Raw genomic sequence first — 144,179 nt, 5'->3', positions numbered from 1 at the left:
AGTTACACATGCTTTCTGATCTCAGTATTTACCATAATAAATCTGCTCATATAATTGAGGCATACCATCCTCAAAAACCTTTTTGTAAACAGGATTGGACCCAGTTAGAAAAAAATGAACGTACTTGTTTAGGAAGATTGCTTTGCAGAACAGACAGAGGTGCTGCACAATGATTCCTATGGAATCATTATTAATTGGTACCCTAAGGGGATGTTTAGCTTGAATTGCACCTCTCAGTCTGCGTGCCATGGCCACACTATGTTCAGATGATCTGAACAAAACGGTCAGATGGTAGAAATGATAAGAAGTATGGCAAAAGTTCCTATTATCTGGAACCGTGGTGGTATAGTGGCACCTCAACCTCAAATGATATGACCTGCTCTAGAAGCTTAACATAAGGATTTGTGGAAACTATTAGATGTTCTTAATAAGATCAAAATTTGGGAAAGAATAAAAAAGCATCTAGAAGGACACTCTACAAACTTGTTTTTGGATGTGGCAAAATTAAAAGAACAAATATTTAAAGCATCCCAGGCACACCTGACCTTAATGCCAGGAACTGGAGTGCTTAAAGGAGCTGCAGACAAATTAGCAGCTAGTAACCCATTAGAATGGATAAAAACACTTGGAAGCTCTGTATTTCAATGATGATTGTGCTTTTAATCTATGTTGTTTGTCTTTGTATAGTGTGCAGATGCGGATCCTGACTCCTGTGAGAAGTAGCTTACTGTGACAAAGCTGCCTTTGCTTTTATCTCTTTGCAAATCAAAGAAGGGAGACATGTTGGGAACAGGCCCCCCCAAAATCTGGCCATAAACTGTCCCCAAAACTGGCCATAAACAAAATCTCTGCAGCACTGTAACATGTTCATAATGGCCCTTAACACCCAAGCTGGAAGGTTGTGGGTTTATTGGAATGAGGGCAAGGAACACCTGGCCCGCCCAGGATGGAAAACCACTTAAAGGCATTCTTAAGCCACAAACAATAGCATGAGCAATCTGTGCCTTAGGGACATGCTCCTGCTGCAGTTAACTAGCACAACCTATTCCTTTAATCCAGCCCATCCCTTCGTTTCCCATAAGGGATACTTTTAGTTAATTTAACATCTATAGAAACAATGCTAATGACTGGTTTGCTGTTAATAAATACGTGGGTAAATCTCTGTTCGGGGGCTCTCAGCTCTGAAGGCTGTGAGACCCCTGATTTCCCACTCCACACCTCTATATTTCTGTGTGTGTGTCTTTAATTCCTCTAGTGCCACTGGGTTAGGGTCTCCCCGACTGAGCTGGTCTTGGCAAGAAAGAATGAGTAAGACCTATTATTTGCTAGCACAACAGGGTGACTATAGTAAAAAATAATTTAATTATACATTTTAAAATAACTAGAAGAGTATAATTGGATTTTTTGTAACATAAAGGATAAATGCTTTATCCTTTAGCAAAGATGGATACTCCATTCTGATGTGATTATTACGCATTGCATGCTTTATCAAAATATCTCATGTAACCCATAAGTATATATATCCACTATGTATGCACAAAAATTAATATTAAACTTGTCCAGGTGACTTTGGGAATTCCCATCCCATTCTCACCACTGCAAAGCCTTTAGGCAATAGGAAAATCCTCTAAATCAAAACAGTATTAAACCATATTCAGATAAGCCATTTTCTTTGAGTTGGACTTAAGAGTTTGAGACTGCCTCATGGGAAGCATCTCAGAGGATGAGATAATGGAGAAAGACTGGTGTAGTAGTTAAGGCCATAGGGTTTTGAGCTGAACACACTTCAGTCACATTCTGGCCATGCCCCTAACTTGCTGTGTGACCCATGACATATTACTGAGGATACAGCCTCTATGTCCTTATCTATAAAATCAAAATACTAAAACCTACATCATAGAGATACTTGAGGATTAAAAGGGTTACTGTGCAAACTTGCTCTTAACACAGTCTATACAATTTAATAAGCATTCGACAAATGATATCATCATTACATACAAGGATACCTCAAGACTTAGAGAGGAAGCTGAGCTTGTAACTAAAGCTGAAGAAGACCAGTGCACAAAATGGACCACCTCGGGGTCATCAATTGTAATGGTTGTCATGTTGTGGCCTTTTGAAACTGTAGTTTTGAAAATGAAACTACATACAATGAAGGGAGAAATTTTCTTTCTTGTTTTTTTTTTTTTTTTTTTTTTTTTGGAGATGGAGTCTTGCTCTGTTGCCCAGGCTGGAGTGTAGTGGCATGATCTCAGCTCACTGCAAACTCTGCCTCCCAGGTTCAAGCAATTCTCGTGCCTCAGCCTCCTGAGTAGCTGGGATTTCAGGTATATGCCACCATGCCTGGCTAATTTTTATATTTTTAGTAGAGACAGGGTTTCACCAGGTTGGCCAGGCTGGTCTCAAACTCCTGACCCCAAGTGATCCACCCACCTCGGCCTTCCAAAGTGCTGGGATTACAGGCATGAGCCACTGTGCCTGGCCATGAAGGGAGAAATTTTTTACACAAGTTAGTCAATCTTAGGGGCATCTTCTCTAGAGCTTTAAGATCTTTACTACTTATTCAAACTTCTTATAGGACCTAGAGATGCCTCCCTAGGGTTTGAGAGTACCAAAATTAATGAAGACCTACAGTTAAATCTCAAAACACCTAGGGGCTATCACAGATGGAGAAATCAGAGAAAAGCTTTCAGATTCTATTTCCACAGCCTTCTCAACTAAAATCAACTCATCAAAGACTTAAGAGTACGGACAACAAAGAGATGAATTAGTCTCTGTCTATGAATACCACTTAGAAAACAACTGGAAAGATTACCCAGGTTTAACTCTAAACGGCATCTGCTTTAGTTACCAGTTTTGTTAATGAGCTCCATACTAAACTCAGAGAGTTTACTCATACTAATTAACATCGTATTAATTATATGCTCCTCTCCACCTGTCCTAATTCAAGTTATACCTATTTGTGGACCTAGAAGATAAGAGTAAAGCAGAGGGCTGATCTGCTTTTTACACAATTTCCCTTTGTCTCTTTGAATTTCATGCTTTCATACATCATCTGTGAAGGAAGCCAAGAGAGAATGAAATTCCACTTAAGTAACTGGCCAAAGGTACCACTGCCAAAATGCCCCTCTCTTTAAGATCCATGTTTTAGCACAAACCCAAAAGATGTACAGGCATCTAAATAATCTGAAAAATGCAAACTCATGGATCTCCAACTGAAACAACTCATGGGGAATCACCCCAAGGCCTTGAAGTCACCTCGACATCCCTACGATCGTGAGTAGTCTGGAGCACCCGTAATTATCTCAAGGTCCAAAAAGAAAAACGTCAGCATCCCAGTGACTCCCCTTTGAGGAATCTGCTCTTGTGCACCCCGTGATACCCTTGAACACACAGGGAGAAATAATAATCCCAGTCAGTGAGCACCCTATGACCTTTCTAATAGATACTAGAACCACCTACTCTACCCTTAACCCTCACAATTCCTTACCATAATGCCTCAGTAGTGGGGGTGGATGATTTGCCTCTTTCTAAGCCCCTTTTGGTGTCTCTTGGACTCCATCATGCCCAACACAGCTTTTTGTTAAATTTCACAATCCCTGTTAATCTATTAGCAGGGATTTACTTTCTATTTGGAATGTTAATATTTTTGTTTATCCGACGTACTAATTCCTGAAGTCCTGGAACTCCTTCCCCTGGCCTTTATCCTCCAACAGCTCTGATAGATCACCCGTTTCCTTGCTCCCCGCATAATTCCCCAAGCCCTTGGCATCCCTCACTCAGAACATGCTCACTCACATCCATCAGTTTCTTTGGCTACAGGATCAACAGACATATTGGGGAAGTAGGGCCCTTAAAAGTAGAAATAGACTCCACCATTCCCCCTCCATGGATTATCCCAGTTTCCTTCAAAATCTGAAGCAAGTGAAGGTCTCAGATCTGTTTATTATTCAAGGATTCCTTGACAAAAGGTTCCGCATCCCTATTTGCAGTTCCTGTAACGCCTTTGTTTTCCATGTACAACACCTAAGATTAGACACTGCTATAAGAAAATGAAATGGCTGAGTGTAGTGTGATGAGTCACCCACCAGATTACTTAAGGATCTATGTCTGCTGCCTGAACCCTGAAAGCTAGGCAGTGAGTCAATGGCCCACCCAAGGAGCAGGTATCCCTGAGAACCGAAACATCCCAGAGTATATCTGAGAGCATACCAAGGAAAACAGTCCCATTGCGCACACACAGTAGGAAAAGAGCCAGAAAATTAGCCTAAAAGCAGCTTAGAGGCCGGGCGCGGTGGCTCATGCCTGTAATCCCAGCACTTTGGGAGGCCAAGGCGGGCGGATCACGAGGTCAGGAGATCCAGACCATCCTGGCTAATATGGTGAAACCCTGTCTCTACTAAAAATACAAGAAATTAGCTGGGCGAGGTGGCGGGCGCCTGTAGTCCCAGCTACTCGGGAGGCTGAGGCAGGAGAATGGCGTGAACCTGGGAGGCGGAGCTTGCAGTGAGCCGAGATCGGGCCACTGTACTCCAGCCTGGGCGACAGAGCAAGGAGACTCCGTCTCCCAAAAAAAAAAAAAAAAAGCAGCTTAGAAAGGTGGCTATAGTCAATAATACTTATACATTAAATAAATGTATAAATACATATAAATAAATTTAAAATAACTAAGAGCATAACTGGATTGTTTATAACACAAAGAATAAATGCTTGAGGGGATGAATACCTCATTTTCCATGATGTGTTTATTATGTATTACATGCCAATATCAAAACATCTCATATACCCCATACACCTACTATGAGGTATATGAGTAGGTATATATCTACTACGCACCCACGAAAATTAATACAAAATTATTTTAAAGTTGGCCAGGCATGGTGGCTCACGCCTGTAGTCCCAGCGCTTTGGGAGGCCGAGGCGGGTCGATCACAAGGTCAGGAGATCGAGACCATACTGGCTAACACGGTGAAACCCCGTCTCTACTAAAAATACAAAAAAAATTAGCCAGGTGTGGTGGCAGGCGCCTGTAATCCCAGCTACTGGGGAGGCTGAGGCAGGAGAATGGCATGAACCTGGGAGGCGGAGCTTGCAGTGAGCCGAGATAGTGCCACCGTACTCCAGCCTGGGCTACAGAGCGAGACTCCGTCTCAAAAAAATAAAATTATTTTAAAGTAAAAATAAATAGATGATAAATGAAAAGCAGACAGGTGGCAGAGCAGACCTCCATGTTGTCCTGCTGCCTGCTGCTGCCCAGGAGTACCCTGTAGGTAAGTCCCAATAAACTCATCTACTCCTCAAACTGAACTTATCTAAGTCATTCTTTGGTGTCTTGGCTCCTTCCCAGTATGGGGGAACTTGCTTCTATACTGTTCTGGCTTTTTCCCATAACAAATGGTGGTTGCTGGGAACTAGGGGGAGGAGGGCAAGTTGCAGAATAGGGAGTTGTTTAATGGGAATAGTTTCAGTTTTGCAAGACGAAGAGTTCTGGAGAATGACTGCCAACAATGTGAATGTATTTAACACTACTGAGCTGTACACTTACAAATGATTAAGATGGTAAATTTTATGTATATTTTGTCACAATTAAGAATAAAAACTTAAAAATGGGCAAAAGAGGCCGCGCACGGTGGCTCACGCCTGTAATCCCAGCACTTTGGGAGGCCAAGGCGGGCGGATCACCTGAGGTCAGGAGTTCAAGACCAGCCTGGCCAACATGGTGAAACCCCGTCTCTACTAAAAATATAAAAACTAGCTGGGCATGGTGATGGGCACCTGTAATCCCAGCTATTCAGGAGGCTGAGGCAGGAGAACTGCTTGAACCCAGGAGACGCAGGTTGCAGTGAGCTGACACAGTGCCACTGCACTCCAGCCTCGGCGACAGAGCAAGACTCTGTCTCAAAACAAAAAACCAAAAAAAAAAAAGGGCAAAAGATCTGAACAGATATCTCATGAAAGAAGGTAGACATACGGCAAATGAGTATAGGAAAAGATGCTCAAGCCATATGCCATTAGGAAATTGCAAATTAAAACTACAGTGAAGCCAGGTGCAGAAGCTCATGCCTGTAGTCACAACACTTTGGGAGGCCGAGGTGGGAGGATTACTTGAGACCAGGAGGTCAAGAAGCCCGGGCAACAAGACCCCATCTCTGCAAAACAAATTTAAAAATTTTCCATGTGTGTTGTCGTGTGTCTGTAGGTCCAGCTACTCTGGAGGTTGAGGCAGGAGGATTGCTTGAGCCCAGGAGGTGGAAGCTGCAGTGAGCCATGATTGTGCCACTGCACTCCAGCCTCAGCAACAGAGCAAGACCCTGTCTCAAACACTAAAAATTAAATAAATAAACAAACTACAATAGATACCAGTGTCAATACCAAATGCTGACAAGGATGAAGAGCAATAGGAACTTTCATTTATTGCTGGTGGGAATGCACAATGGCAGAGCGGCTTTGGAAAATTTGGAAGTTTCCCACAAACTAAATATATAGCTTTACCATCTGATCCAGCAGTTGTACTCCTAGATATTTAACTACTTATTTCAGCACAAAAACCTGCACATAAATGTTTATAGCGGTTTTATTCAAAATTGTCAACAACGGGAAGCAACCAAGATATCCTTCAATAGGTGAGTGAATAAACTGTAGTACAGTCATTCGATGGAATACGATTCAGCAATTTTTAAAATGAGCTATCACACAATTAAAAGACATGGAGCTTCTTGCCACTGAGTTTAAGAAAAAAGTAAGACATGGAGGAACTTCACACTGATGGCATTCTAGACAAGACAAAACTATAGAGACAGTAAAAAGATCAGCAGTTGGCAGAGGCTTGGAGAGAGCTGGAGAGGAATGAATAGGTAGAACATAGACAGTGTTAGGAGGTAAAAGTATTCTGCATGATCTTGTAACGGAGAAATCATTATGAGTTTGTCAAAACCCTTAGAACCATACAATACCAAGAGTGAACTAATATAAACTATAGTCTTTAAATAGACTATATTTAACAATGTAAAGTATATGAACTGTAACAACACTAAAGCAAGATGCTAATAGGCGAAACTGTGTAAAGAGGAACAGGGATATGTGGGAATTCTCTGTGCTATATACTCAATTTTTCTGTAAATCAAATGCTGTTCTAAAAAATAAAGCCTATTGGCCGGGCACAGTGGCTCACACTTGTAATTCCAGCACTTTGGGAGGCCGAGGCAGGCAGATCACAAGGTCAAGAGATCAAGACCATCCTGGCCAACATGGTGAAACCCTGTCTCTACTAAAAATACAAAAATTAGCTGGGCATGGTGGTGTGCGCCTGTAGTCCCAGCTACTCGGGAGGCTGAGGTAGGAGAATCACTTGAACCCAGCAGGTGGAGGCTGCAGTGAGCTAAGATTGTGCCACTGCATTCCAGCCTGGGCGACAGAGCGAGACTCCGTCTCAGAAAAATAAATAAATAAAGCCTATTCAAAAGCTTAATGGGAAGAATATTAATTAGTCCAATACCTGCAAGCCATGAACAAACTAATGAAGCCTGGATTCCCTTTAGTTTCTAACCCTAAAACCATCCTCATTTCAATACTCCCTGACACCAATCACTTCACGGTTGACTCATGTTTCCACCTTCTCCAGTAAATTCCTCTGCCCTGAATCACAGCATCTATTTGCCTTCACCTGCGTCAACCTAAAATAATCAAAGAATCAGAATCTAATTTAAAGGGAGTTTATTCAAGCACAAAGTGTGATTTTGTATTCTGATTTTGGAGCTCTGGATTGAGCTAATTTTATATCAAATTCAGGTGTTTAAGAGTTAATACAGAGTGTTTTTGTTTAGAGCCACTCTTTTTGCTACCTTATCAGCTAGCTAATTTGCTTTGCTTTCTGGGATATCTGATTTGAAATGGCCTGGAATTTTAATTATAAACAGTGACGGTGGTAATAATATAGCTTTCAAAAATCATGAAATGAGGTGGCCACTTTTTAAGGACTGACCAGAAGAAGTTAAAAATCCTGTGTTTCCATAGTGTTTCAAAATCATGAGCTACTCTAAAAACACATCTACTCTCTATATTAATATTAGCAGTTACTCCTCTTGCCAATTGACAAGTCCTGACTAATGTAATTACTTCTGTTTGTTGAGCTCAGGTGGTGCCTAGAAGCTTAACGCTTTCCTCTTCTTCTCCTTCTTCTTTGTTTTTCCCCCAGTTAAAGATACTATTGTATAACCTGAGTGGTAAGTCCCAGATTTATCCTTTAAGTAAGATCCATTTGTAAACCAAACACCATTGGCAGTAGTAAGGGGGGTCTCTTTGAGGTCAGTCCTGGGAAAAAGAAGTTGATCAGTGATCAGTTAGGGTTATGCAATAGTGCAATGTTTTATCTGGAAATGGAGACAGAAGAGTTGTAGGATTTAGGTTATTACATCTAGAGATGTTGATATGAGAAGCTGAAAGAAAGAAAACTTCATATGAGACTAGTCTACTAACTGAATAATATTGAGTATGATGCGAGTTTAGCAAATGCTTTCACAAGAATGAGAAACAAAACCACTAAGGGCTGTCACCATGAGAATTTCGTCAGTTGCTTCAACTAACAAAGCAGGGGCTTTACGGCTCTCATGCAAGATGGAAATCCTCTTATTACAGAGTCTAACTGTTGGCTACAATACCCCACAGGTCTCTTTGGGCTCCATGTTTTTTAGTCAGGACCCTTAAAATCTTTCCATCACTTTCATGTACAAATACTGAAAATAGAAGATTATAATCTGCATGCACCAAAGCTTGGGCATTAGTAAAGTCATTTTTGATCATTTCTGACATTTCTTGATTTTCTTCTGTCCAAACAAGAGGGTCTGGAATGTCCTGTTTAAAAGAAGCATGTAAGGGCCAGGCATTCATTCATTCATTCATTTAGATGGAGTCTTATTCTTTTTGCCCAGGCTTGAGTGCACTGGCGCGACCTTGGCTCACTGCAACCTCTGCCTCCTGGGTTCAAGCGATTCTCCTGCCCCAGCCTCCCAAGTAGCTGGGATTACAGGCTCCCGCCACCACACTCAGCTATTTTTTTTTGTATTTTTAGTAGAGGCAGGGTTTCACCATGTTGGCCAGGCTGGTCTCGAACTCTCGACCTCAGGTGATCCACCTGCCTCGGCCTCCCAAAGTGCTGGGATTACAGGCCTCATGCCTGAGCCACTGTGTCCAGCCAAGGGGTAGGCTTTTAAAGAAAAGTTTGGGATCCAAGTTTTTAAATGTCTTGCCAGCCCCCAGAACTCTCCCAGCTGTTTCTTGGTTCTTCATGGCAGAAGAGCTAAAACTCCTTTCAGTCGGTATGGACTAATAGAAAGTCCTTCCTTAAATATTAGGTGGCCTAAGCACTTCACTTGTTTTTGACAGGATTGGTGTTTTTCTTTAGAAGCTTTGTGTCCCTTTAAGTCTAATTGTTGTAACAAGTGAATCCCATTTTTAAGAAATAATTGCTTATCCTCTGAGCAGAGGAGTAAATTGCCTGTGTATTTTATTAAAATGAATTTTCAAGAAGTCAATATCTGGGAGATCTGCTTTTAATATTTGTGAAAAGTAAGCTGGGCTCTCAGTTCATCCCTGAGGCATGACTATTCATGTGTATTGTCTTCCTTCTCAAGTGAAGGTGAAGAGAAATTGATTATTTTTATCTACAGAAATATTAAAGAATGTACTACATAAGTCTATTACAGTAAAGAACTCAGCTTCAGCCGGCGAGATGGCTCATGCCTGTAGTCCCAGCAATTTGGGAAGCCGAGGCAGGTGGATGGCTTGAGCCCAGGAGTTCAAGACCAGCCTGGGTAACAAGGGGGATAACCCCATCTCTACAAAATATACAAAAAGTAGCCAAGTGTTGTGGTGCACACCTGTAGTCCCAGCTATACAGGAGGCCGAGGCGGGAGAACTGCTTGAGCCCAGGAGATTGAGGCCTTAGTGAGCTATAATCATACTGCACTCCAGCCTGGGCAACAGAGTAAGGCCCTGTCTCAAAGTAAAAAGAAAAGAACTCAGGTTCAGTTGGGATGTCAGTCAACAACATATGGAAGTTTGGCCCTACTGGGTGTCAAAGAGTGACTATGTTTTTAATTGCTGTCAGATTCTGTACAAACCTCCATCCTCTATCATTTGATTTCCTTACAGGAGGGACTGGAGTATTACATTGGCTGTTACAGGGAATAATCAAGTCCTATTTTAAAATAATCTGAAACTATAGGCTTTATACCTTTTAGGGCTTCAGTTCTTAGAGGGTATTGTTTAAGGTTTGGAAGGGGTTTTGATGAAGCTATTGAACTTTGATTGGGGTAGGCAAGATAAATTTTCCAAAATCAGTGGAAGACTTTAACCATGATTGATTAGGTACTACATTTAGCGGGCTTTATAATTTTTTACTACTCAATAATTTAGTGTCTTCCATGTCAATATGGATTGTTGACAAAAGTATGTCCAATAACTCAGTTTTATCATCTAATTCTAAATACATTTTCCTCTTGGGGAGAAAGAGATGTAGGTATTAAATAATTCTAAGAAGTCTCTTAGAGTATTTGTGACAACTACAGATTGAATTGTTTGTTTACTTCAAGGAATGGGACCTTGTAATAAGGTGGACTTTATTACAGATAAGGTGATTCCAGGTCTGTTAATAAGAGTTTGCGTTAGTTCTCCATTTAAAGTAATTTTTATTCATCTTAAAATAGAGCCAGGGTCATAAGCTCAAATATTTAATTGCGATTTTTCTGGCAAAACCAGAAAACTAGGACTCACAGGATCCTAGTGAGGATCAGGAAATTCCTTAATTCTACCTTTAAGTTCTACCGTGACTGATACACTAGGGCAGGTTAATCCCTACCAGACACTGGCTGTTCCAGGGATGGAACCAGAGCAGAAGCAGGGGGAGGAGAAAGAAGAGGTCGTTCTAGGTAAAGTAGCCCAGGTAATAAAGGATAAAGAGAAGGAGGAGGTGAGGGAGGGGGAGGAGAAATTTCAGCTGTCTTTTTAAATTTGGAAATTGTTTTAGGTAACTTTTTATTCTCCTTTTGTAAAGAAGTAACTCTATTAAAATCTCTTTTGGATGTTTTAAATACCATTGAAAAGAACTCTCCTAACTATTCTGTTTTATCCTAGAACCAGCTTTTTCTTATTGAGCACACAGGTAAATTAGTTGAGGTATCCCACTTTGGCCATTGCAATTTTAGTTTTTCATGAGTTATGTGCAACCATTTTCTAAATAATGACAAGAAGTGGCACCATAAGTTTTATACATGAGTCCAGCTGGAGTTTCTAAAGGTGGATCTCTCCTTAGGGAGAAAGACTTGATTTTGGAGGGACAATAGTCCATAATTTGAGTTCTCTTAAGTGACCAAAGACCGTGGAAATGGAAATTCTGGTCACTCAAGAAGAGTTTAGCTATGTCAGCTGAACCAAGCTTCAGAACCTAGAAAATATAAAATCACAAATTTAATTTGAGCCACAAAGATTTGCTTCCTCTTTTCACAGAGAAACACTTTCTCCTTCACCAAAGTTGAACAAGGGAAAAGGCTGAAAAGTTTTGGGAATAAAACAAAACCTTATCCTCAAAGGAATGTGAAAGCACAAATCTGCAAACCACAGAATCTCTAGAGAAATAACAAATGAAACTCCTACTTTTAAAAGTAAAGCTTCAATTTCAGTTTTCTTGAGCGTGGAATCAGGATGCTTCAATAAAGTCTGAATCTCAGCCCAAACCAGAGAGATTCAAAATCTGAGAGAAGCCAGGCCAGAGACCCTCTCCAGCTCCAATGAAGTCAAAGAAGTGAAAGCCGCTTGTGCTGTACCAAAGCTCCAGATGTCAGCAAAGCAGTGAAGATTGCAGAAGGCTTACTTCAGGTCCCATCTGCAGGTTATCAAATGTCAACCTTAAATAATTAAAAGAGTCAGAGTCTAGTTTAAAGAGAGTTCATTCACACACAGAATGTGAGGATGGCCCACCCAGAAATCCCAACTCCAAAGGAATAGAGTCAGCAATCCGAAGCAGGGAAGTTAAGATTTCGTTTAGATAGGCAGAGACAGAGGAGTTTTTAGCAGGGTTGCATTATTCATACAGGGTTTGCACATAGTCACAGCAATCTGATTAGTTATATGCAGTGTTTCTTATGAGTAAGAGTACATTTAACTTTTTTTTTGCAAAGGCTGTAATAATCGTGGGTTTTCTGTCATCTTGTCTAAGCAAATCAGGACAATAAAGGGGAGTTAATCTACAACAACAGTCATTAATTAAGAAGGCAGGAAGCTTTTGTCCCTGCCATCATTTAATTCTCTCCAGTCATTGAACAGATCAAGAAAAACAAGAAAACGAGTTAACCTATGATTATAATCTGAGAACAGAAGCTGAGACCATACATAACTCAGATCACAGTCACATCTCTATCAAGGCTTAAAAGTGTTCTTTGGGGTTCCAACAGCTTTTAAATTTATTCATTTTCACACCTGGGGAAATTAGCCGTACACTTGGACTATTATGCCTCAAAGGTTAACAACCTATTTTTTCCCAGACATTAAATGCAAATTTAGAGAGGAGCCAATGATGGCTGACTAGATGCAGCCAGGAAGAGCATCACTCACTGAGACACCAGACCATAGGGAAGACTGCCATACTCCAAGCAGACCTTCAGAGGGAAGGCATTGAGAGTGGACAGAGGGAAGACGCAGACCCTGAACTGAAGCTGGAAGAAAGCTCCTCTAGGTGGCTTTGGCCTTTGGTGGCTGCCGGACCTAGACAGAGAAGGGAGGTCTTGCCCATGGAATGGGACCAGTTTGATCTGAGTGTGCCCCTGTTTACCAGCCTCTCCTGGGGCTCCAGCCCTGCTGCATCTGCTTGCAGCACAGACTCAGATGCCAAACCAGGGTGCTTCCAAGGGCCGTCATAATAACTCCTTCACCTGCTCACCATGCCTAACTCTGGCTCCAGCAGGCCAGTTTCCACTGTTGTGCAATCAACCACCTTGCAGCCTCTCCCCACTGCAGCCTCCTCCCACCACTTTTCCAGCACACAGTCACCCACAGCCCATGCTCACAGCTTTGTCAGTATGAGTGTGGGCAGATCTCACCTCCCCTCCCCTGCCAGCACATGTGTGCACACCCTGCTACCCCATCACCACCAGCACAAGCACGCATATAGACACCACCACCCCACCCCCACTAGTGCCCGGTTCCCACTGACGCATGCATATCCCACCATGCCATCACCACCAGCGCTAGTGCATGCATGAATGCTGCCACCCCACCCCCACTGGTGCCCTGCCACTGCTGATGTGCAGGCACCCTACTGTGCTGCTGTGGCTGCTGGCACACACATGTAAGCATGGATCCCACTGCCACTGCCACAACAAAGCACTTTGGCCAGCACCCAACCAGCAGAGTGTTATGGCCAGTGAGCCAGGAACACCTTAGCCCCTCTTATTGCAGCAAGTTTCTAACTTTGAAGGGCCAGAGAACAAAGCTAGGGCCCAATACTAGCCCCCCAGGGTTAGAACATGCAGACCAGGAGTGATAAACTGAGGCTTGGCCCCCTGAAATACTTTAAACAAAGACAGTTGACTGAACCCATGTTGTACCACAGTCAAACCCTCAAGGGCATCAAAGAATATAAACTCAAAAAACCCCATGCAAAGGAAAGCAACTTCAAAGATCAAAGGAACATCAGCCCACACAAATGAGAATGAACCAGCTCAAGAACTTTGGCAACTCAAAAAGCCAAAATGTCTTCTCACCTTCAAATGACCACACTAGTTCTTTGGCAAGGGTTCTTAACTAGGCTGAAATGACTGAAATGAAAGATACAGAATTCAGAGTCTGGATAGGAATGAAGATCATTGAGATTCATTAGAAAGTCAAAACCCAATCAAGCCCAGGCACGGTAGCTCAGGCCTGTAATCCCAGCACTTTGGGAGGCTGAGGTTGGTGGATCACAAGGTCACAAGACCAGCCTGGCCAAGATAGTGAAACCCTGTCTCTACTACACACACACACACACACACACACACACACACACACACACACACACACACCAGGAATGGTGGCAGATGCCTGTAATCCCAGCTACTTGGGAGGCTGAGGCAGAGAATTGCTTGAACGTGGGAGGCGGAGGTTGCAGTGAGCCGAGATTGCACCACTGCACTCCAGCCTGGGTGACAGAGCAAGACTCTGTCTCCAAAAACAACCACCACCACCACCACCACCAAACAAAAAACCCAATCAATTGAATTTAAGGAATCCAATAAAATGATACAAGAGATGAAAGATGAAATAACCATTTAAAAAGAGAACCAAAATGAGCTGATAAAGCTGAAAACTCTGTATAAGAATTGCATAATGCATTTTCAAGTATTTACAGCAGAATAAACCAAGTGGAGGAAAGAATCTCAGGGCTTGAAGACCAGTTCTTTGAATCAACTCAGTCAGACAAAAATAAAAAAAAGAATAAAAAAGAATAAACAAGATGTCCAAGAAGGCTGGGCATGGTGGCTCACACCTGTAATCCCAGCACGTTGGGAGGCCAAGGTAGAAGGATCACTTGAGCCCAGGAGTTCAAGGCCAGCCTAGGCAACATAGTGAGACCCCATCTCTATTTTATTAAATAAAAAAAATTTTAAACCTCTGAGCAATATAGGAGTATGTAAAGAGACAAAATCTATGACTTACTGGTGTCCCTGAAAGAGAGGTAGAGAAAGCAAGCAACTTGGTAAACATATTTGAGGGTACTGTCCATGAGAATTTCCCCAACCATGGTAGAGAGACTGACATTCAAATTCAGAAAATACAGAGAACCCCTGTGAGATACTGTACAGGACAACCATCCCCAAGACACATAGTCATCAGATTTTTCAAGGTCAACATGAGAGAAAAAATATTAAAGGCAGCTAGAGAGAAGGAGCAAGTCACCTACAAAGGGAACCACATCAGCTTAACAGCAGTCCTTCCAGCAGAAACCCTACAAGCCAGAAGGCACAGGGGGCATATATTCAGCATTCTTAATGAAAAGACATTCCAACCGAGAAATTTCATATCCAGCCAAACTAAGCTTCATAAGCAAAGGAGAAATAAGATCCTTTTCAGACAGCAAATGCCAAGGGAATTCATTACCACCAGACCTGCCTTACAAGAGGTCCTCAAGGGAGTGCTAACTATGGAAACAAAAGACTGTTGCCAGCCACCACAAAAAAACACATTAAGTACATAGACCATTGACACCATAAAGCAACTACACAATCAAGTCTGCGTAGTAACCGGCTGATATCACAATAACAGTATCAAACCTGCACATATCAATATTAACCTTGAATATAAAGGTGCAAAATGCCCCACTTAAAAGACACAGAGTAGCGAGTTAAAAAACTAGACCCAACTATTTGCTGTCTTCAAGAGACCCATCTCACATGCAGTGACACCCACAGGTTCAAAGTAAAGGGATGGAGAAAAATCTACCAAGCAAATGTAAAACAAAAAAGGCAGGGGTTGCTATTCTAATTTCAGACAAAATGGACTTTAAACCAACAACAGTCAAAAATGACAAAGAAGGTAAAAGATTTAATTTAACGAGAAGAATTAACTCTCCTAAATACATATGCACCCAACATAGGAATACCTAGATTCATAAAACAAGTTCTTAGAGAGCTACAAAGAGACTTAGAAAACCACACAATAATAGGGGAAGACTTTGATACCTCCACTGACAGTGTTAGACAGATCACTGAGGCAGAAAACTAAGAATGATATTTGGGACCTGAACTCAACACTTGACCAAATGGACTTAACAACATCTCCAGAACTCTCCACCCCAAAACAATAGAATATACATTCTTCTTATCTGTACATGGCACACACTCTAAAATTGGCTACATAATCGGCCATAAAAATGGTTTTCAGCAAATTCAGAAAAACTGAATCTTACCAATCACACTCCAGGACAACAGGGCAATAAAAATAGAAATCAATACAAAGAAGATTGCACAAAACCATACAATTATATGGAAATTAAACAACCTGCTCCTGAATGACTTCTGGGTAAACAAGGAAATTAAGGCAGGTATCAAGAAATTCTTCAAAACTAATAAAAACAAAGAACTTATCAGAATCTCTGAAACATACCCAAAGCAGTATTAAGCAGAAAGTTAAATCCTCGCATCAAAAAGCTAGAAAGATCTCAAATTAACAACCTAATATCACACCTACAGGAATTAGAAAAACAAGAGCAAACCAATCCCGAAGCTAGCAGAAGATAAGAAATAACCAAAATCAGAGATGAACTGAGTTGAGACTTGGGAAACCATACAAAAGACAACAAAATCATAAATTGTTTCCTTGAAAAAATAAATAAGATTGGTAGACCACTAACTAGACGAATAAAGAAGAAGAGAGATCTAAGGAAACCAATCAGAAATGTCATAAATGACTTTACCACTGACTCCAAATAAATACAAAGGAAAAAGAACCCTCACGGACTATTATAAGCACCAGTGCACACAAACTAAGAAACCTACAAGAAATGGATAAAATTTCTAGAAACATACAACCTCCCAATATTGAACCAGTAAGAAATTGAAATCCTGGTCCCAAAATTGAATTAGTAATAATTAAAAAAAACCCCTACCTACCAGGAAAAGCTCTGGACCAGATGGATTCACAGCCAAATTCTACCAGATGTCTAAAGAAGATCTGGTACCTACTGAAACTTTTCCAAAAAGTTGAGAAGGAGGGACTCTTCTGTCACTTATTGTTTGAAGGCAGACTCATTCTGATACCAAAACCTGGCAGAGACACACAAAAAAGGAAAACTTCAGACCAATATCCTTGATGAACACAGATCCAAAAATTTTCAACAGATTACTGGCAATCCGAATTCATCATCACATCAAAAAGCTAACCCACCACAATCAAGTAGGCTTTATCCATGGGATGCAAGGTTGGTTCAATATATGCAAATCAATAAATGTGATTCATCACCTAAACGGAACTAAAGACAAAAACCACACGATTATCTCAATAGATGCAGAAAAGGCTCTTCAATAAAATTCAACATCCCTTCATGTTAAAAACCTCAACCAACTAGGCACTGAAGGAACGTAACACAAAATAATAAGAGCCATCTATGCAAACCTACAGCCAACATCATACTAAATGGGTAAAAGTTGGAAGCATTCCTTTTGAGAACCAGAAAAAGATAAGGATGCCCTCTCTCGCTACTCCTATTCAACATACTTCTGGAAGTCCTAGCCAGAGCAATCAGGCAACAGAAAAAAAATAAAAGACATGCAAAAAAGAAGACAGGAAGTCAAACTATCCCTGTTTGCAGATAATATGATTCTATACCTAGAAAGCCCAATAGTCTCTGCCCCAAGGCTCCTAGATCTGATAAACAACTTTAGCAAAGTTTCAGAATACAAAATCAATGTATGAAAATCAGAAGCATTTTTATACACCAACAACATCCAAGCTGAGAGTCAAATCAAGAATGTAATCCCACTCACAACAGCCTCACACAAAAAATAAATACATAGGAATATACTTAACCAGGGCAGTGAGAGATCTCTATAATGAGAATTACAAACACTACTGAAAGAAATTCAAGATGACACAAACAAATGGAAAAACATTCCATGCTCACGGATAGGAAAAATCAATATTGCTAAAATGACCATATTCCCCAAAGCAATTTACAGATTTAATGCTATTCCTATCTAACTACCAATGAAATTTTTCACATAATTACAAAAAACTATTCTAAAATTCATATGAAACAAAAAAATAGCCCGAATAGCCAAAGTAACCCTAATCAAAAAGTACAAAGCTGGAGACATCACATTACTTAATTTCAAACTATATTATAAGTCTACAGTAACCAAAACAACATGATTCTGGTACAAAAACAGACACACAGACCAATGGAACAGACTAGAGAGCCAAGAAATAAAGTCACACACCAACACCATCTGACCTTTGACAAAGTCAACAAAAGCAGTGAGGAAAGGATTCCGTATTCAATAAATGGTGCTGAGATAACTGGCTAGCCATATGCAGAAGACTGAAACTGGACTCCTTCCTTTCATCATATACAAGAATCAACTCAAGATGGATTAAATACTTAAATGTAAAACCTAAAACCATAAAAATCCTGGAAAATAACCTAAAAAATACCATTCTGGACATACGACCTGGCAGAGATTTCATGATGAAGAAACCAAAAGCAATTGCAACAAAAACAAAAATTAACAAACTGACCTAATTAAACTAAAGCGCTTCTATACAGAAAAAAACCCCATAAACTATTAACCCAGTAAACATACAGCCTAGCAAACTATGCATCTGGCAAAAGTCTAATATCCAGACTCTATAAAGAACTTAAACAAATTAACACGCAAAAAACAACCCCATTAAAAAGTGGACAAAGGACATGAGCAGACAGTTTTCAAAAGAAGACATACATAGGGCCAAAAGGCATATGAAAAAAAGTTCAACATCACTAATCATCAGACAAATGCAAATCAAAACCACACTGAGGTACCATCTCATACCAGTCAGAACGGCTATTAATAAAACCGCAAAAAATAACAGCCGCTGGAGAAGTTGCACAGAAAAGGAAATGCTTATATACTGCTGGTGGGAGCGTAAATTAGTTCAGCCACTAGGGAAAACAGTTTGGCATTTTCTCAAAGTACTTAAAACAGAACTACCATTTAGCCCAGAAATGCCATTATTGGGTATATACCCAAAGGAACATAAATTGTTTTGCCCTAAAGACACGTGGACACATATGTTCACCTAGCACTATTCATAACAGTAAAGACATGGAATCAACCTAAATGTCCATCAATGGTAGACTGGATAAAGAAAATGTGGTACGTATACATCATGGAATACTACATAGCCATTAAAAAAAGGTCATGTCCTTTGCAGCAACATGGATGGGGCTGGAGGCCATTATCCTAAGCGAACTAATGCAGGAACAGAAAACTAAAGACCACATGTTTTAACTTATAACTGGACACAAGGAAGGGAACAACAGACACTGGGGCGTACTTGAGGGTGGAGGGTGGGGGGAGAGTGGGGATCAAAATAAACTACCTATCAAGAAACCTGCTTATCACCTGGGTGACAAAATAATCCGTACACCAAACCTCTATGACACAAAATTTACCTACGTAACAAACCTGCATATGTACCCCTGAACCTAAAATAAATGTTTAATATTTTTAAAAATGCAAATTTAAAGGATTTGGTTTTCCTTTGTAATTGCATCGTCATGCAATATGTAGATGTCCACCTTCTTTGCTCCAGTACATTTGATAATTTATTGGCAGATACTCGATACCTTTTGGATGATCTGACTTAAAAGGGACATTGTTTTCAAGAGACAAAATATAATTTCACTATCCTTAGTTTTCCTATTTTCAGTTTCACTCTCTAAAACATGACATTTCCTGTAAGGGAAAAACTTTGTCTCCAGATGTATGAAAAGCATCCTTAATTACACTTTATCTAAAACAATGAGACAACTCCTGGACTTTCTCAGACTGGTTGGCTATTGCAGAATGTGGATTCCTTGTCTGAACCCCTACAATGAGAATTAACCTCTATAACAGTATTGGATCCTTTTAAAAACCTCCCTTTCCTCTTCCCCCAGCTTGGGACTCCCCAACTACTCCTTGCCCTTCTGCCTATTCATTCATGAGAGAGAACATACTTTAAATGTCCTGTCTCAGAAATACAAAAGGAGCCCGAGGCCCATTGGATATTTTACCTTCATGCTAGGCCCTATAGCTCAAGCCTTCCTTCCTTGCTTCTGAGTTGTCATGGCAACAGCAAATTTGATTCAAGCCACAGTTGATTTTGTGCTAGGTCATACTTCGCACACTTCTGTGCCCAAGTGGTTCACATCTTTGTCCTGACTGCAAACCCCCAACGTTTTTCAACCTCTAACCTTACCTCTTATGAGATCCTTTTGTTTGCTCCTTCTCACATTACTATTCACCATTACCAAAATCTTAACCTTGTTACCATTTCTCTCCCAACTGAAGTACAACCACCATGACTGTATTTCAGCCACCTAAGCTCTAACCTTTCCCCGTCCTGATCTTTCTGAAGTACCTCTTATAGATCCAGATCTCATTTTCTTTGTTGATAGTTCATACCTCTGACTTCAGAAAGAGGTTTCCAGGCTGAATATGCCATTGCATAACATATGAGGCTTTACCCAGTGCAAATTATATCAGATAGAATAATTTGTGGCTCTCACAAGAACCTACACTTTAGCTAAGAATCAAAGAGTTAACATCAACACAGATAACAGATATGTTTTTAGGGTATTACATGACTTTGACATGTTGTGGAAAGCCAGGGAATTTGTGACTACTAGTTTAAAATGGGAAATGTGGGTAACCTCCTAGAGGCCTTATTATTACAAGGGCTGGCCATACTCAAGATAGAAGCTTATATGGGCAATAAGACCCCTAAGGCAAGGGGAAGCTCAGCTGATAAATATGCTAAGTAGCAGTTTATAAATCTGTCCCAGTCCCACTGTAATCAGACCAGATATTAAACCTACTCAGTTTGCCAATTTATCCTCTATTTGAGGACATTAAAATATCTCAGTTAAAGGCCCCTGAAGATGAAAAGGCTAATTGAAAACAAGGTGGATGTTTTACCCACCAAAAAGTCCAAAGATAGGCTTTGAAGACACTGAGAAGGCTACTTGGTCTCTCCTTCGTCCCTGACCTGAAGTTCAGTCTTCACAAAATTTTTCATCATGGGAAAAATACTGACTCAATGCCTTCATCATCATTTGTGGGGAAACTTCACTCCTTACTTGGAATATCTGCCAACAATAGAATCCTGGAAAAGTTATAAAGGTAGAGCAAGGAAGAGAGCCACCTCTAGCAGGACTCTTTCTCTATTGGCAAAGATATTTTATTCAACTTCCTAAGTCAGTGTTATTGATATGCCCTGGTCATTGTTTTTATGTTCACTTATTGACTAGAAGCTTTTCCACGTAAGAAGCCCACAGCTACAACTGTTTGTTCTCTTAGAACAAATTTTCCCCTCCTGAGGAATTCTACTTGCCCTGTCAAGTGACCAGGGAACTCATCGCACCAGTAAAGTCATCCAAAAAAATCCAAGAGTTCTTCCTCTGTCCCCCAAATTACATGATCCTCACCATATCCAGTCATGCAGAATGATTGAACAAGCAAACAGACAAAACTGAAATTTTCAAAACGTTCTGAGGTGAGGCCAGGTGTGGTGGCTCATTCCTGTAATCCCAGAATTTTGGGAGGCTAAGGCAGGAGGATTACTTGAGACCAGCCTGGAAAACTTAGTGAGACTGCATGTCTAGAGTAAAAATACATATTTATATTTTTAAAACTTTCAGAGAACTCAACCTTCCATGGCCCAAGGTCTTTCCCTTGGTCCTAATTGCTCTCTAGCCTTTGCTTGTTAGACTACACCTGCCCCCTCAAAAAACAATTACTAGCAGAACTATGAGAATTCCCTACTCTGTAAGGGCAACAGAAGACTCCAGTGAAGTTAATTCAGACATGATTTCAGAATTCAACCTTGAATGCATGTCTCACAACTTAAAAAGTACAGGAGTTACTTACAATAAAAATCTACTTCACCTGGAGATCTTAAACCGGGGCTCTCCAGGAGGATTATGGCTGCCTCTGCTGAGTCATGCAGGTTGTCAGAGAAGCAGGGGAAAGCCGGCAGTCACAGGCCTCCCCCAGATCCCACGCACACCGAAGGGCTGGTCTCACTCCCACCGTGTCCCCCGCAACACCTCTGAGTCTGTTTCCAGACAGAAGGCGGGCTTGAAAACTTGCCCGAGGCTTTCCGCCTCCCACCTGTGAAAGAAAAGGGCTTTAGTTCTTCCCCCACCTGTGAAGTCTGCAAGCCAGATCCGCATCCTCCCCCAAGTTCCGGCCAGGAGGCTTCTCGCCCCACTCAAATTGTTACAAAATTCAGCTAGGGAAGTCCTTCTCCCGGTAGGGTTTTCCCTCCTGCTCCTGTGGCCTCCCTCCTGATGAATCCCAGTGGTGCCAGGCAGGAATAGGCTACCTGGGGATTCAAAGAGCTCCCAGGGCCTCCCTGCTGCCTCCTCCGCCCCTGTATTTCGCTTGGTCGGGTTCTCTAACTTGACTCAGCTCCAGGTGAAGTCGGGAGCATCTCCCGGAAGCAGACCTTCAGCTTCTCCAGTAGGGGGTGTGTGTTCCGGAAAGGAGGGTCTCCCATTCCCACTTCCGCAGTTGGGGCACTCACAGTATTTGGGGTGTCCCCCGGGTCCTGCAGGAGCAGTCTGCTTCTTTCAGAGGGTCTGTGGGCCCTCTCTCAAAATATTTTTTTAAATATTAAAAGCAGCTGGTGATAGGGTTTGTCCCCACCAAATACCATGTTAAAATTTGATCTCCAGCGTTCAAGGTGAGGCCCGGTGGGAAGTGTTTAGGTAATGAGGACAAATCCCTCTTCAATGGTTTGGTGCCTTCCCGTTGGTAATTAGTGAGTTCTTGTTCTGTTACGTCAGGTGAGAGCCGGGCTGGTTGTTTAAAAGAGCCTGGAATCTCTCTTGCTCACTTTCTCACCGTGTGACATGCCTGCTTCCCCTTCACCCTGCAACATGAGTAGAACCTTCCTGAGTCCCCTATCAGACATAGATACTAGTGACATGCTTCTTGTACAGTCTGCAGAATCATGAGCCAAACAAACCTCTCTTCTTTTTTTCTTTTTTTTGAGATGGAGTCTCGCTCGGTAGCCAGGCGGGAGTGCAGTGATGTGATCTTGGTTCACTGCAACCTCCGCCTCCCAGGTTCAAGTGATTCTCCTGCCTCGGCCTCCCGAGTAGCTGGGACTACAGGCACGCGCCACCACGCCCAGCTAATTTTTTTATTTTTAGTAGAGACGGGTTTCACCATGTTGGCCAGGATGGTCTCAGTCTCTTGACCTCATGATCCGCCCGCCCCAGCCTCCCAAAGTGGGAGGCCCCTCTTTTCTTTATAAATTACCCAGCCTCAGGTATTCCTTTATATTAATAGTAATGCAAAACAGACTAACACAGACGGAGAAATGGATTCCAGCTTTACATATTAGAAGCTATACCCTAAAATGCGTTGAGGGGGAATACCAGTAAGTACCAAGACAAAGAGCTCTCAGAGAACCCCCCAAAGATCCAAGCCTTGGAGTTACCCGTTTCCTAGAATACATGAAAGTGAGAAATGCCAGGACTGGCTAAAAGTCTATATATGGAACAATGCCCAACCCACATACCCCACCTTGCACAGAAGATACACCTTTGTCAAGACCCTAGAGTTTTATTCTCTGGAGAAACTGAAATGAAGAGGATCTGAACTTAGAGCATTAGGTACAGAGATCAGTTGGATTGGGGGATAAGGTAAAATGGGGATAACGTCAAAGTCTGCAAAATGAACAGTGAAGCCCCATCCTTTTTCCCGCTCCCTGCCCCTAGAACATCAGGAGCCAGGTGTTGTTCTGAATTCAGGCAATTGGAAGAATCATCTATTAAAAAAAAATTCTGGGCCGGGCGTGGTGGCTCATGCCTGTAATCCCAGCACTTTGGGAGGCTGAGGCGGGCGGATCACAAGGTCAGGAGATCGAGACCATCCCGGCTAACATGGTGAAACCCCGCCTCTACTAAAAATACAAAAAAATTAGCCGGGCGTGGTGGCGGGCGCGCCTGTAATCCCAGCCACCTGGGAGGCTGAGGCAGGAGAATGGCGTGAACCCGGGAGGCGGAGCTTGTGGTGAGTGGAGATCTCGCAGCTGCACTCCAGCCTGGGTGACAGATCGAGACTCCAACTCAAAAAAAAAAAAAAAAAAAAAAATTCTGAATTGCCCCAGAGAAAATATCTCCAAATATCAATATCTGGGGATGCCCCAATAATCACCACCAGACTACTCAGAAAAATTTACAAGCACCACCTGTACACATAGAGCTTCAGGTCTTTCTTTTTATAGCCAGTATTTTCCTGAGGATAGTTCTTGCTCTTGGTCCTTTACTAGTTGTTAACTTGAAACACTGTGAACATTTTCAATGAGCAAAGGCAATCTTTATTTCAGGAATAGTGTTTCTAAGTTTTCTGTGGCTATTTAGTGCCATTTGTTCTATCTTTCCTGGAGTATACTTTGCAGATGACTCTCAAATCTGTGTGTCTAGCATGGACCTTTCCCTCAGCCCTGCACATTCACACACAACATCTTTTTCTTGAGGTACCTCCAGCTAGTGAAATGCAAATTAAAAAAAAATTAGTCCCTGCTCTCCCTCTAACCCCTCATTATTACTGTCACCATATCATTTTCCTCATCTACACTGGTGTTTTGGGTACAAATTTTCAGTCAATTCTGATTCTTCTAACTCTTCTTCATCCTTCCCTCACCACCAAGCCACTAATTCAGCGTTTATTGAATTCCCCACAGCTGTCTTTTCCTTGCCCTTCCCACTCACCTTTCCCTCATTATCATCTCCTATTTGGACTGCTGATGTAGTGTCAGAATTGGCCTTCTCACTCCACTACCTTTCTTCAATCTTCAAACTTCTGCCAAGTTAATCTTTCAGATGACCTGCTCTGATCATCATCCTCCCATATCAGAAATCAACATTGGCTCCCTGCCATCGCTGCAACCTAAAAATAAACAACAAACAAACAAACACCTTTCCAAATGCAGTGCATAGATTAATCTTCCTATACCTCCCTTTTAATGATAAAAAGTAATACATTTCTGGGAAGACAGTTTCAGTGGAGGCAGTATAGAATTTGGATCTTCCTGGATATCCACATAAAAACAGACAGAACTAGATAGCAAAATCAGATACTCATGAATCACATTTACAAAAAGCTAGACAAGTAATCCCTGCGAACTCCAAAACAGGACAAACCACCAATAGCCATAAGACCCATGTGTTATCCACATCTCACTTGTGCAAGAGAACTTGGAAGAAAACAACAGGACATATGACAAAACTGAAAATGGTAAAATTGTAGTAGGCCAATTTGGGAACAACAGCTGGAACTAGGAGGGAACATACCCATTTGTTTTAGGCCATTCTTGCACTGCTGTAAAGAAATACCTGAGACTGGCTCACTTACAAGAAAAGAGGTTTAATTGACTCATGGTTCTACCAGCTGTACAGGAAACATAGTGGCTTCTGCCTCTGGGAAGGCCTCAGGAAGCTTCCAATCATGGAAAAAGGCAAAGGGGGAGCAGGCACATCACATCCTGAAGGCAGGAGCAAGAGGGGGAGAAGGTGCCTGATATGGTTCGGATCTGTGTCCCCACCTAAATCTTGTGTCAAGTTGTAATTTTCAAATGTCAGAAATGGGACCTGGTTGGAGGTGATTGGATCATGCGGGTGGATCCTTCATGAATGGTTTAGCACTATCCCTTGGTACTGTTCTTATGATAGAGTTCTCATGAGATCTGGTTGCTTTAAAGTGTGTGGCACCTCTCCCCTCTCTCTCTCTTCCTCTGGCTCCAGCCATGTGGCTGTCCCTCCACCTTCCATCATGATTTTGTTTCCTGAGGCCTCCCAGAAGCCAAGTAGATGCCAGCATCATACTTCCTGTTCAGCCTGTGGAACCATGAGCCAATTAAACCTTTTTTCTTTATAAATTACCCAGTCTCAGGTATTTCTTTATAGCAATGCAAGAACAGACTAAAACAGTGTCACATACTTTTAAATGACCAGATGTCAGGAGAAGTCACCCACTAGCGCGAGAACAACACCAAGGAGATGGTGATAAACCATTCATGAGAAATCTCCTCGACAATCCGGTCACCTCCCACCAGGCCCTACCTCCAACAATAGGGATTACAGTTTGATATGATATTTAGAGGGGACACAGATCCAAAGCCTATCACCACTGTAATAGCAAGTAGGTGCCAGGCACAGTTGATAAGATCTAAGGACCTACGGGAACTCCTGAAACTGGTCAGCCAAGGCTGTCTTCCAGGATGGAGCGGAACACTTCAGAGAAACCCTTGGAAAAACTCAACTGAAATAAATGAAAGAAAAGATCCAGAAAAGCATAGGGCGGGGAAACAAAGCCAGGAAATCTCCAAAAGCAGGCCATCATGTTTTTGAACATTACAAGAACAAAAATGGATGGGGATCCAAGAAGTTAGATGTGTTATCTGAACAAGCTTCTTTTTATTAACATGGAAAACAAAATTCACATAAAAATGGCAGTAGAAAAGTAGTGAAGTCAAATCCCATACAAAGTTACTATAAGAAAAGAGACAATAAAGGGCAAAATAATATCATTACACAAAATAAAAGCACAACGGAAAGATGAACAAAAACCAAAGCAAAGGATCAGAAAGAATACTAAAAGCTGTAATTCAAGAAAATGAGGGGGAACTTGGCAAGATAGCCAAATAGGAGCAGCTCCGGTCTGCGGCTCCCAGCGAGACCAATGAGGAAGATGGGTGAGTTTTGCATTTCCAACTGAGGTACCCAGTTCATCTCATTGGGACTGATTAGACAGTGGGTGCAGCCCACGAAGGGCGAGCAGAAGCAGGGTGGGGCATCGTCTCACCTGGGAAGTGCAAGGGGTCAGGAACTCCCTTCCGTAGCCAAGGGAAGCCATGAGGGACTGTGCCATGAAGGACTGTACTATTCAGCCCAGATACTATGCTTTTCCCACGGTTTTTGCAACCAGCAGACCAGGAGATTCTCTCAGGTGCCTACACCACAAGGGCCCTGGGTTTCAAGCATAAAAGTGGGTGGCCATTTGGGCAGACACTGAGCTAGCTGCAGGAGTTTTTTGTTGTTGTTGTTGTACCCCAGTGGCACCTGGAACCCCAGTGAGACAGAACCTTTCACTCCTCTGGAAAGGGGGCTGAAGCAAGGGAGCCAAGGTGGTCTTGCTCAGCGAGTCCCACCCCCCTGGAGACCAGCAAGCTAAGATCCACTGGCTTGAAACTCTTGCTGCCAGCACAGCAGTCTGAAGTCAACCTGAGATGCTCGAGCTTGGTATGGGGAGGGGCATCCGCCATTACTGAGGCTTGAGTAGGCGGTTTTCCCCTCACAATGTAAACAAAGCCACCAGGAAGTTTGGACTGGGCAGAGCCCGCCACAGTGCAAAAAAGCCGCTGTAGCCAGACTGCCTCTCTAGTTTCCTCCTCTCTGGGCAGGGCATCACTGAAAGAAAGGCAGCAGCCCCAGTCAGGGGCTTATAGATAAAACTCCCATCTCCCTGGGACAGAGCACCTTGGGGAAGGGGCAGCTGTGGGCACAGCTTTAGCAGACTTAAATGTTCTTGCCTGCCGGCTCTGAAGAGACCAGTGAATCTCCCAGCACAGCACTAGAGCTCTGCTAAGGGACAGACTGCCTCCTCAAATGGGTCCCTGACCCCCATGCCTCCTGACTGGGAGACATCTCCCAGCAGGGGTTGACAGATACCTCATACAGGGGAGCTCCGGCTGGCATCTGGCAGGTTTCCCTCTGGGATTAAGCTTCCAGAGGAAGGAGCAGGCAGCAGTCTTTGCTGTTCTGCAGCCTCTGCTGGTGATACCCAGGCAAACAGGGTCTGGAGTGGACCTCCAGCAAACTCCAGCAGACCTGTAGAAGAGGGCCCTGACTGTTAGAAGGAAAACAAACAAACAGAAAGGAATAGTATCAACATCAACAAAAAGGACGTCCACACCAAAACCCCATCCAAAAGTCACCAACATCAAAGACCAAAGGTAGATCAATCCATGAAGATGGGGAGAAACCAGTGCAAAAAGGCTAAAAATTGCAAAGGCCAGAATGCCTCTTCTCCTCCAAAGGATCACAACTCCTTGCCAGCAAGGGAACAAAACTGGATGGAGAATGAGTTTGACAAATTGACAGAAATAGGCTTCAGAAGGTGGGTAATAACAAACTCCTACAAGCTAAAGGAGCATGTTCCAATCCAACGCAAGGAAGCTAAGAATCTTGAAAAAAGGTTAGATGAATTGCTAAGTAGAATAACCAGTTTAGAGAAGAACATAAATGACCCAATGGAGCTGAGAAACACAGCATGAGAACTTCGTGAAGCATACACAAGTATCAATAGCCAAATCAATCAAGTGGAAGAAAGGATATCAGAGATTGAAGATCAACTTAATGAAATAAAACGTGAAGACAAGATTAGAGAAAAAAGAATGAAAAGGAACGAACAAAGCCTTCAAGAAATATGGGACTATGTGAAAAGACCAAACTTAACATTTGATTGGTGTACCTGAAAGTGAAGGGAGAATGGAACCAAATTGGAAAATACTCTTCAGGATATTATCCAGGAGAACTTCCCCAAACTAGCAAGACAGGCCACATTCAAATACAGGAAATACAGAGAACACCACAAAGATACTCCTCAAGAAGAGCAACTCCAAGACACATAATCATCAGATTCACCAAGGTTGAGATAAAGGAAAAATGTTAAGGGCAGCCAGAGAGAAATGTCCAGTTACCCACAAAGGTAAGCCCATCAGACTAACAGCAGATCTCTCTAGAGAAACCCTACAAGTCAGAAGAGAGTGGGGGCCAATATTCAACATTCTTAAAGAGAAGAATTTTCAACCCAGAATTTCATATCCAGCCAAACTAAGCTTCATAAGCAAAGGAGAAATAAAATCCTTTACAGACAAGCAAATGCTGAGAAATTATGTCACCATCAGGCCTGCCTTACAAGAGCTCCTGAAGGAAGCACTAAACATGGAAAGGAACAACCAGTAGCAGCAACTGCAAAAACATACCAAATTGTAAAGACCATCGACACTATGAAGAAATTGCATCAACTAACGGGCAAAATAACCAGTTAGCATCATAATGATAGGATCAAATTCACACATAACAATTTTTTTTTTTTTGAGACGGAGTCTCGCTCTGTAGCCCAGGCTGGAGTGCAGTGGTGCGATCTTGGCTCACTGCAAGCTCCACCTCCTGGGTTCATGCCATTCTCCTGCCTCAGCTTCCCGAGTAGCACCTGCCACGATGCCTGGATAATTTTTTGTATTTTTAGTAGAGATGGGGTTTCACTATGTTAGCCAGGATGATGTTGATATCCTGACCTCGTGATCCGCCCACCTCGGCCGCCCAAAGTGCTGGGATTACAGGCCAATGGAACAGAACAGAGGCCTCAGAAATAACACCACACATCTACAACCATCTGATCTTTGACAAACCTGACAAAAACAAGCAGTGGGGAAAGGATTTCCTATTTAATAAATGGTGTTGGGAAAACTGGCTAGCTATATGTGGAAAACTGAAACTGGACACCTTCCTTACATGTTATACAAAAATTAACTCAAGATGGATTAAAGACTTTAACGGAAGACCTAAAACCGTACAAACCCTAGAAGAAAACCTAGGCAATACCATTCAGGACATAGGCATGGGCAAAGACTTCATGACTAAAACACCAAAAAAAATGGCAACGCAAGCCAAAATTGACAAATGGGATCTAATTAAACTAAAGAGCTTCTGCCCAGCAAGAGAAACTATGATCAGAATGAACAGACAACCTACAGAATGGGAGAAAATTTTTGCAAGCTACCCATCTGACAAAGGGCTAATATCCAGAATCTACAAGGAACTTAAACAAATTTACAAGAAAAAAACAACCCTATCAAAAAGTGGGTGAAGGATATGAACAGACACTTCTCAAAAGAAAATATTTATGCAGCCAGCAAACACGAAAAAAAGCTCATCATCACTGGTCGTTAGAGAAATGCAAGTCAAAACCACAATGAGATACCATCTCACGTCAGTTAGAATGGCGATCATTGAAAAGCCAGGAAACAACAGATGCTGGAGAGGATGTGGAGAAATAGGAACATTTTACACTGTTGGTGGGAGTGTAAACTAGTTCAACCATTGTGGAAGACAGTGTGGCGATTCCTCAAGGATCTAGATCCAAAAATACCATTTGACCCAGCAATCCCATTACTGGGTATATACCCAAAGGATTATAAATCATTCTATTATAAAGACACATGCACACATATGTTTATTGCAGCACTATTCACAATACCAAAGACTTGGAACCAACCCAAATGCCTATCAATGATAGACTGGATAAAGAAAAGGTGGCACATATACACCATGAAATACTATGCAGCCATAAAAAGGATGAGTTCATGTACTTTGCAGGGACATGGATGAAGCTGGAAACCATCATTCTCAGCAAACTAACACAGGAACAGAAAACCAAACACCGCATGTTCTCACTCATAAGTGGGAGCTGAACAATGAGAACACATGGACACAGGGAGGAAGAACATCACACACTGGGGCCTGTCAGGGGATGGGGAGCAAGGGGAGGGAGAGCATTAGGACAAATACCTAATGTAGATGATGGGTTGGTGGGTGCAGCAAACCTTCATGGCACGTGCATACCTATGTAACAAACCTGCACATGTACCCCAGAACTTAAAGTACATAAAAAAAGAATCTAACTCTTGATTAATGGATATAACACCTTATTTTATTTTTCTGAAGAAACTGCTTATCAAATTTTTATTTTCACATTTTTTTCTACGTCTTCCATCATTTCTGCTTTCTCCAAGTTCCTTTTTCCTATTTGTTTGGATTTGTTTCTTCCAAGTTGGAGGCTGTCTTTAAACATTTGGCGATCCTGGGCTGCCTGTTTCTGTCTAAGTGTGACTCACTAAAAAGACGAATGAGAACTCTGAGGGAGTAGGTGAGGCTTGTCCACAGAAGGACTTACAACAAGGTCGCTGGACAGCAAACTGGCTTTTAAATTGGGGCAGGACTCCAAGATGTCAGAATGTGGAGGTCTTTTCTCAGGAGCCATTCAGTTATCCAGAGAGAATGTGTCAAACCTCCTGCTGGCAGTGAGGGTGGGGAGGCGTGCAATGGGTGGGTGGAGACAGCTGGGGTGCGCCTGCTGTAGGAGGAGGAAGGGGGTCCATCCTCCCCCTATACAGGCCACTTAGCCCCCCTGTTTTTAGTCCCATGCCTTATGCCCACCTTCTGTAGATTTGGATCTCCCCGTCCTCAGCACCTAGAGTTCTATAAGACCACCTCGCTTCTGCTCATTAGTTTCCTCATCTGCAGGGAGCCAGGTAGCGATCCCCAGCTCTGCCAAGTCAGCTCCTGCTCCTCTCCCTCTTCCACATATTTGTGGGACTCTCTCATCCATGTTCATCTCTTCCCTCATTTTATCACCTTATGAGTTTATATATTCTGGATTCCTTTGTTGCCATTTCAGTGGAGTTTTGGAAGGGGGAAGTGAGCAATCTGCCATGCTTACTCAGAAGTGGGCTGCATTTTAAAAACAAAATCGGCTGCATTGCTCAAAGATGAGGGAGGGTTTAGGAAAACCAATTTGTGTACAAGACATGCTTTCTCATGCATATATGTACGCAGGCCTTACATGATGAAACTCCTGTGAGAGGGGCCAGCCTGTGAAATTCCCAGATGGTGAACATAGGCCCCACCTCACTGAATTGCTATGAGGATTAAATGAGCTAACACAAGTAAAATGCTTAGCACGGGGCCTGGCATTTGAATTCTCAACGGATAGCAGTGATTATTATTCGGATAGTTTTGGGATGAACTTGACTAAGGGCTCTGGGGATTTAGGGGAACTTCTCTCCGTCCTCTTCTGTGCCCTGAAGGAGGAAGCACCTTCTGCAGGCTTCTCCTGGGAACCCCACCAGCCTGTGGATCTCAGAGCTCTTTGGAGTTTGAGAAGAGAATGGGGAAATCCCTCTGGTCTTGACAACCCTGACACTGCATAATCGGCATAAATGGGGGATCCCAGCTCAGACAGGAATGTTCTCGTTTCTTGGCATGAACCTGTCTTTTTGCAAACACAGTCACTTTTTGTCTGGCCCATCAGCCGTCTTCCAAAGGTTTCTTCTACTCAGTTCCGCCATACACATCGTTTTCAACATTAAAGTCACCCTTTAATTTGTAACAAAGAGATATGGGTTCTAGTTCTGTCTTTGCTACTAATTGCCTAGAAATAGCTCAAACTTGGGATCTAGATTTGATGTACCCGATTTGAATCCCAACTCTGCATGAGCCATGTCCCATGGGAAAGCACTCAGTCCTCTATGGGCCTTGGTTTCCTCATCTATCAAATGAAGATAATAATAGTTCCTAACTCATAGAGCTACGATGGGGCTGAAAGAAATAATCCACGTAAAGCGCCCAGCCTGCTACTCAGAGTTCAGATAAAGCTAGCTGTAAGGATCACTATCTTTCCCAATTTAGACTCTCCCACAAACTTTGTCAGGCACAACTTGAGGTGAGGAATCAGAGGAAATGTGATTCCCTTGATTTTGTCTGTAGCTTTTACTAGACCACGTAGCAACCGAGCAACATAGCAACTAATGAAAGCAATTCTGTATAGTTCCAAGTCCAGGAGCTTACTTTTTCAAAAGTATGTCATTCACACTTAAAAAACTCCCCAATCTTCTTGAGTAGCTTTCATGTCATGTAGAAAAACTCTTTACGGTAAAAATGGTGTTTGATTTTTGTTTCTGCTTAAAGCAGTTCTTATCACAAATTTAAAAACTGATCACAAACGTCCTTGGCTCTTCTGAGCCTACTGTTTTATAAACGAGTTACCATACTGCCCTCTTGTGGAACATATTGATTTCCTTGAGCTAAAATCCTTGCTTAGATTTAAAATAGGACTCCCATTTATAATTTATCATTCATAGTATTAGGCTCATCGGAAAGTATGCTTTATCCACATATTTCACAAAGCTCTTTTAAAAATTAATTATTATTTCATTTTCAATTGTTTGAACTTGGAGGCTTGATGTTCACTGATTCTTCTTCCTACAGCGATTCTACCTGATGGGTATGTCAATTCTGTTCCTCGAGCTTCCTCTGGGTTCAGAGGGCTATTCATAAACTAGTCCACAGCAATTCAGGCATAGTGGGGAGAGCAGGCCACAGGCCACAGGCCAATTGTTCTGCAGGGGTTGCGGTTAGAACTCAAGGAAACGGCCTGAAAGCCTCCTTTGTGCCAGCCCCCATCCAGCCTCACCCCAGCTGGAGGTGCTGATGATCCTAAAGAGGATCAGAATATGCCACCCCCAAAATATGCTACCTTGGCAGAAGAATATTTTGAGCTATAGGCAAGGAAGAAACAACAGATGCAGTAAAAGTTCTCTGCCTTCCCTTATCCGCCTAAATGCAGGACCTAAATTTTGCTTTAAGGAAGATGCCCCTCTATACCCGGAAGAAAAAGAGTGACTCTTATCACTGGTGATGGGAGTTGCATTCAGAAGAATCTGCATAAACCAACCTTATGGAGAGAACTTTAATCTTCTATTATTTTCTCCCATATATGCCTAAGCACTTTCTCACAATTTATAACCCCAGAAGCCCAAACATTCTTTCCTTCGTCCAGTCACTTATCCATAATTTATCACCCTTTGTGAAAGTAGTATATAATTTCTCACATCTAACCACGTATTTGAGTTTCTACTTCTTTTTGTGAAGCTCCTGTGCACATAAAAATATTAACATCAATTAAAATTGTATTGTTTTTCTCTTGTTAATCTGTGTTTTATCAGCTTAATTTGCAGGTCCCCAGGAATAGAACATAAGAGAGTATGGGATAAAGGTTTCCTCCCCTCTAATCCCAGGTGTGGAGTTGGTCAGCGGAGGGGCAGGAGGAGGGTCAGCAGCCTTGATGCCCTTTTCCAGGAGAGCTTCTTGCAGTTGGTTCGGCTCTTGAAAGTTACCCGCTTCAGCAACCTCAGCTGCTGTGCTTGACAAATGGCAAAAGACAAGACACCAACCACATGAGATCCCAGTGCGCACATTACCTGCCTCATCTTGACTTTCAGGTGGCTTTATGTGCCTATGCAGTGTTGCAATGTTAATCCTCAAGGGTGAAATCCAAGCTGGTTTATCCGCAGAGCTACCAAGGCCAGTGGTGATGGTGAGCAACGAGGCACTAAATTTCTTCTCCTAAAATACAGAGGATCTGTTCAACACACTCGCAGTCACAGCACAAAAAGCTATTCTGTATTAGATCAGCAAAGGAAACCAGTCCAAGTGCAAAGGCAATTTTAGATCTATGTCCTGTTTCCTGTGGAAACGCGAAACCAAAGGGAAGCTCACTGGTAGGACAGAGCAAGCACCCGTGAAGGTGCAGCCTTTTTTAAACTTAAGTTCTGATTCAGCGGCGGGTCCTGCGAATCCATCCTTTAACAAGCATCCCCTGCGGGAGGGGCTCTGATGCAGAGTGTAGGAGGGCTGCCTGTATTCCGAGAAACACTGGATGGTGTCTGCCACGATTCAATAGCAGACATTATTACAATTATCAGGAGACTTTGCCAAATAGTAAAATAAGAATAAATATATTTACATTTCCCAGGGTTTGGCCCAATCAGACTTTGCTTGGCTCACATAAATGCCAGCACATAGGTATTTGCAAACAATAAACATATGTTTAGCATCCTAAGCTCTACTTTGAAATAAAACATTAAGGAATAGTCATGATTTATGCAATTAGTAAGTCTATAATTAACACCGAAGACTATTAACAATAATTAACACATAATTTTTACTATGTAATACTAATTTTATTTTTATTTTTATTTTTTAGTTGTGTTTTTGGGACAGAGTCTTGCTCTGTCACCCAGGCTGGAGTTCAGTGGCGCGATCTCGGCTCACTGCAAGCTCCGCCTCCGGGTTCACGCCATTCTCCTGCCTCAGCCTCCCGAGTAGCTGGGACTACAGACGTCTGCCACCAGGCGCGGCTAATTTTTTGTATTTTTAGTAGAGACGGGGTTTCACCATGTTAGCCAGGTTGGTCTTGATCTCCTGACCTCGTGATCCGCCCACTTCGGCCTCCCAAAGTGCTGGGATTACAGGCGTGAGCCACTGCACCTGGCCGTAATACTAATTTTAAAATACCTTTCACGACTCAAGGGATCAGGCAGTTGTTCAAATTTTTCTAAAGGCCTGAAAATTTTCTAGAAGGCTTACACCAGCATCCATGACTATCTTCCTTTCTTGGAAACTGGACCTTCAGATCTTATTAATGTGTTTGATAATTTCATCATAAAGAAAAAAGACAACTGCGATGTGCAAACATACTCTGCCATAGCATAGAATTGTTCTTTGTAACAAAGTTTGTTCAACACAAACTTTATATGAAAAAAATGCCCAACAAAAAAAAAGCTCTCAAAATATACTTTTCTTGGAAGCTTCTGGTATTTGTATGGGAAATGCAATCCAGTTTAACCCTATATATATATGTATATATTTTTTTGCTTGTGAATTTTAAAAAAGATTACTGAGTGCCTATTTTGTTACAGGCACTCTTCTCAGTATTGGCTTAGCACCATCTTTAAAGCAATTTTCAGTGAATATAATATATATTGATTATATATTATACACTTCCTTATTGACTAATATAAGATAGAATAGTTAATTTCAAAAAAAAAAAAGGTTTTTCCTGGGCATCATTTTAACAGAAGTTCTGCTTCCTTTTCTTTCATGCATAGAAAATGTGTTTTCTCCTAATGCAGAGGAGTGGGGATGCTTTTTCTGCCCCTGAGTGGCCAGGAGAGAACTGCTTTCTCTTTGTCTATGAACTCAAGGGCCAACATTATTCTAGCAACAGTAGGACAGGTGGCAAAAGTGTTCTGGTGTCCTAGTTGTTGCCATTAGAAAGTTCAGGCAACTAGAAAGTTCCCTGAGGTCATGCCCTGCAAGTTATATACCTTACATAATGAGGCACTGGAGAGAGAGCCCAAAAATTCCCAATTAAAAATATGTGAGCTAGGTGAGGTGGCTCATGCATGGAATCCCAGCACTTTGGGAGGCTAAGGCAGGAGGATCACTTGAACCCAGGATTTCAAGACCAGGCTGGGCAACATAGTGGAACACTGTCCCTATAAAAAATTTAAAAATTAGCAAGATGTAGTGCCATGTGCCTGTGGTCCCAGCTACTCAAGAGGCTGAGGTGGGAGAATTGCTTGAGCCAGGAGGTCAAGGCTGCAGTGAGCCATGTTTTCACTGCTGCGCTCAGCCTAGGCAACAGAGGAAGACTCTGTCTCAATTAAAAATATATGTGCAAAAGTCAGTGTGTTTTGATGTCTTTCTTCAAATCACTTAGCAGAATTCCTGCTGTTTTCATTTACATTAGATGCTTCAGACAGTTTTCAAGTGAAATATTATTTTTAAAGTCCAAAATCCCAAATTGCTTTCAAGGTGAATAAAAGGATTTTAAAAGATTGTAACAATTTTATTTCTGTTATGATCACTGAATCTAAATTCTTCATTCTCTAGACAGGGAATCCATCTAAGAATTAAATGGAAGGGAAAAAATATATATTTTTAGTCTGTGATTCAGGGGAAATAGCTCATGAGATAAGAACTGGATATAAATGGAAATATGTTCAGGAGGAATGAAAAATAGGAAATTTCATCAGAGAAATAGAAACTACCAAAACACAACCAAATGGTTGCATTCTAGAACTAAAAACATATGATATCTAAAATATTAAATTCACTGGATGGGCTTATAGCAGGATAAAAACGACCAAAAGAAGTCAGCAAGCTTGAAGATAGAAACATAGAACTTATCCAATTTGAAGAACACATAGAACAAAGATTAGAAAAAAAATAATGAGACATATCTTTGGACAAAATGAATGCCTTTTGGAGGGAAAAAGGAGCCAGAGGAATAGGAATGGGAGGGAGATTTACTTCTCACTGTATTCCCTTTTATATTATTTAAAATTTTAATTCTCAGTGTGTATTACTGATTTAACAGGAAATAGATACATATTGAATTTTTATGCCCTAGCCCTACCTTCAATGACTCTGAGTGAGCAGGTCTAAGAAGAACTTTATAAGAAGGTTTTTGTTTGCTATTGATATGAACTGCTAGTTAGGAACTACAGTCCTGTGATACACACTGTTTTTTATCACTTATTTGTTATAATATGCTGCCTTGTAAATAAATATCCCTGAGTATGTTAAGACACCAAGAACCTTAAAGAGAAAGGAAGGACAGAAAATACGTATTGAGCATCTGTTGCAATTTGCCTACTGATATGGTTAGTATCAATATGGTGGAGGTAATTGAATCTTGGGGATAGTTTCCCCATGTTGTTCTGATCGTGATTGTGAGTGATAGTGATAGGGACAGTGAGTGAGTTCTCACAAGATCTGATTTTCTTTTTTTTTTTTTTTGAGACGGAGTCTTGCTCTGTCACCCAGGCTGGAGTGCGATGGTGCAATCTTGGCTCACTGCAACCTCCACCTCCCAGGTTCAAGTGATTCTCCTACTTCAGCCTCCTGAGTAGCTGGGATTACAGGTGTCCACCACCATGCCCGGCTAATTTTTGTATTTTTAGTAGAGACAGTGTTTCACCATGTTGATCAGGCTGGTCTCAAACTCCTGACCTCAGGTGATCCACCCGCCTTGGCCTCCCAAAGTGCTGGGATTACAGGCGTGAGCCACCGTGCTCGGCCAAGATCTGATGGTTTTATTAGAGGCTCTTCCTTCTTCTCTCTGCACTTCTTCTTCCTGCTGCCTTGTGAAGGTGTCTAGCTTCCTTCTTGCCTTCTGCCATGGCTGTAAGTTTCCTGAGGCCTCCCTAGCCATGCTGAACCGTGAGTCGATTAAACCTCTTTCCTTCGTAAATTACCCAGTCTCGGGCAGTTCTTTATAGCAGTATGAAACTGGACTAATACACATACATGATTTCATTTAATCTTTATAGTGCCCTATGTGGTAGATATTGTGTTCATTTGTCACAGATGAGGAAACTGAGATGCAGAGAGACAAGCAGTTTGCCCAACATCACACAGCTGGGGCTGGGCATAGTTGTTCATACCTGTAATCCTAGCACTTTGGGAGACTGAAGCCAGAGGATCGCTCTTGAGACCAGGAGTTTGACACCAGTGTGGACAACATAGGAGACTGTGACTCTACAAAAAAAAGAAAGAAAGAAAGAAAGAAAGAAAGAAAGAAAGAAAGAAAGAAAAGAAAGAAAGAGCCAGGCATGGTGGCAGGTGGCCATGTGCCTGTAGTCCCAGCTACTCAAGAGGCAGAGGTGGGAAGATCACTTGAGCCCAGGAGTTGGAGGCTGCAGTGAGCCACGATTGCTGCCACTGCATTCAGCCTGGGCAACAACAGAGCAAGACCCTGGCAAATAAATAAATAAATAAATAAAACTAAACATCCCCCAAACAAATGGACAAACACACAAAAAACAAGGGAAACAAATCCTGCAAGTAGTATAAGCCTGAACTGGACTTGAACTTGGGTCTGATACCAGAGGCTGATCCCATGCTACCTACCCTGAAGCACCTAGCACTGTGAGATGCAGGGAGAAGAGCTTAAAAAGGGACTTGTTAAATGATGGATAAATAATGCAAACACTTTCTGATATATAGGCACTCAACTAATATTATTCAGGAAAACTACGAAATTTCTATTCATTATTCTGCCTGAATTACTTCTGGGCCTCACTGCAAGAAGAAACAATGATTAGGAACTGGAATTAATCCAAATGTAGGTTATGTAATGGCTTTACCAAAGCACAGATTTGATTTCAGCTTTCTTTACAGCAAATGACCAAACGTAGTGACTCTTTTAACTGGCTAGTCCTGACCCGGTTCATAGCCCATCACTGTAACTGAAATATTCTAGCCCTTTGTCTTATTTGTTATAAGACTTTCTATCTTGTTCCTACTTATCAATACTGGTCTAGAACTAATTTTAATAATAATAAAATAAAATTCAATTATTATTTTTGCAAAGGTAGTACATACATGTGTATGGTTCAAAGTGTAAAAGACACAAAAGCGTATTCAGTGAAAAGTCTCCTTCTTCCACTCTCCCTGGACACCTAGTTTGCTTCAGAGTCAGCCAAGGTCACCAGTTTCTTGTGTATCCTTCCAGAGATATTTATGCATTTACAAGCAAATATGTATATATGTTTTCTTCCTCCCCTCTTATTTATAGAAATATTTTTGAGGACAAAATAGATAATATCAACCTTTCTGCTTCAGCTACTCAGGAGGCTGAGGCAGGAGGATCACATTGATTTTTTATTGTTTTTCACTGAAAATTATCCTTTAGAGGTCATTTCATTTGGCTACAAAAGGTCCTTCCTCATTCTTTTGTAGCTTCATGGTTTCCAATGGTAAGGATGTGCCATAATTTGTTTAGCAAGACACCTACTGATGGGCATGTAAGTTGCTTCTAGTCTTTTCCTATTACCAGCGATGCTGAAATGAATAACATTGTGCATGCAGGTGTCATTTTAAAGCCATCTCACCATTTATTTCTTGCTTACTTTTGATTATATTTGGTCTTGTTTTTGGAGTACTTGGTAAAACCCTGAATATGTTCAACATTTGGTTTGGTTGCCTACAAAGCAGCCGAGAGCAAGCCTTCTAAGCCTGAACAAGTAGATACATATTCCCTGAGTGTCTCCAAAGCAAAAACCTTAGACCCTGAAAACAAAATAGTTTCATAAAAGTTACTCCAGTAATTTTTTGAGATGAGGCACTGCTCATCATCCTCAAATTCAAATTACCAAAGCAGTCAAGATCCTGTTGTGATTCAAGAGCCCAGACTTCCAGATGTAGGAGACAGCCTGGAAACAAGGCTTCTGCTCAGGACCTTGTTGGCTGGGTGAAGAAGCTTACAGGAGAGCCCGTGGAGGCAGATGGGGTGCTCAAAGGATCACGCACATGGCTGGTTTTTCTTTAAGGAGAACCATACAGCATGTGATGAAGGGCAGGAAATGGCCACTTTGCTCAAACTCCAGGAGGCAAATAGGAACCAGACTTAAGAAAGGTCTAGTCAAGCCTCCAACGCGTTACACATTGAAAAGATCATTATGCACTACTTTGAAAAGGACTAACCTGTGTCTTAGGAGCATGTGAGTCAATATAGTGCTCAGACAATGGGTATCGTGGTTAACATTGCAGGCTCTAGGGTCAGGTAATTAAAATCCGCCCCCTCCTTTTTTTTTTAACCATTTAGTAGCTGTAAGTAACTTCTTTGTGCTTCCTCTCTTCTAAAAAATTGGGTCATTAATCATAGCTCCCCTAAAGGGCTGTGTGTAGATTAAATGGGATAATATCTCCCAAGCACAGTGCCTGGCACATAATACATGCTTGATAAATGGTGGTTGTGGTGATCATTCGAGAAACAGGAAGCATTTCACCACTTAATTCTATACCAGAAGCTACTTTAAAATATCGTGACGACTTCTAGAAACAAATACATGTTGCACATATTCTTGACTATCTTGTTTTTAGCCTCAGGATTTTGATTTATTTTGTACTGTGGTGTCAATTACAGAGAAAAGCCACCTTCTAGAAATGAGAAATGGGGACCCTGAATGGAGCCTTGCTTGTGAACTGTGCCGGGACATCCTGGTGTGTGCCATACAGTCCTGTAATTGATCAGTGTCTTATGAATCTTTCCCATTTTTTTCTTCCTTGTTGATTTGCTGTGAACACCTGAAAGAAAGATGGTGGAGAACATCTCTTCATCCTTACTGGCAGTGAAAATCTGTTATTTCAAAGGGGAAGCACATGCTTTACATCCTCTTATTCCCCTAAGGGCCTCTTAAAATCACACCACAGTTATTTGGTAGGTTAAAATTCCAATGAAAAGCTTTTAAGTTATCATGTTTGTTAATTGCTAATTTGGGGTTAGCGTCATACAACAGGGGACTAAGTCCCTGCTACAGACCCAGAACACTAGGGTCTTGAATGCCCAGCTTCGCACAATGGCCTGTGATATTGATACTTATTATAAGGAATAGCAAGAAGAAAAGGCTGGTGGTTTCTTATCAATGAACTCACTGCTCCACAGTGAAACCTAAGATGGAAAACAATTCACATCTTACCAATACCCTTATATGAAGGGAGTTTTTCCCCCGCCATCTAGGTGCAGTTCAGTGGGGAAGTTGACACAGATCCCAATACTACTGGCAATGCTACCAAAACAGAGGTCAAGGGTCACAGTGGCCACTGTATGACAGTTAAATAAGAAGTGAATAAGATCTGATGTTTGGGTAGCACTTTTGCATCCATAAAATACTCAGGATAGCATGACAGATTTATCGAGGATGGGAAACCTGAGGCTTGTCCGTGGTGAGATCCAGGCTGGAAGCCAGTCTTCAGGCCCCTGGCTAAGTGTGTCATCTCCTAGACATACTGCCTCTGTTCATCTCCCTCTGAATTCTTCTGGTTTCAAAATAACTAGTTAGCTCTGTCTCAACGCTTTCACACCTCCTGCTCTTCTATCGGCTGCCGTATTTGTGTCATTCATTTACTGAAATCATTTATTATAAAGAGTTTCTGCATTTTTATATTCTTTTAAAAGAGATAATAATTGTACAACTCTCAAAAGGCAAAAGATTATTCAGTGAAGCCTCCTTTCCCCTCCACACCCCAGCCATCCAGTTCTCTTTCCAGAGGCAACCAGTGTTACCAGTTTCTTATGTATCTGTCTGGAGAAATTCTATGGGTACACAAACAATTACATTTTACCATTTTCTATCATAACAATGGTAAAATACTATATATGTAATTCCTCTGAACCTTGCTTTTTTCATTTAATATATCTCATTGGTCACTCCATATCAAAGAGATGTAAAAAAGATTTCTAATTATATATTTTACAGTAAAAAATACTCTATGACTGTTTCATAATTTATTTAATCAGTCTCCTCTTGGTGGACATTTGGGATATGTAAATTTTTTTCTATTAAGAACAATTTTGCAATGAATAACTTTTTACACACAGTTACATCATTTTGCACATGTGCAGATGTATCTGTAGGATAAATCCCTAGATGTGGAATTGAATTGCTGTGTCAATAGCTGTGCATCTGTAATCTCCACAGAAGGCAGAGACTGTGTTTTATCTTCATCTATCCTTGGTGTCTAGCACAGGTCTTGATACTTCATAGATGTTCAATAGGTATGTGGACAAATTAATGAATGAGTGAATTCAGAGAACAAGTTCAGAGAGTGGTCAACAAATCTTTGTTGAACAAATCAATGAATGAGTTCAGAGAATGAATGAGTTCAGAGAATGAATGAGTTCAGAGAATGAATGAGTTCAGCAGGGATGATCATGAGGGGGTGGTGACTTTTGGCACCATCTCTTGTATTTCATATACTACTCTGAAAATGACATCAAAATTTAATTTTCTTCATACTTATAACTTTCTTCTGTAGGTTTTTTATTTATTTTTATTTTTTTAGATACAGGGTCTCACCATGTTGCCCAATCTGGTCTTGAACTTCTGAGCTCAAGCAATCCTCCCGCCTTGGCCTCCCAAAGTGCCAAGATTACAGGTGTGAGCCACCATGCCCAGCCCTTGTGCAGCTTTTAACTTTTCTCAGAATTTGTATTTGTCTATTTTTAACTTATAAAAATTAAAAAATATTTTAATAGACAGGGGTCTGTGTCACCCAGGTTGGAGTGCAATGGTGTGATCATAGCTCACTGCAGTCTCAAACTCCTGAGCTCAAGCCATCCCTCCCAGGCATTCCAAGTGATGGCACCTCAGGCATGCATCACGGAGACTGTTGTCATTTATCTACTTTTTATTGCTCAGAAGAGACATAATTTCAACTCACCATGTGGTTATACTTCTGGGTTATGAATCATAGTTTGTATAACTCTTCTTAAAGATATTGTTCAAAACTTCTTTTGACTTTTAGTTGTAATTTGGACTGATTGCTTTTTAGTTCTGTAGCTATTACACCGAGCTTTCTTTTCATCACACAGCTGGGTTGGTTCCACTATGTCTTATGTCCAATATCTTCTTCTTTCTGGATTTTTCACTTTTGCTCTATCATTTTTTTCCATAAAGAATGTACGCTCACCGTTTTGAGTACTGGCATGTCCAAAGAAATCTTTTATTTTGCTCTCATACATGAAACGCTTTGACTGGTTGTAGAATCCCAGATTTGAAATAATTTTCTATAGAATTTGAAGGCATTATCCTAGCATCATTTCTAGCAACCATCATTTCTAGCCACCTGTGTTAGAGACAAAACACTTGATACTTATTCTTTCTTTTTCTTCTTATTCTTTGAATTAAGAAATTCCACCAGAATAGGTATAAAGTTGGCCCTTCCTATCCGTGGATTCTACATCCTTGGATGCGATGACACACAAATAAAAAATATTCAGGAAAAAAATTCCACAAAGCTCCAAAAAGCAAAACTTGAATTTGTTGCACCCTGAGTGCTATGTTGAATCCATGCGAATGAAGCGATGAGTAGGCATGGTTAGACATTGTATTAGGTATTGTATTAGGCATTGTATTAGGTATTATATTAGGTATTAGGTGTTGTATTATGTATTGTATTATGTATTGCATTAGGCACTGTATTAGGCACTATATTAGGTATTGTATTAGGCATTGTATTAGGTATTGTAGCAATCTAGAGATGACATAAAGTATGCCTATCTAGGGATGTGCATAGGTTATATACAAATGCTACACCACTTTATATAAGAGACTTGAGAATCTGCAGATTTCAGTATCTGAGGGGGATCCTGGAGCTAATCACTCTATGGATTATATGTATAATCCACAGGGAGGACTATATGTAAGGAATGGGTGTGTGTGTGTTAATTTCAGGTGGATCGTTAATCTAAAGACTTGAGTCTTTGGCTCAAGTTATCTCTCTCTCACTTTCACAATTGTTTTGCCATTCTCTCTCCTTTTTTCTTTCCTTCTGGAAGTCCTACTTGACAAGTATTAAATCTTCTGGAGCTATCCCCTCCGATTTAATTTTTCTCCCGTATTTTCCATCTCCTAGTGGATGCAGAGTGACTTCTGGAGTGTTTGCCTGAAGGCGTTCTACTCACACCTGCCCTCACAGAGTGCCCCATCGGGCGCCCCACGCAGAAATAAGCCAGTTGTGGTAACAGACCTATACAAACTCTGGAGGAAACTCATTGTAGCTTATAGAAACAATCAACTTGGCTTCCTGATTTTTAACCCTCAATTTCGCCTGCGACTGCGAGGTCCTGGAGGCATCGCCCAGCCCAACCCCACTGTACAGCCGGGAAGTCTGAGACCCGGGGTACAGCGCGACCCGAGATGATCCCGCCCGCGGGAGGGCTCGGACTAGACGCAGGTCTCCTGACTCCCAGTTCGGGGCTTTGGCCGCTGTCTTCTGCGTGGTGCCCCGCGTCTTCGCGGTAGGTTGAGGTGGCCGGAGCATCTGGCCCTACCCTTCCCACACGCCACACTCCTGGGTCTCTGGCTCTGGGGTCCGCAGAATTTGCGCCTGCGCTAAGCCTTTGGCCAGGCTGCTCAGTGGCGGAACCAGCCCTCTTTGCCCTGGCAACGCGTCACTTGTTGTCATGGAGACCGCGTTGTTTACCTCTCTGTTCTGCAAGAGCTGGAAGCTCCAGCTGGGGTAAGGAGGCTCCCATCCCGAGCTTGCGTAGTGGTTCTGTGTGGCGCTGAGGTAAGTAAACCTTGACCCCACCCCACCGACCCCTACCCGCAACCCTCCCCGCCTAACCAAATCCTTATGACGTTGGGATGAGCCCTAATTTAGGTCCCCACCTCTCTGGGGGCTATTCAGATTTATCCAGGAGTCTTGGGTTAAATGCTGGGCTCCACACTCAGATAAATTCGGTAGAAGCCAGAAAAGGGACTGGGCTAGGAAGAAACGGAGAAACTCCATGTTGTCTGAGGGGGCTGGGTGGGCTGAGATTCTCAGCCTAGTCAAGATCTGACTCTAGTTTCATCCTTATGTATGTGAAGGCTTCAGAGATCCAGAGGCCCCTAAGAGCAGGGACTCAGACCTTAGGGTAGAGATGGGAGTGGGGGCAGATTTCAGCCCTGTCTGAGGAAGGCAGTTCTCATGGTCCATCAGAGTTGTATGAAGATGAAATGGGTAATTTTAGCGTTTCCACTGCCGACAGCCTCTGCCAGCTGGCTTCCCCTGTGTTGTTCCCCTTCCTGTTCTCTCCTTTTCTTTGTCCTGGAAGTTTTTAGATTCTTTTATGTGTTGAACAAATTCAATACCCAGTTGTCAGTTTACACATGTTACATTTCCTCCTCCTCCTCCTCCTCCTCCCTCTTCTTTTTCTTCTTCTTTTTTTAAGAAAACATCTCTGGGCTCATCTGTTTGGCAGAACATTACTCCATGACCCAACAATTCTAATGAGTTATAAAAATGCATACACGTGTTCACCAAAAGACATGTATGAGACTATTAATAGCATTCTCATTATGGCCCTAGAGTGTAAACAACCAAAATATCCATAAACAGTAGAAAAGACAGCTAGATTTTATTCATATAACGGCACCTACACAGCAACGAGAACGAACAAACTGCAATCATATAGACAATATGGATGAATTTTACAAACATAATGTTGAGCTAAAGAAGTCAGAGACAGAATAATACATACTGTATTATTCCATTTATGTTAAATTCAAAAACAGCAAAACGAATTTGTAGTGTTAAAAGTCAGGATACTGGTTACCCTGAGGGGCTTGAGGTGGAGTAACTGGGAGGAGGTTAGAGATGCTGGTAATGCTTGTTTCTTGGTTTGGGTGCCGGCTACACAGATAGATTTATTTTGTGTACAGATTATGATTTATGCAATTTTCTGTATATATGTCATCCTTGAATAAAAATTATCATAAAAAAGGACAAATTGCTTTCATTTAATCTAAAAGAGTCTGCTTTTGATCAGGAATTTGGAAACCTCAAATGGCTAAACTATTGCAACCTCCGCCCAAGTTCCTGCCCTCAGAGTGGCACATTGCTAACAAGAACCAGTACCACAGAGCAGACGCTCAAAGGTCCCGATCAGAACGCCTGGTCGCAGAAAGCCAGAGGCTTGTGGATGAAATTGAAAAGACCACAAGAAAATCTCAAAGCGATGTGAACAAGAAACTAGGTAAGACAACATGCTTGGCATATTCGTGAACATGCTAGGATGAGGCTGTTGGGTTTAGCTATAGTGTCATGTTCAGATGTGGCAACATATTATTTTTGAATATTAGAGAAAATCATGTGTATTCTCCAGGTTGTATGTTTAAGTTCACTGCCCTAAGATAGACACAAGGTAACCCAGCCTGATTTTCAGCCACCCATCATTCATTTATTTGTTGATTTGATGCACAGTTATTGAGCATCTATGGGATCTATGTACTACACACTAGGCATATCACAGGGAATGATCAGAATCTCTGCTTTTTAGGGGCTTCTAACTTGAAGAGGATAAAGATACAAAAATTAATCATCAGAATACAGTCAGCCCTTTGTATCCATGGGTTCAGCCAGTTGTAGGTCCAAAATACTTAGGAAAAAAAAACAATAAAAGATCACAATACAACAATTAAAGAATACAAATAAAAACAATACAGTTCAACAGCTATTTACATAGTATTTGCATTGTATTAGGTATTATAAGTAATCTGAAGATGATTTAAAGTATACTGGCTGGGTGTGGTAGCATGTGCTGTTAGTCCCAGCTACTTGGAGGGCTGAGGCAGTAGGATCCTGTAAGCCCAGGAGTTAGAGACCACCCTGGGTGATATAGCAAGACCTTGTTTCATAAAAAAAAAAAAAAAGAAAAAAGAAAAAGAAAGGAAGAATGAAAGAGAGAAAGAAAGAAAGAGAAAGAAAAGAAAGAGAAAAGGAAAGTATATGGGAGGATGTGCATAGGTTATATGCAAACACTACACCATTTTGTATAAAAGACTTGAGCATCCATGGATTTTGGTGTCTGTCAGGGACTCTGGAACAAATCCTCTGAGGATACCAAGGGACAGGTGTATAACCAGATAGGTGCTGGGGTAGGGGAACAAAGACGGGTGGAGTAGATGTGAAAAATTGGAAAAGTTTTTCTAGAGAAGAACATTTACTTGAGTCTTAAAAGGAGTCATTTTCTCTTGACAATTCCTTACTTAAAACAGTATTTATTTAAATTTCTTGAGACAGAGTCTCGCTCCATCACACAGGCCAGAGTACAGTGGCACAATCTCAGCTCACTGCAATCTCTGCCTTCCAGGTTCGAGCGCTTCTCCTGCCTCAGCCTCCTGAGTAGCTGGGATTACAGGCGTGCACCATCACACCCGGCTAATTTTTGTATTTTTGGTAGAGACGGGGTTTCATCATGTTGGCCAGGCTGGTCTTGAACTCCTGACCTCAGGTGGTCCGCCCGCCTCAGCCTCCCAAAGTCTGGGATTACAGGCACGAGCCACCGCACCCTGCCTAAAACAGTATTTAAAAGGTAGCGTTCCTTAGCAAAGATCTCAGGAAAGCACATTAAAAAAAAAAAAGATAGTATCCTTAAATAATCAAAACAAAAATAAACATAAAACAAAACAAACAACCAACATCGGCTAAATGCCAAAAAGGGATTAACCAGGGGTAACCAACTCGACTATCTATAGGGACCAAGCAGGTAGCATAGGGATTGAATGTAAGGCATTAGGGTTTAGTAGGGACAGTGGGGACCTGGAGAACGTGTGCCCTATCTAAGGAGGAAGCTGCTACTCAATTTCAACCCATTGCTTCCAAGAAAGAACATGAGCCCAGTGTTGCCTGATTGTCCGATTTTTTCAAGAAAATCTGGAAAGCAGGAATTTATTCACGTTTTAAATGTTGGTAACTGACTTAATTTATTTATAACACTGGGCCAGCTGAACAAACACGTTTATGGATCAAACCTGGTCTGAGGACTGTAGTTTTCTAATTTCCAGTAAATGAAACCTTCATTCAGGTCAGCAATGTTAGATGTTGGGCTCTCCTAATAGGTTGACCCTTACATTGATACCACCCTGTAGATAGGCCTGTTCTAAGTAATTGTGCAAATAGGTAGGTGTTAAAAATGAGAAGGCGCCCGGGCATGGTGGCTCACGCCTGTGATTCCAGCACTTTGGGAGGCCAACGTGGGCGGTTCACAAGGTCAGGAGATTGAGACCATCCTGGCTAACATGGTGAAACCCTGTCTTTACTAAAAATACAAAAAATTAGTGGGGCATGGTGGCATGCATCTGTAGTCCCGGTTACTCAGGAGGCTGAGGCAGGAGAATCGCTTGAACCAAGGAGGTGGAGGTTGCAGTGAGCCGAGATCGTGCCACTGCACTCCAGCCTGGGTGACAGAGTGAGACTCTGTCTCAAAACAAAAAAAAGAAGAGAAATCATTATTCATTTTCACAATACTGTGTTTCAGTAGATATGGGGAAAAAGTGAACCTTCATTGATTCATGGAATCATTTTAAAATTAGCCATTAGGCATTAAAAGCATCAAATATGTAGGAATAAATCTAGCAAAAGATGTGCAAGTGTTTTGCACTGAAAAATCATTTTCGCAAGAAATTAAAGAAATTCTTAGTAAATGCAGGGATTTATGAGTTAATGGATTGGAAAACCTAGTATTTAAAAGTGTTGATTCCCTTCAAAAATTAATCTATATATTCAATGCAATGCCAATGAAAATCTCAGCAGGTTTTATGGTGAAATTGGCAAACTGCTTCTAAAATTCATATGGAAATGCAAAAGGTCAAGAATAGGCACGAGGCTGAGTGCGGTGGCTCATGCCTGGCTCCCAGCACTTTGGGAGGCCGAGGTGGGTGGATCACCTGAGGTCAGGAGTTCAAGACCAGCCTGGCCAACATGGTGAAACCCTGTCTCTACTAAAAGTACAAAAAAATTAGCTGGGCGTGGTGGTGGGTGCCTGTAATCCCAGCTACTCAGGAGGCTGAGGCAGGAGAATCGCTTGTAACCGGGAGGCGGAGGTTGCAGTGAGCCGAGATTGCGCCACTGCACTCCAGCCTGGGCGACAAGAGCGAGACTCCATCTCAAAAAAAAAGAAAAAAAAAATTGGCACAACTATCTTAAAGAAGAACACAGTTGGAAGACTTCTACCGTAGGTACTGAGAGCTGTGACAAAGCTATGGTAATTGAGACAGCAAAGTATAAGTGAGGATAGACCTGTTGACCAATGAAACATGGCAGAGTCCAGAAACAAACCCACATACATTCATTCATCTGAGTATGACAAAGCAACACTACAGTGTAATGGGCAAAAGAGAGCCTTTTCAATGAATTGCCCAATTAGATATTCACATAAAAAATGATATCTTGGCCAGGCGCCATGGCTCACACCTGTAATCTCAGCACTTTGGGAGGCCAAGGCGGGCAGATCACTAGGTCAGGAGAGCGAGACCATCCTGGCTAACACGGTGAAACTCCATCTCTACTAAAAACACTAAAAATTAGCCGGGTGTGGTGGCGGGTGCCTGTAGTCCTGGCTACTCGGGAGGCTGAGGCAGGAGAATGGCGTGAACTCAGGAGGCGGAACTTGCAGTGACGTGAGATAGTGCCACTGCACTCCAGCCTGGGTGACAGAGCAAGACTCCGTCGCAAAAAAAAAAAAAAAAAAAAAAAAAAAAAAATCCCAACCCCTACCTCGTATTATCTATCTATCTATCTATCTATCTATCTATCTATCTATCTATCTATCTGCAAATCTAAGTGGAGTGCATATCTAAATGGGAAAGGTGAAACAATGACACTTATGGCAGAATATATTTATGATCTTTATGACTTGTTGAAGGCAAAGATTTCTTATTCTTAAGCAGGCCTGAAAAGAAGCATTCATAGAAAAGAAAAACAATAAATTAGACTATATTAAAATGAAGAACTTTTGTTTAACAAAAACACCTCATCAAAAGGCTGAACAGCAATCTAAAGAGTAGGAAAAGATATTTGCAATATATATATCTGACAAATCCATATCCAAAATATATAAATAACTTTTAAGAATACAAAAGAAAAAGGCAGATAACTCAATAAACAAATGGACAAATCTTGACAGACACCTTACAAGCGAGGACATTCAAACAGCCGATGAACATGTAAAGAGGTGCTCTAATTTTATGAGTCATCAGGGACATACAAATTAAAATCAAGTTGAGATGCCATTATACAGCCATGGAATGGCTACAATTAAAAAGAAGGAAGAGAAGAAGAAGAAAGGAGAGGAAAGAGGATGTGGAGCAACTGTTACTGTCGTATTCTGCTGGTGGAAATACAAATTGCTGTAATCACTTTGGAAAGCTGTGGCAGTATTGACTACAGTTGAAGACATGCATACTTTTCACCTGGTTATTCTACCTTTAGAGTTTTATCATATGGGAATATATGTTTACCAAAGATATATGCTGCAATGGCCAAAGGAGGGCCATTTGTAATGGCCCCAAACTGGAAACTACCCACATGCTTATCAACAGTAGGATGGATAAATATGCTATACCTCACAGCAAAGAGAATGAGTGGCCTACAGCTATATACAACACTACCGATGAACCTTACAAACTTAGTAAGATGTTGAGTACAATAAATGACACACAGATGAGTACATGCTATGCTATTCTATTTATGTAAAGTATAACAAACCAAATAAAATGAAAAATGAATCTATACCTTGGTGTGTGGAATGATAGGAACTGGAAGGGGTCATGAGAGACCTCCTGGGATGCCAGTTATATTCTGTTTCTTGAGTTGGGTCTTATATGTGTGTGTTCACTATGAAAATACATTGAATTTTATGATATGTGTACTCTTCTATAGGTTTTTGATATTTCAATAAAAAGTTAAAAATAACTTGCAAGTACCTGTGCTGGTGCTGATGATATAGACACACCAGACTGGTGTTTGCCCTTGGGGAGCTTGCAGTCTGAAAGTAGAGATGAGTCCAGTACAGGATACCCAGGATACGGTGTGCTTCATCCCATAAGAGGCACCAATAAAGCACCGTCAGATTGGAGGAGAGGGCACATCACTTCCAATTGGTCACATCCAATGACTACTCAATTTTCCAATCTAATGATCACTTAGTCTTCATCCAACTTGATCTCTCTACAATACTGGATGCTCAAAACTGGATGTGTCCAGTTACTTTTAGAATTCTATGGCACAAATTTTTCCTGATTCAAATTTCCTTTCTCTCTGGCCATTTCTTCCTCTTCTCTATTATTGATGCTTCTTTCCCCATTCATTTCCTATTGGTGTTCTTTAGCGTTTTGTTCTTCGTCTTCTTAGCTTTTTCTTCTCTTCTCTCTAAGCAATCTTTCTTGATGACCTCATTAGAAATTTTATCACTATTTTCTTTGTGTTATTGGTTTGCAAATAGAAATCCTCAGCTCTAATTTCTCATGAGAACTTTTTGGGGAAATAGAGAACTACTTGCTATATATTGCCACCTAGATTCCTTCAGGCACCTCAAAATAAGTATGTCCCAAGATGAACTCATCATTGTCCTTCAAAACTTGCTTCTGCTTCTGTAGTTCCCTATCCTGGTTAATGGGATCAGAGCTCATTCATTCATTAATTCATTCACTCTTCAAATAGGTCTGACCCTGTGCTAGATGCTTAGGAGTATAAAATTGAAAAAGACTGATACATTCTACTATGTAAAAGAGACACAACACAAGTAAAAAGGCAAGTAACTAAAATTATTGTAAGTTGCTGGCCTAGATGAAGGCAATGGCAGTAAAGATGGAGAGAAAAGGTGCTCGATAATATGTATGTTGGATTTATGAATGAATTTTAACAACAAAAGTCAAGGAGATAGCTTGGACAAAATAATAAAGGCAGGATGAGTGTGACATTTATGGGGAATGAGTAGAGAGGTCCAAGTTGATGTGTAGAGTATGTGAGGAAGAGCAGCATGATGAAGATGAGAGGGAGATGAAGCAGGGCCAAGCCTGAGGAAGACCTTGATTTTGGAATGTTCAGTTCATTGGGTAGCCTGTTAGAATTTAAGAAGTAACACTAGAAATCTGGAGGTAATCACATAAAGATGGGTAAGGGGAGCCATAAGGGTAGATTAGACTACCCAAAGAATGTATCAAAAGAGAAGAAAAGGGCACATGAGTTGAAGAGGACCAAGAGAAGAGCTGAGGAACATAAGTTCAGGTGGAAGAATAAACAGATGAGACCAAGGTTATGGAAGCCAAAAGATGAGGTTTTGGCTGGGCGCAGTGGCTCACGCCTGTAATCCCAGCACTTTGGGAGGCCGATGTGGGCAGATCACGAGATCAGGAGATCAAGACCATCCTGACTAACACGGTGAGACCTCGTCTCTACTAAAAATACAAAAAATTAGCCGGGCATGGTGGTGGGCGCCTGTAGTCCCAGCTACTTGGGAGGCTGAGGCAGGAGAATGGTGTGAACCTGGGAGGCGGAGCTTGCAGTGAGCTGAGATAGCGCCACTGCAGTTCGGCCTGGGCAAAAGAGTGAGACTCTGTCTCAAAAAAAAAAAAAAAAAGATGAGGTTTCACAGGCGAGGAAGTCTTCTATTGTATCAGTGGTTGTCTAAATGTCTAAGAGACTGAGAGCTGAGCCAAAATAAATTTGGACTAGTGACTTAAAGATTATTGGTGACCTTTGAGATAAGAGATGTCCAGTAGGATAGTGGAGGGTACACAGTAGAGGTGAAAATCAGTTACAAGGTGTCAATGGGAAGATGCCCATCTACATGGTGGATTAAGCACATGCATTTGTCTTCTCTTCCTTTTAGAATTCCAACAAAATAGCAGTAAAGAATTAATAACAGTAAAGCTAACAAAATAATAATAAAGCTATGCCCCAAGCATGAGAGAGATTGAGACGCATACACAGGCAAGCACACGTGCGTGCACACATACACACACACACACAGAGTTAGAGAGGAAGCAACAGCAGACAAATAATGAAATCAAGATTTTGGAAAGCAAAGGTCAGCTGGTAACAGACCTAGGGACTGCAGAAAATCAGGCTGGGTAGAGAACAATAAGAAGCCAGCTGATTCATGCTGCAGAAATCTTGTAATGCTCAAAACTGGATGCATCCAGTTACTTCTGAAGCTGGAGGGTCAGGATAGAACCAGAAACAAGATTGGTTGAAAGTCTTTATAAAGAGCTTCCTCTTCACTCTGGCTCTCCCTCACCCCAGCAGAAGGTTAAAGGTTAAAGGGTTCAATGAATGTCTACTTGGTGATTCATTCATTCCTATGTCTACATAGTAATTCTTCCAGCTGGTTCCTAAGACACAGGTAGCCAGGCTTCTACCCTCAGACAGGAGACTGGAGGACTTTTCTGTGGAGAAAGTAGAAAGTAACTGGCCCCGAAAGGAAAGATCCATAAATATTAACATTTGAGGATTCTCCTGTGAGATGCCAGGGTCTCAACTGATCACTCTGTATGATAAAGCATTCTGGTTGACAAGCACTGTCCCTCTAGACAGCATTTCCAGGTAGCACTTTAGCATCTCAGTCTAAATCAGATGATCACCAAATAATTGAGGAAAGCCACTAACATGGCAGACACCAAAACAAATAATCAAAGACACAGAAACTCAGGAGACAGATAGTGCATAGAGAAAAAGAAGACATACACTATCAAATCCATCAAGAATTTAGAGAAGAGATTGCATCCTTGGAACATGCAGAGGAGTCTTTAAAAAAGAGAACATTTGGAGAACAAGTGTTCTTAGAAATTAAGAATATAAGAGCAGAAAAATCTTAAAAATCAAAAGAAGTGTTGAGAATCTCCAGAAAGTGGGAAAAAAGGACAACAAAATAACAGCAAAGAAAAGACAAGAAAATTAGAGGATCAGTCTGGGAGGCTCAATAACTAATAGGAGTTTCAGAAAGAGCATAGAGAAAATGGAGAAGATATGGTGGCTCACACCTGGAATCCCAGCACTTTGGGAAGCCAAAATAGGAAGATCAGTTGAGACCAGGAGTTTGAGACCAGCCTTGGCAACACAGAGAGACCCTTGCCTCTACAAAAATAAGAAAATTAGGTGGGTGTGGTGGTGTGTACCTGTAGTCTCAGCTACCCAGGAGGCTGAGGTGGGAGGATCTCCTGAGCCCAGGAGTTCAAAGTTACAGTGAGCTATGAGTGTGCCATTGCACTCCAGCCTGGGTGACAGAGTGAGATCCTATCTCTAAAAAGAAGAAGATGAGGAAGCAGGGCCCTAGGCCTGGCCCAGGAAGCATTTTTTTCTCCTAGGCCTCTTGGTCTGTGATGAGAGGGGCTGCTGTGAAGATCTCTGACATGCCCTGGAGACATTTTCCCCATTGTCTTGGCAATTAGCATTCGGCTTCTTGTTACTTATGCAAATTTCTGTAGCTGGCTTGAATTCCTTCCCCCAAAATGGGTTTTTCTTTTCTACCACATGATCAGGCTGCAAATTATTTAAACCTTTATGCTCTGCTTCCCTTTTAAACATAAGTTCCAATTTCAGATAATCTCTCTCAAATTCAAAGTTCCACAGATCTCTAGGGCAGGGGCAAAATGCTGCCAGTCTCTTTGCTAAAGCATAAGAAGAGTGAACTTTGCTTCAGTTCCCAATAAGTTCCTTATCTCCATCTGAGACTACCTCAGCAGGACTTCATTGTCCATATCACTGTCAACATTTTGATCGAAACCATTCAACAAGTCTCTAGGAAGTTCCAAACTTTCCCAAAACTTTCTGTCTTCTTCTGAGCCCTCCACACTGTCCCAACCTCTGCCTGTTACCCAGCTCCAAAGTCACTACCACATTTCCAGGTTATCTTTATAGCAGTGCCTCACTTCCAGTACCAATTCTCTGTATCAGTCAATTTTCACACTGCTATAAAGAAATACCTGAGACTGGATAATTTATAAAGGAAAGAGGTTTAATTGACCCACAGTTCCACATGGCTAGGGAGACCTCAGGAAACTTACAATCATGGTGGAAGGCTAAGAGAAAACAAGGACCTTCTTCACATGGTGGCAGGAGAGAGAAGAGAAAATGAAGGGGGAAGAGACCCTTATAAAACTATCAGATCTCAAGAGAGCTCACTCACTATCAGGAGAGCAGCATGGGGGAAACTGCCTCAATGATCCAATTATCTCCCACCAAGTCCTTCCCTCAACAGGTGGGGATTACAGCTGGAGATGAGATTGGGTGGGGACACAGAGCCAAACCATATCAAAGGGTGTATCTGGCATGTGGCACAACAATTAAATAAGTTTGACACCAGTGTGAAATTTCAGGACCCTAGGAAAATAGATTACTAAAATTTTTCAGAGTGGAAAAAACAGGTCATATACAAAGAATCAGGAATCAGAGTGGCATCAGACTTTTCAACAGAAACTCTGGAAATTAGAAGGAAATGGAGGGACACAATCACAATTCTAAATAAAAAAGAGTTACAAACTGTAACTCAGGGCACAGCCAAATAGAATGAAATGTCGAGGGTAGAATAAAGACATTTGCAGACTTGCAGGTTTTCAAAAACTTTACCTCACATGCATCCATTTCTTAGGAAGTTACTGAAGGATATGCTTCAGCATACTGAAAGAGTAAATCAAGGAAGAGGAAGAAATACAATCCAGGAAACGGGACAGCAACAGGAGAAGAGTGAAGGGGATTCCTGGAAGCAAAGTCATAGGATGACAGCTACACAGCAAACTAGAGAGCAACTCATCCAGCAGGAGGAGAAGATGCTCTAGGAGAGACATCTCCAAGGAGGAAAGAAAATTGATAGCTTACTTGATGGGTTGGAATATATTGAGGGCATATTAAGAAAAAATTAATAATATAAAGAAACTGAAGCAATCACTATGCTACCCATTTTACTATCTCATAATGTCATGTTGTAAACCTCAAATATATACAATAACTATTGTTTTTAAAACAGAGTCTATTTACAGAAGTGGAAACTGACACTACAACCAGTACATTATGACTTTAAGATTCAAATGCTGAACTACTCATTATCAATTAAATATATATATATTTAATTATTTTCCTAGTATAATCAGTCATTTTTTTACTCATTACTAATAAATCTGCCTTTAATTATCATTTAAAAAAGAAAGTGAAGCAAAAATGCCATTTTAACTCCTCCCCAAAACAGAAAATTTTGTAAGAAAAGAAATTTATTACAGTGTATGATAGGGCTCAGGTGTAAATAACATTTATATATTTACAAAATGTAAATAAATAATAAGTTTACTTATTTATTGTTTAACAAAATGGTGATACAACTATATTGGGAGATGGAAGTATATTGTGTGAGTTGGTTAAGAGCAAATCATTATCTTTCATCACAGGAAATCAACATATAATATCAAAACTGATAATGAGTGAATAGCAGTATAAGCAAATGTCAGAAGTGATAAGGGGCCTGGCGCAGTGGCTGACACCTGTAATCCCAGCACTTTGGGAGGCCGAGGCAGGCGGATCACGAGGTCAGGAGATCGAGACCATCCTGGCTAACATGGTGAAACCCAGTCTCTACTAAAAAATACAAAAAATTAGCCGGGTGTGGTGGCGGATGCCTGTAGTCACAGCTACTCGGGAGGTTGAGACAGGAGAATGGCGTGAACCTGGGAGGCAGAGCTTGCAGTGAGCAGAGATTGCACCACTGCACTCCAGCCTGGGTGACACAGTGAGACTCCATCTCAAATGGGTGGGGACAGGTCAGAGAGTTTTAATTCTGTGATACTATTTGACTTTTCTAACAACACACATTTATATCTTTGATAAAATTAAAAGTTATTAAAAACAGTGGGCACTGAAGAACTAGTGGGTGTAGAATGATAAATCTGATGTGGACTGTAAGAAAATATATCTTCCTTCCTTCCTGCAAATAAACATTTAAAAAGATGAAAAGATGCCCCAAATAGCACAGCACTAAGAGGAAAAGAGCATGTCACAGGTGGTTTTACAACAGTCTTCAAGTTTCTAATTCAAATGTTGGCTACCTTGGGATAGATTAACCCTGGTGTAACTTCCCCACGTGCTTCAGAACAGAGACTCGAGGAAGTCCAGTTTTGGAAGAAGGAATTAGAAGACAAACTTGAGCAGCTTGTGAATGTAACTGATAATCTACTCATATATAAGATCAGATTGGAAAAAGCCCTGGAGACCTTGAAAGAGCCCTTGCACATCACTGAGACATGCCTGGCATACAGGTAGGAGCGAAGGTCCCTCAAATGATTCACGTGTTGTGACAAATGAGATGCTGGGTAGTAAATGCCAGCTGTGCGCGATGGTGAGTTAGAACACAGCACTTGAACAGGTGTTATTTTAGAGCCTGAAGTTATCCCAGCATGCCCCTGGTGCTGGGCAGTGCAAGGGGCGCTGGACTTGGTTCATGCCTCAACTCTGCTCTTGACTAACTCAACTCAAATATGTTAGGACTAGGTTTGGCTGTGGGTAGCAGAAAACTTTAAAATAACATTGAATTTAAAGAAAACGATTTCTTTCTCTCTTACATTCAAAGAGTCTGGAGATAGTCAGTCCAGGGTTGGAATGGTGGGCCACAGTTTTAGGGTTCCAGGCTTTGTCTATCTTCTTGTTCTACTGCACATGGCTTTCACTCCTAATGTTACCTTGTGGTTTAAGATGGCAGCTGGAGCTCCAGCCATTATGTCTACATTCCAGCAAGTAGGAGTAAGTGGGATCTGGCATTCGTCATTTCTATTTGCATCCTATTGACAGAACTTAATCACATGGCCACACCAACAGATGCTGGGAAATGATTGGTTTTACTTTGGGCAGCCAGGTGCTCAGCTAAAAAACCGGGGGTTCTGTTGCCAAGGAAGAAGGTGAGAACAGACACTATAGCTCCCAGGGGACAGTATGTCTCTCCCATGCAGAGCCACACGGAAGCACTTTGTAATCCAGACAGCACTATAGGAACATGCTTTTTATTATTATTTCCCTCCTATAAATCCAGTGAAAAGAATGATCCTTTCTACTCTGGGGTGATGCTGGTTTCCAGACCTGGGTTCTGCCGCAGACCTAGCTGGAGTGCCCTAACAGGTCTTCTTGCTGTTAGCATAGTCCCCTATAATCTAGTGCACCCTGCACACTGGCTGTTGAGTGAACTTTTCCAAATGCAGATTTTTCCCAGTCACCGCCATGCTTAGAATCCTTCAAACCCCAATGGCTTCAAGATAAATTTTAAGCCTCTTAGCTTAGCAAACCAAGGTTTATCATGATAGGGCCCCCAGTGACCTCTCTGGATCCATATCTTGTCCCCAGTAGTGGGATGTGCTTAGGTGTGTGGAGCTACTTGCAGTTTCTCAAATGCACCATGCCCCTGTCTTCCTGGAAAGCCCTATTCCTTCCATAAGCTTAAACAGGACCCTTTGCAGGAACCAGGCAGCAGTCTCCCCAGCCAGATTTAGAAATCTATGAAGCAAAGAGAAATAGCAGCTCATCAAAGAGCTCAACACCCAGTTGGCTCAAGTCTAAGCCTAAGGATAATGATAACGTAGAGGCTGCTAAGTTTATTGAGCATGTACTATGTGCCAGGTACTGTAGCTTATGCTTTTATAGCTCATTTGTAGTGTGCCACAATCCTATGAAGTACTAATAATTACCCCCATTTTACAGAAAAGGAAACCAAGGCACAGGTAGGTTATATAGTGGCTAAGGGCACCCAGCTAGTGAGTAGGGGAACCTCCTTTCCAAGCACTATCATGGAGGTTGAAAAAGAGCAAAACGTTGTGTAGCAGGGTCAGTTTGGGAGGAGGATGGCGTCTTGGCTAGAAGCACATGTGGCACACAGTTCTGTGACACTGGGTAGATCACTTAGTCTCTCTGAAACTCAGTTTCCCCATCTGTACTTGAAAGGGCTAAGAAAGAATGTTTATATATTAATAAAGCTCAGCACAATGCCTGTCACGGAGTAAGTGCTTACTGGCAGAGGCAATATTACTATTGGTATTATTATTATTAGTAGTTATTATTACTATAAACATCTTTAAAAATTTTTTTTGAGATGGAGTTTCGCTCTTGTTGCCCAGGCTGGAGTGGAATGGTGCAATCTCGGCCCACCGAAACCTCCACCTCCCGGGTTCAAGCGATTCTCCTGCCTCAGCCTCCTGAGTAGCTAGGATTACAGGCATGCACCACCACTCTTGGCTAATTTTGTGTTTTTAGTAGAGACGGGGTTTCTCCATGTTGGCCAGGCTGGTCTCCAACTCCCGACCTCAGGCGATCCACCTGCCTCAGCCTCCCAAAATGCTGGGATTACAGGCGTGAGTCACTGCACCCACCCTAAAACATCTTTCTATGTTCAATTGTTTGTCTAAACACTGAATGAGGATCAAGGAAGGAAACAAGTCTTTGAATTTATTATTATTATTTAAAACTTTCCTCTTCTTGGGAAAAAAAGTCCATCTGGCTGCAAATCAAAACCACAATGAGATACCATCTCATGCTAGTTAGAATGGCAACCATTAAAAAGTCAGGAAACAACAGATGCTGGAGAGGATGTGGAGAAATAGGAACGCTTTTACACTGTTGGTGGGAGGGTAAATTAGTTCAACCATCGTGGAAGACAGTGTGGCGATTCCTCAAGGATCTAGAACTAGAATTACCATTTGACCCTGCAATCCCATTACTGGGTATATACCCAAAGGATTATAAATCATGCTACTATAAAGACATATGCACACGTTTGTTTATTGTGGCACTATTCACAATAGCAAAGACTTGGAACCAACCCAAATGTCCATCAGTAATAGACTGGATTAAGAAAATGTGGCACATATACACCATGGAATACTATGCAGCCATAAAAAAGGAAGAGTTCATGCCCTTTGCAGGGACATGGATGCAGCTGGAGACCATCATTCTGCACAAACTATCACAAGGACAGAAAACCAAACACCGCATGTTCTCACTCATAGGTGGGAATTGAACAATGAGAACACTTGGACAAAGGGCAGGGAACATCACACACCGGGGCCTGTCAGGGTGTGGGGGGCTGGGGGAGGGATAGCATTAGGAGAAATACATAATGTAAATGATGAGTTGATGGGTGCAGCAAACCAATGTGGCACATGTATACCTATGTATCAAACCTGCACGTTGTGCACATGTACCCTAGAACTTAAAGTATAATTTAAAAAAAATACAAAGAAAAGAAAAAGAGAGAGAGAGAAAAAAGTCCATTTGGCATGTTTCAGACCAAGTGACCAGTCATCAATCAATTTTTCTTCATTGTGTTTGGATATTTTGAAGTCACATAGACACCAACTAATATCTGTCACCCACTGTGTCATCGGATGGATCGGGTGACACTCAAATCAGTCGTGCAGATAGTTCTGAGTGTGCAGCCATTAGCCAATGTTGAGTCACCTCATGTTGCACGTGTTGGCTGACTGGCTGCCTTTCCCCCTGCCAGGGAGAAGCGCATTGGCATTGACCTGGTGCACGACACAGTGGAGCATGAGCTGATAAAGGAGGCTGAGATCATCCGGGGCATTATGGCTCTGCTGACCCGTACCTTGGAGGAGACTTCCGAGCAGATTCGGTATGACTCTTCGGCCTGCCCTCCAAATCTCCACTGGGAATTTTGAGAAAAGGCAGTGTCCACAAAAGCTGGGCTCCATGGCACAGAAAGAAAGGGGTTCAACATTCCCGCTCCCACTTTGTGTCCCCAGATCGCCCCAGCACTCAGGGTAAGAGCTGGTCACATCCCTCATACATGGCAGCCGCCCTCTGGTAAGGGTGGGGCTGGAGCTGGATTTCACCCTGGTTATAAACTGGAGGACACTGGAACCCACTGGTGAGGCTGACCCCTCACACATAGTAGGCTGCAATGGTGACACTGGAAAATGTCACAGTAGAAGGGAGAATCTCCAAGTCCACATTTGGTTACGTTGATTTGTCACCGGGCATCAAATGGTATACGCATGAGTGTTGGGGTGATGGGTGGGGGGCAGTACCATCATCCTGCACCAGACCTAGCTGCAGCTTCACTTTCCAGGACCTCTCTGAGGAACTGTGGGTGCCACCTGGGCACTCCAGAGGCAGAAACCCAGTTTACTTTCTCTCTTCAGGATGAACCGCTCTGCCAAGTACAATCTTGAGAAGGATTTGAAGGACAAGTTTGTGGCCCTGACCATAGATGATATCTGCTTCTCGCTCAACAACAACTCACCAAACATCAGATATTCTGAGAACGCCGTGAGGATTGAGCCAAAGTGAGTGGGCCTTGCCGTCTTCCTCCTTGCGGGTGACCCAGTGCTTCTCAGACAGGCAAGACCTAGCGGCTCGTCCTTGCAGCTGGCTGAGAGCTTGGAAGTGGTGGGCTTGGGGCAAAGGCAGCGTTGAATGGTGACCTTGATATTGGGCCCAGAGGCTCCTGATTCTCCAGGTTAGGCTCACTAACTAAGAAAGTCTGACATAAAACCTTTAAACCTTTAAAGAATAAAACATTTTATTCCTTCATCTATACATGTTTTTAACAAGTAAAATAATCTAAAAATGTATGAAGAGCAAGTGAATTTTTCCCCTTTTTTTTTTTTTGAGACAGAGTCTTGCTCTGTCACTTAGGCTGGAGTGCAGTGGCGCGATCTCGGCTCACTGCAAGCTCCGCCTCCTGGGTTCACGCCATTCTCCTGTCTCAGCCTCCCAAGTAGCTGGGACTACAGGCACCCGCCACCATGCCCGGCTAATTTTTTGTATTTTTAGTAGAGATGGGGTTTCACCATGTTAGCCAGGATGGTCTCAATCTCCTGACCTCGTGATCTGCCCGCCTTGGCCTCCCAAAGTGCTGGGATTACAGGCGTGAGCCACTGCTCCCGGCCTCCCCTTTCTGTTTTTACATCCACTGAGATAACTGGTGTTAGCTGCATGTTCATACAAACATATGTACATGTGCACTCACACACATACGGTAAACTTTGTTTAGTTTATAAAAATGAGATTATACTATGTACCTTTTCTGCGACATCTAATTTGCATTTTTCGGTTAACATTATATCACAGCCTAACTCACTTTAATTTTTAAAACCTTCTTTTTGAAATAAAACATACATATAGAAAAGTGCACAAGTTCGAAGCATTCTCATTGTGTTAGTTATCTTTTGCTGTATACTAAATTATCCCCAAACTTTGCAGCTTAAGACAATAAACATGTATTATCTCATGGTTCCTTGGGTGGGGAAGCCAGGCCCTGTTCAACTGGGTGCCCCAGGCTTGATGTCTTCTGAGGTTGTAGTCAAGCCAGCTGCTGGGGTTGCAATCCATCTGAAGGCTTGACCCGGGTGGGGTCCAATTCCAAGCTGATTGTGGGTGATGGTGGGCCTTGGTTCCTTGCCTTGTGAATTTCACCATGGGGATGTCCCATGACATGGCAACTGGTTTCTCCCATAATGAGTGATCCGAGAGAGAGAGAGAGAGAGAGAGAGAGAGAGAGAACGGATGACAGAAGCCACAGTCTTTTTTATATCCTAATCCCAGAAGTGACATCCTTCTATTTGTGAGAAGCAAGTCAATAAATTCATCCCATACTCAAGGCGAGGGGATTACACAAAGGCATGAATACCAGGAGGGGGGATCACTAAGGGCCATCTCAGAGGCTGCTTCTAATCACAAACTGAACAAAGCCTCATATCACCACCAGGTCAAGAAAGAAAACATTATCACCATCCCTATCATCCTGTCCTCTTCCAATCAATAGTCCCTCCCTCCATCCTGAAGGTAATAACTTTCCTGACTTGTAATAGGATGGTTTTGCCTGCTTTTCATTAAACAGCATTATATACTAGATATGTGGGGGTGTGTGTGTGTGTGTGTGTGTCTGGTTTCTTCCAATTAACATTATTTTGAAGTTCATCAGTGTCATTCCAGAAGATAGTTCCTCTTCAAACGAGTAATTTATTCACTTGTTTATTTAAATCTGTATAGATGGATGGTTTCTATTTTATTCAGTGTAATCTATTACATTAGTATTTATTTTGATGCTCAAATTATCTCTAGCTGAGCAATCTCACCCAAGTTACTTCATTTTTCTGAGCTCAGTTTCCCTCATCTGTAAAATGGGGATTAGAAAAGTTAGCTCACTTGGCCGTCATGAGGATTAAATGAGATAATGTCTATAAGGTGCCAGCCCAATGCCAGAGTAGGGAGGTTGCCCAAAGTGACAGCTATTGATACTGACAGACCACTATTTGCTCTGCCTAGAGATAGGGTAACGTTCTAGGTGCTTCTGATGAGAGGAAGGTGTAGCTCGTCCCTCTCTCCCAACCCCCTTCCCCACCCCAAATATGCTGTGAATGAAAGCGTGGGGTCTATTTCAGTTCCGTGAGTCTGGAAGACTGGTTGGACTTCTCCAGCACCAATGTGGAGAAGGCTGACAAGCAGCGGAACAATTCCCTGACGCTGAAAGCCCTGGTGGATCGAATACTGTCCCAGACAGCCAATGATCTGCGCAAGCAGTGTGATGTGGTGGACACGGCATTCAAGAATGGGCTGAAGGATACAAAGGATGCCAGGGACAAGCTGGCTGATCATCTGGCCAAGGTGAGGTCCCTTGAGGGAGCATGGAAGAAGAGAAGATTCAGGAGCTTTCACCATGGAAAACAAGAATGCCCCCTGGGCCAGACCGCTAGACTTCTGGTCTTGGGATATTGGGTTAACTCGTGGGTAAGGGTCATTCATATCTCTCCAGCTTAGCAGCAGGCTTTGCATTTTTGGGGACTGGAGCGGGACTTTGCCCCACTCTGGGCCTCCATTGTCACTCACTGCTGCAGAGAACAGAAATGCAGAGAACAGAACCCTGAGGCAGGAGACAGGAGGCTTAGGGGCTGGTTGCAGCTTTGTGCCTGGCTGTCTTCCCACTCCAGTTGCCATTCCTCCGTATGTGAAATACGGAAATGGACTACATGCTCTCACGTGTCCTTTAGGACTCTGAAGTTACAGGAGTTGATGCAGCCAGTTTTTCCAAACCTGGTTGGAGCTTTAGGACTCTAGCCGGTCATTTCTCCTGGTTATCCAGTGTTACGCTGGTAAACTGGCTCTCAGAGGGTGTTTTAGTCCACTTTCACACCACCATAAAGAGCTACCCAAGACTGGGTAATTTATAAAGGAAAGAGGTTTAATTGACTCACAGTTCCACATGGCTGGGGAAGCCTCAGGAAACTTACAGTCATGGCAGAAGGTGAAGGAGAAGCCAGCACCTTCTTCACAAGGCAGCAGGAGACAGAAAGAGTGCAGGGGAAACTGCCACTTTTAAAACCATCAGATCTCGTGAGAACTCTCTCACTATCATGAGAACAGCGTGGGGGAAGCTGCCCCCATGATCCAATTACCTCCCACCAGATTCCTCCCTCAACATGTGGGGATTACAATGCAAGATGAGATTTGGGTGGGGACACAGAGCCAAACCATATCAGAGGGGGTTAGTATTTGTACTGCAAATACAAAGTGGGAGCATTTGTACCACAGATATCGGCAAATTCTACAGATTAGGGTCCTTCCTGTAGAATCTGTCGATGTCTGTAGTACAAATACTCCCACGTTGGTGGATTTCAAGCTACTCATTTCAGCAGGCCACTGTCAGCCCACCCTACGCTTTACTGCTGGTGAAGCTGAAACAGAGAGGGGACGGGCCCCAAGGCGGCACGGTGGGAGTGGAGCCCAGGCCTTCTCAGCCCCTGAATCCCTGTCCTGTTGCCACATCCTGAACACTCCCTCCCAGAGCTCAGAGTCCAGTTGTGGACAAGATTTATTTCTGTGATGTGCTGGAGAAACCAGAGTATCATCGAGGGTGAAACTGCAATATTCAGCAAACCGAGAGGTAGACGAGCCTAGTGGAAATGGGTAGACGTCAGAGCCAGACATCTTGGGTTTGAACTGTGGCTTCAACACTTGCTGTGTGACCTTAGGGAGACCCTGAAGCCCCCTGTTCCTTAGTTTCCTCCTTGATAAAATGGGGAGAAACAATAGTCTTCCCCAGCCAGGGTTAAGTTAGACAACTCATATAAAATATTTAGAACAGTGCCTGGCATGTATACATTTCACACACACACACACACACACACACACATTTTGCATATACGATTAACATATAATATCATACATATAAATAATAAAAATAGTTGATTGATGATGATGATGATAGCCAAGGAATAATCCAGAGACTTCCTGGTGGAATAAGAACTTAGTATAGGCCTTGAAAGATGGATCTGAGATAGGATAGAAGCGAGGATGGGAGAGCACTGAGAAGAGAAGAGAGGAAGAGAAGAGGCTAAGGAGCAGAAACAAAGACATACTGGTAATAAAACAATAAAATAAGATGTCACGGCCAGGCGTGGTGGATCACGCCTGTAATCCCAGCACTTTGGGAGGCCAAGGTGGGTGGATCACCTGAGAGGTCAGGAGTTCATGACTAGCCTGGGCAACAGGGTGAAACCCTGTCTCTACTAAAAATACAAAAAATTAGCCTGGTGTGGTGGCAGGCGCCTGTAATCACAGCTACTTGGGAGGCTGAGGCAGGAGAATCGCTTGAACCTGGGAGACAGAGGTTGCAGTGAGCCGAGATTGTGCCATTGTGCTCCAGCCTGGGCAATAAGAGCGAAACTCCATCTCAAAAAAAAAATGCATAAAAATAAAATAGTAAGATGTCACTGTATGGTGACACATGGTTGGAAAACTGTCAAGTTATAAACATGTCACTGTGATTTATAGTGCTCTGGGCAACAGTGCAAAGCCATGAGAACATCACATACAGTGTGTCACCATGACTTAATTCTGCCATGGTAGTTCAGAAGCAATAATAAATGAATAAGCATGGCTGTGTTTCAATACAGCTTTATTTATGGGCATTAAAAATATAATTTTATGTAATTTTCACATGACGATATTCTGCTTTTATTTTTCTCCCCAACCATTTAAAATTTAAAAATCCCTAAGACAATGAAAAGACAAACCACACACTGGGATAAAATACTTGCAAAATACATATCTGATAAAGAATTGTTATCCAAAACATACAAAGAACTCTTAAAATTCAACAATGGGAAAACAGACCAACTACAAAAATGAACAAAAGATCTAAACAGACACCTCACCAATACAGATATACAGAGGGCAAGTAAGCATACGAAAAGATGCTCAACATCCTATGTCATTAGGGAATTGCAAATTAAAACAACAACACCAAGGCACCTACAGAAAATCCAAAGCACTGACACCCCCAAATGCTGGTGAGGATGTGGAGCAACAGGAACTCTCATTCATTGATGATGAGAATGCAAAATGGTACAGCCCCTTTGGAAGAGAGGGTGGCAGTTTCTTACAAGGCTAAACATATACTCTTAGGATTCAGCAATCTCCTTCCTTGGTATTTGCCCAGATGGGCTGAAAACTTATGTTCATACAAAAACCTGCATATGAATGTCTATAGCAGCTTTATTCATGATTGCCAAAACTTGCAAACAGCTAAGATAGGTGAATGGATGGATAAACTGTGGTACATCCAGACAATGAAATATTATTCAGCACTAAAAAGGCGTGAGCTATCAAGCCATGAAAAGACATAGAGGAACTTTAAATGCATATTGCTGAGTTAAAGAAGCTGATTTGAAACTCATACTGTATGATATGAATCATAATTCCAACTATATGACATTCTAGAAAAGACAAAACTATGGAGATGAAAAAGATCAGCGGTTGTCAGGGGTTTGGGTGGGTGGAAGAAGGAAGGAAGGATCAATGGAAGCAGCCCAGGGGTGTTCTAGGGCAGCAAAACATATTCTGTATGATATTGTAAAGGTGGATACATGTAGTTATACATCTGTCAAAACCCATAGAATCGGCTGGGTGTGGTGGCTCATGCCTGTAATCCTAGTACTTTGGGAGGCTGAGGCGGGTGGATCACCTGAGGTCAGAGGTTCAAGACCAGCTTGGCCAACACAGCGAAACCCTGTCTCTACTAAAAATACAAAAATTAGCTGGCTGTGGTGGAGCCTGCCTGTAATCCCAGCTATTTGGGAGGCTGAGGCAGGAGAATTGCTTGAACCTAGGAGGCAGAGGTTGCAGTGAGCTGAGATCATGCCATTGCTATCCAGCCTGGGTGACAGAGTAAGACTCCATAAAAAACAAAAGCAAACAAACAAACAAACAAAACTCATAGATTGTACAACACAAAGAGTGAACCCTAATGTAAATTGTGGACTTTAGTTAATAATAATATATCAATATTGGCTCATCAATTGTATTAATAACAAGTGTACCACACTAATGGAAGATGCTAATAATAAGGAAAACCTGGATAGGGGGGAGAAAGCATATGGGAATTCTACTTTCTGCTCAATTTTTTTTTAAACTTAAAACGGCTCTAAAGAAATTGAAGATTATTACTTAAAAAAAATCTTATTTCACAGTCTTTACAAAAACAGGTTGCAGACTGGATTTAGTTTATAGGCCATAGTTTGCTGATTCTTGATCTCACTCATAGCAGTAGTAGTTTTATTATAAGTGTATTGCTATCTATGTATTTTGGATGGTTAAGGTATTTGTAAAATTTAAGAGATTTGGCCTGGTTTTTAAAAATTTCTTTAAAATATATAATTAAATAATTGTTTTAGCCTTATGATTTTAGTTGAAACTTTAAATTTGAAGATAGCATTCGAATATTTAAGAAAATTTAAAGCATCATCTTTTTTTTACTAATTTATTAGATTGACAAATCTATTTAAGAACTCCAGAAGGTCTTATTTGTTAAGATAATTTAAATAGGGGTGGAGCCAAGATGGTCAAATAGGAACAGCTCCAGCCTACAGCTCCCAGCGTGAGCGACGCAGAAGATGGGTGATTTCTGCGTTTCCAACTGAGGTACCAGGTTCATCTCACTGGGGAGTGTCGGAAAGTGGGTGCAGGACAGTGGGTGCAGCGCACCAAGCATAAGCCGAAGCAGGGTGAGGCATTGCCTCACCCGGGAAGTGCAAGGGGTCAGGGAATTCCCTTTTCTAGTCAAAGAAAGGGGTGACAGATGGCACCTGGAAAATCAGGTCACTTCCACCCTAATACTGTGCTTTTCCAACGGTCTTAGCAAACGGCACACCAGGAGATTATATCCTGCACCTGGCTCGGAGGGTCCTACACCCACGGAGCCTCGCTCACTGCTAGCACAGCAGTCTGAGATCAAATTGCAAGGTGGCAGCCAGGCTGGCGGAGAGGCGCCTGTCATTGCTGAGGCTTGAGTAGGTAAACAAAGCAGCCCTGAAGCTTGAACTGGGTGGAGCCCACTGCAGCTCAAGGAGGCCTGCCTGCCTCTGTAGACTCCACCTCTGGGGGAGGGCACTGCCAAACAAAAGGCAGCAGAATCCTCTGCAGACTTAAATGTCCCTGTCCGACAGCTTTGAAGAGAGTAGTGGTTCTCCCAGCATGCAGCTGGAGATCTGAGAATGGACAGACTGCCTCCTCAAGTGGGTCCCTGACCCCCGAGTAGCCTAACTGGGAGGCACCCCCCAGTAGGGGCAGACTGACACCTCACACGGCTGGGTACTCCTCTGAAACAAAACTTCCAGAGGAACAATCAGGCAGCAACATTTGCCGTTCACCAATATCCGCTGTTCTGCAGCCTCCGCTGCTGATACCTAGGCAAACAGGGTTTGGAGTGGACCTCCAGCAAACTCCAACAGAACTGCAGCTGAGGGTCCTGACTGTTAGAAGAAAAACTAACAAACAGAAAGGACATCCACACCAAAACCCTATCTGTACGTCACCATCATCAAAGACCAAAGGTAGATAAAACCACAAAGATGGGGAAAAAACAGAGCAGTAAAACTGGAAACTCTAAAAATCAGAGTGCCTCTCCTCCTCCAAAGGAATGCAGCTCCTCACCAGCAATGGAACAAAGCTTAATGGAGAATGACTTTGACAAGTTGAGAGAAGAAGGCTTCAGATGATCAAACTACTCTGAGCTAAAGGAGGAAGTTCAAACCCATGGCAAAGAAGTTAAAAACCTTGAAAAAAAATTAGACGAATGGCTAACTAGAATAACCAATGCAGAGAAGTCCTTAAAGGACCTGATGGAGCTGAAGACCAAGGCATGAGAACTATGTGACGAATGTACAAGCCTCAGTAGCTGATTCGATCAACTGGAAGAAAGGGTATCAGTGATGGAAGATCAAATGAATGAAATGAAGTGAGAAGAGAAGTTTAGAGAAAAAAGAATAAAAAGAAACGAACAAAGCCTCCAAGAAATATGGGACTATGTGAAAAGACCAAATCTACATCTGATTGGTGTACCTGAAAGTGACGGGGAGAATGGAACCAAGTTGGAAAACACTCTGCAGTATATTATCCAGGAGAACTTCCCCAATCTAGCAAGGCAGGCCAACATTCAAATTCAGGAAATACAGAGAATGCCACAAAGCTACTCCTTGAGAAGAGCAACTCCAAGCCACATAATTGTCAGATTCACCAAAGTTGAAATGAAGGAAAAAATGTTAAGGGCAGCCAGAGAGAAAGGTTGGGTTACCCACAAAGGGAAGCCCATCAGACTAACAGCTGATCTCTCAGCAGAAACTCTACAAGCCAGAAGAGAGTGGGGGCCAATATTCAACATTCTTAAAGAAAAGAAATTTCAACCCAGAATTTCATATCCAGCCAAACTAAGCTTTATAAGTGAAGGAAAAATAAAATCCTTTACAGACAAGCAAATGCTGAGAGATTTTGTCACCATCAGACCTGCCTTGCAAGAGCTCCTGAAGGAAGCACTAAACATGGAAAGGAACAACTGGTACCAGGTGCTGCAAAAACATGCCAAATTGTGAAGACCATCGATGCTAGGAAGAAACTGCATCAACTCATGAGCAAAATAACCAGCTAACATCATAATGATAGGATCAAATTCACACATAACAATATTAACCTTAAATGTAAATGGGCTAAATGCTCTAATTAAAAGACTCAGACTAGCAAATTGGATAAAGAGTCAAGACCCATCAGTGTGCTGTATTCAGGAAACCCATCTCATGTGCAGAGACACACATAGGCTCAAAATAAAGGGATGGAAGAAGATCTACCAAGCAAATGGAAAACAAAAAAAGGCAGGGGTTGCAATCCTAGTCTCGGATAAAACAGACTTTAAACCAACAAAGATCAAAAGAGACAAAGGAGGGCATTACATAATGGTAAAGGGATCAATTCAACAAGAAGAGCTAACTATCCTAAATATATATGCACCCAATACAGGAGCACCCAGATTCATAAAGCAAGTCCTTAGAGACCTACAAAGAGACTTAGACTCCCACACAATAATAATGGGAGACTTTACCACCCCACTGTCAACATTAGACAGATCAACGAGACAGAAAGTTAACAAGGATATCCAGGAATTGAACTCAGCTCTGCACCAAGCAGACCTAATAGACATCTACAGAACTCTCCACCCCAAATCAACAGAATATACATTCTTCTCAGCACCACACCGCACTTATTCCAAAATTGACCACAAAGTTGGAAGTAAAGCACTCCTCAGCAAATGTAAAAGAAAGGACATCATAACAAACTGTCTCTCAGACCACAGTGCAATCAAACTAGAACTCAGGATTAAGAAACTCACTCAAAACCACTCAACTACATGGAAACTGAACAACCTGCTCCTAAATGACTACTGGGTACATAACAAAATGAAGGCAGAAATAAAGATGTTCTTTGAAACCAATGAGAACAAAGACACAACATACCAGAATCTCTGGGACACATTTGAAGCAGTGTGTAGAGGGAAATTTATAGCACTAAATGCCCACAAGAGAAAGCAGGAAAGATCTAAAATTTACACCCTAACATCACAATTAGAAGAACTAGAGAAGCAAGAGCAAACACATTCAAAAGCTAGCAGAAGGCAAGAAATAACTAAGATCAGAGCAGAACTGAAGGAAATAGAGACACAAAAAACCCTTCAAAAAAATCAATGAATCCAGGAGCTGGTTTTTTGAAAAGATCAACAAAATTGATAGACTGCTAGCAAGATGAATAAAGAAGAAAAGAGAGAAGAATCAAATAGACGCAATAAAAAATGATAAGGGGGATATCACCACCGATCCCACAGAAATACAAATTACCAGCAGAGAATACTATAAACACCTCTACACAAATAAACTAGAAAATCTAGAAGACATGGATAAATTCCTCGACACGTAAACCCTCCCAAGACTAAACCAGGAAGAAGTTGAATCTCTGAATAGACCAATAACAGGCTCTGAAATTGAGGCAATAGTTAATAGCTTACCAACCAAAAAAAATTCCAGGACCAGACGGATTCCCAGCCGAATTCTACCAGAGGTACAAGGAGGAGCTGGTATCATTCCTTCTGAAACTATTCCAATCAATAGAAAAAGATGGAATCCTCCCTAACTCATTTTATGAGGCCAGCACCATCCTGATACCAAAGCCAGGCAGAGACACAACAAAAAAAGAGAGAATTTAATACCAATATCCCTGATGAACATTGATGCAAAAATCCTCAATAAAATACTGGCAAACTGAATCCAGCAGCACATCAAAAAGCTTATCCACCATGATCAAGTGGGCTTCATCCCTGGGATGCAAGGCTGGTTCAACATATGCAAATCAATAAACATAATCCAGCATATAAACAGAACCAATGACAAAAACCATATGATTATCTCAATAGATGCAGAAAAGTCCTTTGACAAAATTCAACAACGCTTCATGCTAAAAACTCTCAATAAATTAGGTATTGATGGGACATATCTCAAAATAATAAGAGCTATCTATAAGAAACCCACAGCCAATATCATACTGAATGGGCAAACACTGGAAACATTCCCTTTGAAAACTGGCACAAGACAGGGATGCCCTCTCTCACCACTCCTATTCAACATAATGTTGGAAGTTCTGGCCAGGGCAATTAGGCAGGAGAAGGAAATCAAGGGTATTCAATTAGGAAAAGAGGAAGTCAAATTGTCCCTGTTTGCAGATGACATGATTGTATATCTAGAAAACCCCATTGTCTCAGCCCAAAATCTCCTTAAGCTGATAAGCAACTTCAGCAAAGTCTCAGGATACAAAATCAATGTGCAAAAATCACAAGCATTCGTATACACCAATAACAGACAAACAGAGAGCCAAATCATGAGTGAACTCCCATTCACATTTGCTTCAAAGAGAATAAAATACCTAGGAATCCAATTTACAAGGGATGTGAAGGACCTCTTCAAGGAGAACTACAAACCACTGCTCAATGAAATAAAAGAGGATACAAACAAATGGAAGAACATTCCATGCTCATGGGTAGGAAGAATCAATATTATGAAAATGGCCATACTGCCCAAGGTAATTTATAGATTCAATGCCATCCCCATCAAGCTACCAATGACTTTCTTCACTGAATTGGAAAAAACTACTTTAAAGTCCGTATGGAACCAAAAAAGGGCTGGCATTGCCAAGTCAATCCTAAGCCAAAAGAACAAAGCTGGAGGCATCACGCTACCTGACTTCAAACTATACTACAAGGCTACAGTAACCAAAACAGCATGGTACTGGTACCAAAACAGAGATGTAGACCAATGGAACAGAACAGAGCCCTCAGAAATACTGCCGCATATCTACAACCATCTGATCTTTGACAAACCTGACAAAAACAAGAAATGGGGAAAGGAGTCCCTATTTAATAAATGGTGCTGGGAAAACTGGCTAGCCATATGTAGAAAGCTGAAACTGGATCCCTTCCTTACACCTTATACAAAAATTAATTCAAAGTGGATTAAAGACTTACATGTTAGACCTAAAACCATAAAAACCCTAGAAGAAAACCTAGGCAATACCATTCAGGACATAGGCATGGGCAAGGACTTCATGTCTAAAACACCAAAAGCAATGGCAACAAAAGCCAACATTGACAAATGGGATCTAATTAAACTAAAGAGCTTCTGCACAGCAAAAGAAACTACCATCAGAGTAAACAGGCAACCTGCAGAATGGAAGAAAATTTTTGCAGTCTACTCATCTGACAAAGGGCTAATATCCAGAATCTAGAATGAACTCCAACAAATTTACAAGAAAAAAACAAACAACCCCATTAAAAAATGGGCAAAGGATATGAACAGACACTTCTCAAAAGAAGATATTTATGCAGCCAAAAGACACACGAAAAAATGCTCGTCATCACTGGCCATCAGAGAAATGCAAATCAAAACCACAATGAGATACCATCTCACACCAGTTAGAATGGCGATCATTAAAAAGTCAGGAAACAACAGGTGCTGGAGAGGATGTGGAGAAATAGGAACACTTTTACACTGTTGGTGGAACTGTAAACTAGTTCAACCATTGTGGAAGTTAGTGTGGCGATTCCTCAGGGATCTAGAACTAGAAATACCATTTGACCCATCCATCCCATTACTGGGTATATATACCCAAAGGATTATAAATAATGCTGCTATAAGGACACATGAACACGTATGTTTATTGCGGCACTATTCACAATAGCAAAGACTTGGAACCAACCCAAATGTCCAACAACGATAGACTGGATTAAGAAAATGTGGCACATATACACCATGGAATACTATGCAGCCATTGCAGGGACATGGATGAAGCTCTAAACCATCATTCTCAGCAAACTATCGCAAAGACAAAAAACCAAACACCGCATGTTCTCACTCATAGGTGGGAATTGAACAATGAGAACACATGGACACAGGAAGGGGAACATCACACACCAGGGCCTGTTGTGGGGTGGGGGGAGGGGGGAGGGATAGCATTAGGAGATATAACTAATGCTAAATGATGAGTTAATGGGTGCAGCACACCAACATGGCACAAGTATACATATGTAACAAACCTGCACGTTGTGCACATGTACCCTAAAACTTAAAGTATAATAAAAAATAAAATAAAATTCACCTTAAAAAAATAAATAAATAAAATTCCAGGCCAAAAAAAAAAGATAATTCAAATATTTTAAAAAGTTATGTATCAAATTTATAAATGCTGCTTTAAATAAATATTCAAAGGACTTTAAGTAAGTTTGAAGTAGGAGCAATTATTAGTCGAAAGCAGCTTAAAGTAATTGCTAATATCTGCTAAATTTAAAAATAGTTTATCTGTGAACCGGACTTATGAAAACCTTAAGAAGTGTTTAAATAGAAGCTTAAGAAAGCCAAGTGCAATTTCTGGACCTCATTGGGATGTAATTTGGACAAACCAACTCTACCAAAATATATGGAACAATTGGTGAAATGTGATAACTAAATATTATTATACTATTAAAGAATAAGTCTTTTGTCTCTTTTTTGGTGTGATAAAGGTATTGTGGTTTTGTCAAAAGAAAAAAAAGAATCCTATGCTTAGAAATACACACTCAAATATTTAAGTGAAATATTTAACTAAAAGGACATAATATCTGGGATTAGTTTTAAAATAACTAAGCTGATGGACAGGAGTATAGATGAAGCAAGACTGGCCACATACTGCTCATTGCTGAAACTGCTGATGGCTATGTGAGGTTCTTTAGTCTATCTACTTTTGTGTATATTGCAAAAGTAGATGTACAAGTTTTAAAAAAAAATGCTTAATGAAGAAATATATTTTAAACCAGTTAAATATTAATTTTGTTAAAACCAAGTAACTTAAAAGTAGTCTTTTTCTTTTCTTTTCTTTTTTTTCTGAGGCGGAGTCTCACTCTGTCCCCCAGGCTGGAGTGCAGTGGCACGATCTTGGCTCACTGCAACCTCCGCCTCCCGGGTTCAAGCAATTCTCCTGCCTCAGCCTCCTGAGTAGCTGGGATTACAGGTGTGTGCCACAACACCCGGCTAATTTTTGTATTTTTAGTAGAGTTGGGGTTTTCACCGTGTTGGTAGGCTGGTCTCGAACTCCTGACCTCGTGATCTGCCCTCCTCAGCCTCCCAAAGTGCTGTGATTACAGCTGTGAGCCACCACATCTGGCCTAAAAGTAGTCTTTTTGTGTGCATAAAGTCACTCACAAAAATAACAACCAAACTCAGACCGAACTGCTCCTTCTTTCCTCAGGCTTCCAGAGGACAGAACTGGTGCTAGCAGGATAGGAGTGGTGAGGAAATAGGCAGCTTTCTGCTCATGATACAAAGGTACCCTGTACCAAGGTGAGCAGGCAGCTTTGAGCAGTAGTGAGATCCCCACTCTGGCCAGGCCTTTGCTGAGGGCATCTCCTGTGGGGAGATGAGGTGACAATGGCCTGTCCTGTCCCTTGAGTCCATAAGGTTCTAAGTCTTATGTGACCTTGCCCACCAGCAATCACTGCTTTAGGGAAGAGAGATCAGACTCTGGCATGCTGCTTAAGAAGAAATCTGAGGTTCCCTCTTCCTAACTTACATGATCACAACCCATCTGCTGTCAGCTGTTGAGTTTTGAGGAGCACAGCTTGGCCTCACCTACTCTAATCCTTTTTGTAAGGTCATGGAAGAGATTGCTTCCCAGGAGAAAAATATTACAGCTCTTGAAAAGGCCATCCTTGACCAAGAAGGGCCAGCCAAGGTGGCTCATACGCGCTTGGAGACCAGGACACACCGGCCGAACGTGGAGCTGTGTCGTGATGTCGCACAATATAGGCTAATGAAGGAGGTTCAAGAGATCACCCACAATGTTGCAAGGTAGGCTAGCAGCCAGTGGGCAGAGGGCCCTCAGGTCTCAATCCCAACCTGGATATCAAGCAGAGGCTAGATAGTGACCAGCAGGGTGAATGAAGCCAGCCTGCTCTGGAATGCTTGAGGAATGCCCCCTAGAGGGCAGTCTCCACCACCTCCCGCCAAAATTGTTGCCTTGGAGAAAATGGATCCCAATATTGAATGATTCTAAAGAAGCCCAAATCCAGATGTTTAGGTCAAATCTGCAGTTTTAAACATCAGCATTTCATAAGGTGTCTACGTCATGAATCTGGCCTGTGGCCGCCAAATTGAAATCTCTGTCTTTTTTTTTTTTTCATGGCCTTTTCAGTATGCATTTTATTCTAAAATTAGTGAGATCTCTGTCTTCATGAGGAGAGAGGAAGGGGAAGAGCACATATCAATTTGGCTCCTGCACTGAACACTGGGGAACATTCTTTCCCTTGAAAAAGCAATGCATAGAGAGAAATTATTCTCTTCTCTTCTTCCCTTTCTCCTAGATTGAAGGAAACTTTAGCCCAAGCTCAGGCAGAGCTGAAAGGGCTGCATCGCAGACAGCTTGCCCTGCAGGAGGAGATCCAGGTCAAAGAGAACACCATTTATATCGACGAAGTGCTGTGTATGCAGATGAGGAAATCCATCCCACTTCGGGATGGGGAAGACCATGGGGTCTGGGCTGGGGGCCTCCGCCCTGATGCTGTCTGCTAATAGTAGGGCTAGTTCCAATTCTCATTAAACCACATTGTAAACAGTAGTTACAGTAGTACAGAGCTCTCATTTCAGGCTGGCGGGGCCTCTAGCCAGCCTGCTGCAACCTCTTGGCTGGCATTCCAAGCCTGCTCAGGGGGCTGATTTTGGGGCGAGTTTCTTTTCTTATGCTGGTGTGGTGTTTGCCTAACAATTCAACTCCATATTTTAGCACAGGCCACTCTTACAATATCACAGGACTTGGGGCCCCAGGACAGGGTTTCAAGACATTTCAGTTCAGATTCAATTCAATAAAGTAGTTGGGCTGGATCACCTATGTAGACCATGCCCTTCTTGCTCATGAGATGGGATGCTAACCTTTCTCTTGGCTCTCAAAATTTCTTTTCTCTAGAAAATAATGTGTTTTTTTCCTCTTAAGTACTCAAATAACATAAAGAAAAAGAACAAAATTCCATTCATTCAAGTCAATGGGTTCAAGTCAATGGTTAAGACTGTAGGTTCCGGAGTCCACCATCTGAGTATAGGATCTACAATAGTCCCTACTCACAGGGCTATGGGGGCGTTGAATGAGATCACCTCCGTAAAGGGCTTCATACTGAGCCTGTATCATGGGGCAGTGAGTGTTTAATGAATGTGAGCCATTGTGAGCAGTCCCACCCTATACCAACATAATTTCTGCACAATTGTACTCATGGCATAAACTCAATTTCAGGATTATTTTTTTCCTTCGCTGCTAATTATTGCAAGCCTCTGTTCATGTTGCTAAATTGTCTTTATAATTATTTTAATGGTTACGTACCTCTTTACAAGTTTTCAGCAAGACTGTTTTATATACTTACTGTTTCTTTTCCAAAAAGAGTTCAACTTGTGGGAGGCTGCCTTCCGCTGAGCTGCAGCAGGTCAGAGATCTATGTGGGTGACTGTCAAAGGAAGACATTTGCTGTGGGAAACTGCTCATTTGTTCCTTATTCCGCTAACATTGAAGGAACGCTTTCCACGGACGAGGCTTACCATCTCAGCACCCTCCCATGTGTGAAGCTGCTGCTACACTCTGCTAACATTTGGTTCCCCGGTGCTCATGGACACCTGACGGTGTGGGGCTCAGGAGACCTAGCTTCTAGTTGCAACACTGCCAGGAAAGTTTCTCTCCTTCTTTAGGGCCACCTGTAAAGTAAGGAATGGACTATATCGTCTGGAACTCTTCCTGTCCTTGCTGTTCCCTGAATCTGGCTGTCTAGCTGCACATACGGTGTCATAGGGCACAATGATAATGCAGAGTGTGGGCCTAATTCCTGGGAGCTTTGCAATCTAGGTGCTCCTTGGTCCAGAGACTCTTTGCCATCAGAAAGGGATGTTCCCAATCTGGGATGGAGAAACCCCCCTTTGAGGCCAAAAGCACTGGCTTAATTCTGTTAATTCCGATCTATGCCACCCCAGTGCTGAACGTCTCCTCTCAGAGTGCTCAGCAAATACACAGCCCTTCCCATGCCTCAATCAAGGAGGGAGGCCCCTCTCTGCTCACTGGGAAGCCTCTGGGTGCTCTTCTGCTCTGGCTCGGAAGAGTCCAAATAAGCCTTCCCAGCTCACTGGGCAGACCTCAGAGTTTCTGCTAACTTAGCAGGGTTTTGAGGTCTGTCCCAGAGGATGTGGCCGGCAGGGTGTGAAGACACTGGGCAAAATCCTTCCTTGTGAATACAGCTCTCAGAGGCAGCCAGCCTCAGTGGTGGATTCAGATCCCAGGCTCTGCAGGGAGATGTGATTCAGATCAGCTGGTGGATCAGCTCCACGCTCTACCTGTGATGTGATCCCCGCCAAGTTACTCAACTGCCCCGAGCTTCAGTTGCCTAATCTGTAAATAAGACTAATAAAGCCTAGATCGGCGAGATAACGTGTGGAAGACTCTCAACACAGTGTCTGGAACATGGTGCTTTTAAGGGAAATGTGATTTTGATTATGGTTGAGGCCATTTCTCAACATGTAGACATAAAATGCGGAAACATCTAAGATTTCAAGAAAGCAATGTTTTGTTAGTAAATCTGCTCGTGCAATTCCTAGGTCTTATTGGGTATCAATGTGTTTCACAAATGAAATCTGGTCTTAGCCTGTGTTTCATGAAGGACATTTGCAATTAGCCCACGGTTGCAAAAGCCTTTGTAGCTACTGATGAAGGCCACCCTGTTCTGTACCCCTCTGACCCATCCAAGCCAGATATCTTTTTAAGATAAAGTACAACTTTCGTCCTAGATAACACAAAATTTATTTTTAAATACCATCACTTAAATTGGGAGTCATTTAAACTTGAATTTTCTTAACATAGAACCAAAGTTGAACGTGTCTGTAATCCACATAATTAAAAGAAACACAGGAGCAAAGTTTCTATCTCTTCCGTGGTTCATTTGGCAGTGATGAGTGGGAATTCTCTCGGGTAGCACAGGATTTGGCACACTGGGAAAATCTCCGGAAGGTTGTTTTTCTCCCAGAGTACCCAATCTAGGTACTTCTCTGTTCTGTGGATTCTGTTGCCTGCCACTCACCCTAACCCAGAGAGTCCATGTCTTGTCATCTTTGCCCTCCACCACCACTCTAGCATGCTCTGGGGGTGCCAGGCTTGGGAGTGACAAGGTCAGAGCCACCCTCCCAGGGGAGCAGGATCATATTTGGGTAACAGTAATGAGTAATGGCATTAGAACCCACCTTTGGTTCCCGTTCAGTCTGGGCTCCATTTAAATGTAGTTTCTCATTCATTCATGCCCAGCCCTGATTCTTTCATGAGTCCATTTTTCTGTGGCTTATGTAGGTATGACACAACCTCAGGCCATCCCAGATAATTGACTGATGGGCAACAATAGTGATGACCTGTCACGCTCGGCTGTGATCCACAGTTCATAAAGTGACTTCTTGTATATTTTCTCATCAAATCTTTACAAAAACCTGAAGAGGCTGGTATGATTACTAGCTCCATTTTATAGATGGGATGCTGGCCTTTATGTCAGACACACCAAGGTTCAAATCCTGGCTCACTCTTCCTCTTACTGTGTGACCTAGGGTAAGTTGCTTAGCCTCTCTGTGCCTCTGTTCTGTTGTCTCAGAGTCATGAGGCCTACACTGTCCTTGTGATCCACATAGCCCTTTTCTGGTGTAGCACTTTGCCATCCCAGGCTCCGGGATAGAGGAGGCTAGTGAGATTTTTGTGGTTTCCAATAAATATTCTTACAGCCTACTGTTGACAAGTGCAGATACCCAAAGCTACAAAACTAACAAGAAATTAATAGGAACACGGATGCTGGATTCTGAGCTCCCTATCATAAGGAATAAAGTACCTGATCACGAGTCAAGCTGGTATCTCTCTCCCCCCAGGCAAAAGAGAGACCTATCCTTGCAGCTGCTTAGACCTGCTGGCTAACCCATTGGTCTCTTGTGCAAACAGTCCTCTACTGGCGGGGGAGAGGAAGGAAAGAGGGAGTGGATGAAAAACACGAGGAATGGAGGGCTCCACCTCAGACACTAGTGTTGCAAAGGACACACACCAGGGCAGGGCTGGTGGCCATACAGTCAACAGACTCGTGTAGTTAATTTATTTTTACAGGGCATATGTAGTATTGAGGCAAACCAAGTCTGACTTACAGAAAATAGCCCAAGGAAGGAAAATAGGGAGCTGGAAAGAAGAAAGTCTTTCAGCTCTGCTTAATGAAGTGAAGAAGTGGCTCCCACGATCTCACTTTAAGTCCATTGACTAGAATTCTAGCTTCCAAAGGTCACTCTGCTACTGGGATCTAGTTTCTGTGGCCACCTGATAAGGATGAGCTAACCTTTAACTGAGACCAGATCTGAAGTAAATTAAGTAAACATTCTTTGTTAATCACTGGCACTTGTGTTTTTGACAATGAGCTAACAGTGTTTAAGATCTGGCTTAAAGGCAACACTCTCCACTCTTGCAAAAGAGGCTCCACATTTTCCAGGCTTTGATGAGAACTTCGACATAAACGTCAAACACAGTTCCTGCATCCTAACTGATTCTGAGGCCTTGTAAAACCTGCCAAAATAATAGTTCCAGATACATCCATAAATCAATGAAAACCATATTTAACAGAAAGAGAATAACCTTATTTAGGAGAATCATCATATACAGTCTACCTAACACCACTGCTAAAATATTGGAAATGAACTTGGTCCATAAGAAAGGTACTTGGAGGCCTGGTGTGGTGGCTCATGCCTGTAATCCCAGCACTTTGGGAGCCCACGATGGGTGGATCACCAAGGTCAGGAATTCAAGACCAGCCTGGCCAACATGGTGAAACACCATCTCTACTAAAAAAAAAATACAAAAATTATCTGGGTGTGGTGGCGGGTGCCTGTAATCCCATCTACTTGGGAGGCTGAGACAGGAGAATCGCTTGAACCCAGGAGGCAGAGGTTTCAGTGAGCTGATATCATACCACTGCATTCCAGCCTGGGCAACAAAGAGCAAACCTCCGTCTCAAAAAAAAAAAAAAAAAAAAAAAAAAAAGAAAGAAAGAAAGAAAGGCACTCGGTCACAATCAATTGTTCTATTTGCTGCTACCTGAAGAAGACTAATATGTTTAATTCAGAAGACAATTTTCCAAGTCTTTTTTCCTCTACGTAAAATTTTTCTCAGCTAATTCTCCAAAGTTAGTGGTGCGATTTTTTATCCCTCCCAGTTGTTAATTTTATAATTGGAGAACCCCTTATATCACTGGTCCTTCTTGTGTGAAGATCTGGCACACAGAGTCAGCTGGGCTTTAAACTTGGGGGCTTCCACACCCTGGGAAAATGCCAACATCAGTCACTGTCTCAAACACCACCAGAAAACACTCCTGAGAGATCATCAGTTGAAAAAATGAATATTAGAAAAAGTTTTAAATCCCACATGCAATTTCTCAGGCAAGTAAACAGTTCATTCTTGCGTGGTGGCATTAACGGTGTCAATGTTAAATGAAAGCCAGTTAGAAACCGTAGGGTGTTATGGAACAATTAGGTACCTTAATCCACTGAAACAAATGAGGAAAGTATAAACAGTCAAGTTTCTAGCTTATTGGTTCCTAAGATTCCTAATAGCCAGTGGGAGTGGAGAGGAAAGATTCCTCAGAGTGGACCCAGATCCTAGACTTATACTCCTAAGAGCATGAAAAGTAAATCTGCATCCTCGTTCTCACCAAGTGAATGGCAAGTGGCCACTGGTCCAAATACCACAGCAATGGCTTGATTTATTCTTTTCCCTGGATCATCCCCTGAAAACAGATTAATGTTCAAAATTACAGAACAGCTTAGACATTTAGGTGTGATGTTAGCATTTGGTCACATATTTGCTTGGGATGTTTCTGCCATAGGTAATCAACCCAATGGTATTAGAACCCCACTTTGGTTCCCATGCAGTCTGGGCTCCATTTAAATGTAGTTTCTCATTCATTCATGCCCAGCCCTGATTCTTTCATGAGTCCATTTTTCTGTGGCTTATGTAGGTATGACACGACCTCAGGCTATCCCAGATAATTGACTGATGGGCGACAATAGTGATGACGTGTCACACTCAGCTGTGATCCACAGTTCATAAAGTGACTTCTTGTATATTTTCTCATCAAATCTTTACAAAAACCTGAAGAGGCTGGTATGATTACTAGCCCCATTTTATAGATGGGATGCTGGCCTTTATGTCAGATACACGAGGGTTCAAATCCTGGCTCACTCTTCCTCTTACTGTGTGACCTAGGGTAAGTTGCTTAGCCTCTCTGTGCCTCTGTTCTGTTATCTCAGAGTCATGAGGCCTACACTGTCCTTGTGATCCACATAGCCCTTTTCTGGTGTAGCACTTTGCCATCCCAGGCCCTGGGATAGAGGAGGCTAGTGAGATTCTTGGGGTTTCCAATTGACCAATGCATGTCAGGGAAATTTCTTCCTCTTAGCAAGTGTAGATACATCCCAAGGGCACCTTTCTAGGCAGGGGTTTCTACGTATCAGATCAGCAGGTAACTGCCTAATTTAAGACTGAAGTTTTTGAAAGATCATTGTCAAGTTCCAAATCACCATTTCCTAGAAAGGCCGAGTCAGCGTCTTGCCAGGATACCACCTCTGCAACAGCAGAGAGTGTGGGGCAGTGAAAGGAGAGGGTGAGATTCGAATTCCTGCTCTGCACAAAGTGGCTGTGAGGCTTCAGGGAAGTTACTTATCTGATCTTCCTTTTCTTGGTCTGTAAATCAGATGAAGAACATTCTTCTTGCCAGGATGTTGTGAAGATAAAATGAGTTATGGTATGTACAGTGCCTGATGTACTGGGTTCCCATTAAATGGTACCCAGTTTCTTCTTAAATGAGTTAGTTTCCAATATTTTGAGAAAAAGCATCTGTGAACTAAGAGTAAATATTGAAAAGTAGTACCAGGGCTTTAAAAAGTCCAAATTTGTCCAGGCACGGTGGCTCACGCCTGCAATCTCAGCACTTTGGGAGGCTGAGGTGGGTGGACCACCTGATGTCAGGAGTTTGAGACCAGCCTGGACAACATGGTGAAACCCCGTTTCTGCTAAAATTACAAAAATTAGCCAGGCGTGGTGGTGGCTCCTGTAATCCCAGCTACTCGCTAGGCTGAAGCAAGAGAATCGCTTGAACCCAGGAGGCAGAGGTTGCAGTGAGCTGAGATCACGCCACTGCGTTCTAGCAGAGTGAAACTGTCTCAAAAAAAGAAAAAAATAAAAATAAAAAGTACAAATTACCTTTCTCCCTCTTTCTTTCTTTTCTTTTCTTTCTTTCTTTCTCTTTCTTTCCTTCCTTTCTCTTTCTCTTTCTTTCTTTCCTTCCTTTCTTCTTTCTTTCTTTTGCTCTCTCTTTCTTTCCTTCCTTTCTCTCTTTCTTTCTTTTCTTTCTTTCCCTCCCTCCCTTCTTCTTCTTTTTCTTTCTCTTTCTTTCTTTCTCTCTCTCTCTCTCTTTCTTTCTTTCTTTCTTTCTTTCTTTCTTTTTTCTTTCTCTTTTGACTGAATCTTGCTCTGTCACCCAATCTGGAGTTCAGAAGCGTGATCAGGGCTCACTGCAGCCTCGACCTCCCCAGGCTCAGGTGATCCTCCTTCCTCAGCCTCCTGAGTAGCTGGGACCACAGAAAAGTACAAATTTCAAAACAATATATCCCACATTTATTGAGCACCTATCATGTAGCAGGCGTAGTGGGGAGGGAGGTGAAGCGACAATAACCATGATAGCTGTGAGAACAGCCTTGGGGATCAGGAACAACTTCCTGGAAGAGGAGCCGCCTAAACTGAGACAGGAAGGATGACGATGAGCCTGTCTGAAACAGCCATTACCAATGGGTGAGCACCTGCTATGGAACATGAGCAGAAATTCAGTAGCTGAGGAAAAAGGTAGGAAGGACATTCCAGGAAGATGGGAAGGAAGAAACCGATGCTTGAAAGAGCAGGGTGCTTTTAGGCAAGTGTCGATGGGGCTGAGGGCTGGAGGCTGGGCAGAGATTGGACCTGGAGGCCTGAAGGCAATGTAGGAGGCCCAGCAATCCAGGTAGACATAAGAGAGACTGAGTTAAGACATGAATATAGAAATAGTGAAGAAGGGACAGAGTCCAGAAATGTCTAGGGGCTAAGTGGCTTGGAGACTGATTTGTTATACAGGGCGAGGGACAGGGAGGGATCTAGGGTGGCTCCCAGGTTTCTGGCTTGAGTAGCAGGGTGAGTGGAATGCTGAGAGGGAATGTAGGAGAAGGAGGGCTTCTAAAATGAGGGTGAAGGCCGGGCATGGTGGCTCACACCTGTAATCCTAGCACTTTGGGAGGCTGAAGTGGATGGATCACTTGAGATCAGGAGTTCGAGACCAGCCTGGCTAACATGGTGAAACCCCATCTCTACTAAAAACAGAAAAATTAGCCGGACATGGTGGCGGGTGCCTTGATCTCAGCTACTCAGGAGGCTGAGGCAAGAGAATCGCTTGAAGCTGGGAGGTAGAGGTTGCAGTGAGCTGAGATAGTGCCACTGCACTCCAGCCTGGGCAATACAGCAAGACACTTGTCTTAAAAAATAATAATAAAATAAAATAAGGGTGAGGGTGGGAGAGCAAAGGAGGCAAGCTCTCTCGCTAATTATGAGGAGCCCGTGGGTGGAGAGAGGTCTGGCTATAGCAAGAGGGCTGGGAGACATCTGCAGACAGGTGGTGGTAGAAGCCATGGAGGGGCTGAGCCCTGAGAAGCACCAACACTCTCAGGTTGAGCGAGACATCCCAGGGGCTGGAGGAAGCCAGGACAGCATGGCTGTCATGGGTGCCACTTTTTAAGGCACTGGGTCAGCAGGTCGAAGGCTCCAGAGAGTCAGCTAAGAAAGGAAAAGCATCCTGTAGATTTGGCAATTAGGCAGCCCCCAATGACACTTTGCCAAAAGCAATTCCAAAAGAGTATTGGAGGAAGAAGTCAAGAAATGTAGAGGCTTATTTTTGTTTTGCCTATTGTTTATTTGTAGTAGAGATGGGGTCTCGCTCTGTTGCTCAGGCTGGAGTGCAGTGGTGTGACAGAGGCTTAAAGATGCTAATCTTTTCATATCCTTCGCCCACTTTTTGGTGGGGTTGTTTGTTTTTTTCTTGTAAATTTGTTTGAGTTCTTTGTAGATTCTGGATATTAGTCCTTTGTCAGATGAGTAGATTGCAAAAATTTTCTCCCGTTCTTTAGGTTGCCTATTCACTCTGATGGTAGTTTCTTTTGCTGTGCTGAAGCTCTTTAGTTTAATTAGATCCCATTTGTCAATTTTGGCTTTTGTTGCCATTGCTTTTGGTGTTTTAGACATGAAGTCCTTGCCCATGCCTATGTCCTGAATGGTATTGCCTAGGTTTTCTTCTAGGGTTTTTATGGTTTTAGGTCTAACATTTAAGTCTTTAATCCATCCTAAATGATGAGTTAATGGGTGCAGCACACCAACATGGCACATGTATACATATGTAACAAACCTGCACGTTGTGCACATGTACCCTAGAACTTAAAGTATAATAAAAAAAAATGACCAGATGATTGATGCAGAAAAAAAAAGATGCTTATCTTTGGCTGGACTTTGAAAAGAAATGGACTAACCTCTGCTGTCTTCTGGTACGTACATTGCCTCAAGGGCTGAGAAAAGCTGATAGGACAGAGAAGAAATAGTGAAACATCTCCCTGTTTACTACATGCAAACCTACAGTCAGCATTATAAGATGCCAGGTTGGCTTCTTTCAATTTGGCCTACAGCCCTAAAAAATAAGTGTGTCTTGAAGGCACAAACCTTAAAGCTGTGAATGGAGACTTTGAAAAGTATCTAGTTTAGCCCAGAAATGGAAGTAGCAGAATGCTATTGACCTAGTTGTACCCCAAACACTGAAGTCTCATTAATACCTAAAAAGCCTGAGCCAGCTTTTTCTTTCTGTGTTTACCTTCATACCAATTACATAATAAAGTCATTATGGAGCACAGCGTAGCTTGGTTTGAGGCTTGTGTGAGTTGTGGCTGTCAGCCCCGGCATATATTCCTTAAAATCCTTAAAGAAGACAAGTGATTTATAGAATACTTCCCATTGCCTGCCATATATCATAAATGGCATTTAAAAGGACAATCTCAATTAGGTTCACAAACTCTTTATTGGAGGGAGTTAGCATTTCTCGAATTTGTTGGGATGGTTAAAATTAAGGAAAGGATAGCTTTCTGTTGCCATGGAGATTAATGTGTCAGTAACAAGCCATACTGACGGGTGCCTGTTGCTCAAGCTGGCACAGACCCTCGTTCCCTCATCATCTCTGGATACCATGGGAAATCTTCAGTATTTTGGAGTCCTTGAGGTCTGTTTGTGAATAAATGCTACCTGTGAGTGCCATGTGGTGGATGGTGAGTCTATAACAGTTGCAAATCCTTTGTCTGACAATGTCACCAACACTTCTCACTTCTGAAAACCTCAGCTAAGCAAAAATATGGGCACAGCACACAAGAGGCAAGACAAACAAAATCTGAAATGTCACTTGTTAAAAGTGTTCTGAGATTTTGTTAATTTATATCTATTGAAAAACAGAACTCTATGCCACTGCATGCACAAAACCCCCAAAGGACCAGAAGTAATACAATGTCTATGGCATGGGCTCAGGAATTTATTATTATCATCGATCCTCTCTTCCAACCGTGCTCTTCACTTAATAGAATTACGGTACAACAGACCCCAAATCCTCTTGCTGTGGGGATAATACGTAGGAATTAAGAGCAGAGCTCTGGAATTAGATTGGGTTTGACACTCACTTCCAGAACTTCCTAAATGTGTGACCGGGGAAGGTTAGACTTGCCAATCCTTCAGGATCCCTGTAAAAGAGGGATAACAGTAGTCTCTGCTTTCTAGAGCTGTGTGAGGATTAAATGAAACTAGGTGAATTTATGTCTAGCATGTAAACACTCAACCAGTGATCACTTCAATAACTGTCGAGACAAGCTGGTGGAGGAAGGGAGAGGGAATGGGTTCTTCTCATCTTGTTGTTTGGGTGGAAGAAAGAGTCTTGGGTTCTAAATCTGGAGACTTTGGTATTAGTTCTGCCACAAACTGGCTGTATGACTCAGGGTAAGTTAACTTCCTTAGAGCCTGTTCCTTCATATCTCAAACAAGATAAAAGCCAACACGGGCCAGGTGTGTGTGTTGCAATGCATGTAATTAATTTTTTTCTTCATTTACACACAGAGAAGCTGAAACTCAGGGAGGTTAAATTCTTGCCCCAAGGCACAAGACAAGTTCATGGCAGGCCAGTACTCATCCAGACACCTGGCTCCCAAAGCCAGGTTTGGGGCCAGCAAACTTGGCCATTCACATCTATGTTCAACATCACAGACCCGGTCTCAGCATATTTGTGGAAAAATAAAGGAGACACAGGAAAAACAGAGGAAGGAGATTCGAGTCCACGATGCCATTAAGTCAGGGGCTGAGTTCCTTCTGTGGGAGGGAGTTCCAGCTCTGAGCAGACTCCTCCTAAAAGTGGGGCTTTTCCTGCTTCACCCAAGGGCAGGCTGGAGATTTCTATGCATCTGAGATTGGGCCCAGACAATGACAATGTCAATGTCAGGAGACTCCCCCATGAAGGTCAGTGGATACAAAGGATTTCTAAACTGATAATGTCGGTCAGTAGAAAACGTGATTCTATTTGCTTAATGGTTACACACACCCTTTCAGGTGCACAGGTTAGCAAACATCAGGGTCCTCTAGTAAGAGTCTATTCTGGGGCTGGGTGCGGTGGCTCACGCCTGTAATCCCAGCACTTTGAGAGGCTAAGGCAGGTGGATCATTTGAGGCCAGGAGTTGGAGACCAGCCTGGCCAACGTGGTGAAACCTTATCTCCACAAAAAATACAAAAATTATCTGGGCATGGTGGTGCATGCCTGTAATCCCAGCTACTTGGAGGCTGAGGCAGGAGAATTGCTTGAACCTGAGAGGCAGAAGTTGCAGTGAGCCGAGATTGCACCACTGCACTCTAGCCTGGGCAACAGAATGAGACTCTGTCTGAGGACTAAGCTCTGATTTTTTTTTTTTTAAATCTTGCCCAAATTCCTATCTAAGGGGTCTGAGGAATCATGCCCTACAAGCCACAAATTCTAATTAGATGGGTTTTAGTTAACCCTGTATATAGTGACTTTCCAATCTGACTCTGGCATAACAAGGAAGAAAATCAAAATGTTTTATCCCAAAATATATTTTCTTGCCATATCTTGAAATTGCCCTGCAAAGTCTCTTGTGGGAAAAATCCATATTCTATAGAGAATCTCCTCTCCCCTTTGTTTTCCTTCCTTCCTTCCTTTCTGGTTCCAGGAGATAATCAACTAAGAGCCAGGGACCGTTCTAATTCCAATAAGAAACATTTTACAACCTGCTGTCTCTGAAGTCTGCTATCTGAGAGCTTCCTTTGCGCAGTAAAACTTGGTCTCCACAATCCTTTATCTCAACCCAAACATTTCTTTTCTGTTGATCCCAGGTCTTCAGATAAACTCAACCAATTGTCAACCAGAAAATGTTTAAATTTACCTATACCCTGGAAGCCCCTGCTTTGTTGCCCCGCCTTTCTGAATCAAACCAATATATTTCTTAAATCTATTTGATTGATGTCTCTTGCCTCCTAAAATATATAAAAGCAAGCTGTACCCCAATCACCTTGGGCACATGTTCTCAGGACCTCCTGAGGGCTGTATCACAGGCCATGGTCACTCATATTTGGCTCAGAATAAATCTCTAAAAATATTTTACAGAGTTTGACTCTTTTCGTCAACACATCTCAAAAAAAAAAAAAAAAAAAAGGAAGCTACTCTGAGTGGCTTTGGGTTTTTAGCTCTGTGGATGAGTGAGGGTGTCAAAAAGCAAAACTGACAAAAGGAGAAATGACACCGGGATAGCTGGTAAACAGCGCTTTAAAGCTACCTGGAGCCTTCAGGTCATGGGCACTCTCAGCCTTTGCTGAGCTGGTCATGTTGTCGTGGAGCTGACAAAAAAAAAAAAAAAGTAGGGGGGAGAGAGAGGAGCAAAAGGGCTGGCAGTGCCCAAGTGTAGTTCAAGAGAAATGATTTTCAAGTTCAAAGTGCTCCCAGCTTTCTTCATCTGTAGAGCGCTCATTACATCACAGAGTAAACGATGACAAAATAGCTAAGCTCTGATTCGATCAGCTTTCTGTACTTCCTGTAAATTTCCTGCAGGGTCTTGTCCTCTTCATTCGTCTCATATCTGTTTGTATAAATTCTCGCCTGTGCCAACAGAGAAATACATCCACATATGAGCATGCACACACACACACACACACACACACACACACACGGTGACTACACTTTTCAGGGCTTGACAGCAACTTAAATGATCTATACATACAGTTGTTGAATCAGGAAAATATGTTGGCAGAATCAGAAAAAGACCAAACCCAACTACTAGAAAAGAGAGCTCCAGATTCCCTTCTTTGAAACTGCTGATTTTCAATGAACAGATGATTGTCCCCCACTGCCTTATTCTGCCCTTCGTTCCAGAGCAGAAGCACCACTGCTGGATGCCCCCACTCTACACCGTGGAACCAGCCTGGGGAACTCTTACCTTGAATACACGCAGGGCACACTGCCGTTCTTTCTGACTCTTCAGGATCCGCTCCACAAAACTAACATCAAGGAAAGCCCAGATTTTGAAGTAAAACAACTTCCTGCAGGATATGATGAGGAGGTGCAGCTCCTCGTCGAGTGACTCATGGTTGTTGTTGAATTCACAAGTTAATTTCTGGAAGAGCACCAAAAGGGAAGATGTGTGTGAGCAGAGATGCTGAGCCTGGCTGAGTTGTTCTGTAACATTTCCATGACCTGGCTCTGGGCCTGATAGCCATGACGACTTGGGGGCTTTTAATTTTAATTTTTAATTTTTGTGGTACATAGGTACATATATTTATGGGGTATATGGGATATTTTGATGTAGGCATACAATGTGTAATAATCACAATGGGGTAAATAGAGTATCCATGACTTCAAGCATTTATCCTTTGTGTTACAAACAATCCAATTATACTCTTTTAGTTTTTTAAAAATGTACAATTAAATGATGATTGACTATAGACACCCTGTCGTGCTATCAAATACTAGATCTTGTTCATTCTTTCTAACTTTTTTTGTACCCATTAGCCATCCCCACTTCCCTCTGCACCCCCTACTACCCTTCCCAGCCTCTGGTAACCATCCTTCTACTCTCTATCTCCATGAGTTGAATTGTTTTAATTTTTAGCTCCCACAAATAAGTGAGAACATGCAAAGTTTGTCCTTTGGTGCCTAGCATATTTCACTTAACATAACAACCTCAGTTGCATCTATGTTATTGCAAACAACAGAATCTCATTCTTTTTTGTGACTGAATAGTACTCCATTGTGTACATGTACCACATTTTCTTTATCCATTGATGGACACTTAGGTTGCTTCCAAATATTGGCTATTGTGAATAGTGCTGCAATAAACATGAGAGTGCAGACATCTCTTTGATATATTGACTTTCTTTCTTTGGGGTATACACCTAGCAGTGGGATTGCTGGATCATATGTAAGCTCTATTTTTAGTTTTTTGAGGAACCTCCAAACTGTTCTCTACAGTGGCTGTACTACTTTAAATTCCCACCAACTGTGTATGAGAATTTCCTTTTCTCTACATCCTTTCCAGCATTTGCTATTGCCTGTCTTTTGAATAAAAATCGTTTTAACTGGGGTGAGATAATATCTCATTGTGGTTTTGATTTGCGTTTCTCTGATGATCAGTGATGTTGAGCACCTTTTAATATACCTATTTTGCCATTTATATGTCTTCTTTTGAGAAATATCTGTTCAGGTCCTTTGCCTATTTTTTAACTGGATTACTATTTTTTTTTCCTATAGAGTTGTTTGAGCTCTGTATATTCTGTTTATTTATTAATCCCTTGTGATATGGGTAGCTTGCAGATATTTTCTCCCATTCTTCCTGTGGGTTGTCTCTACACTTTGTTGATTGTTTCCTTCATTGCGCAGAAACTTTTTAACTTGATGTGATCCCATTTGTCTATGTTTGCTTAGATTGCCTGTGCTTGTGGGGTATTGCTCAAGAAATCTTTGCCCAGTTCAATGCCCTGGAGAGTTTCCCCAATGTTTTCTTGTAGCAGTTTCATAGTTTGAGGTCTTAGATTGAAATCTTTAGTCCAGTTTGATTTGATTTTCATATATGGCAAGAGATAGTGGTCTAGTTTCATTCTTCTGCATGTGGCTATCCAGTTTTCCTAGCACCATTTACTGAAGAGGAGATCGTCCTTTTCCCAATGTATGTTTTTGGCATCTTTGTCAAACATGAGTTCACTACAGATGAATGAATTGGTTTCTGGGTTCTCTATTCTGTTCCATTGGTCTTTATGGGATTAATAAATAACCAGAATATATAAGGGGCTTAAAATCTGTTTTTATGTCAGTCTCATGCTGTTTTAGTGACTATAGCTCTGTAATATAATTTGAAGTCAGGTAATGTAGTTTCTACAGTTTTGTTCTTTTTGGTCAGGACAGCTTTAGCTATTCTGCATCTTTTGTGGTTCCATATATATATATATATATATATATATATATATATATACACACACACATATATATACACACACACACATATATATAAATTTAAGATTCTTTGTTCTATTTCTGTGAAGAATGTCATTGGTATTTGGATAGGATTGCACTGAATCTGTAGATGGCTTTCGATAGTATAAACATTTTGACAACATTGATTCTTCCAACTCATGAACATAGAATATCTTTCCATTTTTTGTGTCCTTTTCAATTTCTTGCATCAATATTTTATAATTTTCATTGTAGAGATCTTTCATTCCTTCGGTTAATTCCTAGGTATTTAATTTTATTTGTAGCTATTATAAACAGGATTACTTTCTTGATTTCTTTTTCAGATTGTTCACTGTTGGCATATAGAAATGCTACTGATTTTTATATGTTGATTTTGTATCCTGCAACTTTACTGAATTTGTTTAGCTGATAGTTTTGTTTTTGTTTTTGTTTTTGGTGGAGTCTTTAGGTTTTTCCAAATATAAGATGATATCATCTTCAAACAAGAATTATTTGACTTCATTTTCTATTTGGGTGCCCTTTATTTCTCTCATCTGATTGCTCTAGCTAGGACTTCCAGTACTATGTTGAATGGCAGTGGTAACAGTGGCATCCTTGTTCTGTTCTGGATCTTAAAGAAAAGGCTTTCAGTTTTTCCCCATTCAATATGATACTAGTTGTGGGTCTGTCATATATGGCTTTTATTGTATTGAGGTATGCTCCTTCTATACCCAGTTTTTTGAGAGTTTTAATCATGAAGGAATGTTGAATTTTATCAAATGCTTTTACAGCATTAATTAAAATAATCATATGCTTTTTGTTCTTCATTCTGTTGTTATGAGGTGTCACACTGATTTATTTGCATATTTTGAACCATTCTTGCATCCCTGGGATAAATCCCACTTGGTCAGGATGAATGATCTTTGTAATGTGTTGTCGAATTTGGTTTGCCAGTAATTTGTTGAGGAATTTTCCATCAATGTTTATTAGGAATATTCACCTATAGTTTTCTTGTTTTTGATGTGTCTTTATCTGGCTTTGGTATCAGGGTAATACCAGCCTTGTAGAATGAGTTTAGAATTATTCCCTCTGCTTCTATTTTTCTGGAATGGTTTGAGTAGGATTGGTATTAGTTCTTCTGTAAATGTTTGATAAAATTGATAAAATTCAGCAGTACAGCCATCAGCTCAAGGGCTTTTCTTTGCTTGGGGACTTTTTATTACAGCTTCTATCTTGTTACTTGTCAATGGTCTGTTCAGGTTCTGGATTTCTTCATGGTTCAATCTTGGTAGTTTGTACGTGTCTAGGAATTTATCCATGTCTTCTGGGTTTTCCAACTTATTGGCATATAGTTGCTCGTTATAGGCTCTAATTATCCTTTGGATTTCTCTGGTATTGGTTGTAATGTCTCCTTTTTCATCTCTTGATTTTATTTATTTGGGTCTTCTCTCATTTTTTCTTATTTTTGCTAATGGTTTGTTAATTTTGTTTATTTTTCAAAAAGCTTTTATTTCATTGATCTTTTGCATTATTTGTTTCACTTTCACTCATTTCTGCTCCAATCTTTATTATTTCTTCTCTTCTACCAATTATGGGATTGGTTTGCTCTTGGTTTTTTCAGTCCTTTAAAGTGTGTCATTAGAATGTTTATTTGAAGTTTTTCTTCTTTTTTGATGTAGGCGCTTATAGCTATAAACTTCCCTCTTAGTATTGCTCACTGTATCCCACAGGTTTTGGTAGCTGTGTCTGCATATTGTTTGTTTCAAAAATATTTCAATTTCCTTCTTAATCTCTTCATGACCAACTGGTCATTCAGGAGCATATTGTTTAATTTCCATGTGTTCATATAATTTCCAAAGTTTCTCGTTATTAATTTCTAGTTTTATTCTGTTGTGGTCAGAGAAGATGCTTGCTATAATTTCAATTTTTTGACTGTCTTAAGACTTTTTTGTGACCTAACATATGGCCTATTCTTGTGAATGATCCATGTGCTAAAGAGAAGAGTGTGTATTCTTCAGCCATTGGATGAAATTTTCTGTAAATATCCTTTAGGCCCTTTTGGTCTATAATGCAGATTAAGTCGGCTGTTTCTTTGTTGATTTTGTGTCTTGAAGATCTACCCAATACAGAAAGGGGGGTGTTGAAGTCTCTAGCTGTTATTATATAGGGGTCTATCTCTCTCTTTAGCTCTAATAATATTTGCTTTATATGTCTGGGTGCTCTGGTGTTGACTGCATATATACTTACAATTGTTATATCCTCTTGCTGAATTGACTCTTTTATTATTATATAATGACTCTGTCTCTTTTTATAGGTTTTATCTTGAAATCTATTTTGTCTGATATAAGTATAGCTACTCCTCCTCTTTTTTGGTTTCCATAGGCATTAAATATCATTTCCCATCTCTTTATTTTCAGTCTATGTGTGTCTTTATAGGTGAAATGTGTTACTTGTAGGCAGCAGATAATTGAATCTTTCTTTTTAATCTGTTCAGCCACCTATGTCTTTTGATTGGAGGGTTTAGTCCATTTGTATTCAATGTTATTACTAAGTAGGGACTTACTCGGGACATTTCATTATTTGTTTTCTGGTTTTTTGCGGTCTTCTCTTCCTTCTTTTCTTCCTTCCTGTGTTCCTTTTAGGGAAGGTGATTTTCTCTGGAGGTATGTTTCATGTCTTGCTTTTTATTTTATCTGTTGTATGTTTTTAGATTTGAGGTTATCATGAAGCTTGCAAACAATATCTTGTAACTCATTATTTTAAACTGATGACAACTTAACACTATTGCATAAACAAACTAATAAACAGAAAAACTAAAACTAATAAAAACTTTTTACCTTAACTTTGTCTCCCTACTGTTTAACTTTTTGTTATTTCTATTTGTATCTTACTGTACTGTCTATGTCTTGAAAAGTTGTTGTTGTTATTATTTTCGATCGGCTTATATGTTTGTCTTTCTACATAAGATATGAGTAGTTTACTCACACAATTCCAGTGTTACAATATTCTGTGTTTTTCTATGTACTTACTATTACCAGTAAGTAATAGTAAGTATACGTCTTGTACCTTCAGATGATTTCTTATTGCTCATTAATGCCTTTTTCTTTCAGATTGAAGAACTCCCTTTAGCATTTCTTGTAGGACAGGTCTGGTGTTAATGGAATTTGGGGACTTTTTAGATAAGGGACATTGGACATGTAGTTCTTAGAGGAAGAGATTTGAGAATGATGGTGATCTCATCCAAGGTTGCAAAACTTGGAATTTGGAGGCAGTGTACTTGGAGTATACAAGGTGCTCGTCCCAGCCCTGCAGTGGACTGGCTGGGTGACTGTGGGCTGGTCATTGAACCTCAAGTTCTTCTGCAGCACACAAGGATCATGATGATGTCTGCCGTACCCCACCTTTGGTTTATGTGGGTACCTAATGAGGTATTAGCACCTTGGAGTCCATCCATGTTTGTAGAGATACATAAACCTGTTAATATCAGTTGTCACAACCACTGTGAGGTCCTTGGAAAGACAAAATGATCCTGATCTTACAGGTGAGAAAGCTACTAGATTAGGGAACAGCCCAGAAACTCTGAGCTCTTCGGTTGTGTAAATCAAATTTGACTTTTTGTCTGGCCTGGTCCTCCCCATTCTATCTCCCCAATTACCAGGCACTGGCACTGCTATAACCAGACAGATCCCCCACTGAGATCTGACCGTAGGAGCCACAGGGTCTCCTGCATGCTGCTGTGACCTGGTGGAAAAGTAGGAAGAGGCAGCCCAGCCGCTATTCACCTGCAAGGCACCTCCTGGCTCAGGCTTCATAGCTCTGAGTGGGGACTTAGGGGCTTTCCCCGGCTGACAGCTAACCAGATAATTCCTTGTGTCTGTACCACATGTAGGAAGTGAGTAGCAGCTTCTGTTGCCTACTGTGGTCTTGGGAGGAGGGCAGGAGGCTTAGTTGGTGGTATTTCCTAGAACTTCAATTTGAGATTGAGTGAACATTTGGGAGCCCAGCCAAGAGCAGGCAGCAGTGGGCTTTCTTCCGGGGAAGCCAGTCACCTGAACAGCAGTCACTCCTCACAAGTCCTACCTACCTGCAGAGTGTGCCGGAAGGTGGGCAGGAGATCTATCAGAGTGGGTCTCATTGAATAGTCTGGATCACTGAAATAGCAGCTTCTCAGACTGATGCTCCTGATCGGGATCTCCTGCAAGAGGATTCGGGCCAAGCGTTCGTACTTCATGATCCGTTCAAAGAAAAAGTTCACCTTCAGATTGGTGGCCTGCCTGGCCAGCTTGGCCCAGGACATACCCCAGATGACCTGTCCGTGGGGGTCATGAACGTGGCATTTGATGTTGATGGTCCGGAGGGTGCTGGCATTCTCACACAAGTTCTCAAGCAGCTCGTCGGAGATACAGTTGTAGTTGAGGTTCAGGGACACAAGATTGTGGAATGTGGACATGGTCTTTTTGAACTGGGGGCTGTTGTAGACAGCAAGGTGATGGCTGAAATAGTCCTCGATGTTGAGCTCTGAGATCACATTCTCATTCCTCACGTAGCTGAGGGAGTCGAGAATTTGGCAGCCTTGCTCCACGGTCAGCCTGGCCCCTTTTAGGTTGAGATAATCCAGGCGTTTGCCCATCTTCTTTAAGAAGAAACTCAAGCTGCTGATGAATGAGCTCCTGATGCTGTTCCTCCATACCAGGCGGTCCAGCTCCAGGTATTGGATGGAAAGAGATTTCAGACGGTTGTTGCTCTTACTCAGACAAGACAGGAGGCCCCGCATGGTGACCTGGAACTTCTTGGTCAAGACAGCATTGTAAGGATTCATGAATTTGACCTCCAGGTGCTCCAGATAACGACCAAACTTCTTAACATACCAAACAGCTGACTCAACTTCAGATGCATGTACCCTGGAAGGTCTCCCGCTGAAGGTGATGGTTCTGTACCGCCAGAGCTCAGCAGAATACATCATCTGGTTCCACTTTCTGCAGACAAGAGCAGCCCTGGACCTGTCCCTGTCTCCTAGCCACCAGAAAACACGGCACAGACACAAATCGGGCAGAAAGGCCCAGCAGCTCTGGTCTTGGGGCTGGATCAGTTCACTTTCTTCGTCCATCCAGGAACCGGGATGTACAGTGCAGCTGTGCGTTAGGCAGGGCTTCCAAAAATGAGGAAAGGAAAGCAATCACTTGCTTTCTGTGGGGAATAAAAAGGAAGAGCCATTACCTGTCAAACAGAGATTAAACTCAAATGAACCAGCTTTCCCTGTGGTCCCAAGTGCATTAGGCACTGTGCCAGGTGTGGGTGGTTCAATGATACATTCATGACACAGTCCACACCTGCAAGGATTTCACAGTCTATCCAGGGATACAGACCAGTACTCAATTATAACCCTGTGAGAGAGCAGGAAGGTTCAGGCGGACTCATAGTGTGGGGTAGCACACATGCAGGGTGACTTACTCTGTTTGACTAAATACAGTGGTTGGAAGTAGAGAGGGCTGCTCAGAGGAGGCGACGTCTGAGTTGGGTTTTGAAGGGTGAGTAGGATTTGCAAGGCAGATCAGGTGGGCCTAGTGGTAGTGGTGGAGGAACTGATGCATTCTGGGCAGAGGGAACAATACGTGCAAAGCCACAGAACTGTGAATGTATGTGATGTGTTCCCATTCAGGGAACTAAAAATGGTTTGGTCACCTGGCACTTAACTTGTTAAGTGGGCTGGAAATGGAGGAACTGGATCACGTGGGAGCAGTGGGAAGTGCTGGACCAAGGGGTCCTGCGTGATGTGATAAAGATTATGTCCTAGAGGCCAGAGAGTCCCACTTCCCCTTTCCCCAAGATTCTGGAATTCTGACATGGCCTGTCCCCTTCCTGTATCTAGCTACATTGCTGACAGTTGTGTAAAATTCAAGAGGTGTAACAGCAGAACAGGGTGGAAAACCCCAGCTGAGGTCACAGAGAGCCATGAAGGTTGATGGGTCAAATGTCTGGAAGCCACGTGGTGAGTTTTGAGGTGTGGAAAGGACACTCCTGGGGGACAGAGGAAGGATGGTCAAGAGCAGAGTCCAGGCATTGTGGTGGGAATGGGGATGTGTTTGCAAGTTCTTTAGAAGACACGATTTGGTAACTGTTGAAGGAAGAGGTGGGGAAGGCTGGAAATTTTCTGACCCAACTAGAGAGTCCCAGCAGAGATCTGAGCGAAGGCCTGCTTCATCCATAGATATTTTATAGCCATCTGCTAAACTTTTTACAGTTTTTTGCTTTCAAAGTTTCATTTGCCTAAAAACTCTCCTCATGTTGTTTGCCCCTCCCAAACCCCCATTGTTCAAAGTTCAAGCCCTACCACTCCTTAAAGCTCTCACTGACTACTTTACCAGATAAACCCAAGATTATTGATCATGGCTCATAAAATCGTGGTGCTGGAAAGAGACCTGAGAATTGATTTCTTTTCAGATGAACACTGAAGGCCAGAGAGGTGAAGGGACTCACCTATAGTCTCACAGCAAGTTAGTATCAGGCCCCAGACTGGAACTTGGGCTTTTTGACTCTTTCTTCTGTACTTTTTTTTCCTGTCCCCACCTCTTGGGCCACAAGGGTGTAGGGGCAAGTGAATCACATTTCCCAATTCAGGACTGACATTATTTGTCTGTGCAAGACCCCTCTCTAGTTTTATTTATTCATGTGTTCCATTTTAACCCTCTGTCCCATTCTATTGCCCCCACCATAGGCAACTGTTCAAGTGTGTTTGATGTGTGTCTTTTTGTCTGTATGTGTGCTTGCCAAATGTGTACTTACTGTTTGTCGGACTTATTCCTGTGGCTCTGTGTACATTTCACCCATTGCGTCTAGCAGCTGAATAGAACCCATGGCAGGTATCCTGCCTGTCTCCCATCCTCTTTCCTTTGATGGACCCCAAGTCTCCTCCAGCTCCCACCAACACCACAGTGGCAGTGAGCATCCTCAAGTAAGCACAGCTGTGGGCCTCCCTAGGGACCTTCTCCAGGCTTTGTCCTCACTACCCCATCACTTTCTCTCACCACCCACTCACTGATTTGGCCCCTGTCTCCAGCTGGCCTTCCCACCTCCACATCCGAACAGACTTCCATAAAGGATATAACAGCAGCCCGCCCTGCCCATGACATGGCGCCCTAGTGGTTCCCAGCATGGCTGTGTCCATATTTAGCTTGCCTCCTTCTGCTACCTGTTGCCAGTGCCCCTCTTTGTATAATCTGTGTCCTTGCCTTTCTCTCCCAAGGGACCCACACACCCCTTGACATCCTCCTTCTGCTTTTGAGAAGGTACTTAAACATTTAACAAATGAAGAAATAGGTCTCTTCAATCACTTGCAAACTGCCCAAGGCTAGGGATCTCCACAGCACTCACCACCAAGCAAAGCTCCTAAAAGGTGCTGCAGAAGAGATTAAACCAATTTAAAAGCTCCATGAAGCAAAGACTTGGAATCAACCCAAATGCCCATCAATGATTGACAGGATTAAGAAAATGTGGCACATATACATCATGAAATACTATGCAGCCATAAAAAAGAATGAGTTCATGTCCTTTGCAGGACATGTTAGTTTGTCTCAGCAAACTAACGCAGGAACAGAAAATCAAACACCGCATGTTCTCACTCATAAGTGGGAGTTGAACAATGAGAACACATGGACACAGGGAGAGGAACATCACACAATGGGGCCTGTCGGAGGGTGGCGGGCAAGGGGAGGGAGAGCATTAGGACAAATACCTAATGCATGTGGGGCTTAAAACCTAGATGACAGGTTGATGGGTGCAGCAAACCACCATGGCACATGTATACCTATGTAACAAACCTGCACGTTCTGCACATGTATCCCAGAACTTAAAGTATAATAAAATAAATAAATAAATAGAAGCTCCATGAAACCTTTTGGCCTAGCAAGGTTGTAGGTCAGGAAAAGTCATCAGACACTGGTGCTGTAAGGGTGGGGTTGGAAGAATATGTGTGTCTGGAAGAGTTGCTGCAAGGAGACTCCAAATTCTATTTAATGACTGGGAGCCTCCCCTTACCCCCCGAGACCCCATCAGAGGCAGTGTAGCTTAGTGGGCTGGATCCTAGCTATGCCCATTACAGTCGGATGACCTTAGGCAAGTCAATTTCTTTGTGTGTGAATCCTCACATCTGTATATGGGGTAATAATAGTGCCTTTCTCTTAGTGTTGGGAGGATTAAGTGAGCTGATACCTGGAAAGCACCGGGAACAGTGAGTGCCTGCCACATAGTAAACGCTATACAAGAGCTGGCTGCCATTAATAAGAAAGTTGGTGCCGAGGTACTTCTGCAACGTCCCGCCAAGGAAGATAGTAATACAAACACATCCATTTCACAAATACGGAAACGGAGGTGTTGGAAGGTGAATAAAGTTTCCCAGGGAGAACGTGTAGTAAGTGGGGAGATAGGATTCGAACCCAGGGTTGGTCCACCACATCACAAAGCTGCCAACCAGGGAGGGAAATCTAAAGATGTCCTACCCACCGCGGGAGGGGAGTTGGCCTGGCAACTCCTGCAGCCAAAGATGCTTCCCAGAGGGGGTGATGAGAGCAGCCCGCCTCCCCGCCGCGGGCCTCGGGGCATCCCACCGCCACCCCAGCCTGCTCCGGCCCGCGTTCTCCCGTTACCCGTTCGCTGAACCCCGCTCGGGCTGCAGGGACTGGAGCGCGCCTACCTGCTCCGCCCGCGCAGCTGTTGCTCCGACGCCAACTCCATGGGCGCCCCGGGTCTGCCTGCGCCTTGCTCTGGCCCAAGCTAAATGCCAAGCTCCGGCCGCCTTTGTGACGCGCTGCCGCCTGCAAGGCTCTGTTCCTGCCCCCGGGTCGCAGAGCCCCAAACCTGCAGTTGCCGGGTCAGTGGATCCCATGTACAGAGGGCGAGACGGGGCCCTGGCCAGGCGCTGGGAGGCGGGAGGCTCGGCCGGCGCTCCGGGTGAGGACGGCACGCCCCCGCCCTTGCTTCTGCGCACAGGGAAGACATTCGGCCTCGAACTTGGGGCTCAAAACGGTTCAGTTCGCTGCCTTTCCCATCCTGACCCAGCCCCGGGTTTTTTTCGAAGCCGCCGCTGGATAGGTTGCATTACTAGGCTTCCCCCAGCCACTCTCCCTGCCCAAAGGCTTCAGAAGCCGCCCCTCTCCCCTTCACCTGGCCCTTATCCACTGTCCCAGCCTCATTTCTTTCTCCCTCCCTGAACGTCTTCTGCTCCCCTTTCCTTGGGCACTGCCCTTATCCTGGGGTCCTGGCTGCTGCCATTCCTGGCCCTGGAAAACCAGTGCGGAACCCAAAGAAAGGTGGAAGAGCAGCTTTTAGAGAGGTGTTTTTATTCTTTGGGGACAAAGCCGGGTTCTGTGGGTGTAGGATTCTCCAGGTTCTCCAGGCTGTAGGGCCCAGAGGCTTAATCAAATTTTCAGACAAAACTGGAACCTTTCTTTTTTCCCGTTGGTTTATTTGTAGTCCTTGGGCAAACCAATGTCTTTGTTCGAAAGAGGGAAAATAATCCAAACGTTTTTCTTTTAACTTTTTTTTTAGGTTCAGGGGCACGTGTGTAGGCTTGCTATATAGGTAAATTGCATGTCACCAGGGTTTGTTGTACAGATTATTTCATCATCCAGATAAAAAGCATAGTACCAGATAGGTAGTTTTTTGATCCTCACCCTCCTTCCATGCTCCAACCTCAGGCAGGCCCCAGTGTCTGCGGTTCCCTTCTTTGTATCCATGTGTACTCAATGTTTAGCTTCTACTTATAAGTGAGAACATGTGGTATTTGGTTTTCTGTTTCTGAGTGAGTTCATTTAGGATAATGGCTTCCAGCTCCATCCATGTTGCTGCACAGGACATGATCCCATTCTTTTTTATGGCTGCATAGTATTCCATGGTGTATATGTGCCACATTTTCTTTTTTTTTTTTTTAAGGCAGAGTCTCGCTTGGTTGCCCAGGCTGGAGTGCAGTGGCAGGATCTCGGCTCACTGCAACCACCACCTTCCAGGTTCAAGCGATTCTCACGCCTAGGCCTCCCAAGTAGCTGGGATGACAGGCGCTTGCCACCACGCCTGGCTAATTTTCGTATTTTTAGTGGAGACGGAGTTTCGCCATGTTGGCCAGGCTGGTCTCAAACTCCTGACCTCAGGTGAACCACCCGCCTCAGCCTCCCAAAGTGCTGGGATTACAGACATGAGCCACCACTCCCTGCCACCACATTTTCTTTATCCTTTCTACCACTGATGGACATTTAGTTTGATTCCCTGACTTTGCGATTGTGTATAGTGCTGCCGTGAACATTTGTGTATATATTTCTTTATGACAGAATGATTTAGATTCCTTTGGGTATATAACCAATAATGGGATTGCTGAGTCAAATGGTAGTTCTGTTTAATCATGTCCCATTTGTCAATTTTTGCTTTCGTTACAATTATTTTTGGGAACTTTGTCATGAAATCTTTTTCCGTTCCTATGTCCAGAATGGTATTGCCTAGGTTATCTTCCAGAGTTTTTATAGTTTGGGGTTTTACATTTAAGTCTTTAATCCATCTTGAGTTGATTTTTGCATATGGTGTAAGGAAGTGGTTCAGTTTCAATCTTCTGCATATGGCTAGCTAGTTATCCCAGTACCACTTACTGAATGGGGAATTCTTTCCCCATTGCGTATTTTTGTCAACTTTGTCAAAGATTAGATGGTTGTAGGTGTGTAGCTTTATTTCTGGGCTCTCTATTCTGTTCCATTGATCTATGTGTCTGCTTTTGTACCAGTACCATGCTTTTGTACCAGTATCATGCAGTTTTGGTTACTGTAGCCCTGTAGTATAGTTTGAAGTTGGGTAATGCGATGCCTCCAGCTTTGTTCTTTTTGCTTAGGATTGCTTTGGCTTTTGGGGCTCTTTTTTGGTTTCAAATAAATTTTAATGCTTTTTTTTCTGATTCTGTGAAGAATGTTATTGGTAGTTTGATAGGAATAGCATTGAATCTATAAATTGCTTTGGGTAGTATGGCCATTTTAACAATATTGATTCTTCCTATCCATAAGCATGGAATGTTTTTCCATTTGTGTCATCTCTGATTTCTTTCAGCAGTGTTTTGTAATTTTTGTTGTAGAGATCTTTCATCTCCCTGGTTAGCTGTATTCCTAGGTATTTTATTCTTTTTGTGGCAATTGTGAATAGGATTGCATTCTTGATTTGGCTCTCAGCTTGGATGTCGTTGGTGTATAAAAATGTTACTGTATTTTGTATATTGATTTTGTCTCCTGAAAGTTAGCTGAAGTTGTTTATCAGATCTAGGAGCTTTTGGGCCAAGATCATGGGGTTTTCTAGATATAGAATCATATCGTCTGCAAACAGAGATACTTCGACTTCCTCTCTTTTTGGTTGCCTTTTATTTCTTTCTCTTGCCTGATTGCTGTGGTGAGGACTTCCAGTACTATCTTGAATAGGACTGAAGTGCCTTGTTCTACTTCTCAAGGGTAATGCTCCAGCTTTTGCTCATTCAGTATGATGTTGGCTGTGGTTTTGTCATAGATGGCTCTTATTATTTTGAGGTATGTTCCTTCAATGCCTGGTTTGTTGAGGGTTTTTAACATGAAGTCAAGTTGAATTTTATCAAAAGCCTTTTCTGTATCTATTGAGATGATACGTGAGTTTTGTTTTTAGTTCTGCCAAACCTTTTCTTTTAAAGCCCAACGAATAAAACCCATCACTTTTCACAAAACCACCACAGCAAGTAGGCAGGAAAGCCAGTGTTAAAAGTGAAATCTTTTGAATTTGTAGCACCTTTCCTTTTCCAAATCTAGCTGAAATTTCTCACTTGTTTTCCTTTTGATGAAGCTAACCACCGGCATTTCTCCTAAGAAATGGATATAAAAAAAGTTTGATATGGTTAAAGTAAGAAGTGCTAGCTCCTAGAATATCTCTGGATATTGCTGTCCCTTGTTACAGAGCATGAGCCCTGCCCAAAGACTGGAGTGTAATGGCATAGAAAAGGTCAGGAGCCCACTGAGCCAGAAGTATAGGAGGCTTGCAACAAAGTTTAACAGGGGCCTGTTGCTATCACTGGGTGGAGGGACAGATGGGAGAACACTCACACCATGGAATCTTAGGCAGCCATTAATAAAAATAAAAATAAGCCACATTGTTTGGTTTGTAGGGATTTCCTTGGGTATTGCTGAATTTACATTAGGATGTAAAGAAATGTTGCCGGGCGTGGTGGCTCATGCCCTATAATTCCAGCACTTTGGGAGTCTGAAGCGGGTGGATCACCTGAGGTCAGGATTTCAAGACCAGCCTGGACAACATGGTGAAACCCCATCTGTACTAAAATGCAAAAATTAGCTGGGTGTGGTGGTGGGTGCCTGTACTCCCAGCTACTCAGGAGGCTGAGGCAGGAGAATCGCTTGAACCCGGGAGGCAGAGATCGCAGTGAGCCGAGATCCCACCACTGCATTCCAGCCTGGGTGACAGAGCGAGACTCTGTCTCAAAAAAAAAAAAAAAAAAAAAAAAAAAAAAAGATGGCAGCTTTTCTGGTTCAAAAAAAAAAAAAGTGAAAAAATGTATATAACAGGACTCCAAATGTGTATGTTTGTATGGTGGTTATATAAGAAATTGCTAAATAAAATACAGGGTGTCCTGGTTAAATTTTAATTTTAGCAAAACAATCATTGCATGGAATATACTTACACTAAAAACAATTCTTTGTTTCTCTGAAATTCAAATTTGACTGAATGTCCTGTATTTTTATTTGCTAAATCTGGCGACTCTGTTATATAAGGTTGGAGAAAACTGTGAAAGGAAATATACCAAATCGTGGGAGGCAAGGAAAAATGGCACTAGTAACCCCCCCAGCAAATATGAAATGAACCCATTTTTGTAAAATTATATGCTTATCTGCATACATAGATGCACAAGGAAGTTAGAAAAAAAGGTTTTGGCATACTAAGTCTTTTGTAAGGAGCATGCATCATATACTAAGTGAAAAAGGCATGTGGCAGAGTAAAAAGTATAGTAAGATAATATGTGTGGAAAAAGAAACAAGTAAAACCCAGTATATGCTTGTTTAGGCTTGTATATGCAAAGATAGAGCTTTGAAAAGATGCCCATAAGACTGTCCAAAGTGGTATCTCAGGGTATGGGGTTGGGGAAGTAGGGTTAGCTTTGCTTTTATACTTCTTTATATGATATTATATCAACTAGCTCCAACAAAATCTAGTACTTATGTATTTTGAAAAAAAATAAATTTTTTAAGTAAGGCATTTAATCTGGAGCTTAAGAGCATAAACTTTGGAGCTATATACATGTGGACTCAGGCTGGATCCTGCCACCGTCTAATTGTATACTCCTTGGAAAGCTACTTTACCTTATCTGTAAAATGGAGATAAAATGCATGCCTGTTGTTTATGATGAAGATTATAAAGAGCTCTGTATTGTAACTGGCACACAATAGTTAACAACCTCTAATGCCAGTTGTTATTATTACTAGAAAATAACCTAGGACATAAAAATCATGATATTCAGGGAGATGCCTACAAACCCTGATCTTCTTGAAGCAAACCTTGATCTGCTGGAGGTAAGCCACCACCAACTGGCTTAGGATCTTGACCAAGACATCTCATCTCTGGGCCTCAGTGCCATATCTACACCATGAGAGAGATAGACTGGGTATCCTCTGCTTCATTCATTTACTCCACAGTTTTGGAGCAGTTGCTCCAAGTCAATCCCTGGCCTAGAAGCTGGAGACACAGAGAAGAGGGACCTGGCTCTACCTTCAAAGTCCTGGCTTGAGTCAAAGGTGACTCAGTCTCTCGGAGGTGATGCAAATAAACCAGGTGGTAAGTGCTACGAGATAGTGCATTTGGGCACCCAGAGAAGTGGGAGTCAGAGAAAACGGCCTTTTCAGCCACAACATTTGTGAATTTCAGGTCTTGGATTTTTTTAAGACACTGTGCGGATGGTTCCCAGAAAGGTAAGCAGAGAACAGAGGCTGAGTACCTGATGTTGATTTAGGATCGGCAGGGGAAGCAGGATGCCACACTGAGAACATCTCCTCAGAATGTCATAGGCTGCTTTATCTCCTCTAGGGGAGCTGGTCCTGGGCTTGGGCTCTGACATCAAAAGTGGATCCAAGGTTTTGTTTTTGCTTCTTGGTGCTTTCTTTGATGAACTTTCGGAATGAAGAGGAAATCTATTTATACTTCTTGTCTTTGGACGAACATCTTTCTCCATCGTGGAAGTTTGATTTTCAGCAACTTGACTTGGAAGAGATGAAGGAAGAATTTTTGGCTTTCCAACAGGAAAGTGTTTCTTAAACTCTGAGTCTGGACAACATTTACCCTGCAATTGTGAATAATATATCACATTTTAAAATGACTTCAGCTTTAATGGTCAGAAAATACAGTAGACTAGATAACACAAGAAATTCCCACTGTAAACACTTTTATATGGTGTATAAAATGTGACAGACATTCAATTTAATAGCTGGCTTTGCAGGAAAGAAAGAAAATTTTGCATTCCAGGAATGAAGGTCTGACTGGTTGCTATGGTTTGAATGTGTCTCCTCCAAAATTCAGGTGCTGCCAATGTGATGGTATTAAGAGGTGGGGCCTTTGGGGGTGATTAGATCATGAAAGCTCCTCCCTTTTTAATGGGATTAGGGTCCTTATAAAAGAGGATTCATGAAGTATTTGGCTACAGTCTTCTACTCTTTTGCTTTCTACCATGCTAGGAGGCAGCAAGAAGGCCCTCACCAGACACCAAATGGTGGTGCCTTGATCTTGAACTTCCCAGTCTTCAGAACTGTTCGAAATAAATTTGTGTTCTTTATTATTACTCTGTCTGCGGCATCCTGTTATAGCAGCACAAATGGACTGGTTAAGCACAGGAGTTGACACTGCTTATGGGAGATGTAGGGTCAACTTTGTAACTAGGGGCTTGGATGACAGGAAAGTCCCATCCACACAGGTGGGGATTTGGAAGTAAGACTCTATTGATCCTGCATAAAGCTGGAAACTTTAAAGGATAAATTATGGTGGGTAAGAGGAAAAGTATCAGCTAATGAGAAAAGGAAAGTGGCAAGGAAGCTTTTCTTTCTTGGGTCAGTATTTGAGTGTGGAGACGAAAACTTACGCCCCTGAAAACTCAAAATCACAGGTCCATGCCATTCCTGTGTGTGGGATTAGGATTTACTTTGGCCTCATGGTCTGGGAATCCCTGAGCAGAAGAATTAACATAAACATTGAGATGTCTGGCAGAAGCAATCACAAAATTCCTCTGGAGGGACAACAGCCTCAAAATAGGTCATAGAGGATCCTCATAGGTAGAGTCCCACCAGATAGAAACTCACAATCCAAAATTACAAACACACAAAGAAGCAATCCACCTTGAGTAAGAGTCATAGACACAAAAGTAGTCAGATTAGCCTCCAAGAAGTTCAGGTAATGCAACTATAGGATAGAGACTGTAAAATAAATTAATTAAAAATGATTAAATCTGGGAAAAGAATAACATCTCATGAAAAACAGAACAGGTAAATTTGAAATTTTCTAATTTGTAATTAACAAATAATAACTTTATATATTTATGGGGTACAATGTGATATTTTAATATAGATATACATTGTGGGATGATTAAATCAAGTTAATTAACATATCCATCATTTCACATACCTATCTTTTTTTTGTAGTGAGAACAAAAATAGGCAAATTTGAAAGAAAGATAAATTGAACTTCTAGACATGAAAAATGCAGGTATTGAACCTAAATGGATGGGCTAAAAACAGCAAATTAGATTTGGCCAAGAAAGAATGAATGAACTTGGAGATAATTTCAGGAAATTACCCAGAATATAGGGGATAGAAATAGAGAAAATATGAAAGGTTAAGAGACATAAGGCAATTAAAAGAGAGAAATGAAAAAAAAAAGAGAGTCATGAAAAAAAAGAGAGTCATGAAGCTAGAATGAGAATGCTTAATATACATGTGTTATGTTCCAGAAGGAGAGTTGAGAGAATGTGGGAGAGTTGGGGAATGTTGGGAATTCAAAGAGATAATAGATGAGAATTTTCAGGCCTGATTAGTGACATAAATCTTTATATTAAGGAAAGAGAAATCCTGAGCAGGAGAAAAGCAAACACATTTGAGTACATTGTTCTGAACAGAATGAATAAAAATAAAACTACTCTTAAACACGTTACAGGTAAAAGGCAAAGAGGATCTTGAAATCAACCAAATATAAAGATTACGTACAAAGGAATGGCAATTAGGCTGGAAGAAAATACATCAACAGCAATAACAGAAGTGGGATGGCAGTGGAATAATCTTCAAAATGATAAGAGAAAATAGCTGTTAATCTAGATTTTGATATCCAGCTAAACTATCATTCATGGATGCAAAAAACGGAAAGCTTATTTTCAGGCAACTAAAGATTTACTACTCAAGGTTCTTGGTGAAGAAGCTACTGTGATGTATTTCAGGAAGAGAGAAATCATACCCAGAAGGAAAGCTTAGGATCCAAGGAAGAATGTGAGTAAAGAGAAGGATAAACTTGTGAGTATATCCAGCCGGGCACAGTAGCTCATGCCTGTAATCCTAGCACTTTGGGAGGCCGAGGTGGGCAGATTATGTGAGGTCAGGAGTTCAAGACCAGCTTGGCCAACATGGAAAAGCCCATCTCTACTAAAAATACAAAAATTAGCCAGACGTGGTGGCACACACCTGTAGTACCAGCTACTTGAGAGGCTGAGGCAGGAGAACTGCTTGAACCCAGGAGGCGAAGGCTGCAGTGAGCCAAGATCATGCCACTGCACTCAAGCCCAGGCAACAGAGTGAGACTCTTGTCTCAAAAAAAAAAGAAAGAAAGAAAGAAAAAAAGCAAAACAAAAACATGTGAGTATGTCTAAACAGGCATGAGTTACATAAATAACAACAATAATCAGTAAAGAGGGGTAGTATGAAAGCAAAATGAAACAAAATTCTGGCAGCATTTTCATGTAAGATAGTTACAGTATTAACATGTTCTCAAATCTGTATACTGTTTGTAAGGAAAGTAGAGATAATGACTAACTTTAGACTTTATTAAGTCAAGTATTTATATTAAAATGCTAAGGGTAACTACTGAAATGATAGAAATAAATGTAAAATTGATGAATCAGTAGGAAAGAAGAAAGAGAATAAAGAAATCTTGCTCAATCCAATAGAAGACAAGGGAGAAGCAAGCAGCAGCAGCAGCAGCAGCAGCAGCAGCAGTAGTAATGAACAAGAGTGGTAAATGCAAGGCCCCAAAACGATGGGGGAAAATTATTGTTAATATCATTGAGAGTGATAAAGGCATTGTGATTAAGAAAATGACTGTATTTTTGAGATATTAAAGAATGATGGTGAAATAACAGGATATCTTGGATTTGCTTTAACATACTTTAGAAAAAAGAAAACAAACAAAGAATAGTTCAAGCCTGGAAAACTTTTGATTTCCACGTGTTAACAGCTATTTTCTCTTAGCACTTTGAAGATTATTCCACTGCATACCCACTTCTATTATTGCTGTTGATATATTTGCTTTCAGCCTAACTGCCATTCCTTTGCTTGTAATCTTCTTCGGTTGATTTCAAAGAAATCAACCTTTGCCTTTTACCTGTAATGTATCTAAGAGTAGATTTATTTTTATTCACCTTGTTTAGAACAACAACTGTTGTATCTGGGGAGTAAATACATGAATGTTTATTGTATTAACTTTCTACTGTCATATTTATTTGAAAGTTTTTGTAATCAATTTTATTTCTTTTATTTTTAGTGGACAAGTAATAATGATACATACTTATAGAATACAGAGTGATTTTCTAATACATGTATACAGTGTGTAGTGGCCAAATCAGAATTGTAATAAGATTTTTAATAAACAGATTAAGATGGTCAATAGATTCTATAGCCACCCAAGCTATCATTTTCAGACATATAAGGCCTAAAAAATTTGCCTCTCATGCTTTCTTTCTCAAGAAACTATTTGGGGATATGTTCTATCAAACAAGGAGTAACCTAAGAAAGAGAAAGATGAGACCTGAGATTTAGGAATCAGAACTCCAACCGTGGAGAGAGTGGAAGAAATTCCAGACCAACAGCTAATCATCAAGCCTGGGGCATAACATGCTCCCAAAATGAAATGGATAGACTATCTGATGTGTTTAGTTGTACTCAGGGGAATTTTCAGATCTGGTAGAGAATTTTAGGGATGATTTAGTGATAGGTACCTAGAAAGTGAAGCAAATGAAAAACCGAAGCAATTATTAAGTCCAGGTAAAACAAAAAGTTGTAGGAGAAAGAACACATAATCACAATTCATGTGGAAAACCATTTATAATGTTTACATGGTTATACTAATGTAATACTGAATATTTATTTAACCAGAATGAGTGAAATCAATACATTGGAAGGATGAAATGAAGAACTTTGGAGGTGTGTGTGTGGGATGGGTGGTATAAAAAAGTGAAATCTATATTCCTAAATCCTTATGAGTCAATAAGTAATATCTAAAACTGGAAAAAATATAAGAAGGGGCTTTAGACATATGAAGGTGATTACCAGAAGAAACAGCTAAAAGCAAAAGTAGAGTATTTGTGTCTGGGGAGTAGTTAGCATGAAGGGGACCAGTGGGGCTTATAGTTTTTCTGAGGTCGTGGGAGACAATTAACAAGGGCCATAATAAGTAAGTAAATTAGATAATATGTTAGAAGTTGGCAAATGCTATGGAAAAAGTAATAGAAGAAGGTAAGGGGTTGGTAAATATGTGATGGAGAGGGAGTTGCAATTTTAAATAGGTTGTTGTGGTACATCTCCTTGAGAAGGTGCCATCTGGGCAAAGACTTGAGAGAAGTGAGAGAGTTAGCTCCTGGAGTAAGGTGGGGAAGGTGAGGAGGTAGCTTCCAGCCAGAGGCAGTAGCCAGTGAAAAGGCCCTAAGGCATGGTATGCTCAAGAAACAATCAGGAGGCCAGTGAGCTGAACAGGAGTAGTACATGAGGTCAAAGAGGTGATGAGATAAGAAGGGAGGCAAAGATGACATAGATCTCTAAAGCCACTGTAGTTTTGAGTTTGCATAAAATGGGGCAAGAATCAGTACAGAGATCTGAACAGAGGAGCCAAACAATCTGACTTGTATTTTTAAGGGATCACGTTGACCTCTGTGATGAGAATAGACTGTAGGGGGCAAGGTGAGAAGTAGGAAGACCGTTTAGGAGACTGCTGCAGCATCTGGGCTAGAGAAGATGATGGTTCATACCAGGGTAGCAATGTGGAGGGAAAGAGAAGTCGAGAGTGAACCTGAGATTTTGGCCTGAACAACTGGAAAGATAGAGTTGCCATCAACTGAGATGGGCCAAGCTGTGGCAGAGAGGATTCCATTTCAGATGTGTTACATTTAAGATGTCTATCAAGCATTCAAGTGAAGATGCGGTAAATAGTAATATACAAATCTAGAGTTTGGGGAGAAAAACCCAGACTGAGATATAAATTTGGAAGTGTCTGACTACATATGGCTTTTTAAAAATTTTTTTAATTTTTATTTATTTATCTGTTTTTTGAGATGGAGTCTTGCTCTGTTGCCCAGGCTGGAGTGTAGTGGCGTGATCTCGGCTCACTGCAAGCTCCGCCTCCTGGGTTCACGCCATTCTCCTGCCTCAGCCTCCCGAGTAGCTGGGACTACAGTCACCCACCACCACACCCGGCTAAGTTTTTGTATTTTTAGTAGAGACGAGAGTTCACTCTGTTAGCCAGGTTGGTCTTGATCTCCTGACCTTGTGATCCTCCCGCCTCGGCCTCCCAAAGTGCTGGGATTACAGGCATGAGCCACCATGCCCAGCCTTACATATGGCATTTTTAAAAATCAGGAGGTAGGATGAAATAATGAAGGCAGTGAATATAGGTAGAGAAGAGACCAGAGACTAAGCCCTGGGGCCCCCCAAAATTAAGAGGTTGGGGAGGTAGAGAATGAGAGACCACCAATGTCCTTGAAAACCATGAAAGTGTGGTACCCTGGAAGCCGAGAAAGTCCACTGAGGAAGAGGGAGTGATGAGCAGTAAATGCTTCCCATAAATTGAGAACTGAGAACTGAGCATTGGATTTAGCAATGCAGAGGTCATTGATTTTGACAAGAGCAGATTTGGTTAAAATGGAGAGCCAGACTGGAGTGGGAATAAGAATGGGAGAAGAAAAGATGGAGGCAGTTACTTATAGACAACTAGCTCAAATGTTTTTCTACGGAGGGGAACAAAGAAACAAGATGGTAGCTTATAGGAAATGGGATCAGAAGTATTTCATGTTTTTCTGGCTTTGGGTCATATTAATACAAAGTTAAAGACTGAAAACCACAAAACCACCTAGTATACATGATTTCAATCCTTAATTTTCAAAATTAAAAAAAAATTCTTTTCGTGCAAGGCCATTGATATATAAATATTCAATAGTGGTACCCCTTTAAAAACTTATTGTAAGAAATGTTAGGACAACCTAGAGATTTGAGACTTTGTTGTTACCTGTGTGTACAGCTCATTTAACCTCTCTCTGTTGCAGGACAGAGAGGGGAGAATTGCTGGAGCAGTGTAGCAAAAAACTTGTGTGACCTTGTGTAGGCAAAAAGAGAGGGTGTATTATACCAGTAGGAGGGGATAGGCTTTAGAGAGGCACATAGAAAGCTCCTCTATGGTTAAGAGGTGCGAAGGCAAAGTAAGTGAGTGTGGATGCTGCCAAGGAGATAGATCTGGTGTTGGCTGGTTGTGGATGTCTTCTTTTCCTGAACAAGGAGATAAACCATTATCCTCATTTTCCTCAAAAGAAGAAAGAAGCTCAGAGAGGTTACACAGCCAGTAAGGGGCAGAGCAGAACTAAAATTCAGAGTTTCTGAGCACAAATCCAGTTCCATGTGTATTGGAGCTCCCCACTTCCCTGTAGCCTTCAAATAAGTGTGTAGGTGCCCTGGTTGCCAGGCTGGACATTTGAAGGGAAGTAGTCAGCTTTACTCTTGTTTTGGTGCTCACCAAGTATTTTCTCATTCAAACAGAACACATGGACCACTTATAGGATCGAATAAACATCAGTACTAAGGAAAACAAGTCAGTAGGTGATTTCCACGTACAGCCGAGGCTGAGAATCCCGTGGCTGGGGCAGCGCATCTCAGACTTGAAATGCCTGGGAAATCATGTGACCCTGCATATTCTGATTTAGCATTTCTAGGGGGAGGGCCTGAGATTCTGCATTTCTAACAGGATTCCAGGTGATGCTCATGCAGCTGGTCCACAGACTGCACTTCAAAAAGCAAAGAACTGAAAGGTGGAAACAATCCGAATGTTTACCAACAAGTAGAGAAACAAAATGTGGGATGACTGTAAAAAGGCCATGAACTTTGGGAGGCCGAGGAAGGCGGATAACCTGCGGTCAGGAGTTTGAGACTGGCCTGGCCAACATGGTAAAACCCCGTCTCTACTAAAAAAAAATACAAAAATTAGCCGGGCGTGGTGGCAGGCACCTGTAGCCCCAGCTACTCCGGAGGCTGAGGCAGGAGAATCGCTTGAACCCGGGAGGCAGAGGTTGCAGTGAGCCAAGATCATGCCACTGCACTCCAGCCTGGGCAACAGAGTGAGACCCTGTCTCAAAAAAAAAAAAAAAAGAAAAGAAAAGGCCATTAAAAGGAATGAAATGCTGATACATGCCACAACTACAACACGGGCGAACCTTGAAAATGTTACAATAAGTGAAAGAAGATGGTTACATAAGACCACATATTATATGAGTCCACTGATGTGAAGTGTCCAGAATAGACAAATCCATAGAGATAGAAAGCAGATTAGTGGTTGCCAGGAACTGGGAAGGTGAGGGAATGGATAGTACCTGCTAATGGGTATAGGATTTCTTTTTGGAATGATGAAAATATTCTAGAACCAGATTGCACAACATTGTGAATGTACCAAATGTCTCTATAGTGATGGCAAATTTTACATTATATGTGGTTTACCACAATAGTAAAAAGAAAAAAAAAAGAGCGAAAAGCTGGATCGTCTCTATGGTTTCTTTAGTTTTGATATTCTGTAGTTTTAAGAACTGAAGTGTTAAGAAAGGTAAACAACTTTCTGCCCAAGGAGAAGGAGAAGAGTTCTTTGGAGAGAAGCCTTGGTAAGTTTCCCAAAGGGGAAATGCTCTGTTCTGTGCAAAAGAAGGGAGCAACTTGGCACAGCAATGCACTAAACGGCGCTTAGGGGCTACGGAGGGAGTGTTCCCAGGCAAAATCAGTCAGTCAGTCAATCACATAACTGCGCCTCTACAGAGTCCTCTTTTTGCACCAAGCCCTGATGTCAGGAAAATGGAAAAAGTCATTCAGTTTTGCAGGAAGCTCACAGTCTAATAGAGAAGACTCCCACATGGGACCGAAAACAGTAAGACAGGCCCTATTGAGGACCAAATTGCAATGTCCAGGCCATGAAGTTTGGAGATGGTCAGAGGTGATCGGGGGTGTTGGGAGTGGTAAGGGAAGCCCCTTTGAAGGGCTGGGCACAAATGAAGACCAATTTTTGTGTGCTTGATTAGCCTAAGCAAGTCACTAAACTATCTTTTTGAACAAAGCAAAAAATAAATATGGGACCCTTTAATATCCATGCTATGTAAAATTGGGCCCAGAATCTGCCTTTCCTATCACACTTTTCAGAATGTGGATGAACTATTGGCACCATTAGAAAATTACTAAGTGCTACTCACCATATGGTGGAAATACTTATTTTCTGGAATCATTTGGTTGCAATAATGACAGTAGATTTCCCTTTCAGGAGCTGAAATTCTTTCCCCTGAATAAGCAGAGAAACAACACCACAAATGATTGTCCTTGTCAACGGCTAGCCCAGCTCTCCCACAACTGCCTACATGGCCTGTGCTCATGAGCATGAACTGCCCCCCGGACCTGCCTGGTCTTGACTTTCCTGCGCTGCCGGCATCCTTGACCACACAGACAACTCTTGGCCGAATCACCCACATCATTTCCTTTATGGCCACAGATGTGCACTCAGGGCAGCAGCAACCATAATGGAGAGACATTTTCCTGGATCAGGACTGGTTTCTAAGGAGATGAATGGAGCTGTAGCCGCGGATGCCAACCCCCTCCATTCTGACTGTGCTCTTTCATTGCACCAGTTTTCAGACTCTGTGATCAGACCAGGTGTTGGTTGAACACATTTTTGTTGACAGTGTTGAAGCTGTGTTGTGTTGTGTTGTGTTGCACTGAAGTTGTGTTGAAGACTGTGTTTGATTCTGTTGACGTCCAGCCATGCTGGGATGAAGGAAATATACATGACTCTCACAATTTTCAGGTTTCCATTGGCCAGTTTTGCCCTTGGGTGGATTGTGTATCAGGAGAAGGTTACTGTGTGGGGAGTTTTAGGCTCTCTCCCATGTTACCATGTTACCAAAACAACTAGCAAAGACACCAAAGGATCTGTCACACTGATGGTTGTGTGACAGTAAATACACCCTCATAAAGAGGTGAGTGATTCAAGTGAACATAAAATGGTACCAGGGAGCCAATACATAGGCCCCCAGGCCAGGAGCCATTGCTAACTCCCTTCTGGCCATTGTTGATAATGGAAAAAGCCCTAGATTCAGTGCCAGGAAGTGTGGGAGTCCAGTCTTATTTTTGCCTCTAGCAAGCCCCTGCTTTATTCTGTGTGTAGGTTTCTCATCTGTAAAAGGATGCAATGGATCTCTGCCAGGCTAGGACTGTGCTAGAGGTGCTCAAAGAAAGCCTCCTGTTTCCTAGGACTCCCCATGGTCCCCCCTTTTTTTTTGAGACAGAGTTTTGCTCTTGTTGCCCAGGCTGGAGTGCAATGGCACGATCTCGACTCACTGCAACCTCCGCCTACCGGGTTCAAGTGATTCTCCTGCCTCAGTCTCCCAAGTAGCTGGGACTACAGGTGTCCGCCACCATGCCCGGCTAATTTTGTATTTTTAGTAGAGACGGGGTTTCTCCATGTTGGTCAAGGTGGTCTCGAACTCCCAACCTCAGGTGATCTGCCCGCCTCGGCCTCCCAAAGTGCTGGGATTACAGGCATTAGCCACCCCGCCCAGCCTTCTCCATGGCCTCTTTACTCAACTTTGTGGTAGCTAGGCTCTAGCCCCGGCCTCCTGGTCTCCCTGGACCAGTCATTTGAAGGCCACAGCAGACACACAGGAAGGCCACTCTGAGGCATGGTTTAGAATTAGAATAGCCAGATGAATTGAGACCTATACAGCAAATACACTTGTCATCCGTCCTGTTGAGAGCTTCCCTTCCTTGCATCCCATCCAGGAAAGGCTCTGGCCCTTGGAACGTCTCTCTTCCACCCCAGTTTGTGTGCTTACCTTTCCCGAGCTGGGCCTGTTCACTCCGACAGACATCTCTGTGCTGGGCGAGCATGCGGTGCATGATGAACTGGCCACAGCCTTGGCAGAGCTCTGTCCGGCTGCCACAGTAGGACTCGTGGAGCTCCAGCTTGCTGAGCTGCATGTCCAGTTTGCAGAACTTACACTCAACAGGGCGCTCCTGGCACTCATTGGCCTGTGGGAGGCAGCAGGAAGGGCATGATCACTGGCCCTTTTTTTTTTTTTTTTTTTTTGAGACAGAGTCTCATTGTGTTGCCCAGGCTGGAGTGCAGTGGCTTGATCTTGGCTCACTGCAACCTCTGCCTCCCGGGTTCAAGCAATTCTCCTGCCTCAGCCTCCCAAGTGGCTGGGACTACAGGCGTGTGCCACCACGCCCAGCTAATTTTTGTACTTTTAGTAGAGACGGGGTTTCACCATGTTGGTCAGGCTGGTCTCGAACTCCTGACCTCGTGATCCGCCCGCCTTGGCCTCCCAAAGTGCTGGGATTACAGGCGTGTGCCACTGCGCCTGGCCGATCACTGGCCTCTTTGTAGGCAGATCAAGGACTTGTGCCCATCTCCCTAGGGAATTAGGGCCAATACGAGAAAGCAGATGAGAAGGGCCAGAATGCGGGATTGCCTTCGGGGAATCTGAGCTCTGATGGACTCATGGACCATGGAAAACCCTTCTGACCAGTATCTGGGGGACAGGAGGACCTGTGTTATGCGGTGGGCTAGTTCTCCACTGCTCTCCAAGCCTAATGGGGTGAAAAGAGTGGTCAGGTGGAAATCTCTATTACTGGCCTCCCGTTTCCCCTTCCTCTCCTTTTCTCAGGTTGGTCTATTTGGCTGTAAAGGAGAAATCACATGGGGCTCTTACCTTATGAAACTCCAGCGAGGACTTCTGCATGCTCTGCTGACACATCGTACACCCAACCTAAACACACACACACACACACACACACACCAGATGTGGGTCCACCCAACACCCAGAGCCTGCCCCACATCCACTTTGGCTCACGGTGTTCCGGGTTTGGGTCTGTGAACTCCCAGAGGGCAGGGATCCGATGTGGCTACCTCAGTGTCTCTCTAGCACCCAGCCCAGTGTTCAAGAAGTGTTTGTCAGACCAGTCTGAGTTGGCAACGGCTGCCTGAGCTTGAGTATCTCCAGAGAGACAGATCAGGGGCCCCAGGAGGAATGGACATGGAAAGGCGGGAAACAGGGCTCCATCTGACTGCCTTCCAGGACCTTCCTTTTTCACATCCTCTCTTTACAGATCTCAAGAGAACAGCCAGTCTTTCCTGAAACCAGAACCTCTTGCCTATGCCAGATCCATAAGCCTGTAGGGAAAGGATTGGAAATGGGAAAATTGGAGGTAGACTCAGATTAGCATGAAAAAGGCAGGATTAACATTTCCTTTCCATGGGGCTTCGTGTGGAGGGGATAAATGACTTCCCATGGCCCTCAAGTGAGTCTCTGCCTGGGGGACTGGACCCTTGCCTTAAGTCCCCAGCCCTCACCCCAACTCCCGGACCCCATCTCTCCTGCAGGGAGGACTGGACCCATTCCCTGACTCCCAGACCCCTTCTTTCTTGCAGGGAGGATGGAACACTTGCCCCTCCCAGACCCCATCTCACCTGCAGGGAGGACTGGACCCTCGTCCCCCAACTCTCAGACCCCATCTCTCCTGCAGGGAGGACTGGACCCACTCTGTGACTCCCAGATCCCATCTCTCCTGCAGGGAGGACTGGACCCACTCTGTGACTCCCAGACCCCATCTCTCCTGCAGGGAGGACTGGACCCACTCTGTGACTCCCAGACCCCATCTCTCCTGCAGGGAGGACTGGACCCACTCTGTGACTCCCAGACCCCCTCTCTCCTGCAGGGAGGACTGGACCCACTCCGTGACCCCCAGACCCCATCTCTCCTGCAGGGAGGACTGGACCCACTCCGTGACTCCCAGACCCCATCTCTCCTGCAGGGAAGATGGAACACTTGCCCCTCCCAGACCCCATTTCACCTGCAGGGAGGACTGAACACTCACCTTGACTCCCAGACCCCATCTCACCTGCAGGGAGGACTAGACCCTCATCCCCCACCTCTCAGACCCCATCTCTCCTGCAGGGAGGACTGAACACTCGCCTTGACTCTCAGACCCCATCCTCCCTGCCGCCTCCTCACCTGCTGGTGCTCCACCTTGCAGTGCTCCTCCGTGGTTTCCTTGGGGACAGGCTCCTCACACTCCGGACACAGGACCAGGAACCGCAGGCAGTAAGCCTCATGGAGGGTGAAGTTGGCAGAGACTACATGTCTTTTACTACAGGGTCAAGGTGTGGGGATAGAAAAATAGACTTATTTTCGTATTATAAAACATGGAGCTGTATTTCATACCCAGGGCTAGATCTCCAGAGGCCTTAAGCACTGAACAGATGATGATGATGACACCACCTGCCCCACACTCCCTGTGTGGGTCCAAAAGTCAGAACAGTGAGGCAGCATCTAATAAGAATAAGGATGATCTACAGAGCTCTTACATTGCTGGGGCGGGGCATGGGAAGGAGCAGGAGGGAGGAATTACAAAGGGGCATGGGGAGCTTTTGGGGTGACAGGAAGCTTCATTATCTCAATTACGGGGATGGTGTTTCATGGATGTATATAACTTAGGCCAAAACTTATCAATTGCTACCCTTTAAAATGTGAGGTTTATTGTAGGTCAATTATACCTCTATAAGGCTGTTTTTAAAATGAAACATTTCGTTTAAAATAATGTAAATAATTAAATTATTTCAGTTTAAATAATGTAAATAATTAAATTATTTCAATTTAAATAATGTAAATAATTAAATTATTTCAATGTAAATAATGTAAATAATTAAATTATTTCAATGTAAATAATGTAAATAATTAAATTATTTCAATGTAAATAATGTAAATAATTAAATTATTTCAATGTAAATAATGTAAATAATTAAATTATTTCAATGTAAATAATGTAAATAATTAAATTATTTCAATGTAAATAATGTAAATAATTAAATTATTTCAATTTGAATAATGTAAATAATTAAATTATTTCAATTTGAATAATGTAAATAATTAAATTATTTCAATTTAAATAATGTAAATAATTAAATTATTTCAATTTAAATAATTCGAGAGAAGTGCCAAATTCTCTTGAATCTTTTTTCTTGTTTTCTGGTGCCCCTGTTTGGTCCACAGTGTTAGGAACGCAGCCCTGCTAGGCTCACGCTTCCTGCCAGGGCCATGCCAACTTCCAAAATCTCCAAAGCAAGAGCTTCCCAAGTCTCCCCTGCCTTCAGGTTCACCTGCGCTAACTCACAGAGACTCCGAGGTTCTTCCTGGAGACCACAGTGAAGGAAGGGTTCTGAGCCTCCCACCTCCTGGCCAGGACATTTTTCTCTAACCGTCCTTTTTGCCAAGAAGTGCCCCCTTTTGGCTGGGTGTGGTGGCTCATGCCTGTAATCCCAGCACTTTGGGAGGCCGAGGCAGGTGGATCACCTGAGGTCAGGAATTCAAGCCCAGCCTGACCAACATGGAGAAACCCGGTCTCTACTAAAAACTATAAAATTAGCCAAGTGTGGTGGTTCACGCCTGTAATCGCAGCACTTTGGGAGGCCGAGGCGGGTGGATCACCTGAGGTCAGGAGTTAGAGATCAGCCTGGCCAACATGGTGAAACCTCATCTCTACTAAAAAAATACAAAATTAGCCGGGCATGGCGGTGCACGCCTGTAATCCCAGCTACTCGGGAGGCTGAGGCAGGAGAATCACTTGAACCCGAGAGGTGGAGGTTGCAGTGAGCTGAAATCGCGCCATTGCACTCCAGCCTGGGCAAAAAGAAGCGAAACTCCATCTTAAAAAAAAAAAAAAGAAGAAGAAAGAAAGAAATGACCCCTTTCATTTCCATCAGCTCTTGCTTGTGGCAGCTCGGGAGAAGGGAAATGGGGTGGCTGTAGCCGTAAAGGCCCAGGGGACGAGAAGAGTTACATGCCCATGTTCCTGGCACATGGGACGTGCTCCGAGAGGGACTGTCAAAGCCTCACTCCTCTTCTGCCCAGGCAGCGGGCACACAGGCAGCATCATCTTCCCTTCCTCTGCTGTCTCTCCTCTGCCTGACCTGGCCCCTTCTCCCTCTGCTCTTCCTGGGCTGGTTGAGAAACCAGAGTACTTGAAGGGTCTGGCTGGAGCAAAGTTCTCTGGGGAGGGTCCACTCAGGTCCCTGTCACAGGTAGGGAGCTTTGAGAATGGGGCTTTTTGACCGGTCAGATTCCGCCCCCCCCGCCCCCCCCCCCGTTAGAGGTGTGGTCCCAGCCCCCTGCTCTGTCCCCCCTGCCCTGCCCCACGGCTCCCTTTCCAAGGAGGGTGAGAGTAGTCCTGGAGAATCTCCGTGGGACACTTTCTTTCACAGATGGGTGTGAAGGTCATAGTATCAGAACCCCAAATTAGGACCCAAGGTCTCACAGGTATGAGTAGCCCAGTTGGGACCACTGGCCGGGCTATTTGGCTTCAGAACTGTCCCAGAAAGCCTAACATTTGGGGGAAAGGGGCTGCAGTGAAGTGGAGGTAATGCTGCCCACCCCCACCCAGAGATTACCAAGTTTAAACCCTCCTACCCTTGGGGCCCACGGTCTCCAGCTGCTTGTCCTCCTAAGTGTTCTTATGCAGGAACCACTTTCTGCTCCTTTCAGAAACAGCCCTATGTCGTCTGCGTCTCTTCCTCGCCAGCCCGGGTCTGCCGCTGGAGAAAGCGCTTTCTTACCAGTTCCTGCACACCGAGAAGTCTCCTTCCATGTTCTGCTCTCTGCAGGCTTTCGGTTGAGTTTCGTTTCTTGCAGGCAAGGAAACAAAACTGAAAGTTTTCCGACGGCCCAGCCCACAGCTTCAGGGAGGGAGGAGATCTTCAGAATTCTCGGCTCAGGATTTCCCGTTGATTCCTGAGGCTGGACCCTCCCAGGAAGCCCCTTTACAGCATGGCCAGCCCCTGCTGTCGCCCTTGGCCGTCATTCTGTGCTGCTGTCACAGCCGCGTCTACCTCCCTGAGGGTGGCAGCCTGAGGCCAGGCCTCTCCTGGGCAGCACAGCAGCTTGTTCCCTCACCCTGGCTGGCTGGCTTCGCTCTGTCTGGGTCTCCATCCCTTTTCCAAACCATCCACCTCCCACCCTTCTCCCCCATCTCCGGCTCCCTTCTGGTCCTCCCCTGCAGGAAAGAGGGAACTTGCCTTGTTGAGCTTGAATGCTGTTCCCTAAAAATGGCTCCTGGACTTCCAGGCGGTGAGGACCTTGCAAACAGCGTCCAGGGAGGCTCTGGGGATGCAGGGTGGTGTGAGCCCAGACCCAATCTGGTGTGTATCCTCCTGGGGGTCCTTAGAGTTTTTCCAGACCCTAGAAACAGCTGTGCTAACAGAAGAACTCTAAACAACGTCTGGAGTGATGACAAGCAGGCCCAGAGAATTCCCGTGGCGTCTGCCAATGGGGTGGGTGCCGCCTCTCTGAGGAGGATAACAAGATTAAGGGAAAGTCCAGGCAGGGCTCCAGCCTCCAGGCAGGCTCTAAAATTCAGGCACTATATGAGAAGCAGTGTGTGGTGGTACTGATGATCACAGTGATAGGAGGGAAGAATGAAAGACTGTTTCAACATTGTTCCTATGTTCCAGGCACCATTCTAAGCATTAGGTAGGCATTGTCTTCGTTTTAATCCCTCATGTAAGCATTATTAACTCCATTTTGCTATGGAAAACAGAGGCAGTGACAGAGTGAGACTCTGCCTCAAAAAAGAAAAATGAAAAGAAAAAAAAGAGAAAATGGAGGCAGAGAGAGGCTAGGTCAATTGCTCAACATCAGAGCTGGGATTCACACCAGGCTGATATGACTCAGGTGTCTATGTATCTAACCAAGGCCCCATCCACCTCATTTGACAGCTAGTTGGGGTAGTGAGCACTTGGCTGAGAGTCAGAGACTGAGGTTTGCATCTTATCTTGTTCCCTTCCTCATCAGCTAGGCAAGCTCCTTAATCCTTCTGACCCTCACTACCCACTCCTGTCTGTCTCTGGGCAGTCTGTCAATATCAAGAATGAAAAACGAGTGGGCTGGGCTTGGTGGCTCATGCCTGTAATCCCAGCACTTTGGGAGGCCGAGGTGGGCGGATCACGAGGTCAGGAGTTCGAGACCAGCCCGACGAACATGGTGAAACCCCGTCTCTACTAAAAATACAAAAATTAGCTGGGTATGGTAGTGCTTGCCTATAATCCCAGCTACTCAGGAGGCTGAGGCAGGAGAATTGCTTGAACCCAGGAGGTGGAGGTTGCAGTGAGCCGAGATTGCACCACTGCACTCCAGCCCGGGCAACAGAATGAGACTCTGTCTCAGAAAAAAAAAAAAAAGGGCTGTGCGCGGTGGCTCACGCCTGTAATCCCAGCCCTTTGAGAGGCCGAGGCAGGTGGATCACGAGGTCAGGAGATCGAGACCATCCTGGCTAACACAGTGAAACCCTGTCTCTACTAAAAAACTACAAAAAATTAGCCAGGCGAGGTGGCGGGTGCCTGTAGTCCCAGCTACTCGGGAGGCTAAGGCAGGAGAATGGCGTGAACCCAGGGCGGAGCCTGCAGTGAGCCGAGATCGCGCCACTGCACTCCAGCCTGGGCGACAGAGCGAGACTCCATTACAAAAAAAAAAAAGAAAAGAAAAAAGAAAGAAAGGAAGAAAGAAATGGAAAAGAAGGAAAAACGAAGAGCTTTCTTTTCACATATTGTCTCCTGCTGAGATGGGATAGGGGTGGTGGCAGGGGTGTGTAGACTGGACACCTTAGAGGAATGGAATGTGTGGCCAGGGGATAGGAGTGGAATTAGAAGTGACCATAAGTTGCTTCTCATCTACATCCTAATTTTCATCCAAGATGTTTCCTCCTGCGGACTGTCCCACCCACGCCAACCCTTCCCTTCCTCATCAAAATCCCAGCAGTTCTTCAGGACCAACTCCTATGCCAACACTGATCTAGAATCTACCTCCTTCGTCTCTGGCTTTGGTTAGTTGGCTGTGTGTCTATTGTCTCAACTCCTCCCCGTCCAATCACAGGCATGGGCGATTTGAAAGCCAGCTCTTTCTGACCTACCACCCCTGCCTTCCTGGAGAGACCCGCGGGCTTTGTGCTTATTAGGCAGAGTGCAGTACTGAGCTTCGCAGTAGCAGGCAGTCAAATGCTGGCTGACCCGAATGGATGGGGTGTTTTGAGATAATTAAGCAGGGAGTTAGAAATCTCCCCCAACCCACACAACACCCCCGAGTCGGAGGGCTCTCAAAGTGGCAGCAATGGCCATTTTCTTTTCATTTCTCAAGATAACTTAGATTTCATAAAGAATATATGAATATACGCTCTTTAAAAAATGGAATGTTACAAATACAGCAATGTTTCTCTTTGACTATCACGGCTGTTCCTGGGCCATCACTATTATTAATCAGAGAGTGTATGCAGGAACACTCTGGTTAGCACAAAAGCCTGTCCCCATTTCCACTACAACATCAATCGGTGCTGTGGGCTTGTATGATTTCATCATTCTGCCACCCGTCTTTGGCTGGTCGCCAACCCCAATCCCATTTAAAAAAAACAAAAAACAAAAAACAACTAGATGAGAAATGCTCTGTTGTGGGCTTAGAATTCCTTTCCAGGACACTGTGGCTACCCGCTTGGCCGTTGTTGGGAGTTTCCGGCAGTCTCTTTGTGTCAGGCCTGTGGGTCAGGGGAGGGGGGTGAAGGTTGTCACAGGAAGCCAGTCTCTCAGACGTGAATTGGCCGGGCTGGCCATGTCACCTTTGCAGGAATGGGGGGAAAAGGGGAGCAGGAAGTCCTGGCTGGGCTAGGACACAGGAATAATACACCCCTCACCCCTCCGTGCATTGTTTTGAAGATCAGAAGAGAGATTGTGTGAAAGCTGTACTTGTACAGCATGGAAGACAGGAAAGAATATTTAAAAAGGATTGTTTTAATAGTTTGGCGTTGAGAAGGGATCTTATTTAGGCTTTCTTCTTTTAAGGGATCACTATGCTAAGGAAGATGATGTAACGACAGAGATATTTCACTTCCCAGACAAAAATTATATGGTGCAATTGCACACACTTCTGTCGGTGGTGTCTTTAGAAGAATCCTGTGGTCAGAGTGGGCCTGAGTCCTGGGAGATGTGATCATATAGTCAGACTCCCCAAGCACAACATGTTTGGATGGGAGTTCGTTTGTCAGACCACAGGCAATTGCATCAGATGACTAGTCTCTGGATGGCATTCAAGCCTGGGAATATCTGTGACTGTGTTTGGGGAAGACTCTAGGCCTGGCTGAGCAGCAAAGACAGGGAATGACCTGCTGGCTGCTGCTTAGTTGGCATATGAAGGGGAAGGAAACTTGTCATTAAACTCATGGCAAGAAAGAGCAACTCCATGGCATTCTGTCTGTGTGGGGAGTGACCAGTACTTTTCTCTTCCTTTCTTTCTTTGAGAAGTCTCTTTTCACACATTCATAGTTTTGTTTTGTTTTTTTTTCTTTTTCCTGGTTAAAACATCTCACCCACTTCCCCTGCCAACCCATTCCCGTCCAATCAGCAATCACAGTCCAAATGTCAAGGTCTCTTCCCTGATGTTTACAAGGGTGAGTGTTATGAGCCTTCTCCTTTTCCCAGATTATACATATTGGGTAAAGAGATGAAGTCTGTCTCTGTCACTCAGGCTGGAGTGCAGTGGTGATCATAGCTCACTGCAGCCTCGAACTCCCAGGTTCAAGCAATCCTCCTGCCTTCACACAGACTACAGGCACACACTACCATACCTAGCTAACTTTAAAAAAAATTGTAGAAATGGGGTCCCACTGTGTTACCCAGGCTGGTCTTGAACTGGCCTCAAGTGATCCTCCAACCTCGGCCTTCCAAGGTGCTGAGATTACAGAAATGTGCCGCTGCATCCAACCAATTTTGTAATAGCTTGATCATGGTATGGTCCCCTTGGTTGCTGCAAATCTCATGGAACTCAGGACAAATGACCATATATGTCAATTTTTTTGTTGTTGCTTTTTATGGTGGAGCGGGGGAGGTGAAAGAGAAAAAGTTTAGAGCTTCAGTGTCTTTTCACTCAGAATTTGGGGTGAACATACTCATATGGTTAAGTTGTGGTAATGAACAGCCACTCAGACTCTCATTTTAGGGAATAACTAGTGTTTTAATTTTTAAAAATGGAAACTTATGTTTCTTCCTACCCTGTCCTTGACATCACGTGGTCTTTCTTACAATGATTCACACTGGTTCCGAGATATTGTGTCCATCTCTTCTTCTTCTTCTTCTTTTTTTTTTGAGATGGAGTCTCGCTCTGTCACCCGGGCTGGAGTGCAGTGGTGCCATTTCGGCTCACTGCAACCTCCACCTCCCGGGTTCAAGCAATTCTCTGCCTCAGCCTCTCGAGTACCTAGGATTACAGGCGTCCACCACCACATCAGGCTAATTTTTGTATTTTTAGTAGAAATGGGGTTTCACCATCTTGGCCAGGCTGGTCTTGAACTCCTGACCTCGTGATCCTTCTGCCTCAGCCCCCCAAAGTGCTAGGATTACAGGCATGAGCCACTGGGCCCGACCTGTCCATCTCTTCTTAATGTTCCATTTATAAGGTCATGCTGATACCTTAAAATTGGCCATAGTGAGAGTATTTAAACCGTGGAAATGGGCAAATGCTACAAATCGAGTATCTCCCCATCCCCAAGATCTGGCTGTTAAATACTTAGCGGCACATCATTGTTTTTCTATGTCAGTAGCGACGGCTCCATGCAGAAGGCCAGGGTTATGTCTCAAAAGAAAAAGACAAAGTTAAAGAAAAGTTTACTGTTCCTTAATTATCTTGTTATCATGAAGATACAAAAATTCATTTGGAAGAGAGGTTGTAAGGATCAGCTTTTACATTGACATGTGAACTTATTTCCTCCAAAACAAAACGAATCAAAGGAAGGATATTAATTTGTTTGAGCAAATATGTCAGTATTGGTCAGGAAAAAAAAATTCAATGTCACGCCAAGTTGGCAGGATATTATTTTATAAAGCAGAGGGCATAGTCTGGGTTGAATTACTCCCCTATTCAAGTTTGTTATTACAAATTGTATTCGTGGAGAACAGCCTACCATATTCACTACTTAATTTTGATTGCTGATTAATGTTTTTGATAGCTAAATAACCTATGTACACCTGGCTCAGGGGCTACAATCACAAACAAAATGAAGTCTCAGCTCCTAGTGAGCTTGCATAGCAAGAGATAATCTCACCCATGCATAGATATGATCTATTTTAATTGGAGTAAGTGGAGTGGTCAGATCATATCACCTTCATGGAAAGGTAAGACATGAGGGAGTCTAAATCTGTGTGTGTGTGTGTTGAATGCTGGAGGTGAGGGTGGTATGAGATAGGAAGGACATTTGAGGCAGAAGGCAGAGTACAGGGGAGTGGAACAGCATATTACTTTTGGGTAGATATATACCAAATATTTCATAAGAGTATGGAAGCAATGGGAATGGATGATCTATGCCTTTTCTTCAGCAAGCAGTAAGTTGGGGAGCTACTTCCAATTCCATATTTTTTTATGGTGAAAAGATATACATATATTTAGAATTAGCCAGCTGGACTCAGTTTAGATGATCCCAATTTCGTTGGTAACGTCCAAAGCATCATAATCAGGAGCCAGTTGAACATATGCCTTCTTCTCTCCATCAGGCTGATCAGGGTGTTGACTGTGGCCACATCAATGTCACAGAGCTTCTTCATGGCCTGTTTGATCTGGTGCTTTTTGGCTTTAACATCCACAATGAACATGAGTGTGTTGTTGCCTTCTGTCTTCTTCATGGCAGACTCAGGAGTCAGCAGAAACTTGATGGTAGCATAGTGATCAAGCTTGTTTCTCCCAGGGGCGCTCTTCTGAAGATATCTGGGCTGCCTCAGGAGTCACAGTGTCTTGGGCGGCCAGAAGGTGGGTGGATCTTCTTTTCTTGTGGATCTTCTTTTTTATGTGGCTGTGGACACCTTTCAACACTTCTTGGCCTTTAAAGCCTTTGCTTTGGCTTCTGCTTTAGGAGGGGCAGGAGCTTCCTTCTTCGCTTTTGGCGCCATCTTGTGAACAGGGTCCAATTCTGTATTTTAATTGGAGTGCTTAGTATATTAACATTTAATATAATTGTCGATATGGTTGAATTTAGGTCTGCAACATTATTGTCATTTTTCCTGTATGCCTCTTGTGTTTTGTTCCCGTGTTCCTCCTTTCTTGCCTTCTTTTGGATTCTTTGAATATTTTTTTGAATTCCATTTTAATTTATGCTTGGGGATGCATCACCTTCCTAGCACATTGATGTATGATCACCTGCCAGGTAGCTCACCTGAGCTTTAGTGTCCAGAGTTTTTATTGAAGGTCTTTCCATACATTTTAATTTCCCTTCAGCCTAAAGCACTTTTTATTTTGTAGTGTAGGTCTTTTGGCAATGAATTCTTTTTGTTGGTGGTGGTGTTTTTTGTTTTGTTTTGTTTATTTGTTTGTTTGTTTTTGAGATGGAGTCTTACTCTGCCACAGAGGCTGGAGTACAATGGCATGATCTTGGATCACTACAACCAGCACCTCCTGGGTTCAAGTGATTCTCCTGCCTCAGCCTCCTGAGTAGCTGAGATTACAGGCATCCACCACCGGGCCTGGCTAATATTTGTATTTTTAGTAGAGACAGGGTTTCACCAGGTTGACCAGGCTGGTCTCAAACTCCTGATCTCAGGTGATCTGCCCATCTCAGCCTCCCAAAGTGCTGGGATTACAGGAGTGAGCCACCGCACCCAGCTGGCAATGAATTCTTTTAGATTTCTTTTATCTGAAAATTCCTTTATTTTGCCCCAATTCTTGAAGGCTATTTTCATTGGAAGTAGAATTCTGGGTTGACAGTTTATTTTTTCTTTCAGTATATTACAAATGTTATTTGGCCTCCATAGTATCTGGTGAGAAGTACATGGTCATTTGAGTTGTCATTCCCCTGTATGTAATCTGTCATTTTTCTCTGACAGGCATCAGGTTTTCTTTTTATCTTTGGTTTTCAGCAGTTTCATAATGATTTGTCTACACATAGATTTCTTCATCTTTATCCTGACTGGGGTTTGCTGAATTTCTCGTGCCTGTAAATTAATGTCTTTCACCAAATTGGGGAAAATTTCAGCCATTGTTCTGCAAGATTTTTTTCTGCCCCATTCTTTGTCTCTTTCTCTGGGACTCATTAAAAGTATCTTAGACATTTTGATGTTGAGGATCTCTTCTATTTTATTTTTTTTCTTCAGATTAGATAATTTCTGTTGATCTAGTTTCAAATTCACTGACTCCTCTGTCATCTTCTCTCTGCTGTTAATTTTTAATTTTAGATATTTTAATCAATTTTAGAACTTTAACATGGTTTATTTGTATAGTTTTTATTTATCTGCTGAGATTTTCCATTTGTTTATTTATTACAGATATATATTTTTCTTTACATGATTATGCATGGTTACATCAGGTGTTTTAAAATCCTTGTCTAATAATTACAACATATGGGTCATCTTGGATTGGGCTTTTGATTGTATGTTCTCTTGAGAAGGGATCACATTTATCTGTTTCTTTGCTCGTCAAGTAATTTGGGATTGAATTCTAGACGTTGTGAATATTATGTTGTATAGATGCTGGCTTTTTTTAGCTCCCTCTGAAAACCATTGATTTTTGTTTGTTTGTTTGTTGCAGGCAGTTAACTGGCTGGATGCAAAGGCAATCTTTGATTCTCAAATCTCAATTTGGGCTCTTTTTGTTTCTTTCCAAGATCAAGATACAATTTATTGTCCGGGTGCAGTGGCTCACGCCAGTAATCCCAGCACTTTTGGAGGCCGAGGCAGGCAAATCACAAGGTCAGGAGTTCGAGACCAGCCTGGCCAATATGGTGAAACCCCATCTGTACCAAAAATACAAAAATTAGCCGGGCAAGGTGGCAGATGCCTGTAGTCCCAGCTACTTGGGAGGCTGAGGCAGGAGAATTGCTTGAACCCAGGAGGCAGAGGTTGTAGTGAGCCAAGATCGGGCCACTGCACTCCAGCCTGGGAGACAGGGCGAGACTCTGTCTCAAAAAAAAAAAAAACAATTTCTTTATTTTACTTGACTAAAATTTCTGTGTTCTTTTAAAAAAAAAGAACATATAATAGTTACACATATTTTGAGAGTACATGTAATATCTTTATACCTGTATACAATGTGTAATAATTAAATCAGTATAATTGAGATATTCATCTCCTCAAACTCAGTTTAGATTTTTAACTAGGTTACTTAGAACTTCTCTCCTGCGTATGTAATTCAGGGGTCATCCAGGGATTTGGGCAGAGTTTATTCGCAGAATTTAAGGCTTCCCCTGTCTGCACTCTCCTTTCTGAGATTTCACCATTACTTTCCAGCTGCTGCGGTTGTCCTCAGGTTCTTTAGGACAGAAAGACAGTGACTTCCCTATTAGAGCTTTAGATAGCCTATGTGCTCTGCCCTTAGACTAGAAGCTGTGAAAATAGAAACTCACTCAATGCAGTTTCCTGCTTCCACGTGTCAACTAATGTTGGGATTTTCACAAGCGTTGGGTAGTGCAGTTCCCTTAAGTGTTGACTCCCTCCAGAATGTGTATTTTTTTATCCTCCAGTGCATTCAGGTTGTTTATTGTGGTACCTTGTCCAGAATTTATAGTTATTATTTATGAGAATATCGGTATGATTGCAATGAGTTGGGGAGTAACTTGGAGATGAGAAATTTTTTTAATTTTTAATTTTTGTGGGTATATAGTAGGTGTATATATTTATGAAATACATGAGATATTTCGATATAGGCATGCAAGGCATAATATTCACATTGGGATTGGGTATCCATCATCTCAAGTATTTATACTTTCTTTTACAGACAACCCAATTATACTCTTATTTATTTATTTATTTATTTATTTATTTATTTATTTATTTTCAGATGGAGTCTCACTCTGTCACCTGGGCTGGAGTGCAGTGGTGCGATCTTGGCTTACTGCAAGCTCTGCCTCCCAGATTCACACCATTCTCCTGCCTCAGCCTCCCAAGTGCTGGGACTACAGGCGCCTGCCACCACGCCTGGCTAATTTATTTCTGTATTTTTGGTAGAGACAGGGCTTCACCGTGTTAGCCAGGATGGTCTCAATCTGCTGACCTCGTGATCCGCCCACCTCGGCCTCCCAAAGTGCTGGGATTACAGGCGTGAGCCACCGTGCCCGGCTGCTCTTAGTTATTTTTAAATGTACAACTAAATTATGATGGACTATAGTTACCCTTTGTACTGTCAAATACTAGATCTTATTCATTCTTTCTAACTAATTTTTGTAGCCATTAACCATCTCCAACTTCTCCCCACCCACTACTACCCTTCCCAGCCTCTGGTAACCATTCTTCTACTCTCTGTCTCTATAAGTTTAATTGTTTTCATTTTTAGCTCCCACAAATAAGTGAGAACATGTGAACCTTGTCTTTCTGTGCTTGGTATATTGCACATAACATAGTGACTATCAGTTCCATCCATGTTGTTGCAAATGACAGGATATAACTCTTTTTCATGGCTGAATAGTACCCCATTGTGTATATCTATCAAATTTTCTTTACCTATTCATCTGTTGATGGTCACTTAGGTTGCTTTCAAATCTTGGCTATTGTGAATAGTGCTACAATAAACATAGGAGTGTGGATATGTCTTTGATATACTGATTTCCTTTCTTTTTTAAAAAAAATGTATCTAGGTTCAGGGGTACATGTGCAGGTTTGTTTTATAGGTAAATTGTGTCACAGGGGTTTGTAGTGCAGATTATTTCATCACCCAGGTACTAAGCCTAGTACCCAATGGTTATTTTTTCTGATCTTCTCCCTCCTCCCACCTTTCAGCCTCAAGTAGGCCCCCATGTCTGTTGTTTCCCTCTTTGTGTCCATGTGTTCTTATCATTTAGCTCCCACTTATAAGTGAGAACATGAGGTATTTGGTTCTCCATTTTTGTGTTAGTCTGCTAAGGATAATGGCTTCCAGCTCTGTGCATTTTCCTGCAAAGGACATGATCTGATTCTTTTTAATGGCTGCATAGTATTCTGTGTTGTTTCTGTACCACATTTGCTTTATCCAATCTGCCACTGACGGGTATTTAGGTTGATTCTATGTCTTTGCTGTTGTGAATAGTGCTACAATGAACATAAGTCTGCATGTATGTTTATGGTAGAACAACTTATATTCCTTTGGGTATATACTCAGTAATGAGATTGCTGGGTCAAAAGCGAGTTCTGTTTTGAGCTCTTTGAGGAATAGCCACACTGCTTTCCACGGTAGTTGAACAAATTTACATTTCTACCAACAGTGTATAAGCATTCCGTGTTTTTTGCAACCTCACCAGCATCTGTTATTTTTTGACTTTTTAGCAATAGCCATTCTGACTGGTGTGAGGTGATATCTCATTGTGGTTTTCATTTGCATTTCTCTAATGATCAGTGATATTTAGCTCTTTGTTGTAGGCTTGTTGGACACACGTATGTCTTCTTTTGAAAAGTATCTGTTTGGCCAGGAATGGTGGCTCACGCCTGTCATCCCAGCACTTTGGGAGGCCAAGGCGGGCAGATCACCTGAGGTCAGGAGTTCGAGACCACCCTGACCAACATGGTGAAACCCTGTCTCTACTAAAAATACAAAAATTAGCTGGGTGTGGTGGCACATGCCTGTAATCCCAGCTACATGGGAGGCTGAGTCAGGAGAATCACTTGAACGCAAGAGGCAGAGCTTGCAGTGATCCAAGATCGCACCACTGCACTCCAGCCTGGGCGACAGAGAAAGACTCCACCTCAAAAAAAAAAAAAAAAAAAGAAAAGAAAAAGAAAAAAAAAAAGAAAAATGTCTGTTCATATCCTTTGCCCACTTTTTAATGGGGTTGTTTTTTCTTGTAAATTTGTTTAAATTCCTTATAGATGCTGGATATTAGACCTTTGTCAGATGCAGTTTGCAAATATTTTCTCCTATTATGTAGGTTGTTTACTCTGTTGAGTAACAGACATTCTTTAATTTAATTAGATCCCATTTGTCAATTTTTGCTTTTGTTATGATTGTTTTTGGCATCTTCATCATGAAATCTTTGCCATTTGCTATGTCCAGAATGGTATTGCCTAGGTCGTCTTTCAGGATTTTCAGTTTTGGGTTTTACATTTAAGTCTTTAATCCATCTTGAGTTGATTTTTGCATACGGTGTAAGGAAGGGGTTGAGTTTCAATATTCTGCATATGGCTAGCTGGTTATCCCAGCACCATTTATTGAGTAGGAAGTCCTTTCCCCATTGCTTATTTTTGTCAGTTTTGTCAAAGATCAGGTGGTTGTAGGTGTGCAGATTTATTTATAAGCTCTCTACTGTGTTCTATGTGTCTGCTTTTGCACCAGTACTATGCTATTTTGGTTAATGTAGCCCTGTAGTATAGTTTGAGGTAAGGTAATGGGATGCCTCATGCTTTGTTCTTTTTGCTTAGAATTGTTTTGGCTATTTGGACTCTTTTGTGGTTCCATATGAATTTTAAGATAGTTTTTTCTAGTTCTGTGAAGAATATCATTGGTAGTTTGATAAAAATAGCATTGAATCTGTACATTGCTTTGGCAGTATGGCCATTTTAATGATATTGATTCTTCCTATCCATGAGCATGGAATGTCTTTCCATTTGTGTCATCTCTGGTTTCTTTCAGCAGTGTGTTGTAATTCTCATTGTAGAGGTGTTTTACCTCCCTGGTTAGCTGTATTCCTGGGTATTTTATTCTCTTTGTGGCAGTTGTGAATGGGATTGCCTCCAGTCCCTAGTAACCTCAGACTCTCTAGATCCTGAAGGCAATAATGCCTAAGCCTGTGAAAAAGCAAAGATGGTGGCCTGTCCCTCCCCCTGGGAGCTCTGTTCCAGGGAGGTGTAACGCTGCTACCTGTGGCTGGCAGGAGTTCCAAGCCAGTGGGCATTATCCTGCAAGGTGCCATGGAAGCGGGGCCTACAGATAGTCACTGCTCAGCCCCCTGGATTCAGCTCCTTTTCTAGGGGTAGAACTTCCCACTTTGCTAGAGTTGCAGCTGCATTTGCCAGGAGGCCCAGTTATCTAAAGCTCCTGGGGATCCATGTATGCCTGAGTGGCTGCTATGCCAAAATTCCACGTAGCTCTGCGTGTCAGAATGCAGACCATGCTGGAGTGGGTTCATAACAGGATCTCCTGACCTGAGGGTTGCAAAAATATATCGGGGACACATGGGTCTCTGGGGTTGTTCACTCACTCACGGAGGCTCCCCTAGCTCTGTGTCACTCCTGGGCAGGCTAATGTCCTACCTTGCTTTTCTCCATTCTCTGTGGGTTAAGTTGTTTTCCTGATAAATCCCAATGCTTATACCTGGATGACTCAGTTGAAGGTGCTGTATTTACTCGCCGTTTCTATTTCTCTCCACGAGAGTGGCGCCTACTAGCTGCTTCTGGTCAGCCATCTTGACCAGCCTTCTCCCTGACTGCCTTTCTTTTGGGTATATACCTAACAGTGGGATTGCTGGATCATATGGTAACTCTATTTTTAGTTTTCTGAGGAGCCTCCAAACTGTTCTCCACTATTAGTACAAGAGTAGTTGTACTAATTTACATTCCCATCAATAGTACGAAGGTCCCCTTTTCTCCACATACTTGCCAGCATTTGTTATTGCCTGTGTTTTGGATAAAAGCTATTTTAACTGAGGTGAGATAATATCTCACTGTAGTTTTGATTTGCATTTCTCTGATGATCAATGATGTTGAGCACTTTTTCATATACCTGTTTGCCATTCGTATGTCTTTTTGAGAAATTTCTACTCAGATCTTTTGCCTACGTTGAAATTGGATTACTAGATTTTTTCTTATAGAGTTAGTTGAGCTTCTTAAATATTCTGGTAATTAATCCCTTGTCAGATGCGTACTTTTCAAATATTTTCTCCCATTCTTTTTGTGGGTTGTCTTTTCACTTTGTTCATTGTTTCCTTTGCTGTGGACAAGCTTTTTAACTTGATGTAATCCCATCTGTCTGTGTTTGCTTAGGTTGCCTGTGCTTGAGGGGTATGGCTCAAGAAATCTTTACCCAGTCCAATGTCCTGGAGAGTTTCCTCAATGTTTTCTTGTAGTAGTTTCATAGTTTGAGGTCTTAGATTGAAGTCTTTAGTTCATTTTGATTTGATTTTCATATATGGCAAGAGATAGTCATCTAGTTTCATTCTTCTGTATATGGATATCCAGTTTTCCCAGGACCATTTATTGAAGAGACTGTCCTTTTCCCAAAGTGTGTTCTTGGCATCTTTGTTGAAAATGAGTTCACTGTGGGTATGTGGATTTGTTTCTAGGTTCTGTATTCTGTTCCATAGGTCTATGTGTCTGTTTTTATGCCAGTATCATGCTGTTTTGGTGACAATAGCTCTGTAGTATAATTGGAAGTCAGGCAATGTGATTCTTCCAGTTTTATTCTTTCTTCTCAGGTAGCTTTGGCTATTCTGGGTCTTTTGTAGTTCCATATATATAAATTTAAGATTGTTTGTTCTAATTCTGTGAAGAATGTCATTGGTATTTTGATAAGGATTGCTCTGAATTGGTAGATACTTTGGGTAGTATGGACAGTTTAACAGTATTGATTCTTTCAATCCATGAACATGAAATATTTTTCCATTTTTGGTGTCCTCTTTGATTTCCTGCATCAATGTTTTATAGTTTTCATTGTAAACATCTTTCACTTGTTTGGTTAATTCCTAGGTATTTAATTTTATTTGTAGCTATTGTAAACAGGATTACTTTCTTGATTTCTTTGTCAGATTGTTTGCTGTTGGCATATAGTTCACCAGGGATATAGCAGTAAACAAAATAGGCAAAAATGTTTTTCCTCGTGGAGCTATATTCTAGTTAAGAAACATAGATAAAAAGCAAATCAAATATATAGTATTATGAAGAAAAACTGAAGCATGGACGCAGAATACAGAATATAATGGAATTGGGCAGAAATGTTAGATTGGTTGCTTTGGAAAGGCTTTACTGAGAAGGTGTCTTTTGAGAAAAGACCTGAAAGAAGTGAAGAAACTGTTCACACGGATTCCTGGGTAAGAGACTTCCCAGTGAACGGCTAATGCAGCTGGCTACTCTAGTGGGAGCATGCACGATTAGTTCCTTAAACAGCAAGGAGACCAGTGTGGAAGCAGTGGAGTCAGCATGGTGGGTAGGAATGAGATATGAATGAGAAAGACAACAGGTGAGAGAAGGTTATGTAGGACCCTGCAGATTATAGTAAGGGCTTTGGCTTTTACTCTGTGTAAGCTGGGAAACCATTGGAGGATTTGAGCAGAGACCTGACATGTTCTGACTTACATTTTAAGTGGATCACTGTGGCTGCCGTACTGAGAATAGACTTTAGGGGGCAAGAAAAGAAGCATAGCTAGAGTTTTGTTATTATTATTGTTATTGTTTAATTTTACTTTAAGTTCTGGGATACATGTGCAGAACGTGCAGGTATATTACATATGTATACATGTGCCATGGTGGTTTGCTGCACCTATCAACCCGTCATCTAGGTTTTAAGCCCCACATGCATTAGGTACTTGTCCTAATGCTCTCCTTCCCCTTGCCCCCCACCCTCCAACAGGCCCAGTGTGTGATGTTCCCCTCCCTGTGTCCATGTGTTCTCATTGTTCAATTTCCACTTATGAGTGAGAACAGAAGCATGGATAGAGTTTGAAGATCACTACAACAATCGAGGTGAGAGATACGGATGGCTTTCACTAAGGTGGTAACAATGGAGATGACAAAAGATCAGGTTCTCAGTATATCTTGAAAGCAAGCCAACAGGGTTTGCTGAGAGACTAGATGTGGGATGTGAGAGAAGAAGCAAGGATGTCTCCAAGGTTTTTGGCCTGAGCAACTGGAAAAAAAATATGCCATGAACCCACTTGGGGAATATCAGGAGACAGCTTTGGATATGTTAAATTAGCTAGCCTATTGGATATCAAAGTAGAGATGTCAAGTTGGCAGTTAGAGAGAAAGGATTTTGCCCCATAAAACTTTGGAAGGCTTAGAAATTGGGGCCACCGATTTCCATGGACACTAGGTGTGAGAGTAGAGCTGAAAACTGCGTGACTGGTAGAAAAATCTGCAAATATATTAGTTAGACCTCAGGTTCACTATTCCAATACTAGCGAGTTCATTTTTGAAGAAGCTGAACCAGAAAATCCCTGGACTCAGAACACCGGGTACTGTGCAAGGCTGGATGCAAACATGGAGGTTAAGTGAAAGTCTACATATTGAACAGTGAGGTCTGTAGCTCCTCATCCCCATGCATTTCTCAGGTTTATATTAACCAGGCAAGCATTTGTAAGATCTTTCTCTGAGTGGCCCAAGAGAATAGACCTGCAGATACTGACATCTGGGAGTCAGTTAGATGAGTGAAGGAAGTCAATTACCCAATCCTCTATAGTAAGCTAATAAATCCCACCCTTGGACTGTTCTTTGGTGCCTTGCTCTTAAAAACCAGTAACAGCCAAAGATCATTGCACATTTGAGAAGGGTCTCTAGTCAGAACTAGAAAAACAAACAGAAAAATATCCTCCCAAAAAAGCATTTCAGAGAAAGTAGATATAGAGAAGAAAACTTACAGGGAAAAATCTCAACCCTAATAGCCACATACAGTAATCCTCAGAGAAAGAAGGTATTGCATCAATGAAAGAAAACAAGACATTGTACAAAAGAAACAATAAGAAAGAACATTTGGAAATTAAAATAGGATCACTAAAATAAAAAAAAATCCAGTGGGAGCAGTAGAAAATAAAGTTGAGGAAATCACTCAAAACAAAAAGTCAAAAAGATGGTAATGAGAGAGAAAAGAAAGATATAATACCAGTCCAGGAGGTCCAAGATCTAATCCTTAGATGTTTTGGAAAAGGACGAACTGGAGAGGGAAAATGCAGAAATAATTCAAGAAAAGTTCTCAAAACTGAAAGAACTACAGGTTGAAAGGGGCTACCCAGCTCTCAGCAGAAGGAACATGCAAAGACCAATATCAAGGCACTAATTCCAGAAAACCAGTGATTTTTGAAAAGCTTCCAAAACTTCCAGAGAGAAAAATCCGATCACATATAAAGACCAGGAGGTAGCAATAGCCACACTGGCACTAGAAGATAACACCACAATGCCTTCAAAATTCTGAGTGAAAAATGATTTTCAACCTAGAATTATAGACCTACCCAAACTCTCAGGCCACTCACACTGACCTCATAAACTCTTTTTCTGGGAAGCTGATGCAGGATATACTCTATCAGGAAGGTGTCTGGCCCAGGGTCCAAAAGTTAGGGGATTGAACAGAGGAGAGACGCAAAGGGAATTTTCAGGATGTAGCCAAGAAAAGTCCCAGATGAGAGCTGTGTGAACAAGTCTAGGGAGTTATTGGTTCAGATTAGAGCAGAATGAAGGGAATTGTTTATTTTTAATTAGAAGGGGGAACTGATATGTTAGGTGTTTGACTATGTGGAAAATTGTGTCGAGAGACTATTTGAGAATGCAGAAAGATTAAGACTAAGTGGTAAGTACTTTAACAAATGGAGCAATGGAAAACAAGTACTATCTCTCAGAAAAATTAAAAAGGTACAAAAGAAATGAAACAATTATAGTACTTGGTTCAACATTTCATGGTTCTAATAATCTGAATCCCAATTTAACCAAAATTATTATAGTCTCTATTGAGAAGAGATGAGGAAACTGAGAAATAATGAGCTGAATATTCAACTTTTATGATATGAAGTCAGCAAATGATTATTAAAATTGAGAAATCATAAAATAAGTAGGAGTTTATTTTACTTAGAAATATGGAGGTTAATACTGGAAAAAATGTTGGAAGCCCTGCTGCTAAGGGAGGAGACCACCCCTCATATTGTCTTATGCCCAATTTCTGCCTCCAAAGAAAGAAGTAAAAACTAAAAGGCAGAAATGAAATCCACAGGGAGACAGCCTGGCACCACACCCTAGGCCTGGTAGTTAAAGATCGATCCCTAACCTAACCATTTATGTTATCTATAGATTCCAGGCATTGTAAAAAATCCCTGTCCTGTTCTGTTTTGTTCTGATTACTGGTGTGTGCAGCCCCCAGTCACATACCCCCTGCTTGCTCAATTGATCACGACCCTCTCACATGGACCCCCTTAGAGTTGTGAGCCCTTAAAAGGGACAGGAATTTCTCACTCAGGGAGCTCAGCTCTTGAGACAGGAGTCTTGCTGAGGCTCCCAGCCGAATAAACTCCTTCCTTCTTTAACTTGGTGTCTGAGGAGTTTTGTCTGCGGCTCATCCTGCTACACTGCAAGTATTTGTCTCTGGAGAACAAGTGGGATGAGGCGAGATGGGTAGAATGATTAAATTTCTATCATTGGATAATCTGTTTAGTGCTGCTATACATCTTTCCTTAGTGCTCTCTTGGGCCCATCTCAACCCTCTCAAGTGGTAGAAGGGGGCAGGGACAGCAGGAGTTTAAGGCTACCACAATGACCATGATTGCCACCCAGATAGAGAATACAAAATGGGGTTTCACCATGTTAGCCAGGATGGTCTCGATCTCCTGACCTCGTGATCCACCCGCCTCGGCCTCCCAAAGTGCTGGGATTACAGGCATGAGCCACTGTGCCCAGCCTATCTTCAGTCGATTTTTGTGTAAGGTGAGATGAAGATCCAGTTTTATTTTCCTACATCTGGCTGGCCAATTATCCCAGCACTATTTGTTGAAAAGGGTGTCCTTTCCCCACTTTATGTTTTTGTTTGCTTTGTCGAAGATCAGTTGGCTGTGAGTATTTGAGTTTATTTCTGTGTTCTCTATTCTATTCCATTGGTCTATGTGCCTATTTTTATACCAGTATCACGCTGTTTGGATGATTATGGCCTTATAGTGTACTTTGAAATCAGGTAATGTAATGCATCCAGATTTGTTCTCTTTATTTAGTCTTGCTTTGGCTATGTGGGCTCTTTTTTGGTTCCATGTGAATTTTATAATTGTTTTTTCTAGTTCTGTGAAGAATTATGGTGGTATTTTGATGAGAATTGCGTTGAATTTGTAGATTGCTTTTGGCAGTACAGTCATGTTTGCAATATTGATTCTACCCATCCATGAGCATGAGACATGTTTCCATTCATTTGTGTTGTCTATGATTTGTTTCAGCAGTGTTTTATAGTTTTCCTTGTAGAGGTCTTTCACCTCCTTGGTTAGGTATATTCCTAAGTATTTTATTTTTTTGCAGCTATTGTAAAAGGGGTTGAGTTCTTTATTTGACTCTCAGCTTGGTCACTGTTGGTGCATGTCAGGCCTCTGAGCCCAAGCTAAGCCACCATATCCCCAGTGACCTGCACATATACATCCAGATGGCCTGAAGCAACTGAAGATCCACAAAAAAAGTGAAAATAGCCTTAACTGATGACATTCCACCATTGTGATTTATTTCTGCCCCAACCTAACTGATCAATGTACTTTATAATCTCCCCCACCCTTAAGAAGGCTCTTTGTAATTCTCCCCACCCTTGAGAATGTACTTTGTGAGATCCGCCCCCTGTCCCCAAAATATTGCTCTTAACTCCACTGCCTATCCCAGACCCTATAAGAACGAATGATAATCCCACCATCCTTTGCTGACTCCTTTTTTGGACTCAGTCCGCCTGCACCCAGGTGAAATAAACAGCCTTGTTGCTCACACAAAGCCCGTTTGGTCCTCTCTTCACATGGACACGTGAAACATTTGGTGCCGAAGATCCGGGTCAGTGGGACTCCTTCAGGAGACCAGTCCCCTGTCTTCACCCTCACTCCGTGAAGAGATTCACCTATGACCTCAGGTCCTCAGACCAACCAGCCCAGGGAACATCCCGCCGATTTTAAATCGGGTAAGCGGCCTCTTTTTACTCTCTTCTCCAACCTCTCTCACTATCCCTCAATCTCTTTCTCCTTTAAATCTTGGTGCCACCCTTCAATCTCTCCCTTCTCTTAATTTCAATTCCTTTCATTTTCTGGTAGAGACAAAGGAGACACATTTTATCTGTGGACCCAAAACTCCGGCGCTGGTCACGGACTCGGGAAGGCAGCCTTCCCCTGGTGTTTAATCATTGCGGGGACGCCTCTCTGATTATTCACCCACGTTCCATTGGTGTCTGATCTCCGCAGGGACGCCTGCCTTGGTCATTCACCCACATTCCCTTGGTGGCAAGTCAATTGCGGGGATGTCTGCTTTGGCTGCTCACCCACGTTGCAGCCCAGGGCTGCTCCCCACCCCCCTTCTCTGTGTCTCTACCCTTCTCTTTACACTTGCCTCCTTCACTATGGGCAAACTTCCACCCTCCATTCCTCCTTCTCCCTTAGCCTGTGTTCTCAAGAACTTAAAACCTCTTCAACTCTTGCCTGACCTAAAATCTAAGTGTCTTATTTTCTTCTGCAATACCGCTCGACCCCAATACAAACTCGATAATGGTTCTAAATAGCCAGAAATCGGCACTTTTGATTTCTCCATTTTACAAGATCTAGATAATTTTCATCGAAAATGGGCAAAAGGTGTGAGGTGCCTGACGTCCAGGCATTCTTTTACACATCGGTCCCTCCCTAGTCTCTGCTCCCAATGAGACTTGTCCCAAATCTTTCTTCTTTCTCTCCTGTCTGTTCCTTCAGTCTCCACCCCAAGATATGAGTCCTTTGAATCCTTCTTTTCTATGGACTTATCTGACCTCTCCCCTTCTCCCCAGGCTGCTCCTTGCCAGGCCAAGCCAGGTCCCAATTCTTCCTCAGCCTCTGCTCCCCAACCCTAAAATCCTTCAATCACCTCCCCAGCTCACACCAGTCTGGCTTCCAATTTTGTTCCCACGACTAGCCCTCCCCACCTGCCCAACAATTTCCTCTTAGAGAGGTGGTTGGAGCTGAAGGCATAGTCAGGGTACATGTGCCTTTTTCTCGATCAGACCTTTCCCAAATCAGCCAGCGTTTAGGCTCTTTCTCATCAGACCCCACTAAATATATACAGGAATTCCGATATCTAAATCTGTCTTATAATTTAACCTGGAATGACTTAAATGTCATCCTAACTTCTACCCTCTCCCCAAATGAACGGGAAAGAGTTTTTTCTCTAGCCCAATTTCACACTGATAACTGCCAGCTTCATGAGCCAGACCTCCATGAAGGCATTAGAGCAGTTCCCCAAGAAGATCCCAATGGAACTATCAGGCAAATTCCCCAGGTATAGCTAGGCGAGATTACATGGTTTCCTGCCTAGTTGAAGGGCTTAAAAAGGCAGCTTACAAAGCTGTTAATTAAGACAAACTTAAAGAAACTACTCAAGGTAAAGATGAAAACCCAGCCCAGTTCATGGCCTGCTTAGAAGCAACCCTTAGACTCTTTACAGCCCCAGATCCTGAAAGGTCAGAAGGCCGTCTTATTCTCAATATGCATTTTATTTTATTACCCAATCTGTTCCCAACATTAAATAAAGCTCCAAAAATTAAATTCCAGCCCTCAAACCCCACAACAGGACTTAATTAGGTGTACAATAATAGAGTAGAGGCAGCCAAGTAGCAATGTATTTCTGAGTTGCAATTCCTTGCCTCCGCTGTGAGACAAACGCCAGCCACATCTCCAGCACACAAGAACTCCAAACACCTGAACCACAGCTGCCAGGGGTTCCTCCAGAACCTCCTCCCCCAGGAGCTTGCTACAAGTGCCAGAAATCTGGCCACTGGGCCAAGGAATTCCCGCAGCCTGGGATTCCTCCTAAGCTGTGTCCCATCTATGTGGGTCCCCACTGGAAATTGGACTGTCCAACTGGCCCGAGGCTCTGACTGACTCCTTCCCATATCTTCTTGGCTTAGCAGCTGAAGACTGACACTGCCCGATTGCCTCAGAAGCCTCCTGGACCATCGCGGATGCTTTGGGTAACTCTTACAGTGGAGGGTAAGTCCGTCCCCTTCTTAAGCAATACGGAGGCTACCCACTCCACATTACCTTCTTTTCAAGGGTGTATTTCCCTTGCCTCCATAACTGTTGTGGGTATTGACGGCCAGGCTTCTAAACCTCTTAAAACTCCCCAACTCTTGTGCCAACGTGGACATTCTTTTATGCACTCTTTTTTAGTTATCCCCACCTACCTAAAGCTCCCTTATTAGGTCGAGACATTTTAACTAAATTATCTGCTTTCCTGACTATTCCTGGGCTACAGCCACACCTCATTGCTGCTTTTTCCCCGGTTCAAAGCCTCCTTCGCATCCTCCTCTCGTATACCCCCACCTTAATCCACAAGTATAGGACACCTCTACCCCCTCCTTGGTGACTGATCATGCACCCCTTACCATCCCATTAAAACCTAATCACCCTTACCCTGCTCAATGCCAATATCCCATCCCACAGCATGCTTTAAAAGGATTAAAGCCTGTTATCACTCGCCTGTTACAGCATGGGCTTTTAAAGCCTGTAAACTCTCCTTACAATTCCCCTGTTTTACCTGTCCAAAAACTGGACAAGCCTTACAGGTTAGTTCAGGATCTGGCCTTACCAACCAAATTGTCTGGCCTATCCACCCCGTGATGCCAAAGCCATATACTCTCCTATCCTCAATACCTCCCTCCACAACCCCTCCATAACCCATTATTCTGTTCTGGATCTCAAACGTGCTTTCTTTACTATTCCTTTGCACCCTTCATCCCAGCCTCTCTTCGCTTTCACTTGGACTGACCCTGACACCCATCAGGCTCAACAAATTACCTAGGCTGTACTGCTGCAAGGCTTCACGGACAGCCCCCATGACTTTAGTTAAGCCCAAATTTCTTCCTCATCTGTTACCTATCTCAGCATAATTGTTCACGAAAACACACATGCTCTCCCTGCTGATCGTGTCCCACTAATTCCCCAAACCCCAATCCCTTCTACAAAACAACTCCTCTCCTTCCTATGCATGGTTAGGTACTTCCGCCTTTGGATACCTAGCTTTACCATCCTGACTAAACCATTATGTAAACTCACAAAACCAAACCCAGCTGACCCCATAGATCCTAAATCCCTTTGCCACTCCTTTCCGTTCCTTAAAAACAGCCCTAGAAGCTGCCCCCACACTAGCTCTCCCTAACTCATCCCAAACCTTTTTCATTACACACAGCCAAAGTGCAGGGCTGTGCAGTCGGAGTTCTTACACAAAAGCCAGGACCGCACCCTGTAGCCTTTCTGTCCAAACAACTTGACCTTACTGTTTTAGCCTAGCCCTCATGTCTGCGTGTGGTGGCTGCTGCTGCCCTAATACTTCCAGAGGCCCTCAAAATCACAAACTTTGTTCAACTCACTCTCTACAGTTCTCATAACTTCCAAAATCTATTTTCTTCCTCACACCTGACACATACACTTTCTGCTCCCCGGCTCCTTCAGCTGTACTCACTCTTTATTGAGTCTCCCACAATTACCATTGTTCCTGGCCGGGACTTCAATCCGGCCTCCCACATTATTCCTGATACCACACCTGGCCCCCATGACTGTATCTCTCTGATACACTTGGCATTCACTTCATTTCCCCATGTTTCCTTCTTTCCTGTTCCTCACCCTGATCACACTTGGTTTATTGATGGCAGTTCCACCAGGCCTAATCGCCAAACACCAGCAAAGGCAGGCTATGCTATAGTATCTTCCACATCTATCATTGAGGCTACCGCTGTGCCCCACCTCCACTACCTCTCAGCAAGCCGAACTCATTACCTTAACTTGGGCCCTCACTCTTGCAAAGGGACTATGCTTTGGTATTTATACTGACCCCCTATCCTGCACCACCATGCTGTTTTATCAATTTCTTCTATTAATTGATTTTCCAATTTGTTGGCATACAATTGCTCATTATAGCCACTAATGATCATTTGGATTTCTGCAGCATTGGTTGTGGTGACTCCTTTTATTATCTCTGATTTTATTCATTTGGGTCTTCTGTATTTTTTTTTCTCAGTTAGTGTGGCTGAAGCTTTGTCAACTTTGTTTATCTTTTCAAAAAAACCAACTTTTCATTTCATTGATCTTCTGTATTGTTTTCTTCATTTCAACTTCATTTATTTCTGCTCCGATGTTTATTATTTCTTTTTTCTACAAATTTAGGATTTGGTTTGCTCTTGCTTTTCTAGTTTTTTAAGAGGTATCATTAGATTGTTTATTTGATGTTTTTCTCCTTTTTTACGTAAGCGCTTATTATAGCTACACACTTTCCTCCTAGTACTGCTTTCACTGTATCCCACAGGTTTTGGCATATTGTTCCTGTTATTTTTTCAAGAAATTTTTCAATTTTCTTCTTAATCTCTTAATTGGTACACTGGTCATTCAGAAGCATATTGTTTAATTTCCATGTGTTTTTATAATTTCCAAAATTTCTCTTGTTATTGATATCTAGTTATATTTTATTGTGGTCGGAGAAGATACTTCATATTATTTCAATCCTTTGGAGTGTTTTAAAGCTTTTTTTGTAGCCTAACATATCTCTCCTTGAGAATGGTGCCAAGGAGAAGAATACATATTCTGTAGCCATTG

At 42.5% G+C, this 144,179-nt stretch overlaps 4 protein-coding genes, 1 long non-coding RNA gene and 1 pseudogene across 7 annotated transcripts; 1 reads left to right on the top strand and 5 right to left on the bottom strand.

The window, feature by feature from the left end:
* Positions 1-16,643: 16,643 nt before the first annotated feature.
* LOC106633940 (uncharacterized) lies at positions 16,644-23,181 on the bottom strand. Its single transcript, XR_008621662.2, has 3 exons — positions 22,093-23,181; positions 21,636-21,878; positions 16,644-16,790 (listed from the first exon to the last, which is right to left on the bottom strand). It is a non-coding gene; the product is annotated as an uncharacterized LOC106633940 (long non-coding RNA).
* An 18,752-nt stretch (positions 23,182-41,933) lies between these two features.
* Positions 41,934-82,117, top strand: TEKT1 (tektin 1). The gene is made up of 8 exons (XM_003810130.5): positions 41,934-44,485; positions 45,729-45,935; positions 56,817-56,982; positions 60,210-60,338; positions 60,868-61,011; positions 63,112-63,334; positions 75,221-75,417; positions 75,930-82,117. Exons 2-8 carry the CDS (start codon positions 45,746-45,748, stop codon positions 76,135-76,137), a joined length of 1,257 nt encoding a protein of 418 aa, XP_003810178.1. The 5' UTR covers positions 41,934-44,485; positions 45,729-45,745; the 3' UTR covers positions 76,138-82,117.
* A 2,475-nt stretch (positions 82,118-84,592) lies between these two features.
* Positions 84,593-100,401, bottom strand: FBXO39 (F-box protein 39). Its single transcript, XM_003810131.5, has 4 exons — positions 99,896-100,401; positions 95,291-96,393; positions 89,198-89,374; positions 84,593-88,860 (listed from the first exon to the last, which is right to left on the bottom strand). Exons 2-4 carry the CDS (start codon positions 96,311-96,313, stop codon positions 88,732-88,734), a joined length of 1,329 nt encoding a protein of 442 aa, XP_003810179.1. The 5' UTR covers positions 96,314-96,393; positions 99,896-100,401; the 3' UTR covers positions 84,593-88,731.
* Positions 100,402-100,524: 123 nt separating this feature from the next.
* Positions 100,525-121,782, bottom strand: LOC100995017 (XIAP-associated factor 1). Of its 3 annotated transcripts, XM_024926242.4 has the most exons (8): positions 120,805-121,782; positions 120,346-120,414; positions 117,749-117,884; positions 116,447-116,503; positions 115,568-115,763; positions 113,936-114,021; positions 105,197-105,538; positions 100,525-103,057 (listed from the first exon to the last, which is right to left on the bottom strand). In XM_024926242.4, the coding sequence occupies exons 2-8, from the start codon at positions 120,375-120,377 to the stop codon at positions 103,001-103,003; spliced, it is 906 nt and encodes a 301-aa protein (XP_024782010.2). In that variant the 5' UTR covers positions 120,378-120,414; positions 120,805-121,782; the 3' UTR covers positions 100,525-103,000. The 3 variants fall into 3 exon arrangements, with proteins under 3 accessions (XP_024782010.2, XP_008960740.2, XP_024782015.2); XM_008962492.6 differs by lacking the exons at positions 120,346-120,414; positions 120,805-121,782 and adding an exon at positions 120,200-120,206; XM_024926247.4 differs by lacking the exons at positions 115,568-115,763; positions 116,447-116,503; positions 117,749-117,884; positions 120,346-120,414; positions 120,805-121,782 and adding an exon at positions 114,139-115,540.
* Positions 116,914-117,728, bottom strand: LOC134729440 (collagen alpha-2(I) chain-like). The gene is given in 2 exon segments (XM_063598636.1): positions 116,914-117,665; positions 117,668-117,728. Coding segments are annotated over 2 exon segments (753 nt in total). The 3' UTR covers positions 116,914-116,973.
* Positions 121,783-126,229: 4,447 nt separating the features above from the next.
* LOC106633944 (large ribosomal subunit protein uL23-like) lies at positions 126,230-129,982 on the bottom strand (annotated as a pseudogene).
* Between the last annotated feature and the right edge of the window lie 14,197 nt (positions 129,983-144,179).

This window comes from Pan paniscus, chromosome 19 (genome assembly GCF_029289425.2).
Source record: "Pan paniscus chromosome 19, NHGRI_mPanPan1-v2.0_pri, whole genome shotgun sequence".
Taxonomy (NCBI): domain Eukaryota; kingdom Metazoa; phylum Chordata; class Mammalia; order Primates; family Hominidae; genus Pan; species Pan paniscus.
The sequence above is the reverse complement of the archived record's forward strand: the minus strand, read 5'-3'. Positions and strand labels throughout refer to the sequence as shown.

What these genes read in the sequence shown, in the direction of transcription:
- TEKT1 (XM_003810130.5), top strand. Translation starts at nt 45,746, where the DNA reads ATGGCTAAACTATTGCAACCTCCGCCCAAGTTCCTGCCCTCAGAGTGG. An exon ending in GAGACATGCCTGGCATACAG is followed by an intron (nt 56,983 to 60,209) that starts GTAGGAGCGAAG and finishes TCCCCCTGCCAG; the next exon opens with GGAGAAGCGCATTGGCATTG. An exon ending in GCCGTGAGGATTGAGCCAAA is followed by an intron (nt 61,012 to 63,111) that starts GTGAGTGGGCCT and finishes GGTCTATTTCAG; the next exon opens with TTCCGTGAGTCTGGAAGACT.
- FBXO39 (XM_003810131.5), bottom strand. Translation starts at nt 96,313, where the DNA reads ATGGACGAAGAAAGTGAACTGATCCAGCCCCAAGACCAGAGCTGCTGG. An exon ending in CCTTCCGGCACACTCTGCAG is followed by an intron (nt 89,375 to 95,290) that starts GTAGGTAGGACT and finishes GTGCTCTTCCAG; the next exon opens with AAATTAACTTGTGAATTCAA. An exon ending in GTGCCCTGCGTGTATTCAAG is followed by an intron (nt 88,861 to 89,197) that starts GTAAGAGTTCCC and finishes CTGTTGGCACAG; the next exon opens with GCGAGAATTTATACAAACAG.
- LOC100995017 (XM_024926242.4), bottom strand. Translation starts at nt 120,377, where the DNA reads ATGGAAGGAGACTTCTCGGTGTGCAGGAACTG. An exon ending in CCTCGCTGGAGTTTCATAAG is followed by an intron (nt 115,764 to 116,446) that starts GTAAGAGCCCCA and finishes TGCCTCCCACAG; the next exon opens with GCCAATGAGTGCCAGGAGCG. An exon ending in ATAAGTATTTCCACCATATG is followed by an intron (nt 105,539 to 113,935) that starts GTGAGTAGCACT and finishes TCACAATTGCAG; the next exon opens with GGTAAATGTTGTCCAGACTC.